The sequence below is a fragment of the Nicotiana tomentosiformis genome, chromosome 12, assembly GCF_000390325.3.
Source record: "Nicotiana tomentosiformis chromosome 12, ASM39032v3, whole genome shotgun sequence".
Classification (NCBI taxonomy): Eukaryota; Viridiplantae; Streptophyta; class Magnoliopsida; order Solanales; family Solanaceae; genus Nicotiana; species Nicotiana tomentosiformis.
Window position 1 is genome coordinate 34,495,037 of NC_090823.1, and position 144,179 is coordinate 34,639,215.

Genomic DNA, 144,179 nt, shown 5'->3' on the forward strand with positions numbered 1-144,179 from the left:
AACCAGTCGAAGGAAAAAAAAGTGCAGCACATACTTTCAGAATAGATATGATTCATGCCACGACACAAAATCCACCTAGTCGTGATGGCACCTAACCCAACCCGTCAGGTAAGCCAATTAAGAACTATCCAATTTAATGAAATTTATTAATATAAGAAATGATAATACACCGCTTCGACACAAAAATTTCCCAAGGACTGGTAGTACAAATCATGAGCTTCTAAGATTAGAATTTACAAAGCTAGTATGAAATAAATACATCATTTTTTCAAAATGTACGTAAACAGATATTTATAAGTCTAAAGCTACAATGAAGTAGAGGCAGTTACGACCAGAATGCAGGTACATCTTCAACTCCAGCTCCTGGGGATCATAGTAACATCAACATCCAATATTTGGATGCAAGGTGCAGAAGTATTGTTTGAGCACAACCAACTTCTTTTATGGAAGTAATAAAAGAAGTAGCTCAGAGATAAAATGCTCAGCTTGTTCACATTTCTAGAAAAATAGGCCTGCTTTTCAAGTATATCAGCGAAAACCCATATATTCTTTTTTATGTAAATCACCAAAATATGAGTATGTTTTGTAAAACTATGATATTTCCAAAATAGTTTTCAACAACAGATAGGATGTTTCATTTTCAAATGGAATAAAGAAAACACATCTCTATGCCTACATGTCAATGAGTATGTGAAGTCATGAATGATGCAATATCGTACAGCATGAGGAAAAATGCATCTCTACGCGTGTATGTCAAGTGTGCATGTCAATGTGATGCAACTCAGTAATAAAACTATATGCATACTCTCAGAGTATCATTTTACTCGGTCCTCCCAGTCACTCAGTCATCACAGTCACTAAATCCTTCCAATTGCTCGGCACTTGCACTCGGCACTCGAAAATTGCACTTAGTAGGTACCTGCGCTCACTGGGGGTTTGTACAGACTCCGGATGGGCTCCGTCGGCCCAAGCGCTATAACGAGCCTATAATGGTATAAATCAATAAATTATGTTATGGCATCAAGCCCTATATATATATATATATATATATATATATATATATATATATATATATATATAAAGCCAATATTGCATGCTGCAGTGTGCACCCCGATCCCATAAATACCCTCACCATCAGTCCCTCGGCCTCATTCAGTCGTCAATCTCTCCAGTCTCGCGGGCTATCAATGTCATGAAACGAATTAGCCCAAAAATAATGATGTGATATATCAATAAATGGTAACAAAAACTGAGATATGATATGCATATGAATGTGTATGACTGGGTATGTAAATGCAATGTAAGCAGATAACTCAATAGCAAAAATAACCTCAGTGGGTCTCAACAGAATAGGCATGTAGCCTAGACATGGTTTCTAACATGGATCACACCTCAATAGCTCTAGAACGTAGAGATTTCATGGTTACATATAAGATCAGGTAATTACACAGTACAATAGAAGAAACAAAATTACACTTCGCATGGTGCACACCCACACGCCTATCACCTAGCATGTGCGTCACCTGAACACCAAACACATAACACGTATATGCCGGGTTCATACCCTCAGTACTAAGTTTAGAAGTGTTGCTTACCTCTAACAAGCCAAATCCAATACCGAGCAAGCTATAGAATACTCCAGAAATTCCATTTCGCACGTATTAACCTCCATACGCCTTCATATCATCTCAATTCAAGCCAAACGATTCGTATCTATTCAAACAAAGTGCAAATGAATCACAATTTACAAATATTCCCATCTCCCCTCGAAAAATTGATAGTGGGGCCAACATCTAGGAAACCGATGAAAAAAACAAAATCTGACAACCCATTCAATTACCAGTCCAACAATACTAAATTTACTCAAATCCGACTCCGAATCGATGTTCAAATCTCTAAAATTCATTTTATGGAATTGTAGAAAATTCCTTCAATTTCTATTGAAAAATCAATAATCTAACACCAATAATGATGATTAATTCATGGAATGTAATCACAAGGGAGTCGAGAACGCATACCCCAAGTTGTGTGGTAAAATTTGCCTCTAAAAATCGCCCAAACCGAGCTCCCCAACGATGTCCCGTTTATATGGATTTTAAAAACCTCCCGTTTATAGGGATTTTAATGTTCGAGAGCCATAGGTAGTGTGGGGCACTACATGTGGCCCAGTTTCCAGAACTTCAAAATTTCCAGTGCTAGGGCTAGCGCCCCATGCTACCTTGGGCGCTCGTGATGGGAAATCATTTCTATTTCGCCCGGAATTGGGCATAAATCTCTCATACGATGTCCGAATTCGACGATTCTTTTTATATGGCTCAGTGATTTTAATACGGATCTAATTCATCAATAAAAACTAAATTTAGAGCTCATTTTATTAATGTGATACTACTTATTCTTGAAGAAACGACGTCGAAACATTCTAGATTATCAAAATTCGACATTCGATGATGAAACCCATCAATGCAAGTCCGATTGACATCAAATTTTGTACACAAGTCATAAATGTCATAACGGACCTATAACAATTTCCATAACTGGATTCTGACTCCTATATCAATAAAGTCAACTCCCGATCAAACATCCAAACCTTCCATTTCCAACTTTCGCCATTTGAAGCCAAAATAAACCACAGAATTCCAAATAAATATCCGGACACAATCCTAAGTCCCAATTCACCATACAGATCTATTGAAATCATCAAAATTCCATTCCGGAGTCGTTTGCATAAAAGTCAAACTCCGATCAACCCTTTTCATTTAAGCTTCCAATATTAAATTTATTCTTCCGAACATAAAAGTCTCTTGTTGTGAGTCACTAAAACCTTTGTCTTTTTGGCCACCGAAAAGGTTACACCATTGATTTCATTCTCTCCGAAAATCATGTTGATAGTCAACCGGGGGGATATTTCATTGCCTTGAAAGGCTCTGTATTGTCCCGGCTATGGTCGTAGTTGTTCTTGGCTCGATCTCTCAAGAACTCTCTGAGATGGCTTTTCTTCAACAACGTCGCCACCTCTTTATGTAGATGCCAGCTCTCCCCAGTTTTGTGGCTGTGAGTCCCATGATACTAGCACCATAGGTTAGATCTCTCGGGCTGTGATCGGATCTGATTGGCTTCAGGAATTATGCTTCTTTGATATTCCTCATCGATAGTACCAATTCCACTACGCTGATGTTGAAATTGTCATTTGACAACCTAGGATATGTGGAATCCCGGGCCCCCAGTACTTCTTTTTCTTGTAACGATCTATTGTTTTGGTAGTGGTCGGTTCTTCTATAGGGAGCAAACCTATCTGTGGACTGGAACCCTCTGCTGCCGCATCCCTCAAATCTCTCGTATGGCAAGAAACAACCATAAAAAAATCACTGATCGCATCGAAATCTCCTTTCAACTTATCTTGGTTCTTGTCTCGGACCCGTCCCTTGATTTATGCCAGGAAACCTAGCAGATCCTCTTCTATCCTTATTTTCAATTCATAACGATTATGCACATCTACCCATGTGGTCGCTTGGAATTCGAGCAGGCTTTCCTTTAAATTTTTGGAGGCATCAGAGCTCCTTAGATTCAAACCCATTGTGAACGCCACCACTGCCCACTCATCTGGTAGGGTCGGTAGCAACATCCTTTCTTTCTGGAACCTGGTCACGAGCTCTGCATCAATTCGGGCTAATCTTGTGTGATCCTAAATATGTTCCCCTTCCTAGCTTGGACCTTCCTTGCCCTGGTATGGGCCTTTATGAATGAATCTACAAGCATATATAAAGAATCAATTTAATGCTCGAGCAAGAGTGAATACCATGTCAGGGCCCCTTTTGAGAGGGTTTCACCAAACATCTTCAACAAGAATGATTTTATCTCATGTTGAGCCAAATCGTTCCCTTTTATAGATGTGGTATAGGCTGTGATGTGCTCCTGCGGATCCAAAGTCCCATCATAATTTGGTATGTTTGGCATCATGAACCTCTTCGAAATCAATTCTAGTTCTGCGCTCGATTTAAACAGCAACTGAGTGTATTTCTTTGAATCCCGGCCCTTCAAAACTGGTGTGGTGCCCAGAATTTGATCCATTTGTCTATTCATTTCCCTCATAAATATCATGATCTCAGTCTTGAAGGGTTCATTTCCATTAGCGTTACCAGATCTGCTATCGATACCCCCGGTACCATAGAAACCGACCTCAAACCTTAGGGCATTGTTATCAGCTCTTTGCTCCATTTGATTTGTAAATATTCCAATAGGAACCGGGCCCCTTCCATTTGCATTGTGGGAAGTGCCTGACAACGTTTGCTTCAACTCTGTCATCACCCGATCCTGCCTTGAGAGGTGGTCCATGATGGCTTTCTGTTGCTCCCTTAGGATTCTTACTGTTTCCGCAACGTGTTCCGATTTTGTATTATCAAGAGTTGGCTCTCGTACATGCTGGGGGTACTGCCCTTCACGAACTGGGATTGCCTCGTCTTCTTTGTTACGGGTGTCGCTGATTACATCCTCATGTTGAGGAATATTTTCATGCCCCTAAACGTTTCTGTGCGATGTTGACATCATTACCTCCCATTTTGAATTTTTTACAGAGGGAAAAATCAAACAAGTTAGTAATAAATGCAAGGATCAACTCAATTATGTAACTGTCTCAGCCCCACGGTGGGCACCAAGTTATTTACACGTAAAACGGTACAGCTAAATTTATTACGTGGTTTATAAACAAATGAACTGATTTGATACAAAAATAGAAAATAAACAATATTAAAAGTAAGACTTAGCGATAAAAAATGAAGAAGCTGACAAGCCTGGCTCCGAGAAAAGCGTCTTTGAGGACAGAAATGAGAACAAAATAAAAGAGCAAATAAAATTGTTTTAATTAAGAGTGAAAGTGGAATACATCATAAGTTTTGCCAAGAATTTCGTGTTTTACAATAGCTACTGAGCCTGTTATTGATAGTTATACCTTGGAAAACAAGATCCTTGGAAACATTCGAACTGCTCCCCTTGACCAGGCTCCCTTCGGGGTTTATCCGATACCAACTACAACTTATTTTTATCTGTACTGGTAGTTACTTGACCCGCCTTTCACCTGTCTTTGATTCCACGTGGTATGCTATCATTCGACAATTTATTAGGGACCATTTTTACCCTATACAGCAGATTAATATATGATCTATTTAAAACTTTATTAAAATTGAATAAATAATTTTTCCGTAATAAATTTTATCCAAACCAAATCCATGGTTAACAGTATATATCCCAACACTAATGTCTCTATGGCGAATCATATTCTGTTATCAGTCATATTGATACTTCGTCTTCATACCCCTGTAATTAAGACAACAAAATAGAAAATTACAAAGATTTCTGGGTTTTTGTGGTCGATTCCTTGACTTTAAAAGGACCACTAGCTATCTTCTTGATACTCTGATAAATCAACATCCCACCAGGAGTCTTGAGGACAAATTGCTGATTGGATTCATAGCATTGTTTTGCGCCTCGTTTACATTAGTCGCTGTACCATTGTGCAACCTATCTCTCTATCTTTCTCTCTCTCGCTTTCTCTGGGTCGAGGCTAGCATAGAAGAGCAGGTCCATCTCGTTTTTATTGTTCCATTATTATTTCATTTTATGGTTTAATAAGTGGCAAGAAAAAAAATATTATCGTCTGGTACATAAATAAACATTCTGGTAATCAATTTGTTTATCTGAGAATCAGAAAAACGAATATATTAAACCCAATTAATCGAGAATCGACCAAATAACCGAACGGAATGTAAGCTCCCTATTACTCAAGACTCAGGGGCTATTATCAGTCATTATCAAGGCAGTGGTGAACCTGTCGCCTATTATCCTACGTCTGTTGCCTTTGCATGTAGGAGAGCGTTGTCTTTATAAATTTATTTCTATGGCCTAGGTCTCAATAATGGGACTGGTATTGCTTGCTTGTTGTGTAGAAATTAAGTTAAATATTGTCTGATAGCAAACCAAAATTATTTACCCGTAAAACGTTATAATTGAATTTGTTACGTGATTTATAGACAAAAAAACTGATTTTATCCAAAAATGATAAATAAACAAAATTAAAAATAATAATTAGCAGTTAAAATCAAAGGGAATGTCAAGCTTAGCTCCGAGAGCAATGCCTCCAGGGACAGAAATAATAATAATGTAAAGAGCAAATAAAGTTATTTTATTCAGCTTCAGAATGGAATATATCATAAGTTTTGTCAAAAAATTAGGTACACCTAGGGAAACAAGATCCTAGGATCAAGCCCTTCATAAATGACAATAAATGGGTCATTGATGAATTTGTAACGGCAGGCCATGAATGCAAATATTCCCCAATGGCTGCCCATTTAATGCCAGGGAATATTATTCATCGAATGTTATCTTATTACAAGCACTTGAATTGCCCACGTTGATCATGCTCCCTTCAGGGTCTATCCGATAACAATTGCGTATGTTGCTTCCGATATTGGTTATTACTCGATTTACCTTCTACGTGCCTTTGATTACACGTGTCACGTTGTTATTCGATCATTTAACGTAAACCAATTTTACCCTATACAGATAATCCATCTGCTTTCTGGTGGCATATCTTTGTATCACTTGGAAGTTGGTAAAGATCTCTTTATTGGCGGAAAATCTTTTGAAATCCCTCTAAACAGTCTTTGACGCTTGGAAGGACACACGTCTTCTCGCATTTAATACCCCGAATATGTGTTTCCCCACGATTTAGCAACATTCTCGTCGGTTCTCGAAGTACATGACCGCGATTTTTGTCGTCTATATCTTTACTTATACTCATCATTTTACCTTTTTCACTTCCAAAACTTTCATATGTTCATCATTTTCTTTGCACTTAACCTTCTTCTGCTTTCATCTCTTTCTGATTTTCTTCAAAACACTCCATTATCTTCTCACTATCATGACTTTTTTTACTACGTCTATCGAAAACTATGGTCTTCTCTTCGGTGGAGGCCTGAAGAGAAGCAAAGATAAAGAGGTCATTGTTGATGTTGTTCCTCCCACGATAAGCATTATCATCCCCCAAACATCCGAGCACCGTCAATAACTTCCAACAAACGTTTCCCTCCGCTTCTCAAGGGACTTGGGCCGTTAGAAGATATCCTTCCTCTATTTGCCCTTCCAGTATTCCTACTTTGAAGGAAGACTGTAATTGCCCAGACCTTAACATCATTGCTCCTAACATAATAGAGCGGGTTACCTTCACCAAGGAAGGTTTTACATTTGTCTATACCTTACCCTTCACCTTGGGTCCCTTTTTCTTCAGGCGGAGGGCTCAGACCTATGATCTAGATGTTCTGCCATCTGTACTAGGTCTGCTTCGCACAAGTAGGCCTTTTTATATGGCTATCGGTAGCTTGTCTATGCCGGCTGTGCATTGAGATTGGGAAAACCCTAACACTGGAACACACGATGAACCTCTACTACCCCAAAATATTCCGTGGGGGAGTAATACATTTCAGTAAAAATTGCCGCTACACCTTTCTCACCGGTGTGGATGATGACAGTGACCACTGATGGATGGAGTGGTTTTTCATCCTTGCTACCAGGGATATCATTCTGGCCATAACTCAATCTTTTCCTAAATCATGGAATCGTTCACGTAAGTTTGTAATTTATTCATCTTGTTCATTCGTAAAAAGACTATTCCCCGTCGTTGTTGACCCTTTTGTCTCCGTTATTTCAGCTACCTGGTGGACACCACCAGGGGTTCAAGGCCTGGATCAGTGGGTTCTGAAGATTCTTGATATTACAATGCCATAAATTCGTCAGTTGAAGGAGATGGTCCCCAAATATGGGTGGATTTCCAAGAACCATGGTAAACTGAGTCCTTCTTTCTGCCTTTCGTATGTAAACAAGTAAATTTGCTAACTATGTCTTTTGCTTGATTCACGAATTCATCAGGGCTCTGTGACCTGCCCCGAGGTTGATGTTTTGGCTGACCCGAGGAGACCACGAGATTGTTACAAAGTGCTCTCGCTCGAAGCGCTGCCCTAAGATCTGCTTCTGGTGTGGCACTTTCTCTTGGAGTACCCAGCCAGAGTACAAGCAACCAAAAAAAATGGCATTCTTCCTTGGCTGGTGATAAGAATAAGAAACAAAAGACGGCCACAACTGAGCCGACCACTTCCGCAGTTGTCATTGAAGATGACGGGGAAGCCAGTGATGAATGGGCTTCTCGTCAAAAGAGACAACGATATTAAACAGCTCACCCGATGCTCAACCGCAAGAGCTTAAAACCCCGACCAAATGTGAGGTCCAAACACTTTAGGGTGAAATGGAGATAGCAAAAAATGTCGATTCTCATTTTTGTACCCCTATTGCCATTTCTGGTTCTGGGAGGTCGGAACATGGGCCTCTTCTGCCTTCGGTCGATTAGAAACCAATAATCAACACTTCTCTTATTGCAGATGCTTCTCAACCTAGAACACCAACAACTTCATGCACTTCTACACTAGATGTACCTTCGCCACAAGCATGCACTGCATTACCTTCGCTGGCCACGGACGCCCAAGAGGAGAATGTTTCTCCTCCCAATCTCCTGACCACGAGAATTTGGTGCACAATTATTCACCCCCTTCTCCAGATCCCCAAGGAATGAGTAGTGTCAATCTCTCAGTTTTGAAGTTGTGTCATCTGTTGTCCAAGCCGGTGGAACTTGCCAAATACCTGAAGCCACTAGCTTCAGAGAAGAATAAGATGAAGAAACACTCCCTTTTAGGGGTGTGCGTGTTGAATAACACCATGCATAATGTGGTAGCGGTATCGTACTTTCTCTCTTATTGCTTGCTTTTTACTTATCTGTTGTAACGGGGTTTCTAACTTCGATATAAATTTTGCATGACATTTTCCTTGCTTCCGAGGGCCTTGAAATATTGATTCTTGGCAAAGAAGGATTTTTGTCCAAACGGGATCAGCTTTTGGCCGAAATAAATTAACATGCTGCACGCCTCCCAGTGTTACATGCAAAGGCTGTTGAAGCGGGTGATCTTGAGGCCCAGTTGCAGCAAAGTGAGCACGAAGTGATAGCCAACAACCAAGAAGCCACTCAGCTACATGCACCATTTAAAGATGTTATTCTTGCTGTTATCAAGCTTCAAGATATTATTCTTGCAGCTGTCGAGCTCAAGTGTACCTCCGTTGAACATGTGAATATTTTGGAGGCTGCCTTGAGCTCCAATACCGAGGAGGCTAATCCAACCGAAGAGAAGAGGTCCTGGATGGAGGAGAGATTCAAGAAGATCGTGGATCAAAATTGGCTTCACCTTTCTACAATCTATGATTTCCATTTGAGCCTCGTAGACTCGTGGTTAAATGGGTTTCCGGATTTTGTAACTTTTGTCGAGCTCCGAGACGTGGGCCCCATGGGCAAGTTTTGAGCTAATTTTCGGATTTTTATGGAAAATCATTATTTTCTTATGGAATTAATTCCAATGAATTTTATTGACTGAAACGAATAATTTATGACCAGATTCGAGGCATTTGGAGACCAATTCACGAGGAAAGGACATTGCAGAATAAGAATTTCGTGGTTTGAGGTAAGTAACGATTGTAAATCTAGTCCTGAGGGTATAAAACCCTAGATTTTGTATCATTCTACTTTTTTAGTGACGCACATGTTAGGTGACGGGCGTGTGGGCGTGCACTGTTGGGGATTGTGACTTGGTCCATCTCGTAGCAACTGTAAAGTTGCATACTTTGTTGAAACCACATGATACTTATATGTTTAAGAAATAATTTCTGTAAATTGGGCTGAATGCCAATTTGGGCCTTGCGCCAATGCTATTTGGATCCTTAGGGGCTGTTTCTTACCATCCTCTCATTGCTTTTGATTGAAAATCTATACTCAGTCATGTTTATACTTGTTTACCGCATAACTCAGTTTTATGACTCTATTTTGATGTATATAAATGTTTTGGGCCGAATGCCCTTCTTTACCGAAATGCTCGAGTGGCTTGAGAGGTTTTTGACTGAGTGAGGCCGAGGGCCTGATTTGTGAGAATATTAATGGGATCGGGCTGCACACCGCAACATGTTGATATCGACCAAGGGCCTGATTGTGAGGATGAGTGTGGATTGGGGTTCCCGACTGCAGCATACTTTATTATTATAGCACGTGAGTTGTCCGTGCAGATTATAGCTCTTGGGCTGAAGGAGCCTCTCCTCAGTCTGTACACACCCCCAGTGAGCGTAGGTACCTACTGAGTGCCAGTGCCAAGTGTTGAGTGACTGGGACGCAAGAGTGATTGTGAGGTATGCCCGAGTGGCAAGAGTGATTGTGAGGTATGCCCCGAGTGGCAAGAGTGACTGTGAGGTTTGCCAGAGGGGCTGTATATGAGTTATGTTTTGCCGGAGGGGCTGTTTATGATTTCATCATTTTGCTCACCTTTGCATTTTCCTCTGTTTGAAAACTATTGAAAAATATCTTTAAATGATTTTTACTGGAACTGGGTTTAAACGAGATGTTTTGATTCAAATACAGATTTTAAATGCATGTGTTATTTTACTGAGGTTTCCTGATATGAATGTTATATGATTTATTGCTCATCACTTCTGCTCAGTCAATATTTATTGTTAATACCTACTGAGTTGGAGTACTCACATTACTCCATGCATCTTGTGTACAGATTCAAGTGTAGCTAGACACGATAACGGTTATTGAGTGTTTTGGTTGCTGATTTTCTTGGAGATAGCAAGGTATCTATTTGGCGATCACATCCCCTGCTCTTCTACCTCTTATCTTCCTCTAGTGGTATTTAGTTTTTTTACAGGCTGAGTTAGCCTTGATATTGTTTGACAGATTGTAGTAGATGCTCATGACTAGTGACACCCCGATGTCAGGCTTTTTCTTTTCTGCACTTCTGTTTCCTTGATTTGAACTCCTTAAATGAAGGTTTTATGTTAAATTGTATTGAAATTATCTTTAAAATGAAAATATCGGTTAATTTGGAAATGAGTCGGCTTGCCTAGTTCCACGATAGGGGCCATCACGACAAATTAGGTTTTTGGGTCGTGACAAATTGATATAATAGCCTAGGTTACATAGGTCACATGAGTCATGAGCGGGTTTAGTAGAGCCTTGCGGATCGGTACAGATACGTCTGTAGTTATCTTCAGGAGGCTGCAGAACCTTTAGGAAACTCCACATTCTTGAATTCTTGTCGTGCGAATCTGTTGATTCTAATAACTAAACATCTGTTGTTTCATTCTCTCACAGTTGGTGAGGACTTATATTACCGGTCAGGTTGGCCAGCCACCAGTACCACCAGCCAGGGCCGCGAGAGGCCGAGGTAGAGGCCGTGGTAGGGGCATAGGTGCAGCCCATATAGCAGCTCGGGCAGTACCTGCAGATCCACCGGTTGTCCCAGATCAGGACCAGGTTCTAGTTGTTGATGCACCAGCTCAGGCACCACCTGAGGTCAGGAGAGGGTTGAGAGGGAGGCCAAAAGACATCATGGTCAGAGTGGATTCAGCGGTGCTCCTTTTGGGGGTCAGTTCCAGCATGGTAGAGGTCATCATTTCAGACAGGCTCAGTCAGCTCAGCCATTTCATCGGGGTGCATCATCTGTCCATGGTTCTCACAGTTCTCATCAGGGCCACTCATCACTTACTGCCCTTCCAGTTCAGAGTTTGCCCCGTGCTCCACCTATTCAGGGCTCTTCCATGCCAGGTTTTTCTACCAGTCATCCCGGTGCTAGGGGTTCCCTTCAGTTTCTGCCACCAGCACCAGGGAGTTGTTTTAAGTGTGGGCAGCTTGGGCATATGTGGAGGCAGTATCCTTGTCGGCATGGAGGTCTATCTCAGCAGAGGAGTCAGCCTCCGACTACAATACCAGTTACCTCACCACCCGCCCAGTCAGCTCGAGGTGGAGGTCAGTCAGCTAGGGTTCGCCCTAGAGGGGGAGACAAATTAGGGGGGGTCAGGCCCGTTTCTATGCTCTCCCCGCCAGACCAGACGCTATTGCATCAGATGCAGTGATTACAGGTATTGTCTCAGTTTGTCACTGATATGCCTCAGTATTATTTGACCCTGGTTCCACATATTCATATGTTTCTTCGTATTTTGCCCATTTTCTGGATATGCCCCATGAGTCCTTAGTTTTATCTGTACATGTATCTACTCCTGTGGGCGATACTATTATTGTGGACCGCGTATATCACTCATGTGTGGTGACTATTGGGGGTCTAGAGACCCGAGTGGATCTATTGTTGCTCAATATGGTTGACTTTGATGTGATATTGGGTATGTATTGGTTATCTCCATGTCATGCTGTTATAGATTATCACTCTAAGATGGTGACGTTGGCTATGCCGGGAATTATGAGGGTTGAGTGGAGCGATTCTGTAGATTATGGGTGATTTCCTATTTGAAGGCTCAGCGCATGGTTGAGAAGGGTTGCCAATCTTATTTGGCTTTTGTGAGGGATGTTAGTGCAGAGACTCCTGTCATTGATTCTGTGCCGGTGGTACGTGATTTTCCGGATGTGTTTCCTGCAGACCTGCCGGGCATGCCGCTTGACAGACATATTGACTTTGGTATTGATTTGGTGCCGGGCACTCAGCCCGTTTCTATTCCACTGTATCGTATGGCACCGGCGGAGTTGAAGAAATTGAAAGAACAACTTCAGGAACTCCTTGAAAAGGGGTTTATTCGGCCTAGTGTATCACCTTGGGGTGCACCTGTTCTATTTGTGAAAAATAAGGATGGTTCCATGAATATTTGTATTGATTATAGGCAGATGAACAAGGTCACAATCAAGAACAAGTATCATTTGCCTCGTATTAATAATTTATTCGACTAGCTTCAGGGAGCGAGGGTGTTCTCCAAGATTGATTTGAGGTCCGGTTATCAACAGCTAAAGATTCGGGATTCATATATTCTTAAAACATCTTTCATGACCCGATATGGCCATTATGAGTTCTTGGTGATGTCTTTTGGGCTGACCAATGCCCCAGCAGCGTTCATGCATTTGATGAACAGTGTATTCTAGCCCTATTTGGACTCATTCATTGTTGTATTAATTGATGACATCCTGGTGTACTCTCTTAGCCAGGAGGAGCACGCTCAGCATTTGAGGATTGTATTACAGAGATTTAGGGAGGAGAAACTTTATGCAAAGTTCTCCAAATGTGAGTTTTGGCACAGTTCAATAGCATTATTAGGGCACGTAGTGTCCAGTGAGGGTATTCAGGTGGTTCCGAAGAAGATAGAGGTGGTGCAGAGTTGGCCCAGACCATCCCCATCCACAAAGATTAGGAGCTTTCTTGTTTTGGCTGGTTATTACCATCACTTTATGGAGGGATTTTCATCTATTGCATCGCCCTTGACTAAATTAACCCAAAAGGGTGCTCCATTCAGGTGGTCGGATGAATGTGAGGAGAGCTTTCAAAAGCTCAAGACTGCTTTGACCACAGCTCCAGTGTTAGTTCTGCCATCAACTTCAGGTTCTTACACCGTGTATCGTGATGCCTCGAGGATAGGCATTAGTTGTGTGTTGATGCAGGAGGGTAGGGTGATTGCCTATGCCTCGTGCCAGTTCAAGACCCATGAGAAGAACTATCTTGTCCATGATCTTGAGTTAGCATCCATTGTTCATGCCTTGAAGATTTGGCGTCATTATTTATATGGGGTTCATTGTGAGATCTATACTGATCATCGGAGTCTGCAGTATCTGTTAAAGTAGAAGGATCTTAATTTGCATCAGTGGAGATGGTTGGAGCTTCTTAAGGACTATGATATCACTATTTTGTACCATTCGGAGAAGGCCAATGTGGTGGCTGATGCTTTGAGTTGTCGGGTAGAGAGTTTGGGGAGTTTAGCATATCTTCCACAAGCAGAGAGACCTTTGTCATTGGATGTTCAGGCCTTAGCGGGCCAGCTTATCAGATTGGATATTTCAGAGCCTAGTCAGGTATTGGCTTGTGTGGTCTCCAGGTCTTCTCTCTATGACCGTATCAGTGAGCGTCGGTATGATGAGCCACACTTGCTCGTTCTTCAGGACAGGGTTCGGAGAGATGATGCTAGGGATGGGACTATTGGTGATGACTGCATACTGAGAATGCAGGACCGGATATGTGTGCCTAATGTAGATGGGCTTCGAGAATTGATTCTTGAGGAGGGAAATAACTCGCGGTATTCAATCCATCCAGGTGCCACGAAGATGTATCAGGATTTGAGGTAGCATTATTGGTGGAGGCAGATGAAGAAGGATATAGTTGGGTTTGTGGCTCAGTGTCTCAACTGTCAGCAGGTTAAGTATGAGCATCAGAGATCAGGTGGCTTGCTTTAGAGGTTAGAGACCCCAGAGTGGAAGTGGGAGCGGATCACCATGGACTTTGTAGTTGGGCTCCCACGAACATCGAGGAAGTTTGATGCTATTTGGGTTATTGTGGATCGGCTGACAAAGTCCGCGCACTTCCTTCCAGTTGGTACTACTTACTCTTCAGAGCGGTTGGCTAAGATTTACATCCGAGAGATCGTTCGCCTACATGGTGTCCCAATTTCCATCATTTCATATAGGGGTACTCAGTTCACATCGCAGTTTTGGAGGGCCGTGCAGCGAGAGTTGGGTACTTAGGTTGAGTTGAGCACAGCTTTTCACCCTCAGACAAACGGGCAGTCCGAGCGCACTATTCAAATATTGGAGGACATGTTGCGTTCTTGTGTCATTGACTTTGGGGGTCCATGGAACCTGTTTCTGCCACTCGCAGAGTTTGCATATAACAATAATTATCAGTCGAGTATTCAGATGGCTCTGTACGAGGCTTTATATGGGAGGAGGTGTAGATCTCCGGTTGGATGGTCTGAGCTAGGTGAGGATCTGCTCTTAGGTACAGACTTGGTCTAGGATGCATTAGATAAGGTGAAATTGATTCAGGAGCGACTTTGCACGGCGCAGTCTATACAAAAGAGCTACGCGGATAGGAAAGTCCGTGATGTGTCTTTTATTGTTGGGGAGAAGTTTTTGCTGAAGGTATCGCCCATGAAAGGTGTTATGAGGTTTGGGAATAAGGGCAAGTTGTGCCCCCGGTTCATTGGGCCTTTTGAGGTGCTTTAGAGGGTAGTGGAGGTGGCTTATAAGCTTGCGTTGCCACCCATCTTGTCAAGCATGCATCAAGTGTTTCATGTTTTTATGCTTCAGAAGTATACTGGAGATCCGTACCATGTTTTGGATTTCAGCACGGTTCAGTTGGAGGGTGATATGACTTATGATGTGGAGTCGGTGGCTATTTTGGATCGGCAGGTTCGAAGGTTGAGGTCAAAGGATATAGCTTCAGTGAAGGTGCAATAGAGAGGTTAGCCTGGAGAGGAGGCCACCGGGCAGACCTAGCGGGATATGCGGAGCAGATATCCACGCCTGTTCGAGACTCCAGGTATGTTTCTATACCCATTCGAGGACGAACGAATATTTAAGACGGGGAGGATGTAACGACCGGGCCGGTCGTTTCGAGAGTTATAGCCCTGTTTTCTCCATTTCTACTTCTTTTTGTGTTATTCAGCTATATTATGTTATACAGGGTTAGTTGGTTATGGTCCGGAAGGAACTAGGAGTGAAATGAGACACTTAGTGTCATAATTAAAAATTTTAAGTTAGAAAAGTGGATTGGATATGGACTTATGTGTAAACTACTTCGAATTTGAATTTTGATGATTCCAATAGCTCTGTATGGTGATTTTGGGCCTAGGAGCGTGTCCGGAATATTATTTGGACGTCCGTGGAGGAATTAGGGTTGAAATGCCGAAAGTTTAATTTTTGAAAAGTTTGGCCGGGGGATTGACTTTTTGATATCGGGGTCGGAATCTGATTCTAAAAATTGAAATACCTATGTTATGTCATTTATGACTTGTGTGCAAAATTTGAGGTCAATCGGACGTGATTTGATATGTTCCGGAGTCGTTTGTAGAAATTAGAAATTTCATAGTTCATTATGCTTGAATTGGGGTGTAATTCATGGTTTTAGCATTGTTTGAGGTGATTTGAGGGTTTGACTAAGTCCGTATGATGTTTTAGGACTTGTTTGTATATTTGGTTGAGGTCCCGAGGGGCTCGGGTGAATTTCGGATGGTTAACGGGTTGAATTTTGGACTTGGAACTCTGCTGGAATTTTCAGATGCACCATTTGGTTTTGTTCATCGCGTTCGCGAGTGGAGCCTTGCGTTCGCGAAGAGGAACTGGGAGGCTGGCATTAATTGCTCTTCGCGTACGCGAAGAGAATCATGCGTTCGCGAAGGGTGGACTGGGTGTGCATCGCAAACGCGAGAGGTGTTACGCGTTTGGGAAGAAGAGAGGAAGCAGCCGAAGACCCCAGGCAATTGGTCTACGCGTTCGCTTAGAGGGTTGTCGTGTTCACATAGTGAGGGGGAACGAAGCATCGCATTCGCGATGGGTTTAGCGCGTTCCCATAGAAGGCATTGAGGCAGATGCATTTTGTGCTTTGCGAACGCGAGGGTGATGTCGCGTTCACGAAGGAGGAATTTGGACGGGAGCTATTTTGTGCTTCGCGAATGCGAGGCACTGACCGCGTTCGCGAAGAAGAAAAGCCTGGGCAGTGAGCATAAATTCTGAAAATGGGACTTAGTCCCATTTTTAGTTTTTGACGATCTGGTGCTCGGATATGAGGTGCTTTTGGGTGATTTTCAAAGGAAACAACGGGGTAAATGTTCTTAACTCAATATTGGTTAAATTACCCGAATCCATGGTTGTTTTTATCATTTAATTGGTGAATTGAGTCAGAAACATTTGAAAACCCTCTTGGTTTAAATTGAAGATTTGAGGGTCGAGTTGGAGTCCGATTTTGGTAAAATTGGTATGGTTAGACTCGTGGTTGAATGGGTTTCCGGATTTTGTAACTTTTGTCAAGTTCCGAGCCATGGGCCCCACGATCGATTTTTTAGCTAATTTTCGGATTTTTGTGGAAAATCATTATTTTCTTATGGAATTAATTTCAATGAATTTTATTGACTGAAACGAATTATTTATGACCAGATTCGAGGCGTTTGGAGACCAATTCACGAGGAAAGGACATTGCAGAATAAGAATTTCGCAGTTTGAGGTAAGTAACGATTGTAAATCTAGTCCTGAGGGTACGAAACTCCGAATTTTGTATCATTCTACTATTTTAATGACGCACATGCTAGGTGACGGGCGTGTGAGCGTGCACTGTTGGGGATTGTGACTTGGTCCGTTCTGTAGCAACTGTAAAATTGCTTACTTTGTTGAAACCATATGATACTTATGTTTTTTAGAAAGAATTTCTGTAAATTGGGCTGAATGCCAATTTGGGCCTTGCGCCAATGCTGTTTGGACCCTTAGGGGTTGTTTCATACCATCCTCTCATTGCTTTCGATTGAAAATCTATACTCAGTCTTTATTTGTTGTTGTTACTTACTGAGTTGGCGTACTCACGTTACTCACTGCACCTTGTGTGCAGATTCAGGTGTAGCTGGACACGGTAGCAGTTATTGAGTGTTCTGGTAGCAGATATTCTTGGAGATAGCAAGGTAGCTATTTGGCGATCGCAGCCCCTGTTTGGAGATAGCAAGGTAGATGTTCATGACTAGTGACACCCTGATGTCGGGCTTTTCTTTTCTGCACTTATGTTTCTTTGATTCGAACTCCTTAAATGAAGGTTTTATGTTAAATAGTATTGAAATTATCTTTGAAATGAAAATATCGGTTTGTTTGGAAATGAGTCGGCTTGCCTAATTCCACGATAGGCGCCATCACAACAGATTAGGTTTTTGGGTCGTAACACTCCATAGATAACTTTTCAGGTCATTCAAGTCCTTCTGACATTCCAGAGTCCATTCGAAATTGTTCTTGTTCTTCATAAGTGAGAAGAAGTGATGACATTTTTTCGAGGATCGAGAGAAGAACATGCTTAAAGCAGCCAATATCCTAATTAGCCTCTATAATTATTTTACGTTCGTTAGCTGGTTCAGGATGTCTTCGATGGCTTTGATTTTATCGGGATTTACCTCGATCACTCTTTGTGAAACCAAGCAACCAAGGAACTTACTGAAGCCAACCCCGAACGCATATTTTTTCAAGTTGAGCTTCATGTTATGCCTCCTCCAGTTATCAAAGGTCTCTTCGAGGTGCTTTAAATGATATCATGCACTCAAAGACTTGACCAACAAGTCACCTATATACACTTTCATTATTTTACCTATTTTCTTTTCGAACATCTTGTTCACGAGCCTCTGATAAGTAGCTCGGACGTTTTTTTAGCCCGGGGGGCATCAAGTTATAACAATATGTACTAAAGTTCATTATGAACAAATTTTTTTACTGATCCTTCGTGTTTATCTTGATATGATTGTACCCAGAATAAGCATCGATGAAACTCACTACTGATCCTTCGTGTTTATCTTCGTGTTTAGCCGTTACATCAATCATTTGATCAATGTTTTGCAATGGGAACGAGTCTTTAGGGCACGCCTTATTCAAGACTTTTGTAGTCTACGCACATCCATATGGCATTGGCATTTGGCATTTCTTTTGTCATATCGGAAGGAAGCTCGGGTCCAAGCATAGATTGTGCATGGCCACCTCTAGTGGGATACCTCTCATATCCGAGTGCGACCACGCAAAAAATCAATGCTAACATTAAGGATATTAATAAATCCATAATTGAATTCGGGATTGAGTCTTGTTCCTAAGTGAAAATTCATTTCCAAGAATTCCTCGAACAAAGCCACTTGCTCGAGTTCCTCTGTCGTGAATTTGGTCACGTCTCTTTCTTCCAGTTCCTGAAAGTATCTCGGTACCTGGTGGGATTCCGACGACTCCTCGGCCTTGTCATCTACACTTGGCATGAGAGAAGGCGCCAGTTCCTGTAATTCCTATTTGCTGGGCTCCTTCCCTTTACTATTGGAAATTGACACTGTGTTCATTTCTCTTGCTGCCGGTTGGTCTCCTCTTATCTATTTGATCCCCTTTGGGGCCGGGAATTTCAGCAGTTGGTGATATGTTGATGGTACGACCTTCATCTCATGTAACCATAGCCTTCCTAGAATTATATTGTAGCACATTTCACCGTCCACCACTTCAAATAAGCTGGTTTTTGCTATCCCTTTGGTATCTGTTGGCCGCAGGATCTCTCCTCAGGTTGTCATACTTTCCAAGTTGAACCTGACGATGAGCTTTGTTGCAGGAATGATACTTTCAGTTAATTTTACTTGTTCCAGCACTCTCTATTGAATGATGTTGGCTAAGCTTCCTAGGTCAACCAAAACACACTTAATCTTGAAATTATAAACATTAAGAGAGATTACCAAATTATGGTTATGCACCAGAAGAAGTTCGTCGGCATCATCTTCCATGAAGGTGATGTCATCTTCAGTGAATTCCTCGAGTCTCTTGTTATGGGTCACTATTATCTTTGTCTTTTTTGCCGCCGAGAAGGTTACACCATTGATTTAATTTCCTCCGAAAATCATGTTGACAGTCAACCGATGAGGGTCTTCTCCTATCTTCGAGGGTACTGCGTTGTCCCGATTGTGGCCGTAATTGTTCTTGGCTCAGTCGCTCAAGAACTCCTTGAGATGGCCACCTTTCAATAACGTTGCCACCTCCTCGCGCAAATGCCGACAATCCCTGGTTTTGTGACCTTGCGTCCCATGATAATTGCACCATAAGTTAGGATCCCTCTTGCTGGGATCAGATCTGATTGGCTTCGGGAATCGTGCTTCTTTGATATTCCTCATCGCTTGTACATCCTCCACTACGCTGATGTTGAAATTTTAATGTGACAACCTGGGATATGTAGCAATTCAGACTCACCTTGTGCGATCCCGAATATGTTCGCCTTCCTGGCTTGGACATTTATGGCTCCGACATGGACCTTAATGGATGAATCTACAAGCATTTCAAAAGAGCTAATTGCTAGGGTAAGCTAATACCATGTCAAGGCCCCCTTCGTGAGGGTTTCTCCAATCTTTTTGTATTAAACCGATTGATCTCATGTTGAGCCAAATCGTTCTCTTTCACAGCCATTGTATAAGTTGTTGTGTGCTCCTGAGGGTCCGAAGTCCTATCATATTTTCGTATGTCCGACATCTTATATGTTTTCGGGAATAACTCCGATACTGCGCTCGGTTTAAACGGCTACTGAGAATAGCTTTTTGAATATGGGCCCTTCATAATTGGTGATGTGCCCGGAATATGATCCATTCAGGCATGAAACTCCTTCGCGTTCTGGTCCATCCGCTCGTTTATCTCCCTCATGAATCTCATGAGCTTAATTTTGAAGGGATCATTACCGTTACCGTTACCGGATCCGTTACTGGTCACTCTGCACCGTCAAAACCGACCTCACCCCTCAGGGTATTATTGTCAACTCTTTGAGCTGTCTCGTTTGCGGGAACGTCCGGAAGAACTAGGCCTCTTTAATTTGCGTTGTTGGAAGCTCCTGACAACGCTTGCTTCAATTCCATCATGACATGATCCTGCCTTGAGAGGTGACCCATGATAGCTTTATGTTGCTCTCTCAATATCCTTACTGTTTCCGCTACGTGTTCATCTTCCGCGCAATCGAGAGTATGCAATAATCCTCATGTTGGGGGTACTATCCTCCATGGACCGGGGTTGCCTCATCCCCTTCGTTACGGGTGTCGCTGATTTAATCCTCATGGTGAGGTAGATTTTCATGTCCCTCAACGTTGTGTGCGATGTTAACATCGTTAGCTGCCATTTTTAATTTTTTGCTAAGAAACAAAGAATCAAACAAGTTAGTAATAAACACAATGATCAACTCAATCATGCAACTGTCTAAGCCACATAGTCGGCACCAAACTATTTACCTATAAAACGGTATAGTTGAATTTGTTACGTGGTTTATATACAAGCGAACTAATTTGATCCAAAAATAATAAATAAATAAGATTAAAATTATGAATTAGCGGTTAAAATCAAAGAAAACGACAAGTTTGGCTCCGAGATCAATGCCTTTAGGGACAGAAATAAGAATAATGTAAAGAGTAAATAAATTTATTTTATTGAGCTTGGGAATGGAATATAGCATAAGTTTTGCCTAGAATTTCTTGTCTTACAATGGTTGTTGAGTCTACTATTTATAGCTATACCTAGGGAAACAATATCCAAGGATCAAGCCCCTCTTAAATGACAATAAAGGGGTCATTGATGAATATGTAACAGCAGGCCATGAATGCAACAGTTCTTTGTAACGGCTGCATATTTAGTGCCAGGGAATATATTTCATTGAATGCTATCCAATGGCAAACATTTTGTTTGCCCACACTGATCATGCTCCTTTCGGAGTCTATCCGATGACAATTGCGGTTGTTGCTTCCGGTACTAGTTATTATTCAATTTACATTCTACCTGCCTTCGATTACACGTGTCACGCTACTATTCGGTCATTTGATGTAAATCAATTTTACCCTATATAAAAATCAACTTTATTCAAACAAAATTTATAGAATGGAAGAAAATTGCTTAAGAGTGCGTGAGGTGAACTTCGGTGTAGTTGGACAGTCAGGGAAAAACAAATGAGGTTCATATTATGGAATTTGAGGTGTTGTAGGTGCATGGAAGAGGGACAAAGAGAAATTTGTTATGAAATGCATGCATGATGCATTAATGCATGGGAAAAGGATGGCTTTACGTGAAAAAGGCTAAGTTGAAGTCTAGGTGAGTCCGGTAGGTGAACCCCGAAAAATAAAAGTGTACATAATACAAATATCTTAACACAGTAGGTCCACGGCGCAGTCTTTAGATGAAGACCGGTATGATACCCAGTTCATCCAACGCTAATAATTTTAGTATGCTTTATATGTGTGATAGACAATAATTTATCAATTTGTTATAGGCAGCGTTAATTACATTAACAATAAACCAAGTATATTTTCAAATGTGGGGTATGGGAAGGGTTGTGTGTACGTGGAGATGTGAGAATAGCTTTTTTTCAATCTAAATCTATTCATGTTATACAAAAATAATTTTTTGAACTGTTGGTGTGGTGTTAACCGTTTTGAACTGATTTTTGGCCAAGGGTTCGATTTCTACTGACTCTATCTTTGTGACAAAAGAATCTTAAACAAAATGTGCATAACAGGTAGACTCGAATTTCGAACCGCCAACCTTGGCTGCAAAAGCTCCATCGATTGACCATTAGGTCAAAAGATGTTGAAAGTTAAGTGGTGTCATTTATTATATATGTTGCATTTAGAAAATTGTTTATATACATTTTTAATGAAAGTGTCAGATGATTTTGCTTAGGTCCCCCCGAGTCCGGATTACATAATGGCTGGGGAATAAATTTGTTTCAAAGTTAAACGGTGAGGTTATATAGAATCAGATACTCAAGCAGAAGGTATATTAAAATAATATCACAAAGTAGAGAGGTAAAAATGATACTTTCCGTATATAAATTGATATGGATAGAGAGTAGCTTTTGGCTTCTGTCACTTATACTATTCCCTTTTTTCCAGACAGCTATGGTTTTCGACAGAGATACTGCTGAGTTTGTCGTTGGCGTCATAGGTTAGTTCGAAATTTACTTTTCCTTATTTTCGTTGGAGCAGAAACACACGAACACGTACGCCACAGGAATTGTTTCTCACCAACCAAGGCATATAGATTACCTAACTTTAATGTGTCTGCTTTCAGGAAATATCATTGCGTTCATCTTATTCGTGTCACCATTGTAAGTGAACTTCATCTCCTATGTTTCTCCCTGTCTCTGTTTTTGTTAGACTAATCTTTTATTGTTGCTTCTCTGTATTTGATTTAATTACTTGCTATGATGTTATGCTTGTATATAACTACTAAATATGTACTTTGTTCAGTCAATCAAGTAATAAAAAGTGCACAGAGTATGGTTCGCATGAGTATTTGTGATTAATTATCAAATAAATCAAGTAAATTATAGTCAAGAACAATTTCAAGGTGATTTTTATTTGATTAATTCTACTAAATAGAGTTGCAATTAAAAGACGAACTAATTAACTAGCACAACTAGCACGAAGATTTTAATTCAATAAGGATCATGGTTAAGTAACAATCTTGTTGAATTCTTCAATTAACTCGACATATTAATTTATCTGGGTTATTATCCTGCAAGGACAAGAATACTAGTAGAAATTTGACAACTTCTACTCACCTATTCAATTTATTCTAAACTATATATTCCTATGAGATTATAGATAAAAAGAACGCATTTATAATCTCTTGCACAATTGGCTAAGCACGACAAATAGGTATATTTCTATCCGTATTCGCAAATCAATTTCCAATGACTAGGTTCAAGATCGTGCTCTATTCAATCAAATTGCAATCAAGAATTACCTCTTTCAAGTTCAACTCAAGATTCATATATAGTATTTCACTGTTAGCTAGGCAGTAAAATAATTAAGCTCAGGATATGAATAAATTACCTAATATGATAAATTAAACCATCGAATCAATCTCTGAATATCCACAGCCATATAAAACCATAAACCTAGAATAAATGAGTTTAGCCACACAAAGCCATTGTAGCACTCTCAAGTAATCCCCAAGAAAACATAAAAATCAATAAAAGAAGGAAAAGAAGAACTCAAGATGAATAACACGGTTTTCAAACTCTGTGATGGCTTTTCTCCATTTCCAAGCGAGTTAGATGACCTAAAAGATTCATTATTGACTTATATATTGCGTACAATAGCCGTGGGCAAAGTTTTTCTTTTCCTTTTCCGAGTCAGCTTTAGGGGTTTATGCTAATCGCTTCCGCTTGAAATTCTCAGCATCGGATGCCAGGGTGGATGCTTCGCATTCACTCTCTGTTCCTTCAACATTGTTGCGCCCATGTGCGGATGCTAAATTGGATGCTTTCTTGAGAATTCACTGTAAGGGTATTTCAAATAGGATTTATTGTAGATTGGATGTGACTCATCCAACCTCTTCTCCTATAGCTGGAGCAATTTTTCTTCATATATTTGCACTCCAAACGTCCTAAACATCACACACAACCTAATTAGCCGAAAATTAATAATTAACATATGTTGGGCATTTTAAACACCAAATAGCGGTCAAAATATGGGTAAACTAATATTAAAACATATAAAAATATACCTAACATCACCCCCACACATAAAACTTTAGTCGTGCTCGAGCAAAGTAAATTTGACCTATAATAGATCGAACAAAATCAAGCTCATAACTATCATGCCACAACTTTTCACTTATGCTCAAGCACACTCATGACTTTAGTTGATACCAACAATTCGCCCTTTGCATGTGCATTATTTACTTACCTCCCCATGTTCAAAACATGCCAGGCACAATATTGAACAATTCAAAATATTAAAATAGAACATCTAGGATATCTCAACCTTAGAAATTGACTCCCTATTATAATTACTCTCAGGCCAACTTACTTACTCTGACTGAAAAGCCTAATAAATTCACATATCCATCATGAAATATATGCCATCACCACAAAATTAAGAGAGATAGTTCACACACTCAAACAAAATTCGAATTCAGCTTAAGGACTTCAAACATTAGAAGAGATCAGTCACTCTCTCAAAGAAGTTTACATGCGTACAAAAAGGTACCGTACGCTTGCCCGGTATGTAGATCTCTACTAATGTTGCATGCTCAGTCATTAGGACTTATTAAGGATTGTAATGTAAGCTAAGGGACGGGTATGAAGAATAAGGATAATAGTGACTAAACTTCCCCAAATACTTACAATATAATAAATAACAACACACTTCCTCTTCTTCAAGTACCTCCTTTTTATAAATTTTTGTCAACACCAATCTCTCCATTTAATTAGTGTTTCTTCTTCCACGTTTACGCAACAAGGGTGCCCTTCTTTTATTTCCTTTTTTTTTCTCAACAAATTTTGATTTCATCATTCATTTTTTTTTCTTATTTGTTTTCTTCTTTTTATAACAACTTGTGTTCCTCATTGCAAATAAAATATTATTTTTTTCTTATCCTTCCACCTTTAAATTGCTCAACTTATAGCTCAATCAACCTTCCACCTCAACTTTAGCTGTTATCTTATTGTGATCAAAGAAGTACGGTTTAAAAGATAGACAATTCAGCACAGAAAAGGTCAAAGCTTGTAATATAGCTCCAAATAAAGGGAATTAGGATCGATAGGGTTGGCTAGGGTCAAATAAAAAAGGGTAGGCTAGAAAATTTCTAACGGGTTATGGAAGGCCTAAAATCATTTTTATACTGAGCAAAGCTTAGGATTCAACTCACATGCATGGCAAGTCTTAGAAAAAAATGCACAACATGGAACTACAAAAAATATCTCACCACACTGCCACCTGATTTAATTGGGATGGCTATATTTCTACTCTCAGTCGAATCAAGTACAGTGTTAGTCTATAATTTTAATGCATATGGCACAACAGTTAGCACAAGAGTCAAGAAAATGAGCCTAAGTATCACAAAACAAGCTATTCCATTTTTGAAGGGACAAGTAGTTTCCAAAAAATAATGGGGAAAGTTATAATCCCCACGCCCAAGCCTAACTTTGCGGGTATCAAACAAGTCATTAAATGTGCCGGATTTAATTCAAGTCTCTATATCTTATACTACTCTAAAAATAATAAATTAAAAAAAGTACCCAGTTCAAAAATTCATCCCTTGGAAAAGAACTTATGCCCAAAGAAAAATCAAGGGGAACATTGTCTACCTACGACTAACTAAAAATTAAGTTCATTGGATCTTAATCCCTCAAAAAAGATGCGTACAAAATCCATCGTTGGGAAAAGTCCAAAAAGTTTCTATTTTTTTTCTTTATCATTTTTTTTTTACAAATTTTTGTTTTGTTTTTTTTTTCCTTTCCTGATTTTGTTTTTCACAAGTTATAGGGTGGAAGATTACTACAAATAAGCTAACATAGCATAGAAAATCACCCATACAATCACATAACTCCATACTTAAAAATGTGCAATGTCCTCAATACATAGCATTAATAACAAGAGGGTAACAAAACAAAAATATTAGCAGCTCACGGCATACTAAGACTTCTCCCATACATGGTCCTTTGTACGGGTACCCCACACTTAGTTCCACCTACCTGCTCGCTTTTGCACACGCATACTGGCTTTGATTCCATGCTGATATTCTTACAAAATCAAAAATAAAACTACAAAAATAACAAAACAAAAAATAAATAAATGATTAAAAACGAAAAAAAGTAAAGTTGGTTTGCCTCCCAACAAGCGCCTTAGTTATGGTTGTGGCACGACTCTGCTACTCTGCTCAGGCTGGGCGCTTTCGCTTCTTGTCCCATGAATTCTAGCCTTTTTGCACACTTTAGGAAGGTTTCCTCTTTCATTTCTGGATCTTTTTTCAATCATCTTTACACACTCACACTCACCTAGCAACACCACCTCATCTAACTCAGTTTTCTCATCTGGATTACTTCAATTTACATCAGGACTATGCTCTATCCCCTTCGATTCCACCACAGTAATCATGCACAAGTTCTCATAATGCTTAGGGAACTTAAGTGCCTTGTATACATTAAAAGTGATTTCCTCATTATGAGCTCTCATCTTCAACTTTTCTTTCTTCACATCACTAATCGCTCCACCGGTAGCTAAGAACAGTCGCCCCAAAATAATAGGCACTTCCTCATCTGCCTCGTAATCAAGAATAATAAAATCAGCAGAAGAATAAACTTTTTCACTCTAACTAGTACATCCTCAATAATTCATTTTGCCATAACTTGTGACGTATCTTCCAACTATAAGGTGGTTGTAGTAGGTCTAAGCGACCCCAATCCTAGTTGATTGATCACAGATGATGACATCAAATTTATGTTAGCCTCTAAATCACACAGGGCTCTACGAACTTCTTGTTTCCCAATAGACATGATAATTGTGAAACTCCTAGGATGCTTCAACTCAGGAGGATGTTTACTCCGAACTCTAGCACTGCACTCTTCAGTAAGTGCAACTGTTTCAAACTCTGCATGTCTTTGCTTGTTTTTCACAATACCTTTGAGATACCTTGCATACTTAGGCACTTCCTACAAAATTTCTACCAAAGGAAAATTCACACACACTTGGCTCAAAATATCCATGAAATTCTTGTACTTAGAATCATCTTTTTGCTTTTGCAGTCTTTGTGGAAACGGAGGTGGTGGCCTTGTGTCACGACCCGAAATTCTCAACCTCGAGACCGTGATGACGCCTAACATCTACTTGCTAGGCAAGCCAACATTATTAAATTAATTCCCTACTTTTAACAATTATTACGGGGTGATGATAATCAACGATTAACAAATTCAAAAATGAACATGGTTTTAATATAAATAACGCGGTTCTAAACCAATCCCATAAATTCGGAGTCACAAGTATAAGAGCAACTAGAATACTACAAACACCGTCTGAAATAAAGTACAATTGTTTGAAACTAAATAAATAGTAAAAATGGATAAATAAGGCGACTCTAGGGTTGCGGACATCGTGCAACTATAGCTCGTGTCTCCAAAAATAGCTGAATCCGATAAGTCTCACTACGCACTGCTGGGACCAACACCGGTATCTACACAAGAATTGCATAAATGTAGCTTGAGTACAATCGATCACATGTAACTCTGTAAGTGCCGAGCCTAATCGCGATGAAGTACTGACGAGGCTCGGAGAAGACACTTACAATAAACCTGTATGATACAAAAATTACAGAAACAAGAATAGAAAAATAGAAAAGTCAAATAACTGGACCCGTAGGTCAACTATCAGAGGGCCCTAGAATAACACTTTAACTCAACTTCTTAGAATCACATGGTACAGTAACAAGTCAGATATGATAAAATAAGTCTTCTCCGTTGCTGCGTGCAACCTTATCCACATATATATATATATATATATATATATATATATATATATATATATATATATATAAATTCTTTTCTGTTGTGGTACGCAGCCTAATCCACGAATATATATATAGAAATACTGTTACAACGTGCAACCCGATCCTACCATATCATCACATGTTCATATCATATTGCGTCTGTATCTCTTCATTTTATATCATTTTCATACCTTGGTGGCATGCAACCCCGATCCCAAATAATAATACCTATATCCGTTGTAGTGTGCAACCCGATCCCGCACAATAATAATATAAATAAACATCTAATACCAACTACGGAAAAATAATCAAAATGAAACGCAACAAAAACAATTACACAATTAAAGTAATAATGCGGATAAAGGTAGTTATCTAATAGCACGCAAGGTCAATAACAAGTAACGATAATTAATAAATTAAGACACAGATACATGAAAATAACTGCTAATGCATGTAACGGATAAGGTATGAATTAACACGTGAAAACAAGTAGAAGTTAAGGCATTTTAACAAGTAATAACATGGACCAAATAAAGGCATGACATAATTGACCACAATGAATAAATGTTCTAACCCACATGCTTAACCCGTGACTAAGTATATACACTCATCACCTTGCATATATGCTGTCCACACACATAAATCAAGTAGCAAATAAGCCAATCACATCCTAATTCTCTCAAGTCAAGGTTAACCACGACACTTACCTCTTTCCACAAATCAATCAACACTCAACCATGACGCTTCATATAGAAGTAGCCTCCAAAGCAGTCAAATCTAGCCAAATATAGTTTAAATAATTCAAAATATGCTTTAGAAATTACCCATGAGTGAAAAAATTCAATCTTTAATGAATTTGAAAAAAAAGTCAACAAAAGACAACTCTGGGCCCATCCGGTCAAAACCTGAGTCCAAAGGTAGATCTCGACTACCCATAACCCAAAGAGTCCATATATGTATTTTGTTTCAAAATCCGAGTCAAATTCGATTCTCAGTTCTCAAATTTTTAATTTTCAAAACGTAGAAAAAAATTCCCAAATTTTTACTTTGATTCTCATAAATTTTATGTTAAATCTCATATATAATAATGAAATCTAGTTGGAAAGTGATTAAAACTACTTACCCAGTGATTGTAGGTGAAAATCCTCTTTCCAAATCGCCTCCTCCCGAGTCTAGGGTTCTAAAATGGGAAAAATGAGATGAAATCCCGTCTTTCCAGCCCTTTTGTTCAATTGAAAAGAAAGCTTCACAATTACTGCTCCTGACAGCCTAAGGGAAAGTCGCAAATTCCACAATGGCTTCGCAATTACGAAGCCTGCTCCCATCGCAAATACGACATAACTGTTGCAAATGCGAGGCTACCCTGCCTAGGTACTACTTCACAATTGCAATCCAGGCATCACAAATACAACACCTGAGACCCCTACTAATATCGCAATAGGGATGCTGGTGTTCGCAATTGTGACACATAAGACATCATCACACCAACAATCCTGATTCAGTTCAAAACTATTTTGAAACAAGTCCGAAACTCACCTGATCCCTCGGGGCTCCAAATAAAGCATCCAAACAAGTCTAAAAATATCATATGAACTTGTTCACGTGATCAAAATACCAAAATAATATCTAGAACCATGTATCAGATATCAAAACACATGAATTTCAAAAGAAAACTCAAGAACCTCTAGAATTGCAACCAACCATCTGAATCCTATCAAACAACCTCCAAATGAAACCAAATTTTGCAGACAAGTTTCAAATAAAAATCGGACCTATTCTGTCACGCCCCGAGCTTAGGAGCGAGACAAGCACCCGGTGCCTCACCTAACCTGGCATACCAAATTGCGACTAAGGGACTCTAAACATATAATGTCATACTTTGGCCATGGGGCCACCTTGCAAGACAATTTGCGAAGAAAAATATAAAACTGAATGGAAACTAGCGCTAACTAAACATCAATATAAAGCTAGGCTGAAAAGGCCGTCATAGTTACTACAGCTCACAAACCACCAAATTATACATACCAGTCCTATAAACCCACATACTGCACTAACCAACAGGATATGTCTACAAGCCTCTACTGATAGATGTACTATGATCGGAACAGGGCCCCGACCTACCCATAACATATATACAGATATACATAAGATGTACACAACACTCTAGACCTGGCAACTCCGAAAGACGTGGAGCTTACCGATCAGGCTGAACTCGGGAAACACCTACTGAGGAGATCTACTCGTCTGTCTATCTGAACCTGCATGCATGAAATGCAGCGTCCCCGGAAAAGGGACGTCAGTACGAAATAATGTACCGAGTATGTAAGGCAATAACATAACTGAAAATCAAAACTGAACTGATAATATAATAACTGGAAGTAACTGGGAGTCAAAGATGATCTGGAGATATACTTACCTGCTGATACTGACTCAACTCCTTCAATATAGTAAGTAAAATAATTGTACGGCCTTATAAGGCTCGGTATATATAACTGCTCTGCCATAGTAGGCTCGCTCATAGGCGCTCGGCCATACTAGGCTATGTATCTCGACCATGCTGGGCTCGCTCATAGGTGCTCGGCCATAGTAGGCTCGGTATATAACTTTCCATCTGATCAGAGGTTGCCCAATAGGGGCCTGCCCACCGATTATAGCTCGATGGTGGTGAAAATAGTGTAATACTGTATATATATATATAGACCCTATGCTCTCTTGACTAAATAAATACAAAACTAAATTGAATATGAAGTCCCGATAAGGAATAATATTGTAACTTATTAGACTAGAATAATGTGAATAAATTCATGAATACGAACTTCTCTTTATGTCTCATTATTAACACATGTAGCTACGAGATCATGCCAAAATGAAGGAAGGCTTAGCCTTAACATACCTTATCACAATCTTTCCAATCACCAAGTTGAACTAACCTCATCACACCTTAATCTACAAGAATGATAATAATACTATCGTTAAGTTATGAAAGGTACAACTATCGCACAACCAACGACAAACCTATTTTGTATTAAAACGGGTAGCATCTCCCCTATAATCCTTACTTCCTTCAAATTCAAGATAACACCAACAATACAAGAACATAACAATAACAACATATATACATCATTTTCCAGCCCTATATACACCATCAAATACTACAAAACAGCCCAACACACCCCAATCTCTTCGTACACAAAACGACCACCGTAGTAGTGTCAAACGACCCGAAATTGTTATGACGAACGACCAGCGAACCACCCTACATTTATATGGTGTTTATAAACCCCCTTCCTCCTCCAAAACTCCACAAAATAGTAGTAAAAACGCAGCCCAACAGCAACACAAAACAGTCCACAAAACAGTCCGCTACAAGTAAATAACTCGAACTCACGGCTTCCGATCACCGTGTCGTGAGTTCTTACAAGTATAGAACGACTTACCATGAATTTACAGAATAAAAATTGGATGAAAGAGATAAGTAAACTCACCTTATTTGTTGGATAACTCAGCTCTTATCTTGGTTCTTCAAACTCTAGGTTTTACCTCCAATTGGAACTTGAAAGGTAGAGAAAATCAATTAGGGTTTGTGGGAAATTTTTGGGAGGATTATTTGCAGAGATTATGTCTGGTTATTATGATATATTTTAAGTCTAATATATGAAGAAAATAGGCCCTTAAAAGGCCTCTTTGGACGACCCTAAATGGCCCATTTTTGGGCTTTCATTGAAGCAAGTAGGTGACACACCTACTTGTCACCTAGCAGCTTGCGCAGTATCGTACAAATGCCCATATCTTTCTACTCCAATGTCGTATTGACAAACGGTTTAATGCGTTAAAAAATAGACTCATAGATCTTTAATTTTATGGGTGGAACACCCAATAACTCTAACTACATTGGGAGAAAATCGCAGTTACATTTGACCCAAAGTTTCAGTAAAACTTATGAATGTAACTTGTGATGACTTTCATCGACTTTTGTTCCACAACTCGCTTGACTTCAAAACATAACACACGGATGTCATACGACTAATATAAATCATAACATAATCTCCTTATAATGTTAATAACCCTAGTCTCACCCCAAAGGTACATGTTATAACATTTCCAACTTGTCGACTTTCGACGAAACATTGTTTTATTTAATTGCTTTAGCTTCTGAACTGTCCAACCCTCTTTGTACTTGTTGTTCATGATCTTCAATATTTGTAACCTCAGAGGTAACATGATTAACTTACTTTATATACTTTTAAATATTATCTCATTTTTGGTCCTACATTAGTTTGCTTACGACGCATTTTTACGTACGAAAATATAGGGTGTAACATCACTCCCCCCTTGGGAACATTCGTCCTCGAATGTTTACTCTTATAGACTTTGGAAAATTTTGCCAAAGTATCCTTCGTACACTACGTTAAAACCAAGCTGCACGTAGCCAGAAACATACTATGCATGCCATACATGGCCAATCTTTATAAATAGCAGCAATTTGCCTCACCGACCGTAAATCATAAATATTGAAAGTGAAAAATAAAAGCTTACCTGATGACCTGCTAGCCTACATAGAGCTATGTTGTAGCGTCCCATCTCGAACCATATCTTCAGTTTGAAATAGGTGGGGGTATTTAGACTTCATTTCTTCCTCCGATTCCCACGTCATCTCTTCTACATTCTTGCTCCTCCATAAAACCTTTACGGAAGCTACCTCCTTATTTCGTAGATTGCGGATTTGTCGGTCTAGGATGGCAACTGGAATTTCCTCGTATGACAAGTCCTCTGTAATCTGTACATCATCCGTGGGCACCACTCGGGTAGGATCGCCAATGCACTTCCGTAGCATAGATACGTGAAAAACCGGATGGACAGACTCCAATTCTGAGGGCAACTCTAACTCATAAGCTAGTTGGCCCACTCTCCGAATGATCCTATAAGGCCCAATATACCGTGGGCTAAGCTTTCCTTTCTTGCCAAACCTCATCACGCCCTTCATAGGTGATACCTTTAAGAATACCCAGTCATTAATCCTGAACTCTAAGTCTCGTCGCCGCACGTCAGAATATGACTTCTGACGACTCTGAGCTGTCAACAGTCGCTCCCGGATAACCTTTACTTTCTCTATGGCCTGCTGAACCAGGTCTGGCCCATGTAACCCAGATTCTCCAACATCAAACCACCCTATAGGAGATCTGCACTTACGCCCATACAAAGCCTCGTACGGAGCCATCTGGATACTGGAGTGGTAACTGTTATTATATGCAAACTCGATAAGAGGTAGATGTTCATCCCAACTTCTTTTAAAATCCAACACACATACTCGTAACATATCCTCGAGCGTCTGAATTGTGCGCTCGGCTTGTCCATCAGTCTGTGGATGAAAAGCTGTGCTGAGATTCACCTGAGTCCCTAGACCTCTCTGAAATGACCTCCAAAAATGTGCTGTAAACTGAGCCCCACGGTCAGATATAATAGAAACTGGTACTCCGTGTAGCCGCACTATCTCCTTAATATATAACTTTGCATAATCTTCTGCTGTATATGTAGATCTGACCGGTAGGAAGTGAGCTGATTTCGTGAGCCTATCGACTATCACCCATATGGAATCGAACTTACGATTAGAACGAGGTAAACCCGTGATAAAGTCCATGTTTATCGCCTCCCATTTCCATGTCGGGATCTCTATAGTCTGCATTAGCCCTCCAGGCTTCTGGTGCTCTATCTTCACTTGCTGGCAACTAGTACATTGGGCGACAAACTCAGCAATGTTCTTCTTCATATCATTCCACCAGTACACATCCTTAATGTCATGATACATCTTCGTCGACCCAGGATGGATGGAATACCATGAATAATGTGCCTCTGACATAATCCTGTCTCGTAGCCCTGCTACATCTGGAACACACAAACGACCCCTATATCTGAGAACCCCATCTCCCTTTAGCTCTAACAGTGGCTTCTTCTGCTGCGGAGCTCGCTCTCTCAGCTCGACCAACTCTGGGTCCTCGTACTGCCTTCCCTTGACTTCCGCTATGAGGGGTGATTTTGTAGTGTTTTGGAGTACAACTCCACCATCCTCAGAATCTACTAACCGAACCCCCAACGAAGACAATTGATGAATCTCTCTAGCTAATTGTCTTTTCTCGGGATCTACATGTGCTAAGCTACCCATAGATCGATGACTTAATGCATCTGCTACAACATTAGCTTTCCATGGATGGTAGAGAATGTTAACATCTTAATCTTTCAATAACTCAAGCCATCGCCTCTGTCGCAAATTTAACTCTTTCTGCTTGAAGATATATTGTAGGCTTTTATGATCAGTAAATACATCAACATAAACACCATATAAATAATGCCGCCATATCTTAAGTGCATGGACAACCACAGCTAACTCGAGGTCGTGGGTTGGATAATTCCTCTCGTGCTTCTTCAACTGCCTTGAAGCATATGCAATTACCGTCCCATGTTGCATCAGGACACATCCTAACCCGACACCTGACGCATCACAATACACGGCATAACCCTCTAGACCCTCTGGAAGTGTTAGAACTGGAGCTGAGGTCAACCCGTTCTTAAGCTCTTGGAAACTCCGCTCACAAGCCTCTGTCCATTGAAACTTAGTTTCTTTCTGTGTCAACTTTGTCAATGGTGCCGAAAGGGAAGAAAAACCCTCTACGAACCTCCGATAGTATCCTACTAAGCCTAGAAAGCTACGAACCTCTGTCGGAGTAGTAGGTCTAGGCCAAGATTTCACGGCCTTAATCTTCTGAGTGTCCACCTTTATCCCTTCATCTGATACAATATGGCATAAGAATGCTACAGACTTTAACCAGAACTCACATTTAGAAAACGTATCATACAACTTACGATCATAGAGGGTTTGGAGTACCGCTCGCAGGTGGTCCGCATGCTCATCCTCTGAACAGGAATAAACCAGAATATCATCAATAAATACTATCACGAACAGATCTAAAAATGGTCGGAATAGGCTATTCATCAAGTCCATAAATACAGCGGGTGCATAGTCAACCCGAAGGACATGACAAGGAACTCGAAGTGGCCATATCGGGTCCTGAAGGCTCTCTTTGGAATATCTTTTTCCCGAACTCTGATTTGGTGGTACCCCGACCTCAGATCTATCTTTAAAAAGCATCTACCCCCCTGCAACTGATCAAACAAGTCATCGATCCTTGGAAGTGGATACTTATTCTTAATAGGTTCCTTGTTCAGCTGCCTATAATCGATACACATCCTCAGCGAGCCGTCTTTCTTCCGCACAAATAGTACTGGTGCACCCCAAGGTGAGGTACTGGGCCTGATGTAACCTTTCTGCAACAAATCTTTTAACTGCTCCTTCAACTCCTTCAATTCGCCAGGTGCCATTCTATACGGAGAGATGGATATTGGTTGAGTTCCTGGAAGCAAATTGATGCTAAAATCAATCTCTCGCTCTGGAGGAATACCTGGAAGCTCATCTGGAAACACATTTGCATACTCTTTGACTACAGGAATAGACTGAAGTGTAGGTATCTCAGCATCTGCATCTCTAACTCGCACAATATGATACATGCACCCTTTTGCGATAATTTTCCTCGCCTTCAGATAGGAAATAAACCTACATCTGGGTGTTGGCGTATTACCTACCCATGCAAGGACTGGCTCACCCGGAAAATGAAATCTGGCTGCCTTTGCTCGGCAATCAACTGTGGCATAGCAAGCTGCCAACCAGTCCATGCCCATGATAGCATCAAAATCCATCATCTCTAGATCAACTAGGTCAGCTGAGGTCTGACGACTACAAATTGTCACCGTACAACCTCGGTAAACCCGTCTAGCAATAATCGATTCTCCGACCGGTGTATATACCACAAAAGGATCACTTAGTATTTCAGGCACTATACCAAACTTCCTCGCGACAAATGGGGTAATATACGATAAAGTAGATCCTGGGTCTATCAAAGCATAAGCATCGTGAGAGAAAATGGTTAATATACCTATCACAACGTCTGTTGAAGACTCTTGGTCCTGTCGACCCGCTAAAGCATAGATACGGTTCTGATTACCACTTGAACTGGAACCTCTACCTCTGCCCCAACCTCTACCAGCCGAAGATTGAGACTCGCACCCTGAAGGATGCACGGACATAGATGTTCTTGTTGCTGAACTCGTTGGTTGTGCCATTCCCCCCGAATCTCTATTTGGGCAATCTCGCATCATATGCCCCGGACGCCCACATATATAACAAGTATCAGAACCTGCTCGGCATTGGCCGAAGTGTCCTCTTCCACAGATGTCACACCATGGAGGAAATGACCATGTCTGCGCAGATCCTCATTGTCGCTGCAAACCCGATACCCGTGAGCTCTCACCTGGTCCTGACTGAGTATAGCGGTCATACCTGTAACCCTGTAACCGAGGTGGCGGAGGCCTAGGTGGCCGTCCGAAGTACTAGATCCTATAACCACCCTGAGATTGCTCCTGAGACCTAGGAAATCTCATCCTCTTACGTTGCCCTTGCTCAGCCCTCTCTGTACCCTGCTGCCGACGCCTACCCCTTTCTATATTCTGGGCGAATGCCTGAATCCGGGAGATATCCATACTATCCTGCAATGCAGCGGTGGCACATGCCTCGGTTAACTCTGGGGCTAACCCTGCTATAAACCTGTGAATCCTGTCCCGCATAGTAGCAACTATGGATGGTGCATATCTGGCCAATGAGTCAAAACGGAGACTATACTCTCGAACACTCATATTACCCTGCTTGAGGGCTAGAAACTGATCGACTCGAGCCTGTCGGATCTCCCGTGGTAAGTACTGGTCAAGGAAGGCATCTGAAAAATTCTCCCAAATAGCTGGAGGTGCATCACGTCCCCTGGACCTCTCCCATCCCTCATACCAAAGGATGGCTATATCTCGGAGTCGAAAAGCTGCTAGCTCAACTGCCTCTTTCTCCGTGGCATGCATAACACGAAAGATCCTGTGAAGCTGATCTATGAAATCCTGCGGGTCCTCCCTCTGATCTGTCCCCGTGAACTCTGGGGGACTCAAAGCAATAAACTCTCGGACCCTTGAACTCCCAGACCCCTCAGAAGTTCCTGCACTAGCTGATGCCCTAGCCTGTTGCTGGGTAGCTACCAACTGTGTCAACAAATGCACCGCACTCCTCAAGTCCTGATCTGATGGAAGTGGAGGGGGAACTGGATGTGCGGTTTCCCTAGGAATCTCCGTAGTTGGTGGAGGAGCCGGTAATGGCTGAGTAGGGGTCTCACCTTGAGCCTCAGACTGGGCCCCATCTACTGGGGGTACCCTGCTGGTCCCCTCACCTACTGCTGTATCTCTCCTCTGGCTAGCCGTAGTCTTCCTAGTCACCGTCATCTGTGCATGCAAACACCAACACATAAGTTTAATTCAAATTTCCTATAACTCAGTTCTGTAGCACGATTTAGATTTCAAATAAGGGTAACCAACTCCTAAATTCCCTGTAGTGCCCTGCTTATATAATGTGGTGCACAACACATCTATAAACAAGACCCTACTAGACACAGCTTGTAGACTCCCTAGGACAGAACTGCTCTGATACCAAGTTTGTCACGGCCCGAGCCTAGGAGCGAGACAAGCACCCGGTGCCTCACTTAACCTGGCGTACCAAATTGCGACTAAGGGACTCTGAACACATAATGTCATACTTTGGCCATGGGGCCACCTTGCAAGACAATTTGCGAAGCAAAATATAAAACTGAATGGAAACTAGCGCTAACTAAACATCAATATAAAGCTAGGCTGAAAAGGCCGTCATAGCTACTACAACTGACAAACCACCAAATTATACATACCAGGCCTACAAACCCAACATACTACACTAACCAACAGGATATGTCTACAAGCCTCTACTGATAGATGTACTATGATCGGAACAGGGCCCCGACCTACCCATAACATATATACAGATATACATAAGATGTACACAACACTCTAGACCTGGCAACTCCGAAAGACGTGGAGCTTACCGATCAGGCTGAACTCGGGAAACACCTACTGAGGAGATCTACTCGTCTGTCTATCTGAACCTGCATGTATGAAATGCAGCGTCCCCGGAAAAAGGACGTCAGTACGAAATAATGTACCGAGTATGTAAGGCAATAACATAACTGAAAATCGAAACTGAACTGATAATATAATAACTGGAAGTAACTGGGAGTCAAAGATGATCTGGAGATATACTTACATGCTGATACTGACTCAACTCCTTCAATATAGTAAGTAAAATAATTGTACGGCCTTATAAGGCTCGGTATATATAACTGCTCTGCCATAGTAGGCTCGCTCATAGTCGCTCAGCCATACTAGGCTATGTATCTCGACCATGCTGGGCTCGCTCATAGGCGCTCGGCCACAGTAGGCTCGGTATATAACTTTCCATCTGATCAGAGATTGCCCAATAGGGTCCTGCACACCGATTATAGCTCGATGGTGGTGAAAATAGTGTAATACTGTATATATATTTATATATAGACCCTCTGCTCTCTTGACTAAATAAAGACAAAACTAAACTGAATATGAAGTCGCGATAAGGAATAATATTATAACTTATGAGACTAGAATAATGTGAATAAATTCATGAATACGAACTTCTCTTTATGTCTCATTATTAACACATGTAGCTACGAGATCATGCCAAAATGAAGGAAGGTTTAGCCTTAACATACCTTATCACAATCTTTCCAATCACCAAGTTGAACTAACCTCTTCACACCTTAATCTACAAGAATGATAATAATACTATCGTTAAGTTATGAAAGGTACAACTATCGCACAATGAACGACAAACCTATTTTGTATTAAAACGGGCAGCATCTCCCCTATAATCCTTACTTCCTTCAAATTAAAGCTAACACCAACAATACAAGATTATGTCTGGTTATTATGCTCTATTTTAAGTCTAATATATGAAGAAAATAGGCCCTTAAAAGGCCTCTTTGGACGACCCGAAATGGCCTATTTTGGGCTTTCATTTAAGCAAGTAGGTGACACACCTACTTGTCACCTAGCAGCTTGTGCAGTATCGCACAAATGCCCATATCTTTCTACTCCAATGTCGTATTGACAAACAGTTTAATGCGTTGGAAAATAGACTCATAGATATTTAATTTTATGGGTGGAACACTCAATAACTCTAAGTATATTGGGAGAAAATCGCAGTTACATTTGACCCAAAGTTTCAGTAAAACTTATGAATGTAACTTGTGATGACTTTCATCGACTTTTGTTCCACAACTCGCTTGACTTCAAAACATAACACACGGATGTCATACGACTAATATAAATCATAACATAATCTCCTTATCATGTTAATCACCCTAGTCTCACCCCAAAGGTACATGTTATAACATTTCCAACTTGTCGACTTTCGACGAAACATTGTTTTATTTAATTGCTTTAGCTTCTGAACTGTCCAACCCTCTTTGTACTTGTTGTTCATGATCTTCAATATTTGTAACCTCAGAGGTAACATGATTAACTTACTTTATATACTTTTAAATATTATCTCATTTTTGGTCCTACATTAGTTTGCTTACGACGTATTTTTATGTACGAAAATATAGGGTGTAACATATTCCAAGTCCCAAAATTAAAATCTGAACCCGATAGCCATAAAGTCAACCTACAATCAAACCTAGAAAATTTCCAAACATTCAAATTGCTAGCTTTCGTCAAATTAAGTCAAATCAACCTAGGGATATCTGAATTCAATTCCGGGTATATGCCCAAGTCTAAAATCATGATACAGATCTACCAGAATCGTCAAAATACCAATCCGAGGTCATTTACACAAAATATTGACCGTAGTGAACTCAAGTTATTTTTAAAACTAAAAATCATATTTTCTTCAACTTTTTATGTAAAAACTTTCCGGAGAAACAACATGAACTACACACGTAAATCAAAAAATATCAAATGAAGCTATGGGAGGTCTTGGATCATAAAAGTTAGGGATACTACTCAAAATGACCTATCGGATCATCACACCTTATGTCACGACCCAAACCGATGGGCTGCGACGGGCACCCTATACAATACTCAACAGAGTACCAACGTAACGTATCTTTCTCATTACATCATCATATACACGTGACATACGGGCCTAATAGGCCAACATGATCATTTATAAACTCAAAACTTAGGCCAACAAGGCTGTACAATCTTTGACATATACGACCTATGTCTACAAGCCTCTAAGAGTACATAAATGTTATAAATGTCGGGACAAAGTCCCGTCATATCAAACCATACACATCTAAATAATATTAACCAAACAAGAAACTCCAGAGCAAATGGAGTGCACCAATATCTTCTGCTGAGCTGATCGCCTGCTAGGAGGACTCTCGACCTGTCTATCGAGACCTGCGGACATGAAACACAGCGTCCCCAGGCAAAAGGGATGTCGGTATAAATAATGTACCGAGTATGTAAAGAATGAAAATCAGTGAATAATAGATATGAGAGAAACATGGAGTAAAAGACTCGACATGTACGTCTGCATAGCTCTGTGAATCATTTCATCTTTATAATGTCATGCATATGCGTATAAATATCATACCATGCAGAGGTATATGCGTTCATAACTTTATCAACCCTCTGAGGGCATCCCATCATATCATTTCGGCCACAGTGGGCAAATCATCAATGTATACCAGCTGATCAGGTGGTGTTGTGTATATAACGCCGTAACCTTTTTCCATACTCCATATATATATATATATATATATATATATATATATATATATATATATATATATATATATATATAATATACATATATACGCGTATATAACGCCATCTGGTCATGGGTCAAAGTATATGTATAAATGAATGAAATGCATAAGAATTACGTTAATAGTATTTTCTCGGAATGTCATAAAAATAATATGCCTTAAGAAATACGTTAATAAGATTTTCCCGGGATGTCATAAAAATAATTGCCTTAAGAAATACGTTACTAAGATTTTCTCGGGATGTCATAAACATAATATGCATATCGGATAAATTTTATCAAATACGTATTTTTCTGAGACCCATGAACAGAAGGTATAATAATAATTCACATGGGTAATCAAGAATATAGACACCAATAAAATTTCTATGAATATAGTTCTTTATGGAAACTGTGTGTTTGCTCGTTTCTTTCAGTGTCATTTGGGTCATGCCAAAAAGAAAGAAGGGATAGCCTTAACATACCTGAACAGATTCTCTTGATAATCCTTCCAACACACATCTTTTGCGACAACTCACGTAATGGCGGATCGAAGTAGGGGAAAATCCATATGATATTCTTGAGAAAGGTTGCACCGTACTCCCTTAGAATCGCGAAATCCCGTTGCTATAATATTACGTAGTCTCGTATGATTTTTGTAGCAAAATCACGTTGCCAATATTTTGAATAAGTTGCTGAATCTTTCCTTTGAATTGCAAAAAAAATATCAAGCTGCCAAGATGAAATTTGTCTTTGAACTACTGTTGAAGATACTATCTTGCATATGTGACTTACTTTCGTGACTTATATTTGTAACATACAAACACTTACGTTTGAATGCATATAAGGATGGATATTTGACTTCTGTTTGTTAAGGATGGATATGACTTCATGTCATATGTGTCTTTCCTTTATTAAAATGGAAATGACTGATATTGTTAAGACTTGCCACATAACATAGTGACTTATGAGTCACAACTCTTTAATTGGCTTGCTGCCACGTGATGATATTATCAAATAATTAACCACCAATTATTTTAACTTATTGTTAATATTTCACTAAAATCAATAATTATCCACTTATTCACATAATTAAGAATTATCTCGAATTACTTAAAATACTACTTACTTTTAACACACTTGATACACCTTACTATCACGGCCATGTGGTACCTTCGATGAAATTCATTTTCTTCGATTTGCTTACCCTCTCACCTTCACGAATTAACTTATCACTTGTTTGAAATAGCGTAGTAATTATAATCCCAAAATAAATCTCATTCCTAAATATACGTCGATTAACTTACGATGAAACTTTAACGTACGAAAATGCGGGATGTAACATCTCATTTCCGAGATTTCATTAATTTATTTATGGAGTACATTCACGTACGAAAATATGTGGTATAACATCATTCCCCATTTGGAACATTCGTCTTCGAATGTTGACTGATGCACTTATTATTCTCATAATGCCTAGGTCTTGTGAATACTTTAGTACTCTTCTTGCCATCTAGGCGATTGTTCTTGTGAATACTTTAGTACTTCTCGTGCCATCTAGTTCTACCTTCTGCCATGCCGCCTGTACGACTTTTTCCTTGTAAGTGCACCTATGCAACTCTTCTCTCCTTTTTCCTCCTGCATTTAGCCAATCTCTAGGCCTCACTTGTAAATATATACAGAGCTTGATAAGATGTCCCTCTGGGCATCTATGGGTATACTGAAGTTCTTAGCTCGGTACTTTGTTGAACTTACGAATATTGTTATACCTTATTTCATAGATTCATTTATCCATCCGTATGAATTTACTGCCATAACTCTTATTTTGATTTATCGTTACTGAGGTTTGCTACCCAACTCCAGGTTACTCTCGTAGCTTATCCTATATGCATAAATCTAAGCCCTTTAATGCTTCTTCATTACTGTTCATATTAAGAATGATGGTCTAATTTCATCTCATACTTTGTAACTTTTATCCATCCATTGTTGATTCTCCTTAATACCGATAACTTCACTTCTTATGTAATACTGCCGCTAGGGCTTACGTCTCATTGGAGAACATCTGAAATGATTAGACTAATCCTCCTGGGGGCGATACCATGATTCCATAATCATATTTCATAGCAACCCAAAGTAATTCACATTACGTGGGTATTTTAATCCTGTACAATTCATCAAATCATTACTCAATCGAAGGCCCAATCGTCATCCTTTATCTATCACAATTATACCCTCATTGTACTATCAGGGCGGCATTCCATCACTTCTAAAGGTCATTAGTCTTATACTTCTTTGAATTCAGTCAGGCTATACTGAGCTTTCTATAACTTAGAGAAATCATCAACTCTCTTATTTTCATGGGCTTAATCCTAAGGACTTATCCATTCTTGTCAACTTCTCACTCGCCATTTCTTATCCTTATTCCCGTCTTCCTAAAACCTTGTCACTTTACCATACTTTAGCTTGTGACCTACACATATCTAGTTATACTACTCGCAACCTTCTTTCAACTTACTTGCACCATAGATTTCCTTGTGTTATTTTGGAACATCAAGCGAGACATCACATTGTCTCAAACTCTTGTTTACTCTCTTAACTAGGCCTCTCGGTACCTAGAAACCATAGGCTGGAAGATATATGCCACTGATGACGCTGCTATCATTCCTGGATACTGATTCCCAATGCTTCTAGCCCTCTTTCTGAAGTATAGATTATTCACAACCTTCTACACCTGAGTATCTCGTACGTTGTTCACCATTACCTTACTTACCTTAAAATCTTGCATTACATATTCTATCTCTTTCATGACCTCCTTTACACATAGGTATAATTTACATCCACAACTTGAAGCTCTGTTATAATAATTGTACCTCTGGTGGCTACACAATCCGATGAGAGCTTCATACTGACTTCTTATAAGTTTGGTACTTTTTTTTAACTTGCTTTATCGTAGAGCCGTTATAGAATATGGTTATTGTACCATCTCTCTTGTACCTCTAATATTATGAGTGATTCTGCAATTTTCTCAATCATGATTTATATAATTTTTCTAAGTCCAATAATCAGATTCTTGATTTACTTGGTTGATGTAACTCTTTAGTTTATTCTTCCTTCTGATCAGCCTTTATGTAGGGTTAAGCTATATTCTGATCTGTGGCTCATGGTATTAGTTATTACTTTAGCCTTTCATGGGCTCTATTAAATATCCATGATACAATCTTCTGATAATTCAATCTTTTGTCTATGTCCTAGGCTTAATGCTTTCTTTTAACTTATATCGGAGTCTTCTACGGCTGTATGAACGTCAACATACATGGTGCATGGATATCACTCTGAGCTCTTAAGTGCATAATCCCTTTTGTTCCCTCTAAGCTTCCTTTAAACGTAAGCTATTACTTTTCCTTGTCGTTCTGCCACCTTGTTGCCCGCATGCCTAGCTTATCTTTATTCCCATGCAAGCCGGAATTCTTCTGCAACTCATATGATCTTGAATATTACTTTTGATTTTACTTCTAATTCATTAGCCACGGTAGGTATCACTTTCTTTTGGAGTGCATACAATGTTGTTTGTGACACTACTGTTATAAGACCATTCACTCTTTTAGGTCACTGAGCTCAGGTTGAAGCCTTTTTCCTTATTTCCTTATCTAGTCTTTCATTGTAGTACTTTACGGAGGATCCTCTAACTCTTGTAAAGCTGCAAGCTTATTATGTCGTATACCGATAGAATTTTCGATGTCCTTCCTTACCTATAATTATCTGTAGTTACTTACCTCCACGCCCTTACTCTTGTAGGGTTGCTCCTGAATTGAAGTTTTGACTGTCTTCCCATTGGCAGTCTCTTTTATTTTCGTAACATTCATACGGTACCTTTAATTACCTCGAATCCTATTTGAATATATCTCAAGTATTACAACGACATTACTGCGAGGCTGAATTCACTGTATTGGGTTTTACTATGCTTATCTTGCACGATCTATTGATTTGTCTGTATCCTCTTGTCTAGCCATAACTAGGCTCTTCCTGAATCAACTACTAACTACTCATTGGTCCATTCCCGTATTAATATTCCGCATAATATTTCTTGGGTTATTTCCTTTGTCTTAACTTATCTCTCACATTGGCTCCTTATTAATCAATAACATCTCGGGCTGGGACCCTTACTTTCTCTCCTTGATGTCGTGTCTGCATAATGTTCTGGAATCGTAGCATAGCGGTAGGATTTGAATAAGTGTAAGCTCATTTCTTTCTCACTTTTATCGCATTCTTCCTTTATCATTCCATCGTTACTGAACCACTTAATTCTGACTTAATGCCATATAACTTCATATTCCCCCCTTTAGGGGAATGCTAAGATTTAGAGCTACGACGACCTACCTATAGATGTTGTACCTCTTCATCTTTGGCATCCTTTATTATCATTGATGACCCTTACTCGCCTTGCGGTAATCTTTCTGTACCAAGGATAACATGATTCCTTACTCACGAGGGTGACATTTAGTGTAACTGGCACACTTAGTCCTTTAAGCTTATCTTTGCTCACATTGCTTGCTTTAGGAAAGCGTCTCCCTGAATGACTCTTGGTGCCGACTCTTATCAAATCACTCAGTCCCTAATTCATGTTTAGTTTACCTTGTTCATTAGCCCATACTGATTTCTTATTACTTTGGGGTCTAACGTTTCCTTCTGGTAATCACGTTAGAGTCGCGAACTTATTTCTTCAAATAAGGATATGACTTTATGGCCTATACTCTTTTGTTGTCTCAAGGCCTGTCACCTTTTCTCTTTACCTTCACTTGACTATAGATTCTGTAATACTGTCATCATTTTCATTTTTTGTTTTCTACCGTTGTCATCCAGGTATCACTTCTTACTTATGATGCTTCACTAACTCTTTTCTTATTTCCCGCTAACATTTATGTCTATCACTTTATTCAAAAAACTCGAACAAGACATTCTTTTATTTTTAGATCCCCTTGCTCCATCCATTGGCTTTCGAATTGCCTAACAATCTTTCTCTACTAGGGACGAGAGTCATACAAAGATAATATTTATCCCTTCAAGTCTTCCAGTGCCTATCTTTGTAATATTCACATCTGGCTGTACTATTGTAGATTTGACCATCTGGGTGTCTCACAAGGAGATCTGTTAGCACATTTGCAATATACTTCAGAAATGTCAACTAACGCAAACAATCCATCCACCATTTTGGATAACTCTAACCCCTGCCGGATCCTGATATCCGTCCTCTTCTTATACTACTTCTGTTAGCTTCCATAAGGCATAAATGAGATGGGTGTGGCCAATTGTACATACCTTTGTTACAATTGAAGGTAACTCAAAATGCTTATATTTCTCTGCTTGAATTGTAGATAATGTTCCTCTCTACTAACTAGGTACCTCGTACCCCTCTTCACCTTGCTTATTTTACTTGTTGAAACTTATATCTATCTTCTGAATCTCTCATTGCCTTTCACCATAGAGGTGGATAGATATTCCTGCCTTAAGGCTCCTTTTCCAAACGCTCACATGAATTAGTACACACATGAACTACGGGATACCTTACATTTACTCAAATTAAACATGATGCAAAATCGAGTTCCTCTGACTCAACTCTTCCACAGCCGTATTCAATCCCTTACCAATCGTCTTTCTGGATATAGGCATGGTTGTATTATAAATAAGATAGAGTTTTAGGAAACTGAGTTCTTACAACTGAGCTATACCACACGATCTAGAGTAAGAAGAAAGAGTGACAGTCTTAAATGCCTTGTATCCTCCTGCTTATCAGTGTGGTGCACGACACACCCATAAATAAAATTCTACTAGACACGGCTTGTAGGCTCCCTAGGACAGAACTGCTCTGATACCACTTTTGTAACGACCCAAACAAATGTGCCGCGACGGGCACCCGGTACCTTACTCGACCGAGTACAACATAACGTATCATTCTTATTACGTCATCATATACACTCGACATACGGGCCTAATAGGCCAACATGATCATTTATAAACTGACCAAACAAGCAACTCCGGAGCAAATGGAGTACACCAATATCTTATGCCGAGCTGATCGCCTACTTGGAGGACTCTCGACCTGTCTATCGAGACCTGTGGGCATTAAACGCAACGTCCCCAGGCAAAAGGGACGTCAGTACAAATAATGTACCGAGTATGTACGGAATGAAAATCAATAAATAATAGATATGAGAGAAACATGGAGTAAAAGACTCAACATGTAGGTCTGCATAGCCCTGCGAATCATTTCATCTTTATAATGTCATGCATATGCATATAAATATCATACCATGCATAGGTATATGTATTCATAACATTATCAAGCCTCTGAGGGCATCCCATCATATCATTTCGGCCACTGTGGGCAAATCATCAATGTATACCAGTTAATCAGGTGGTGTTGTGTATGTAACGCCGTAACCTTTTTCCATTACCCATATACATATAATATACATATATAACGCCATATGGTCATGGGTCAATGTATATGTATAAATGCATGAAATGCATAAGAAATAAGTTAATAATATTTTCTCGGAATGTCATAAAAATAATATGCCTTAAGAAATACGTTAATAAGATTTTTTCGGGATGGCACAAAAATAATATGCCTTAAGAAATACGTTAATAAGATTTTCTCGGTATGTCATAAAAATAATATGCCTATCGAATAAATTTTATCAAATAAGTATTTTTCTGAGACCCGTGAACAGAAGGTATAATAATAATTCACATGGAAAATCAAGAATATAGACACCCATAATATTTCTATGAATAGAGTCGTTTATGGAAAATGTGTATTTGCTCGTTTCTTTCAGTATTATTTGGGTCATGCCAAAAAGAAAGAAGGGATAGCCTTAACATACCTGAACCGATTCTCTTGACAATCCTTCCAACACACGTCTTTTGCGATAACTCAAATAAGAATAACTCAAACGTATATAAACGACTTCAAATAAGAATAAATCAACAATGGAAGAGATAACATATAACAATGACTTCGAATATGAATAAATCAAGTATGAAAGAGATAATATGACAATAAAAGAGACAACAATTTCAGTTAAAACACATAAGAGTATATTTGGCAAAAAAGGATAGAACACGAACTAACAAATTCAAATAAAGCATGTAGGGTAAATTTAACAATGGAGGATATAACATGATACGACAACTTCAATTAAATGTACATAAGAAGCCTAAGGGTCAAATCGGTGAAGTTTTCACATATAAGGTCGTTTACATACTCGCCACCTCATGTGTACGTAATTCAAATTATGCAATCAAATCAATTCCTATGGGGTAGTTTTCCCACACAAAGGTAGGCACGATACTTACCTCAACTAGGCCAAATTAACACTAAAAATAGTTTTTCCTTTATAATTCACCACCGCTCGGCTCAAATCTAATCAAAATCATCTTAATAACATCAAATAGTTTAAAAGAAAGCAATTCCAATAAGTAAAGCTACAATCATTATATTTTTCCTCAAAAGTCAACAAAAGCAACCCCAGGCCCGCCCGGTCACAACTCGAGTTCAAGGGTAGATCTTGACTACCCATAACCCCACGAGTCCATATATGTATTTTGTTTCAAAATCTTAGTCCAATTTGACTCTCAAATCTCAAGTTTACATTTTTCAAAACATAGACAAAGTTTTACAAAATTTCACTTTGATTCTCACAAATTTGACGTTAAATCTCATATATAATCATGAAATATAGTTGGAATTGATTAAAAATACTTACCCAATGATTGTATGTAAAAATCCCCTCTCTAAATTGCCTCCTATTCAAAGATATAAAAATGAGACTAAAATCCCGACTTCCAGCTCTTATGTTCAGGCGTAGATGTCGCAAATGCGACCGATGATCGTAAAAGAGACACTCATCACACTACTGCTAATGTCGCAAATGCGACAAAAAGTTCTCAAATGCGAACCGTGTACATATCACAAAAGCGACCATTATGATCGCAAATGTGATCTAGTCCAACCAAGAACCATTTGTTCGCAAAACCGAACCATTTGTTCGCAAGTCTGAATCTAACATACCCTAGCACATCTCGCAAATGCAAAATCAAAATTGCGAACAATATCTTGCAAATGTGAGATCAGAAGCACCAGCAAATCTGAAACTTCCACAAAACTCTCAGGAACACGTCCGAAACTCACCTGAGCCCTTCGGGCTCAACACCAAACATCAACACAAGACTAAAAATATCATATGAACTTGCTCGGGCAACCAAAATAGTGAAATAACATCTAGAACTGTGAATCAGACATCAAAATGCATGAAATTTGACTTTGAAACTCAAGGACTTCTAAAAACACAACTCCACGCCTGATTCCTACCAAATCAACTCGGAATGACGCCAAACATTACAAACAAGTTCCAAATAGAAAAACGGACCTATTCCAAGTCCCAAAACCAAAATCAAAACCTGATAGACATAAAGTCAAACAATAGTCAAACCTAAGGAATTTTGAAACCTTCAAATTGTCAACTTTCGTCAAAACATGCCAAATTAACCTAGGGACCTCTGAATTTAATTCCACGCATACGTTGTCATGACCTAACATCCACTATAGGCCGTGATGGCACCCAACGTCGCCGCTAGGCAAGCCAACACTGAACTATCCATTAAATTACTCATTTTAATATTTTTAAAGTCTTTAATTTTTTTTATTTTTTTATTTAAACAAATAGTAAGTAATAGTAGTAATATAAATCATAAACTAAACATGAGATTAAGACAATGAATTTAATAATCAAACCATGAGTATCCACTAGAATTTACCCAAAACTCGGTGTCACAACAACACGATCATCTAGTATAATATACAAAACTCCCTAAGAGCAATTGTCTGAAATAGAATAGACATAAATGATAACATAACAAGAGAAGGCTCTGGGTGCTGCAGATCAGAGCATGAGAAGCATCTCACCACTAGGCCTCCGGGTACTGTGGATGCGCGCCTGAACGAACTCCAGATGCACCTGCCTCAAAACCTGCTCAATAACTGCAGAAATGTAGCGTGACTACATAAAAAATGTGTACCCAGTAAATATCTAGTCTAACCTTGAAGAATTAGTGACGAGGGGTTGACGTCGATACTTACTAGTGGACAATATACATAATGTGCAAGAATATTTAATAGACATAAAATACAACATCAATAATGGAATAAGAGCGAATAATTAAATGATACTTCAACAAAATAATAATTAAAGTCCCCTAATATTATATGCTAATCTCAACAAGTAAGGGCCAACATGTATTTATGAATTCTCAAGTCATGGTAGATATATCAAGTATAATCAGACTCCTAGTGACAACGCGCACGTGTTATGCCGAGGTCGTACGACCCGATCCATAATAATCGTATACATACACTATCGAGGTCGTATAGCCTGATCCATGGATGCATCCCATAATATGTATAAATATTGTCGAGGCATTCGACCCGATCCAACAGAAATAAGGAGACTCTTCCGGTTTCAAATTTTGTATTCACAACTCAAAGGTAAGCCCATAATGGAATATAAATTTCCATTAATTATTAAACATTCCGCCAATTCTCTAAGTAATAATGGTCGATTTAACATAATCTTTAACAACATTTTACTTATTAATACAAGCAGTTAAACTAGCAAGTTAAGTTCAAATGGTGCAAGTAATAGCATAGTAAAGGCCTATGTCTACCGAACATAACATGAATTTTAGCTACGCACGGACTCTCATCACTTCGTGCATAGGTAGCACCCACAATTAATAGCAAATAATAATTTAAACACCTTTGGGGTTAATTCCCTCTTACAAGGTTAGACAAGAGACTTACCTCATTCCAAAGTCCACAAATCACTCTAAAAGCCTCAAGTCGTTCCAGAACAATCAGAAACTAGGGAAAGGTTGTACAAACTAATCAATAATTGCTCAAAAGTTCATATTTAACTACTAGAATAATTACGCAATCCAATTTGGAAGGTTCCTAAAATTCACCCCTACGGCCACGTGCCCGGATTCCTGAATTGTTTGTAAATAATTATTACCCATAACCTCACGAACACAAATATACAATTTCTACTCAATTCCATAACCATTTTCATGGCCTAATCCCATTTTTATCAGAACCTATGTTTTTCAATAAAATACTAAAATGTTATACAATTTCAATGTTAAGATCAACCCATAATCTATGTATTAAACTCACATTGTGTAGAATACAATTACCTCAAGATGCTAGGTGAAAATCCCTATCTAAAAAGCTTCAAAATCGGCCACAATATGAGAGAAATGAACAAAATAGGCCAAAGACCCATTTATAATAAAATCCACTGCCCAACGATCCTTCTTCACGATCATGGAAGAGGCCTCGCGATCCCGAAGGCAAACTGCCCACGACCCAGAAAATGTACTTCGCAAACGCGAAGAAGGCCCCGCGATTGCACTTGCCTGACCAAAGATTCGCGAATGCGGTCCTACCTTCGCGAACGCGAAGGGAAATTGGCTAGCGACCCCTAGACCCAACTTCTTCTACGCGAATGCGGGCACAGGTATGCAAACACGATGAACAATGGACCAGAGCATCGTGATCGCGAGATCCCCTTCGCAAACGTGTAGAACCAAAACCTCCCCCAGCCCCATACCTTCATTACGAAAGAGAGGGAATCTCCGTGTTCGTGAAAAATAAAACCAGAACCAACAATGCAGTAGTTTTGGACTTAGCTCTGGGTGGTCCGAAACACACCCGAGCTACCCGAGACCCCATCCAACTACACCAACATGTCCATAAACATAATACGGACCTGGTCGAATCCTCGTAACATGTAAACCACTATTAAAACTAAGAATCATACCCCAAAACCAAATTGATCGACTTATGAACTTCAAACTTTTGAACTGGCTACGAACACGTCAAATCATACTTAGACTACTCGGAATCATACCAAATTTTGTGTACAACTAATAAAGAACCATACATAAATATTCCCAAGCTCGAAATCCCAAACGGACCTCAACACACGCCCAAGTCCAAAATCATCATACTAACCTAATGGAACCACCAAACCCTGGTTCCGAGACCGTTTACACAAAATGTTGACTCAAGTAAAACTTTGCCATCATAGGCCATTTCAACCCGAACCCTTGCAAACCTAAAACAACCATCTCCGCAAGTCATAAAATAGTAAAAACACATAATGGGAGTCTTAATTAGGGGAACGAGGATATTGAAAGTAAAATGACCAGTCGGGTTGTTACATTCTCCACCTATTAAATAAATATTCGACCTTTAACGGGTCTAGAATCATACCTGGAGTGCTGAATAAGTGTGGATATCTGTTCCCCATGTCATCCTCGGTCTTCGAAGTCGCTTCCTCGGCTGGTTGAACCCTCTACTGGACCTTTACCACATAAATCTTCTTGGACCACAACTACTAAACCTGCCTGTCAATAATAGCAACTGTCTCCACTTCATAACCCAAGCTCTCATCTAGTTGAACAACATAGTAATCTAACACATGCGACCTATCGGCATGGTACTTCCGGAGCATATACACATGGAAGACCGGATGAACACCTGATAGACTGGGAGGCAAAGAGAGCTCATAAGCAACCTCCCCAACTTGCCTCAACACCTCAAATGGGCTAATAAACCTTATGCTCATCTTGCCCTTCTTCCCGAATCTCATGATACCCTTCATTGGCGAGACTTTCAAGAGTACCTTCTCGCCCACCATGAATGCTAAATCACGTGCCTTCTGATCCTCTTAAATCTTCTTTTTAGACTGTGCCGTGTGAGGTCGCTACTGAATTAACTTTACCTTTTCCAAGGCATCTTTCACTAAATCAGTGCCAAATAACCTAGCATCGTTTGGCTCAAACCATCCGATGGGTGAACGAAATTGCCAACCATATAAAGCCTCAAATATAGCTATCTCGATGCTGGACTGATAACTGTTATTATAAGCAAACTCGGCCAAAGGCAAGAATCGATCCCACTGCCCTCCAAAGTCAATCACACACGCTCTAAGCATATCATCCAGAATTTGAATTGTCTGCTCTGACTGTCCGTCGGTCTGCGGATGAAAGGTTGTGCTGAGCTTTACCCGGGTGCCCAACTCACTATATATTGCTCTCCAAAAATGCGAAGTTAATTGAGGGCCTCTATCTGAAATGATAGAAATAGGCACACCATGTAATTGGACAATATCCTGATTGTAAATTTGGGCTAATCTCTCTGAATAGCACGTAGTCACAACTGGAATAAAGTGTGTCGACATGGTCAGCCTATCGACAATGACCAAAACGGAATCAAACTTCCTCAACATCGACGGCAACCCAACTGCAAAGTCCACGGTGAATAGAATCCCAAGAACTGGAGTAGGTACTCATACTTAACCTACTGGCTATTTAGACACCTCGCTACATGCTCAACTCTATTCATCTTCATCCGTCGCCACCAATAATGCTGCCTCAGGTCACGATACATCTTTGTAGCACCTAGATGTATAAAATACCGAGAACTGTGTGCCTCCTCTAGAGTCTTCTCCATCGAGACATCAACATTAGCAACACATAGGCGACCCTGTAGTCACAAAACGCCATACTCGCCGATAGTAACCTCCTTGACATCACCCCGTAGTACCGTCTCTCTAAGAACCAGCAAGTGATGATCATCGTACTAACAAGTCTTGATCCACTCAAATAATGAAGACTGAGCCACAACACATGAAAGAACTCGAATGGGCTTTGAAATATCCAACCTCACAAGTCTGTTAGCTATATACTAAATGTCCAAAGCCATAGACTGTCCTTTGCTGAAATAAATGTCAAACTACCCATACTCTCAGCCCTTCTGTTCAAGGCATCCGTAACCACATCCACATTGCCCAGATTGTAAAGGATGGTAATATCATAGTCCTTCAATAATTCAAGCCACTTGCGCTGCCTCAAATTAAGATCCCTCTTCTTAAATAAATGCTGCAAGCTACGATGATCATTATAAACCTCACTGAACAACCCATGAATATAATGCCTCCATATCTTGAGAGCATGAACTATCGCGGCCAACTCCAAATCATCAATGGGGTAATTCATCTCGTGGGGCTTCAGCTGATATGAAGCATATGCAATAACTCACCCCTCCTGCATCAACACAAAACCCAAGCCAACGGATGAAGCATCATAATACACAGTATACATCCCTAAACCGGAAGGCAACACTAACACATGTGTTGTAGACAGTGCGGTCTTGAGCTTCTAAAAGATCACCTCTCAATCGTCGGACGATTGGAAATGAGCACCCTTATAGGGCCAACTAGTCAAAGGTGATGTAATAGATTAGAAGCTCCCCACAAATCGAGGATAATAACCTGCTAACCCCAAGAAACTCTTGATCTCGATTGTTGTGGTAGCACGAGGCAACTCTGGACTGCCTCTATGTTCTTAGGATCCAGCTTAATACCCTCACCTGATACAACATGCCCCAAGAATGCCACAGAATCTAACCGGAACTTGCACTTGCAGAACGTAACATATAGCTTCTGTTCCCGAAAAGTTTGAAGCACAACTCTCAAATAATGCTCGTGCCCCTCCATACTATGCGAGTAGATCAATATGTTATCAATGAAAAAATAACAAATGAGTCAAGATATGGGCCGAACACTCGGTTCATCAAATCCATAAATGTCGTCGGGGCGTTGGTCAAGCCGAAAGATATAACTATAAATTCATAGTGGCCATGTCTATTCCGGAAAACCATCTTCGGAACATCCGAAGCACGAATCTTCAATTGATGATACCCAGATCTTAAGTCGATCTTAGAACACCCTGGCACCCTACAACTAGTCAAACAAATCATTAATACGTGGTAACGCATACTTGTTCTTAATGATAACTTTAATCAAATGGCGGTAATACATGCACATCCGCATACTCCCATCCTTCTTTTTCAAAAATAACACTGGTGCACCCCAAGGCTACACACTCGGCCTGATGAACCCCTTCGCTATCAAAACCTCAAGTTGTTCTTTCAACTCTTTCAACTATTTCACAGCCATGAGGTATGGTGGAATAGAGATAGGATTGGTACTGTCGTCAAATCAATACTGAAATCAATATCACGATCTGGTGGCATGCTTGGTAAATTAGAAGGAAACACATCGGAGAACTCCAGTACCATGGGCACTGAATCAATTGTGGGAGTCTCTGAAGTGATATCTCAAACATAAGCCAGATAAGCCAAACAACCCTTCTCGACCATGTGTCGATCCTTCAAGAAAGAGATAACCCGACTAGATGCACTGATAGATGAACCCCTAAACTCCAATCTAGGGAACTATGGCATCGCCAAGGTAACAGTCTTGGCATGGCAGTTAAGAATGGCATGATACAAAGACAACCAGTCCTTGCCCAGGATGACCTCAATGTCGGTCATGTTGAGAAACAAAAGATCCTCTCTGGTCTCATAACCATATAAAGTCACAATACAGGACCAGTAAACCCGATCCACAATAACAGAATCTCTCACTAGCATGGACACATATACAGAAGCACCCAAGGACTCATGAGAGACATCCAGATAATGAGAAAATAAAGAAGAAACATAAGAATATATAGACCTAGATCGAATAGTACAGAGGCATCCCTACCGCAGAAAGAAATAATGCCTATGATCACGGCATCTGATGCTACTGCATCTGGTTTTGCTGGAAAAGAAAAGAACCTAGCTGGAGCGCCACCTGACTAGTCTCCACCTCTACGGTGACCCCTACCCACCTTCTCTCTGCCTCAAAAAACCGGACGACCAGCGCAGTAGCTTGTGCGATGATCATAGGTTGATGGCTCTGCTGTACTGCCTTGCCCCAAAACCTGGGTCAAGATCTCCTCATGTGAACAAGCTCCCCACACTCATATCAACCTCTTGGTGAGGAAGATAATAGACCCTAAGTCTGACCCTAGGGACCTGAATACCCGCGGGAAAAACCCTGAATAGCATGTGGGCGGTAGGAACTCTCTAGAATGGCACTGAAATAGGGCCGCACTAGTGCACCCCAAGAAGGTGGTGGTGCTGAATAAATGGGTTTGCAGGACTGACCCATCACGAACTTACCTCTGCCCCCAAACAGGGCACTGTTTAATCATTTTGAATGTCGAGGCCTCATCTCCTCTATCGTATACAATTGACCATACTTGCGGATACCCTCAATCCATTGAGCTATCTACATAACCTGCTCGTAAGGAGTCTCCATCTCAACCTCATGGGCCATAGTAACCTGAATACCATAATGCAAGCCTGTAATAAACCTTCGCACTCTCTCTTCATCAGTGCGAAGTATCATAGGTGCATGGCAGGACAACTCAGATAACCTCACCTCATAATTGGTCACATTCATCTGACCTTGCTGGAGCTGCTCGAACTGACCCCATAGCTCTTCCCTTTCAGAGGGTGGAATATATCTCTCCAGAAAGAGACGTCTGAACTAAGAAGATAGGACTACCACCATCTATGGGCCCGGCCCTCCAACTGAAATATGGTGAAGTCCGCCCCATTGGACTCGAATAATCTCATATTGTGCAGCATGTCTCTGCAACAATAAATAAAATCCTAGGGGTCCTCGTGCCGCTCATCGCCAAAGGCAGGAGGATGCAGTTTGGTCCATCTATCTAATAGCTTATCCGGCTCGACGGTCACATCTGGTCTGGGCTCTGGTACATCTTCTGTAAGTGGATTGGCTTCTCCAATAGGTAATGCACCTGGGGTTTGATATACGACAACAGCGTGCCCTGGAGCCTGAGTGGTAGGTATATGTGCTCCCCCTCGCCTGAGATATGGCTGGGTGCACTGGAAATAAACCAGCCTGCATCATAGAATCCATGAACCGCACCATACAGCCCATGACCTTCTGAAATCCCAGCGCAGACATGAAATCTTCTGGGGCCAGCTCAGCTGCAGGCACCTCACCCTACTCCTCAATGATAAGATCCTCCACTAGATCCGCTGGTGGTACGACGGGAGCTACTCTAGGATGCCTTCATCGTCTAGCAGGAGCTGGAGCCCTCACTTGGACTCTTCCTCGGCCTCTAGCAACATGGGGTAACTCCTCCACCATCTGGTACATCTGTCACGCATATTATCACCATCTGTGAGAGAATAAGAGAAATATACTTAGCACAACATCAATTGCACGATAGGATATGAAGAACGAGACGTTTCCTAACACCCTATACCCTCTCGAAGATAAGTACGAACATCTCTGCGCCGATCTGAAAGACTCTATTAGGCCTTCTCATGACTTATGAGACCTATGTGAACCTAAAACTCTAATACCAAGCTGTCATGACCCAATTTTCACTATAGACCGTGATGGCGCATAACGTCGCCGCTAGGTAAACCATTGGTGAACTACCCATTAAATTGATCATTTTGATAGTTTTAAAGCCTTTAATTTTTTAAATTTAATACAGAAACAAATGGAAAGTAATCGTAGTAGAATAAAGCATGAACTAAACATGAGAGAACGATGGTGAATTTAATAATCAAACCATGAGTATCTACTAAAAGTTTCTTAAACCCCGGTGTCACAATTGCACGACCATCTAATAAAATATACAAAACTCCCTAAGAACTACTGTCTGAAAAATGAATAGACAAAATGATAACATAACAAGAGAAGGCTCCAGGTGCTGCAGATCGGAGCATGAGATGTAACTCACCACTAGGCCTCCGGTGCTGCAGGATGAACTCTAGATGCACTTGCCTCAGAACCTGCACAATATGTGCAGAAGTATAGCATGAGTACATAAACAACGTGTACCCAGTATGTATCTAGTCTAACCTCAAAGAAGTAGTGACAAGAGGTCGACATCGACATTTACTAGTGGGCAATATAAATTATGTGCAAGAATATTAAATAGGCATGAAATACAACATCAATAATGGAATAAGAGGCAACAATTAAATGATCCATTAACAAAATAACAATTAAAGTCCTCAAATATCATATTCTAATCTCAAAAAGCAAGGGACAACAAATATTTATAAATTCCCAAGTCATGGGAGATATATCAAGTCTAATCGGACTCCTAGTGACAATACGCACGAGTTATGCCGAGGTCGTACGACACGATTCATAATAATCGTGTACATACACTAATGAGGTCGTATGGCCCTATCCATGGATGCATCCCCAGAACATATATAAATAACTCCTAGGTGTTCGACCTGATCCACATGAATAGGGAAACTCTTAGGGTTACGAATTTTTTATTCACAACTCCAAGGTAAACCCATAAAAGGCGCAAGGGACAACATATTTAATAATGCTCGATTTAACATAATCTTTAACAATATTTTACTTATTTAATACAAACAATTAAACTAGCAAGTTGATTTCAAATGGCGCAAGTAATAGCATAATAAAGTCCTATGTCTACACGGACATAACACAAATTTTAGCTACGCACATACTCTATTCACTTCGTGCGTACATAACACCCATAATTAGTAGCAAATAGCAATTTAAATACTTATGGGATTAATTCCCTCTTACAAGGTTAGGAAAGATACTTACCTCATTCCCAAGTCCACAAATTACTCTAAAAGCCTCAAGTCGGTGCCATACAATTCGAAACTAGCCAAATGTTGTACAAACTAATCAATAATTGCTCAAAAGTTCATAATTTAACTATTAGAGTAATTACGCAACCCAATTTGGAAGATTCCTAAAATTCACCCCTTGTCCCATGTGCCCAGACTCCGCAAATATTTGTAAATAATTGTTATCCATAGCCTCACGAACACAAATATATAATTTCTACTCAATTCCATAACCTTTTTGTGGTTTAATCCCATTTTTATCAAAACCTAGGTTTTTCAACAAAATACTAAAATTTTCTACAATTTTTATGTTAAGATCTATCCATAATCTATGTATTAAACTCACATTCTATAAAATACACTTACCTCAAGATGCTAGGTGAAAATCCCTCTCAAAAAAGCTTCAAAATCGGCCACAAGATGAGCGAAATGAACAAAATAGGCCAAAGTCCCTTTTAATAAAGTCCATTGCCCAGCAAACCTTATTCACGATCCCAGGCCCAGGAAAATGTACTTCGCAAATGCGAAGGCTTGCCTGACCAAATCTTAGCAAATGCGGTGCTACCTTCATGAATGCGAAGGGCAATTGGAAAGCGACCCTCCAAACTCAACTTCTTCTATGCGAATGCAGGCACATGTATGCAAACGTGATGAACAATGGCCTAGAGCATCACGATCGCGAGCTTCCCTTCATGAATGCGTAGAACAAAACCGCCCCTAGTCCCATCCTTTCATCGCAAACAATAGGGAATCTCCGTGTTCGCAAAAAGTAAACTAGAACCAGCAATGTAGCAGTTTTTGACTTAGCTCCGGGCTGTCCGAAAGCCACCTGGGACCCCGTCCAACTGTATCAACAAGTCCAAAAACATAATACGTACCTTCTCAAACCCTCAGAACGTGTAAAACAACATCTAAAATAAGAATCATACCCCAAAACCAAATTGATCAACTTATGAACTTCAAACTTTTCAACTAGCTCCTAACACGCCGAATCAAACTTAGACTACTCGGAATGACACCAAATTTTGTGTACAAGTCATAAATCACCATACAGAATTACTTTAAGGCTCGAAATCCCAAACTGACCTTGATTACTACAAAGTTTACTCCAAACCAAAAATAAAGAACTAGAAAACCTTAAATGAACCAACTTTCAACATTAAGCGCTGAAATGCTCCCGGATCACACTAAATCCGATCCGAACACATGCCCAAGTACAAAATTATCATACAAATTTATTGGAACCATCAAATCCCTTTTCCGAGATCATTTACTCAAAATGTTGACTCCAGTCAAACTGGGACATCATAGGCCACTATTTAGGAACTCAGTGTTGCGATTTCAACCTGAACCCTTCCAAACCTAAACCAACCATCCCCACAAGTCATAAAAAATAAAAGCACATACGAGGAGTCTTAATTACAGGAACGGGGATCTAGAAAGTAAAATGACCGGTCGGGTCGTTACATACGCCCAAGTACAAAATCACTATACGAACCTATTAGATCTATCAAAACACCGTTCCTCGTTCATTTTGACAAAAGTCAAACCTTGGTCAATATTTTTTACTTAAGCTTTAAAAATGAGAAGCACTCATCTAAATAAATCCTGAAACATATGAAAAATCAATTCCACAATAACACAAGTAATAATACACAATATGAAGCCACTCAAGATCTCGAACCACCGAACGGGACACTAAAGCTCAAAATGATCGATCGGGTCATTACATTCTCCCCGTCATAAACAAATGTTCATCCTCGAACGTGCCAATACTCTTTCCCAAGCCATCAAATCACTGTATACACTCACCAAAGATCCACATTAACCTATCCATAACACATATCATCAGTTGTCTAACTCTGGCCACATCTTCACAGTCCCCTACCAAGGAATAATCTGCCTCCGGGAACTCTCAGTCTCCAAACCCCAAGAATACAAAAATCTCCATATCTGATCCAAACTCCACTGCTCAAATGACAACACGTCCCTTATACACAATGATCTCATGAGAAACACTCTCACGAATCTTCTATGCCACGTAGCAAAATCTGAACATCAGCAGTCAACAACCAGGTAATTACCGTAATACTAGTCAAGCATCCGCAAATCAAAACACAACGCGCCTTCGGAAATGCACACCCTTCTCAGGTGATACCAGATAGTTCTAGCATTCTTTCAAACATCTAAAACTGTCTATGTTGTATAGAACTCATGACCTTCCCTTCGAAATGGAATCCTAACCTTGTACATGCAAACCTCAATCCCACACGCCGTACCACATCTATCTTGCCATCATGTGAAAGCACGAGAATCCATTATTAACTCTGAATCAGAAACAAGATATACAATCCATTAGCCAGAAACCTTCCACTTGACCCCATCCAGGAAAAATATCACAATATGCAACATACTCCTCACACCTGTAGTAGACATCTATCTTAAGTCGTGATCAATACAATCGAGAACTCTTCGAAACCCATTTGCACATAACCAAGCCATTATAACTGATTCTCTCTAACTCAACCAAGCCACGCAAATAGCCCAACTCAAGAGTATTGCCTTTAAAACACCTGTAGAGTCTTACTACACCAAAGGAACCGGCTACTTCCATTACTTTTTTTTTATCCAAACCACTACTAAACTGACCTATTTCTCCTAGTTCCTTTCGACTTGCCTTTAATTTAAAACTTCTCCTTGCTAGTACACTATGACCCTTAACCGAAAGCTCACCCCAATAGATCCTAGCATGAAACCATACCGTCTTAAGGCCCGTAAGCCACGGTATTCACTCTTAAGAACACAATAGTACCGCAATTGAGATACCCACATTGGAGAGACCTTCTGTGAATTTGAAATTCTTTCTCTAACCTTTTCAATACTGAAATATAGAGTCACTAATGATATATAACTACTGCAAGTGTCGGCATCATGCAATGCAAATCTCACATCATAGCTATATATAAATATGGGAACCCTGAAATACCACATATGAATTTTGAACTTATTAGAACCTTTTCGATAGTCATCCACTCTACTATAATCTCCAATGCACTAACAATAAGAGTCGAACGACTTGTGCTCCATTAGCACACAAATACCTAAAGAAGTAACTCTACCCTTAAGCAGTCGACTGAATACCTTCTCATTGCACTCTACATCCACCACGAATAACAAACCTGAATCATTACAAGACTTCTATATGCCCATAAAGTATAGTACATCATGCATCCGCCGATTTCCTTCCCCACACCATCCTTGAAGTCAGCCTACTTAAAGTCATAACTGATACACAAATATGCCTCAGACCAAAACTAATAAAACACATGACCGTGCCATCTGATCGTCAATAGCATACTCCCCCACTTAGATTGAAGCCATAGAACATAATATCTGCTAACCCACAATATCTATTCTCCATAACTTCTATTGTCTTGCACTGTAATTCAACTAGATCCCTCATAGGCTCATGCAACACTAGTCCTAAAATATCTCAAATCATCCGCCAAGTGCATATTCACCCTCGTGACAGTCGTGCGATCTCCCTCAAGCAATCCAAACTTTAACTGTAGCACATACATCCCACTTGATAGAAAGTAAACTATCCACAGAAATATCATAAGGATCACACATCCGTAGACCACCCGGTAGCAGATAACTTACCTGCTTAGCCTCAAACTGGCATCTCTTTATGTCCGTATCGTGGTCACAACCGCTATGTAATCACTTAATCTTCTCGAGGCTAAACTCGTCAACAAGATATAAGAATATACTTCATTCCACAAATGATCAACTGAAAGATCCCTAAACACACTCATAACTCAAGACTGTACAACACATCAAGACAAAAATCAAGCATCTATATTCCTTTATGTCCCAAGAAAATTCTTTTCGTCACATCTAAACCATCTAAATGTAGCCCTCATTCACATAATACTCATCACATAGCTATATCACAACTCACAGAGCCATCAAACCCACTTCTAGGGACACTACTAGATATGTAAGTCCAAAAGTACATACTCACACAACTGAAACCACCAAGATCATGTTGCGGTTTGAACCTGGCCTCAAGTCCTCCAAACTGGCCTACATCCACAACACATAAAAGACATCTCGCACATCATCCATGACATCATAAGTCGTCGGTACAGAGCTCATAAAATGCTCAAAATCATATGCGAGGGAAAGAAATCGAAGAGATACACTTCAAGGTGAAATAAAGTCACGCGATAAAGAAGAAAGATATGAAATTTCCTAGATGCCTTATAGCCTCTGAAAATAAGTTTGGACGTCATGATACCGATCTGCAAGATTCTACTAGACACTTTCTCGTAACTCGTAGAACCTATGAACCTAGAGCCCTGATACCAACTTGTCACGGCCCAAATTATACCCAGTCATGATGACACTTAACTCAACCTGCTAGGTAAGCCAAACAATAGTTACAAAATTTTAATGAATACCATACATAATCAAAAAATAAAAGAGTTGAGTTCCATACAATAACCCAAGGATTGGTAGTACAAGTCATGATCCATTAGAATTTAGATTTAGAAAGCTAATAAAAAATAAATACAACATCTGTTTGAAATATGCATAAACAGAGTATGAATCCAAAACTACCAAGGACAAGTGGTAGCTATATATGGAAAGCATGTAAATCTTCAATGGCAGTTTCCGTCATCCACAGCAGCTCAGCTCCAAGATCTACACGCAAGGTCCAGAAGTATAGTATGAGTACAACCAACCTCATGTACTCAACAAGTATCATAACTAACCTAGGCGAGGTAATAGTGGCAAGAATTATTAATGATCTTTGCTAATAACCTGTCCAATCCTTGAATTTCAGAAGTACACATCAATGGTGCCATATAATCATTCAACACAGATAAAATCACATCACTGTATAAACAGATAATGTGCTAAGTCCCGAATCAGTTAAAAATCCAGCATATAGAGAAGATATGCGTTAAATATCATTAAATCTATCAAACTTGCATATAGAGAAGATATTCGTGAAATACCAGATAATCTTTCATCAGTTTTATATGGAGAAGATATGCATGAAACTTCAATTAATCCTTCAAAAATCTCATATTGAGAAGATATGCATAATTAAACAAGTCAAGTCACACGAATTGACATATATAGAAGATATGATCTATTTCTAATCTCATCTATTAAGGTAGCATATTGCGAAGATATGCATAAAGGCATGTATACTTTCCAGAGCTATCAAATAGAGAAGATATGCAGTAAAATTACGTATACATCTGAGGAATTTGCTAATACAGAAGTGATGCAAAGTCTACCCAATGATCAACTTTACCAAATTCCACATCAACAAGAAACCCGTCAGTTTCTCACAACTTGTGTGTACACCATCAAGAGAGAAACATGAGAGGGATTTCCTAGGGCGATGGATCCTTATCCACACGTTATACGGATAACTCGCGTGCCAAAGTGGGAAACGGAGCTCCTTCGGTGGTGGCTACTGTAAATGCCATGAGAGTTCAAATAAGAGTGGAAGTGTAGTGGAGATCTGAGAGACCCCACGTAATACTCAGTTGGATCTTGAAATACCCAAGGAGAGGTTGCTGTAATTCTTAGGCACTTTTATAAAATAACTTTGCAACCTAGTTTTTTTTTTCTTTTTTTTATTTCTAGTTAAGAGCTGCTATTAATGAAAATATGCTACAGACTAATATAAAATTTATTTGGCTCGGTAGAAAATTAATAGAAAAATCATTGCCATTTTACGAAAAGAAAATACGAAGCTTATATACGGAAAAGACAACAATTTGATGTGTTATTCTTAATTGGGAAGTTGCAATCTTCCAGTAGGACCTAGACTGAACAATAAATTAAAAAAGTACTGATTTTGAAAACCAATGGCCAAATATCATTTCTTTCTCGAGAAATTTTGTTTGTGGAGAGAAAAAATCCGCGACGTTCAACATCACCTTTTAGAATGGTAATAAAAATGAGTTGTTGTTGAGCTCTGTAAAATTGGAGGGAGTTGCGAATGGGCTAGTTAATGGTGGTAAAATAGAGATGGATAAACTTTGTTTAAGATAATTGTCAATGGAAGTGGTGAGTGAAACACCGAGAAGAAGGTGAAAGAATGTTGTCTATGGTGATAAAAAATGGTGGTCTAATGGTGATGGAAGAATTAGTGAGTGGTGAAGGAGGAGTTAGTGGTGGCGGTAGTGGTTGGTTGAGGGGAGGTGATGGTGGGGTGGGGAGGAGATGGGAGGGAAGTGGAGAGGAGTAAGATATTGTTGGGTGGTGAGGTGGCATACCATGTGATATCCACTTCATTGACATGTCAGGTCACATGGAATGGTGCTCGCCAAGGTGGAGGATTCTAATCAGAGAAGGATATTTTTACACTGTATATGTTACGGCACGGTTATTAATAGATTAAAAAAGTATAACAATGGTATAAATAATCCTTTTTACGTAGTAGAAGGGCATTTTTGACCCTTTCTCCTTCCCGTTAATATCGAGGACGTAAAAGTGGAATAATAAATTCCCCACGCCACGAGGGATTTTCTCAAATCTAAAATTCGAAGCCTATTTCGTACTTTGACTACAGTTGTGAAAGAATTGTAAACATACATAAGTATCTTCTTACTATGAAAGCTCTTCAATATATTAGTACCCACACTTTTCAACTTACTACTTTTATTTTTAAATCAGGCCTACCATTATTAATATCTGCAAGAAGAAATCAGTCGAGCAGTTCTCACCGATGCTATACCTAGCCACATTCTTGCACTGTGGTATTAGGATTTTGTACGCACTTCCGTACGTCCAGCCTCACAAGATTCATGTCTTAACAACTCATGCTACAGGGAGCTCCGTTGAGGTGGTCTTTTTGATTTTATTTTCATTGTACTCAGAAAGGAACAAGAGAATCAAAATTTTCCTCATCTTCTTGGGTGAAGTCATCTTCATGATTTCACTCACCGTTCCGATCCTAACAGTGGTTCACGAAAAACGGTCTGTCATTGTGGGTATCATTTCCATAGTAACGAACATTTTGATGTACGCTTCTCCTATGACCACCATGGTACGTAAATAATTTTACTCTTATTCTTTTGTGCTTAATTACTTCATTTGAGGTAAAAAGAATAAAAAGTTTAATTTGGATTGTACTATTGCAGAGGAGGGTGATAATTACTAAGAGCGTGGAGTACATGCCTTTCTTAGTTTCTTTCTCTTCGTTACTCTGTAGCTCCACCTGGGCTGCATATGCTCTTATCCGGTTTGATATTTACATTCTGGTAAGTATTGTTCCACAGCCTTCTCACCTTCAACTTTGTATCTTGTTCATTTGTTAAAATTCAGTTATTTGTTCAGATATCATCTATAATTGGAATGTTGCTCAGCCTCATTCAATTGCTGCTCTATGCTATGTATTACAAGTCTACGAAGAGACAAATAGCAGACAGAAAAGGTCGGGGAGAACAAGAGCTGACTGAGAGGAATACAAGCAATAATTATACCTGTGCTTAACTTAGATTGAGGCAACTCTGTCGTAAAGTTGTGCTTTTAGCTTAGAATTAAGCAATTCGGATGTAAAATATTGCTTTAACTTATATTGAGACATACGTATAGTATATATTACTGCAAGGAGCCTTTTGCCTCTAAACATGTGTTAATGCAGTTTGTCAAGATTTTGAACTACTGCAAGGACTTAACTCCTTGCTGCCCTTGCTTTCGAAGTGTAATGAATTGGTATGTATTCTTCTTTTGCCGGGTTAATTTCACTGATGGTAATCCAACTTATTATTTATTTAACAAAAATCACTTATCTATTTTTCATAATTTAATAGTCATTCAACTTTACCTTTGAACTTAAAAGTCATTCTAGTTCAAAACCTATAAAATATTCTATAAAAATATGACATGGCATTAAATTTAATTAAAAAATCTAATTATAATGCCACATAATCTGCCCATCCAGCCTCCATCTTAACTCTAAAGTAGGGGTGGATTTATGGTTCGGATAGTTGTATACCTAATTACCATGCTCAATTGAATATCATTATCTTAATGCATTCTTGACAGTATAGTTTCATAGAAATATAGGCGTTAATCTATTTTGGACAAGCGCGTAGTAATATGGGAGAATACGACAAGCACAAATTACTCGATTAATTAACAACCATAAGTGAATTGCATGAAAAGGGGAGTTAGCTAGTACACTGGTGAATCGATCACAACCCTGAAATATTGTATCTCTATTGAATTCTGAACACAATCACTTTCTGCTTGCTAATTTAGTTAATTGTTAAATTTGTTGTTTTAGTTAGTACCAAAAACTCAACCTTTGCTCGAATTGACTTAGTAACAATTTGCGTTGAAATTAGTAGGTTATTAAACACAAGTCCTTGTAGGTTCGACACTCTACTCATCATGATATTAATTTCCGACCATGTATATTTGCGTGTGCATTTTGGAACAACAAGATTTTGGCACCGTTGACGGAGACTTGAATATTGACTACTTTAATAGATTTAGCTTTCATAGTTTATTTCGTTAAGTCTAACTTTTCTTATTGGTTGCTCTAATCTCAGGAACTTTGCTTGAATGTGAAGGGTCAAGAGCCAAGATAGACTTCAAGACTTTTACACAGAACATGAGAAAACATTTCATTGAAGGTTGAGAGAAGAAAGAGAAACAAATAATCTTCAGGTACTTGTTCAAATACCTATGGAGATGGCAGACGGGCAATCATTTGCGGTACAGGAGGTGGTGATGCCTATCATTGCTAATGCCACCTCTAGTATTAGAAGTCCAGAATCACCGGGCACTTTAAGCTTATACAGAGCATGATTCTATTGTTACATGCAAATGAAAAATTCATGGGTCTACCACATGAGGATCCGCAATAACACATTCTAAACTTCTTGGAGATCAATGATACTTATATCACACATTGAGTCACATCGGACTATATGAATCCCACACTATTTCCTTTCTCTCAATTAGGCTAGCGAGATGGTTGAAGGCGGAACTAACTAATTCTATAACATCATGGAATTATTTGGCTCACAAATTCTTAGCATGGTTCTTCCCTTCAGGTAAAACTGTAAAAATTAGAAGTGAGATAGTATTTTTTAAACAGAAGGAGGGCGAGTCCTTATATTCTCCTTGGGAGAGGTTCAAGGGACTGCTTCGAGATTATCCTCATCATAATCAAACTAATGAGGTGTTGGGTCATATATTCATAGAAGGGATACACCCTGAGACTAAGATCATGGTAAATACTGCAGCCGGTGGCTAGGTATTGGAGAAATATTTTGATGAAATTTATGCATTGTTGAACAAATTCTCTAGGAGTAATACTGATTGGTAGGGAGAAATAGGCAGACATACAGTCCACAAAATCGTGGGGGTCCTTGAGTTAGATGTTGTTTCTGCATTATCAGCACATGTTGCTACATTGACCAACAAATTCAATAAAATATCCATCGTTCTCAATAAGCAACAAGCTCAACTAGTGCAACAAGTGCAGGTATTTTATGAAGTTTGTAGAGAGAAATGTCGCACCACGTTTTCTCGCCAAAGCAGGTTTTGATGTGTGACAAACTCTTTTAAAATTGTATTAAAAGAGAAGAGTCTCCTCCTAATAAAAAATGTAGATGGCCAGTTGTGAACTAATCCGGTTACACATGGATAATCTAACAAAGCAGATATCATTATTGAATCCTATATGCAGGATATCTAAATGTATAAGACTTTAGATTGTTTTAGGTGGTACAACTGTTATGTGATATGCGTTTTTATTTTTAGATCCTATAGTCATAATTTCTAGACGTGAAGTATTAGAAACACAATTTGAGGACATGGTAGCACAATTTGTTTAGTTATTACTTAGAATAAGATCCTATAGGCAAGATAGTTAAGTGGGATCCAAAGACATGATTTCTAGCTGTAGTGACACCTATCTGTAAATAACTCTATTTTAACTAGTCAGTGTTATCAAAGATCGAATAACTGCTCAAATTACTTCAAAAAGTAGGTATTAGGCACTCTTCGAGGTCCACAACTGTGGTTCCCCGTTGAATTCCAAACTATGTGGAATTTATCAAATTATAAATAATTGCTCTAAGTGAGCATGCAGGTAAATACATTATTAAATTCAGGGAATAAAGGTCTAAATAAGTGATTAGTTATTCTAGGTAAAATATGATGAAATAATCGATTGAGAGAAATAATACACAAATAACGTAGAGGGGATAAATTGAAATAACATACTTCATTCATTAACTAACAACGATTGCTAAAACCTTTTGATTATAGAAACGTTCAACTACTTAAACAAATTTAGAACTCTAAACAATGCTAATTACCAGAATATACACGAGCAATTACACACAATTTCACCTATAAGTCGTGATGGCGCCCAACCTCACAGCTAGGCAAGCCAACTAATAAATTAAACATATATAAATTCCTTTAAAAATTTATCCAAGTAATTAAACCCTTCTTACTTGCAAGAATTAAGAGAATATGAAAGATCTCATCAAAGGAAAACGAAGAAAATACTTAAATTCACAATTCTACTAGTGTGTGTGCAAAGACCTGGTGTCACAAGTATATAAGCATCTAGTAGATTATATAAAAGATATACAAAATACAGTCTAAACACAAATAGGCAGGAAACAAATAAAAAAGGGAGACATTGGGTGTGGCGAAACTGCCAGGAGAAACAGCTCACCACTAGGTCTCGGGATAACGTGGGTATGTGCCGATAGAACCACCTACTGCACCTGTCTCTGGTCCTGCATAAAAAGTACAACAAGTATAGTATGAGTACGTAAACAACGTGTACCCAGTAATTATAAAGTCTAATCTCGAAAAAGTAGTGGCGAGAGGTTGACTTTGACACTCACTAAGGGTCAATAATATTAAAATAGAAATATTTAAATAAACATGATTTATATGAATCATAATAAATTCTCTTAACAAGCGGAAATAAGTAATTCTTTCAAATGCAATAACTTTCAATTAATCGATTAGCTTTACAAGTTGCAATAGAATGCTATGATATAGTGTAATTATTATTATTATTAGGCATGATTTCTGCCGAGGTCGTTCGGCTCAGTCCAGAGTGTCATGTACACTCCCGAGGGACGTGCGGCACGATTCGTAGATGCATCTATAATGCCGAGGCGTTCGTCCCACTCCACAAGAAAGGAGGACATTTTGTTATGAACCTCTGGAATGAGAAGTTATTATAAGGCTATCACATACGGACATACAATTTCTATTAATAGTCAAGTAATTTACACAAAATCCAAATATATGAAATTTCGGTCATTTACTATTTCCTCTAACAATTTTCAATATACTACCAGTATGTTTGATAAATAAAGGATGCAATTATCACAAGTAATTCATTATTTGAGTCCTAAACTACCTGAACATAGCATAATTAGTAGCTACGCAGGGACTCTCGTTACTTTGTACGTACATAGCCTCCACAATTAGCAACAATTGTTAATTTAAATCACCTATGGGTTAAATTTCCTCTTACAAGGTTAGACAAGAGACTTACCTTATCTCAAAGCCTACCTCCGTATCAAAACGTCGCGTTAAAGTATCAATTCGATGCCGAAAAATCCGAAACTATCCAAATGTTATATAAAAAAACTTAATACATGCTCAATAATTCAAAATTAGATTATTAAATTAATTACCCAACTCAAAATGGTAAATTTTTTAAAATTCACCCCGAGCCTACTTGCCCGGATTCCGAAAATATTTGCAGAAAAACATTACCCATAATCTCAAGAACTCAAATATATAATTTTCATCCAATTCCATATCTATTTTTGTTGTTAAAATCTCATTTTTATAAAAATCTAGGTTTTTTATCTAAACGCTTGATTTTCATGATTTACAGGTTATAATATACTCAAAGAGTGTAGAATAAACTTACCTTCAAGTTGCTAGTTAAAATCCCCTCTCAAAAATCTCCAAAATCGCCCAAGAATGGAGAAAAATTGGCTAAAATGGCTGTTTTTCCGTTCCTTTAAACGTTTTGCCAAACAACCCTTTCGCTTCAGCGGCTCGCAACCGGCTTCTGCAGCTCTGCATCTGTGGAAAAGACCTCGCAAATGTGGCTTCCCCCTTAGCCGGCCTCGTTCACTTTTGCGGTCAGCGGCTCGCACCTGGGAAACCGCTTATGCGATCATGCGCAGCACCTGCGCCCTCCTCCGCACCTGCGCCTTCGCAGGTGCATTCCTTTTCCCGCTTCTACGATTCTAGGCAGCTCCATTATTGGCCTCTTATATGGCTCGTGGCTCGCACCTGCGGGCTCGCAGGTGCGGTTACACCAGAATCGATGCAACCAGCCCCTTTTGAGTTTCAAACTCAATCCGCGCATCGTTCGAATGGCATCGGGGCCCCCAGAGGCCCCGTCCAAACATATCAACATGTTTTAAATCATAAAACGGACTTGCTCGAGCTCTTAGAATGCACGAAACAACATTAACTACGAATCACACCCCAAACCAATTGAATCAAAATATGAACTTCAAGTTCTTTAATTTACTCCCAATGCGCCGAAACGTACTTAAACTACTCATAATGACGCCAAGTTTTGCGTGCAAGTTTCAAATAACATTACAGAACTATTTCCTGTCTCGAAATTCCATTCGGACCTCAATATCACCAAAATCTGCTCCAAACCAAATTTAAAGAACCTTAAAACCTTCAAATAGCTAGTTTTCACTATTAAGCGCTGAAACGCTCCCGGGTTGTCCAACACCCGATTCGAACATATGCCCAAGTCCAAAATCATCATGTAAACCTATTGGTACAGCCAAATCCCGATTCCGGGGTAATTTTCTAAAAATATTGACCGAAGTCAAACTTGACCTTTTAAAGCCAAACTAAGGAACTAAGTGTTCCGATTGCAACCCGAATACTTCTAAATCCCGAACCAACCATCCCCACAAGTCATAAATTAGTAAAAGAATATACGGGAGCCTTTTTTAGGGGAACGAGGTTGTAAAAGTCAAGACGACTAGTTGGGTCGTTACATTCTCCACCTCTTAAACAAACGTTCGTCTTCGAACGAGTTTAGAATTATACATGCAGTGCTGAATAAGTGTGGATATATGCTTTGCGTGTCTTCCTTTGCCTCCCAAGTCATTTCCTTGACTGGACTTTTACCGCATAAATCTTCTTGGACCTCAACTGGCGAACTTGTCTACCAACAATGGAAACTTGCTCCTCTTCATAACCTAAGCTCTTATCCAGCTGAACTGTGTTGAAGTCTAACACATGTGACAGGTCAGCATGATACTTCCGGAGCATAGATACATGGAAAACCGGATGAACCCCCGAAAGACTGTGAGGAAAAGCAAGCTCGTAAGCAACCTCCCCAACTCGTCTCAACACCTCAAATGGGCCTATATACCTTGGGCTCAACTTTCCTTCTTCCCGAATCTCATGATTCCCTTCATCGGCGAAACATTCAAGAGAACATTTTCACCCACCATAAATGATAAATCACACACTTTCTGATCCGTGTAACTGTTTTGTCTGGACTGTGCTATACGAAGTCGATCCAGAATCAACTTTACATTTTCCAAGGCATCCTTCACCAAATTAGTACCATATAAATTAGCCTCACCGGGATCAAACCATCCGATGGGAGAACGACATCGCCAACCATATAAAGCCTCAAATGGAGCCATCTAGATGATGGATTGGTAACTATTGTTATAAGCAAACTCGGCAAAAGGCAAGAAACGATCCCACTGACCTCCAAAGTCAATCACACATGTCCTGATCATATCCTTTAAAATCTGAAATTTTTTTCAGACTGACCGTCGGTCTGTGGATGAAAGGCTTTGCTGAGCTCTACACGGGTCCCCATCTCACTCTGTACTGCTCTCCAAAAATGTGAAGTAAACTGAAGGTCTCTATCTGATATGATGGAAATTGGTACACCATGCAACCGAACTATCTCCTAAATATAGATCTGGCCCAACCTCTCTGAAGTATACATAGTCACAACCAAAATGAAATGTGTCGACTTGGTCAACCTGTCGACAATGACCCAAACTGCACGACAATCCAACTACAAAGTCCTTAGTAATGCGTTCCCATTTCCACTCAGGTATAGTTATCTGCTGAAGTAGGCCACCTGGCCTCTAGTGCTCATATTTAACTTGCTGGCAATTTAGACACCTAGCTACATACTCAACTATGTCCTTATTCATTCGCTTCCACCAATAATGTTGCCTCAAGTCACAATACATTTTTGTGGCACACGGATGAGTAGAATACCTAGCACTGTGTGCCTCCTCTAGGATCTTTTCCTCAGTCCGTCCATATTAGGAACACATAGACGTTCCTGGAGTTGCAGAACACCATCCTTGACAATAGTAACTTCCTTTGCACCACCTCGTAGTACTGTTTCTCGAAGAACCAATAAGTATGGGTCATCAAACTGGCGAGCCTTGATCTGCTCAAATAGTGAAGACTGGGCAACAACACATGCAAGAACTCGACTAGGCTCTGAAATATCCAATCTTACAAGTCTATTGGCCAAGGACTGAATATCCAAAGCTAATGGCTTCTCCTCTGTTGAAATAAGAGCCAAACGACCCATACTATCCGCCTTTATACTCAAGGCGTCTGCAACTACATTTGCCTTGCCCGGATGATACATGATAGTAATATCATAATCCTTTAGTAACTCAAGCCATCTACGCTGCCTCAAATTTAGGTCCCTTTGCTTGAACAGATGCTGCAAACTACGATGATCAGTGTAAACCTTACAAGATACACCATAATGATAATGCATCCAAATCTTAAGAGCGTGAACAATTGCAGCTAACTCCAAATCATGTACCAGGTAATTATTCTAGTGGGGCTTCAGCTGATATGAGGCATATGCAATAACTCGCACTTCCTGCATCAATAGACAACCCAGGCCAATGCGTGAAGCATCGCAGTATACTGTATACATCCCTGAACCAGAAGGCAACACTAACATTGGTGTTGTATTCAATGCTTTCTTGAGCTTTGGAAAGCTCACCTCACAATCATCGGACCATCAGACCATCGGAACGGAGCACCCTTCTAGGTTAATTTGGTCAAAGGTGATGCAATAGATGAAAACCCCTCCACGAACCGACGATAATAGCCTGCTAACCCTAGGAAACTCCTGATCTCAGTCGTCGAAGTGGGACGATGCCAATTCTGAACTGCCTTAATCTTTTTGGGATCAACTTTAATACCCTCGCCCAATACAATATGCCCCAAAAATGCTACAGAATCTAGCCAGAACTCACATTGGGTGAACTTAGCATGTAACTTTTGTTCCCTCGACGTCTGAAAAACCACTCTCATATGCTGCTCATGCTCATACTTACTGCGCGAGTAGATCAAAATGTCATCAATGAAGACAATGACAAATGAATCAATATATAGCATGAGCACCCGGTTCATCAAATCGATAAACGCTGCTAGGGCTTTAGTCAAACCGAAGGACATCACCAGAAACTCATAATGACCATATCTAGTACGAAAAGTAGTCTTCGGAACATCTGAATCCTGAATCATCAACTGATGGTACCCCGACCTCAAGTCGATCTTAGAGAACACCCTAGTACCATGCAACTGGTCAAATGGATCATCAATGCGCGGCAACGAGTACTTGTTCTTAATAGTGACGTTGTTCAATTGGAGATAACCAATACACATTAACATTGTTCTATCCTTCTTCTTCACAAACAATACCGGTGCACCCCAAGGCGATACAGTCGGTATGACGAACCCTTTGGCTAGCAAATACTCAAGTTGTTCTATCAACTCCTTTAATTCTTTAGGAGCCATGCGATACAGTGGGATAGATATAGGTAGGGTATCTGGAGCTAAATCAATACAGAAATCAATATTACGATCGGGTGGAATGCTTGGGAGATCTAAAGGAAATACATCGGAGAACTCCCGAACTACGGGCACTGAATTAATAGTCGGAGTCTCTGCAGTAGTGTCTTGAACATAGGCTAGATAATCTAAACAACCATTCTTGACCATGTGTCAAGCCTTCAGAAAGGAAATAACCTGAGTAGATGCACTGACAGACAAACCCTTCCATTCTAATCTAGGCAATGATGGAATCACCAAGGTAACAGTCTTGTCATGGCAATATAGGATAACATGATATGTAGATAACCAGTCCATGCCTAGGATGATTTCAAAGTAGGTCATCTCACGTAGTAGAAGACCTGCTCTTGTTTCATAAACACAGAATGTAATAATGTAGGACCGTAAGATCCAATCTACAAGAACAGAATCGCCCACAAAAGTGGACACATAAACAAGAGTACCCAAGGACTCATGAGAAACACCCAGGAAATGAGAAAATATAGATGACACGTAAGAATATGTAGACCCTAGATCAATTAATGCAGATCCATCCTTTCCGCAAATAGAAATAATACATGTGATCATGACATTTGAGGCCTCTGCATCTCGTCTGGCCGGAAAAGCATAGAACCGAGCTGGAGCCCCACCTGGCTAAGCTCCATCTCTAGGACGACACCTACCCATCTGCCCTCCACCTCTGAGCACCCGGACGACTAGTGGAGCAACTGGTGAGGTAATCATAGGCTACTGACCCTCCTGAACTGGTCTACCCCAAAGCCTAGGGCAAAATCTCCGCATATGGCTGAAATCCCCGCACTCGAAATAAACCCTCGGTGCGATGGGCTGCTGACTTGAAGTCTGGCCCTGGTGACCTGAATACCCACTGGAAGAACCCTGAATAGTCGGTGGGCGGTAAGCAATCTCTGGCATAACACTGAAATAAGATCGCACTGGAGCACCCCGAGGAGGTGGTGGTGCTGGATATGAGGGCCTACTGGACTGCCCTCTCACAAACTGACATATACCCCAGACGAGGCACCTCTAAATTCTCCAGAATATCTAAAACTCTTATCTATCATAACCTGATCTCGGCTACGCTGACACACACCCTCAATCCTGTGGGCTATCTCCACCACCAACTCGTAAGAAGTCCCTATATCAACCTCTCGGGCCATAGTCTGAATGCCAATATGCAAACCCGCAACAAACCTCCGTACTCTCTCTGTATCAATAGGTAGTATCATAAGTGCATGGTGAGATAGCTCAGAGAACCTCGCCTCATAATCGATCACTGACATCTGACCCTGGTGGAGCTGCTCAAACTGAAACGTCAACTCTTCCTGTAGGGAAGGTGAAATATACCTATCAAGGAAAATATGGGTGAACCTGTCCCAAGTCATGGGAGGAGAATCTGTTGGTCTACTGAGGAGATAGTACTTCCACCATCTACGAGCCTAGCCCTCCAGCTGAAAAGTAGCAAAGTCCACCCCATGAGACTCCAGTATCGTCATGTTGTATAGTTTGTCCCTGCACCGATCAGCGAAGTCCTGGGGATTCTCATGTTGCTCACCCCCAAAGACAGGAGGATGTAGCCTAGTCCATCTGTCCAAGAGCTTCTACGGCTCGGTGGCTGCAGCTGGTCTGGATTCAGGCATTGCTACTGACACTAGTTTGGCTCCTCCCATGGGTAGTACACCTTGGGTCTGATATACTGCAGTTGACTGTGCATGAACCTATGCGGTAGGGGTCTGTTCTCCCCTTCCTGACTCAGATATGGCTGGGTCTGCCGAAAATAAACCGGCCTAACTCATAGTGTCCATGAACCACAACATATGGCCCATGACCTCCTGAAATCCCGGTGCGGAGGTGAAATCCACCGGGGCTGGCTCTACTACGGGCACCTCACCCTGCTCCTCGATAATTGGATCCTCTACTTGATCCACTACTGGTATAACTGGGATAACTCTAGGACATCCTCGTCCTTTACCATGGGGTGGAGCCCTTACTCGGCCTCTGCCTCGGCCTCTAACAACAGGGGAAGCAGCTCTTCCTTGGTCTAGAACCGCAATAGAGAGTGTTCTCATCATCTATGAGAGAATAAGAGAAATATATTTAGTACTACACCAACTGCACGATGGGAGGTGGAGAAAGGTAGTTTCCTAACATCCTATAGCCTCTCTAAGATAAGTACAGACGTCTCTGTATCGATCCACAAGACTCTATTTGGCTTGCTCATAACTTATGAGACCTACGTGAACCTAGTGCTCAGATACCATGTTGTCGCGACCCAGTTTCACCTATAGGTCGTGATGGTGCCCAATATCACATCTAAGCAAGCCAACTAGTAAATTAAACATATATAAATTCCTTTAAAAATTTATCCGTCTAATTAAACCCTTCTTACTTGCAAGAATTAAGAGAATATAAAAGATCTGATTAAATGAAAACCAAGAAAAATACATAAATCCACAATTCTACTAGTGTGTGTGCCAAGAACTGGTGTCACGAGTATATGAGCATCTAGTAGATTATACAAAAGAAATCCAAGATACTGTCTGAACACAAATAGACAGGAAACAAATACAAAGGGAGACATTGGGTGTTGCGGAACGGCTAGGAGGAACAACTCACCACTAGGTCTCGGGATAACGTAGGTACGTTTCGGTAGAACCACCTACTGCACCTGTCTCTGGTCCTGCACAAAAACTGCAGTAAGTGTAGCATAAGTACTTAAACAACGTGTACCTAGTAAGTACCAAGTTTAATCTCGATGAAGTAGTGACGAGAGGTCAAGAAAATATTTAAATAAACATGGTTTATATGAATCACAATAAATTTTCTTAACAAGTAAAAATAAATAATTCTTTCAAATGCAATAACTTTCAATTAATCAATTAGATTCACAAGCTGCAATAGAATGCTAAGGTATCGTGGAATTATTATTATTAGGCACGATTTCTACCGAGGTCGTTCGTTCCGGTCTGGAGTATCCTGTACACTGCCAAGGGACGTGCGGCACGATCCATAGATGCATCTATACTGCCGAGGCGTTTGGCCCGCTCCATGAGAAAGGAGGACATTTTCTGAATAGTCACATGAGAAGTTATTATAAGGCCATCACATAAGGACGTACAATTTCTATTAATAGCCAAGTAATTTACACAAAATTCAAGTATATGAAATTTCGGTCTTTTACTATTTTTTCTAACAATTTTCAATATAATACTAGTATTTTAAATAAACAAAGGATGCAATTATCACAAGTAATTCATGATTTTAGTCCTAAACTACCCGGACATAGCATAATTAGTAGCTACGCACCGACTCTCGTCACTTTGTGCATACGTAGTCCCCACAATTAACAACAATTATTAATTTAAATCACCTATAGGTAAATTCCCTCTTAGAAGCTTAGACAAGAGACTACCTTGTCTCAAAGCCCACTTCTAGATCACAACGTCACGTTAAAGTCTCAATTCGATGCCGAAAAATCCGAAACTATCCAAATGTTATACAAAATAATTAATACATGCTCAATAAATTGAAATTAGACTATTAAATTAATTACACAATTCAAAATGGTAAAATTCCTAAAATTTAACCCGGGCCCACGTGCCTGGATTTCAGAAATATTCGGAGGTAAACGTTACCCATAATCTCAAGAACTCAAATATATAATTTCCATCCAATTCCATAATCATTTTCGTGGTGAAAATCTCATTTTTATAAAAATCTAGTTTTTTCATCTAAACCCTTCATTTACATGATTTACAGGTTATAATCTACCCATAATCTATGTATTTAACTCAAAGTGTGTATAATTAACTTACCTTCAAGTTGCTAGTTGAAATCCCCTCTCAAAAAGCTTCAAAATCGCCCAAGAATGGAGGAAAATGGGTTAAAATGGCTGTTTTCCCGCCCCTTTAAACAATCTGCTCAAACAGGCCTTCCGCTTATGTGGCTTGCAAGCCGGTTCTATGGCTCCGCATCTGAGGAAAAGACCTCGCTGATGTGGATTTCCCCTTAGCTTGCCTCGTACGCTTTTGCGGTCAGCGGCGCGCACCTGCGAGACAGCTTCTGCGGTCATGCGCCGCATCTGCACCCTTCTTCGCACCTGCACTTCTTTCTTTCGCACCTACGCCTTCGCAGGTGCGGTCCTTTTCCTACTTCTGCGGCTCGTAGCTCACACCTGCAGGCTAGCAACTGCGGCCCAAAGCTCGCAGGTGGAGTTACACCAGAACTGATGAAACTAGCATCCCTTTTGAGTTTCTAACTCAATCCGCCTATCGTCCGAATGGCATCGGGGGCCCCCGAGGCCCCATCCCAATATACCGACAAGTTTGGAATTATAAAACGGACTTGATCGAGCTCTCGGAATGCACGAAACAAAATCAAAACTACGAATCACACCAAAAATCAATTGAATCAAAATTTAAACTTCAAGTTCTTCAATTTACTCGCAATGCGCCGAAACGTACATAAACTACTCTTAATGGCACCAAATTTTGCGTGCAAGTCTCAAATGACGTTACAAAACTATATTCAGTCTCGGAATTCCATTCAGACCTCAATATCACCAAAACCTACTCCAAACAAAATTTAAAGAATCTTAAAATTTTCAAATAGCTAGTTTTCACTATTAAGCGTCGAATCGGGGCCCAGGTTGTCCAAAACCCGATTCGAACACACTCCCAAGTCCAAAATCATCATATGAACTTATTGGAACTGCCAAATCCCAATCCCGGGGTCATTTTCTAAAAATGTTGACCGAAGTTAAACTTGGCCTTTTAAAGAAAAACTAAGGAACTAAGTGTTCCGATTTCAACCCAAACACTTTTAAATCCCGAACCAACTATCCCCACAGGTCTTAAATTGGTAAAAGCTCATACGGGGAGTCTTATTTAAGGGAACAGAGTTCTAAAAGTCAAAACGACCGGTTGGGTCGTTACACCTTTCCTTCATTTTGGCATGATCCCATAACTACATGAGTTTGATAATGATAAATAAAGAGAAGTTCATATTCCTGAACTTGTGTCATTATCCTAGTCTCATAAGTTACACTATTCTTCCTTCTAAGGACTTTATATTCCGTTAAGTATTGTCTTGTTGCAAGAGAGCATAGGGTATATATATATATATATATATATATATATATATACACACAGATAGTATTATTGTATTTTTACCACCATCGAGCTATAATCGATGTTGCAAGCCCCTATTGGGCAACCTCTTATCAGATAGTAAGTTATATACCAAGACTATTGTGGCCGAGTGCCTATGAGCGAGCCCAAAAGGGACGAAATACAGAGCCTAGTATGACCGAGCACATATGAGCGAGCCTACTACGGCAGAGCAGTTATGCTTTTTGAGCCTTATAGGGATGGACAGCTATTGTACTTACTATATTGAAAGAGTTGAGTCAGTATTTGCAGGTAAGTATATCTGCATATAATTTTTGACTTCTAGTTACCTTTAATTATTATATTATCAGTTTAGTTTTAGCTTTCAGTTAATCTATTTAAATACTCGGTACAATATTTCGTACTGACGTCCCATTCCTGGGGATGCTGCATTTCATGCATGTAGGTCCAGATAGACAGCCCGATAGACCTCATTCGTAGATGTTGTCCGTGATCAACTTGATTAGTAAGCTCCATTTCCTTCGAAGTTTCCAGGTCTAGAGTTTTGAGCATATTGTGTATATATGTATGTATATTATGGGTAGGTTTGGACCTTGTTCCGACCAAAGTACATCCACCAGTAGAGGCTTGTAGACATATACTGTGTGTTATTGCAGTATACTGTCTGCTGGTTTGTCAGCTATAGTAGTTATGACAGCCTTGTCGGCCCAGCTTTATATTGATGTTCAGTCAGAGCTAGTTTCCGTTATGTTTTATATTTTGTTTCACACATTGTCTTGCAATGTTGCCCTATAGCCAATGTATGACATTGTATGTTTAGAGTCCCTCACTCGTAAGTTGGTACGCTAGATTACGTGAGGCACCGGGTGCCGGTCTCGCCCCTAGGTTCACGGCGTGAGAAACTTGGTATTAAAGCAGTTATATCCTAGGGAGTCTACAAGTAGTGTCTAGTTTATAGATGTGTTATGCACCACATTTATAAGCAGGGAACTACAAGGCATTTAGGAGTTGGTTACCCTTCTTTCGAATCTAAATTGTGCTATAAAACTGAGTTATAGGATATTTGAGTTAAACTTACGTGTTAATGTCTGCATATACAGATCACGGTGACTGGGAAGACTACGACTAGCCATAGGAGAGATACAACAGCAGGTGACGGGACTAGCAGGGTACCCCAAGTAAACGGGCATAGTCTGAGGCCCAGGGCGAGACCCTTACTCAGCCATTACCGACTCCTCCACCACCTGAGGAGATTCTTAGGGATACCACACATCCAGTTCCCCCTCCACTTCCATCAGATTAGGACATGAGGAGTGTGGTGCATTTGTTGACACAATTAGTAGCTACCCAGTAACAAGCTAGGGCATCAACTAGTGCAAGATCTTCTGAGGGGTCTGGGAGTTCAATGGTCCGAGAGTTTATTGTGTTGAGTCCCCAGAATTAACGGGGATCGATCAGAGGGAGGACCCTCAGGATTTCATAGATGAGCTTCACAGGATCTTTCGGGTTATGAATGCCACGGAGAAAGAGATAGTTGAGCTGGCAGCTTTTTGACTCCGAGATATAGCCGTCCATTGGTACGAGGGGTGGGAGAGTTCTAGGGGACGTGATGCACCTCCAACTGTTTGGGAGAATTTTTCAGATGCCTTTCTTGGTCAGTACTTACCACAAGAGATCCGACAGGCTCGAGTCGATTAGTTTCTAGCCCTCAAGTAGGGCAATACGAGTGTTATAGATTATAGTCTCCGTTTTGACTCATTGAGCAGATATGCATCATCCATTATAGCTACTATGCAGGATAGGATCCACAAGTTTATAGCAGGGTTGGCCCCATAGTTGACCGACACATGTGCCACACTGCATTGAAGGATATTATGGATATCTTCTAGATAAAGGCATTCGCCCGGAATATAGAAAGGGGCAGGCATCGGTAGCAGGGTACATAGAGGAGTGGGCAAGGGCATCGTAAGAGGATGAGATTTGCCAGGTCTCAAGAGCAGTCTCAGGGTAGTTATAGCCACAGTACTTCGGACGACCACCTAGGCCTAAACTGCCTCAGTTACATGATTATAGGTACGACCCCTATACCTAGTCAAGACCAATTGAGAGCTCACGGTCGTCGGGTACACAATGATAGTGAGGTTCAGGGCAAACATGGTCATTTCTGCCGCGGTGTGACATCTGTGGTAGTTGACACTTGGGCCAATGCCGAGCAAGTTCCGACGCTTGTAATACATGTGGGCGTCCAGGGAATATGATGCGAGATTGCCTAAATAGATATTCTGGGGGTATGGCACAACCAACGAGTTCAACAAATCATCTATGTCCCTGCATCCTTCAGGGCGCGAGACTCAATCTTTAGCTAGTAGAGGTCGAGGCAGAGGTAGAGGTTCCAGTTCAGGTGGTGATAAGAACCGAATCTATGCTTTAGCAGTTCGACAGGACCAGGAGTCTTCACTAGGCGTTGTGACAGGTGTATTGACCATTTTCTCTCACAACTCTTATGCCTTGATAGATCCAGGATCTACGTTATCGTATATTACCCCATGTGTCGCGAGAATGTTTGGTATAGTGCCTGATCCTTTTGTGGTATCTATGATGGTCGAAGAACCGATTATTGCTAGACGGGTTTACCGAGGTTGTACGGTGAGAGTTTGTAGTCGTCAGACCTCAGTCGACCTAGTTGAGCTATAGATGATGGATTTTGATGCTATCATGGGCATGGACTGCTGGGTAATTTGCTATGCCATAATTGATTGCCGAGCAAAGGTATCCTGATTTCATTTTTCGGGTGAGCAGTCCTTGAATGGGTAGGTAATACAGTGACACCAAGAGCTAGGTTAATTTCCTATCGGAAAGCGAGGAAAATGATCGCAAAAGGGTGTATTTATCTTATTGTGCGAGTTAGAGATGAAGATGCTGAGATACCTATACTTCCGTCTATTCCAGTAGTCAAAGAGTACACAAATGCATTACCATATGAGCTTCCAGGTTTTCCTCGAGAGCGAGAGACTGATTTTAGCATTGATTTTCTTATGGGAACTCAACCAATATCCATCCCTATGTATTGAATGGCACCTACCGAATTGAAGGAGTTGAAGGAGAAGTTAAAATATTTGCCGGAGAAGGGTTTCATCAGGCCAAGTACCTCACCTTGGGGTACGCTGGTACTATTTGTACGGAAAAAAGTTGGCTCGCTGAGGATGTGTATTGATTATAGGTAGCTGAACAAGTTAACTATTAAGAATAAGTATCCACTTCCAAAGATCAATGACTTTTTTGATCTGTTATAGGGGGCTAGATGCTTTTCAAAGATAGATTTAATGGTGGGGTACCACCAGGTCAGAGTTCAGGAGAAATATATTCCGAAGATAGCCTTTAGGACCTGATATGGAAAATGCACCCGCCGTATTTATGGACATAATGAATAGCCTATTCCGACCATTTTTAGATCTGTTCGTGGTAGTATTTATTGATATTCTAGTTTATTCACGTTCAAAGGAGGAGCATGCGGACCACCTGCGAGCGGTACTCCAAACCCTCTGTGATCGTAAGTTGTATGCTACGTTTTCTAAATGTGAGTTCTGGTTGAAGTCTGTAGCATTCTTGGGGCATAATTTATCTAATGAAGGTATAATGGTAGACACTCAGAAGATTGAGGCCGTGGAATCTGGGCCTAGACCTACCACTCCGACAGAGGTTCGTAGCTTTCTAGCCTTAGCAGGATACTACCGGAGGTTCGTAGAGGGTTTTTCTTCCCTTTCGGCACCATTGACGAAGTTGACGCAGAAAGCAACTATGTTTCAGTGGACGGAGGCTTGCGAGTGGAGTTTCCAAGAGCTTAAGAACTGGTTGACCTCAGCGCGAGTTCTAACACTTCTAGAGGGTTATGCCATATATTGTGATGCCTCAGGTGTCGGGTTAGGATGTGTCCTGATGCAACATGGGAAGATAATTGTGTATGTTTCAAGGAAGTTGAGAAAGCACGAGAAGAATTATCCGTCCCATGACCTCGAGTTAGTTGTGGTTGTCCATGCACTTAAGATATGGCGGCATTATTTATATGGTGTTCATGTTGATGTATTTACAAATCATAAAAGCCTGCAATATATCTTCCAGGAAAAAGTGTTGAATTTGCGATAGAGGCAATGGATAGAGTTATTAAAAGGTTATGGCATTAACATTCTCTACCATCCAGGGAAAGCTAATGTTGTAGCAGATCCCTTAAGTCACCGATCTAAGGGTAGTTTAACACATATTGAGGCTGATGAAAGAGAACTAGCTAGATAGATTCGTCAATTGGATTGTTTGGGTGTTTGATTAGTAGATTCTGACGATGGTGGAGTTGTACTCCAAAAACACTATAAAATCATCTCTCGTAGCTGAAGGCAATGAAAGGAAGTATGACAACCCATAGTTGGTCGAGTTGAGACAGCGAGTTCCACAACAGAAGAAGTCATTGTTAGATCTCAAGAAATATTGGGTTCTTAGATACAAGGGTCATTTGTGTTTCCCAGATGTAGCAGGGATACAAGACATGATTATATCAGACGCACATTATTCGTGGTACTCCATGTTACATCCTATGTTTTTGCACGTGAAAGCACATCGTAAGTCAATTGATGTAAGTTTGAAGATGAGATCATCTTTGAACGTATATAAAGTAAGTTAATCATATTACCACGGAGGTTAAACTATTGAAGATCATGAACAACAAGTACAAAGAGGGTTGGAAGGTTCAGAAGCTAAAGGAATTGAAGAAAATAATGTTTCGTCGAAAGTCGACAATTTGGGAATGTTATAGCAAGTACTTTTGGGGCGAGTCCAGGGTTTAATATGATAAGGAGGCTATGTTATGAGTTATGTTAGTCGTATGATAGTCGTATGTTATGTTTTGAAGTCAAGCGATTGGTGGAACAAAAGTCGATGAAAGTCATCACAAGTTACGTTCATAAGTTTTACTGAAACATTGGGTCAAATGTAACTACAATTGTATCCCAATCTACTTACAGTTATGAGGTATTCCACCCATCAAATTACATATCTATGAGTCTATGTTCCAACACATTAAATCGTTTGTCAATACAATATTGTAGTAGAGAGATATAGGCATTTTTGCGAGACTACACAGACTGTCACCTACTTGCTTAAACGAGAATCCAAAAATGGGCCAGTTCGGGTTGTCCAACAATGGGCTAGTTTGGGTCATCCAAAGAATCCTTTTTAAAATACTATCCACTTCATATATTAGACTTATAATAGGGCAAAATAACCACACATAATATCTGCAAATATCCTCCCAAAAATTGCCCAAATATAAGAGCTGAGTTATCCAACAAATAAGGCACGTTTATTGCTCTCTTTCATCCATTTTATTCTGCTGTATATGTATAGTTATTCGTTCTATATTTGTAAGAACTCATAGGATGGTGATCGGAAGCTGTGAGTTCGAGTTATTCACTTGTAACAGACTGTTTTCTGGACTATTTTGTGGACTGTTTTTTGTTGCTGTTAGGCTGCAAGTTTTACTACTATTTTGTGGTGTTTTGGAGGAGGAAGGGTGTGGAGAAACACCATATAATTGTAGGGTGGTGGGCTGGTCGCTCGTCGTAACATTTTCGGGCTGTTTGACACTACTACAGCGGTCATTTTGTGTATGAAGAGATTGGGGTGTGTTGTGCTATTTTGTAGTATTTTGTGGTGTATATAAGGTTGGAAAATAATGTATATAGGTTTTTATTATTGAATTCTTGTGTTGTTGGTATTATCTTGAATTTGGAGGAAGTAAGGATTATAGGGTAGATGCTGCCCGTTTTAATACAAAATAAGATTGTCGTTCATTGTGCGATAGTTGTACCTTTCATAACATAATGATAGTATTATTATCGTTGTTGTAGATTAAGTTGCGAAGATGCGAGTTCAACTTGATTATTGGAAAGATTGTGGTAAGGTATGTTAAGGCTAAACCTTTTCTTCATTTTGGATTGATCCCGTAACTACATATATTTTCCAACGAGACATAAAGAGAAGTTCGTATTCATGAATTTATTCACATTATCCTAGTCTCAGAAGTTACAATGTTCTCCCTTTCCGGGACTTTATATTCAGTTTAAGTATTGTTTTCTTCCAGTCATGAGAGTGGAGGGTCTCTCTCTCTCTCTCTCTATATATATATATATATATATATATATATATATACACATTATTATAGTATTTTCACCACCATCGAGCTATAATTGATGGGCAGGCCCCTATTAGGCAACTTTTGATCAGATGGTAAGTTATATACCAAGCCTACTGTGGCCGAGAGCCTATGATCGGGCCCAAAATGGACGAGATACAGAGCCTAGTATGCCCGAGCGCCTATGAGCGAGCCTACTACGGCAGAGCAGTTACACATACCGTGCCTTATAGGTCCGTACAACCACTTTACTTACTATATTGAGAGAGATGAGTCAGTATCAGTAGGTAAGCATTTGTTCAAATTTTATTTGACTCCCAGGTACATTCAGTTATTATATTATCAATTTAGGTTCATATTTTAGTTATCTTGTTGCCTTACATACTCGGTAAATTATTTCGTACTGACGTCCCTTTTGATTGGGATGCTGCATTTCATGCATGCAGGTACTAATAGACAACTGGATAGACCTTTCTAGTAGACAAAATCAAACATCAGGTTGGTTGGTAAGATCCACTTCCTCGGAGTTACCAGGTTGATGCCTTGGAGTCCATTTTCTATATATAGGTTTGATGAGTAGGTCGAGTCCCTATCCCGACCATGATACAATTCAGTTATTCCTAGAGGCTTGTAGACGAGTCTTGTAAATTTTTTATATCAGTATTTTGGTTTTACCAGCCCTATGTAGATGTTTAATTTGTTATTGCTGGTTGTAGACGCTATTTTTAGATTATCCAGAATATGGCCTCATCGGCCTAAGTTGAAGGTTACCCGCCAGAGTTCACAGTTACAGAATGGTATTCTCGGGCCGAGTATGGCACTAGGTGCCGGCCACGCCTCTTCAGGTTTGGGGTGTGACAAACTTGGTATCAGAGCAGTTCTATCCTAGTGAGTCTACAAGCCGTGTCTAGTAGAGTCTTGTTTATGGGTATGTTGTGCACCGTACTTATAAGCATGCGGCTACAGCGAACTTAGGACTTTCACTCTTTCTTCTTAGTCTATATCGTATGGTAGAGCTTAGTTGTAAGAGATTGAATGTGGTTGTGAAAGAGTTGAGTCAGAGGAACTCGATTTTGCATCAGGCTTATGATGAGTAAACGTATGGTCTTCAGCAGATCATGTGTGTATTAAGACCTGTAAGCTCCTTCATAAAGAGCCCTAAGGCAAGAATATATATCCACCCATATGGTAAAAAGAAATAAGAGAGTCAGAAGGTAGATACAAGTTTCAACAAATAAAAGAAGCAAGGTGAAGAAGGATACGAGTTGCACAGTTAGTGAAGATTATCAGTATATACAATTCAGGTAGATAAATATAAGCATTATGAGTTACTTTCAACCCAAAAGAGATATATACAATTGACCACACCTATCTCAATTATTTCATATGGGAGCTAACAAATATAGTTTAAGAGAAGTATGGGGTATCAGGATCCAGTTGGTGTTAGAGTAACCCAAAATTGTAGATGGATTGTTATCATTAGCAAACATTTCTGAAGGATGGTTCAAAATATGGTAATAGTTCTCCTTGGGAGACATCCAAATGGTGCACTCTAGAATTGTATAGTCAGATATGAATACCAGAATGTTCAGAATTTCAGAAGATAGGCAGTGGAATTCTAGAAGGGATAAATATTTACCTTAGTATGAGTCTCGTCTTGAGCAAAAAGAGAGAGAGAGAGAATGATATGCATCCCGAAGAGCCAGCCAGATGAAATAAGGGAAGCTATAAGTGAAAGAACATTTTGTTGAAGTTTTTAGAATAAAGTGATAGACAGATATATTAACAGGAGTATAAGAAGAGAGTATATGCAACATTATGAGTAAGATGTTATTAATGAGTGTTCTACACTCTATGTTATTGATAAATAAGTGCGAGAAACACTTAATACATAAGGAGCCAATGCCAGAGGTAAGTTAAGACAAAGGACATAACCCAAGAGGGGTTACGCAGAATATAGATATGAGAATGGACCAATGAGTAGTCTGTAGTTGATTCAGGAAGAGCCTAGTTATGGCTAGAAAAGAGGCCAGGGATAAATAAATAAATAGATCATGCAATATAGACGTAGTGAACCTGAACATAGTGAATTCAGTCTCGCATATATGACGTCGTAACCCTTGAGAAATATTCAGGTAGTAGTTAGAGTGATTAAAGGTATCGTATAAGTGTTACGAAAATATGAGAGAGTGTCACTAAGGAGACAATCAAAATTTGAGTTCAGAAGTAACCCTACAAGTACAAGGGAACAGAGGAATATAACTAAGGATATTTGTAGGAGAGTCAAAACATTGAGAATTTCTTTAAGTATACTATATAACAAGCTCGTAACTTTACAAGAGCCAGAAGGTCTTCTTAAGTACTCCAAAGAAAGACCAGTTGGGAAAACAAGGAAGAAGGATTCCACCTAAGCATAGTGACATGAATAAGAAATGGTCTTGTAAGAACAGTCTCACTACAACATTGTATGTACTCCATAAGAAAGTGTCACCTATCGTGGCTAATGAACGGGAAGAAAAAAAAAATCAAAAGCTGATATTTGAGATTATATGAGTAACAGGAAATTCCAGTAATTATGGGCAATGAGATAAGCCATGTATTCATGCAACAAGTAGCAGAATGACCAAGAAAAGTAAGGGCTTATGTTTAAAGGCAACTGAGAAGGCACAAAAGGAAATCTATGGTGCTAGCAAGTTAAAGGAAGGTTGCAAGTAGTATAAATAGATATGTATAGGTCGCAAGCTAAAGTATGGTAGAGTGACAAGGTTTTAGGTAGATGGGAGTTACAATAATAAAAGATGAGTGAGAAGGTGACAAGAATAGGTAAGGCCTCGAGATTAATCCTATCAAAATAATAGAGTTGATGGTTTCCGTAAGTTATAGAGAGCTCAGTATAGCTTCAATTGACTCGGAGGAGTCGAAGACTATGAGCAATTAAAATAGATGAAATGCTTCCCCGGTAGTAGAATAAGGGTGTAATGGCTATAGATAAGAGGATGTCGTTTAGGCCTTTGATTGAGTAACAATTTTGAGAAAAAGGATTTCATGAGTTGCATGGCGTTAGAACCCATATGATGAATCATGTTGGGATGCTATGAAATAGGGTTATTGAAGTATGGTATCATCCCTAGGAGGATCAGGAAAATCATTTCAGATATTCCCCGATAAGACGTAAGACCTAGTGACAATGTATATGAGGAGGTTATAATGCACCCTTTAGATGAACAGTAATAAGGAAGCATTAAAGGACATAGATTTATACATATGGGATAAGCGGTGAGTAACATTGAGTTGTGTAGCACACCTTGGTAATAATAAGCTGAAGTAAGTGTTATAGTACAACACGACCTACCTAGATGCTCTAAAGCCATGAGTAGAGATAACCAAGGCTAGGAAATAAAATATAGCAATAGTGGTGCATTCGACAAAGTACCAAACAAAGAACTTCAGTACACCTATATATGCCCCGAGGGACATCTTGTCATAGTTCTGTATATGTTCACAAAGTGAGGCCAACCAATTGGCAAAAAGCCGAAGAAAAAAAAGAGAGAAAAGATCCGCGCATAAAAGGACAGAGTCACACAGGGTGCATCACAGATGTTAGTGAAAGTTACAAGATTGGAAGAATTCTGATCACAAGTCGTGATGTGAGAAGAGGCCTATAAGGGAAATTCCCTGGTCTTTGAATTTATTCACAGAACAATTGCCTAGATGGAAAGGACAATATTATAGTATTCACAAGAGCTAGAGGTTATGAGACTGATAAGCACATCAGTCAACATTCGAGGACGAATGTTCCAAAGGGGGGATGATGTTACACCCTATATTTTTGTACATGAAAGTATGTTGTAAGTCAATTGATGTAAGTTTAAAAATGAGATGCTCTTTGAAAGTATATAAATTAAGTTAATCATATTATCGTAGAGGTTACAAATATTGAAGATCATGAACAATAAGTACAGAGAGGGTTGGAATGTTCAGAAGCTAAAGGAATTAAAGAAAATAATGTTTCGTCGAAAGTCGACAAGTTGGCAATGTTATAGCAAGTACATTTGGGGTGAGTCCAGGGTGTTTAACATGATAAGGAGGGTATTCTATGAGTTATGTTAGTAGTATTATAGTTGTGTATTATGTTTTGAAGTCAAGCGAGTAGTGGAACAAAAGTCGATGAAAGTCATCACAATTTACGTTGATAAGTTTTATTGAAACTTTGGGTCAAATATAACTGTTATTTTCTCCCAATATACTTAGATCTATGGGGTGTTACACCCATAAAATTAAATATCTATGAGTCTATTTTCTAACGCATTAAACCGTTTGTCAATACGATATCGCAGTAGAGAGATATAGGCGTTTTTGTGAGACTGTGCAGACTGTCACCTACTTGCTTAAACGAGAATCCAAAAATGGGCCAGTTCGGATCGTCCAAAGAGGACTTTTTAAAAGCCTATCACCTTCATATATTAGAATTATAATAGGGAAGAATAACCAGACATAATCTCTTCAAAAATACTCCCAAATATTGCCCACAAACCCCAATTGATTTTCTCTCACTTTCAAGTTCAAATTGGAGGTAAAGCCTAAAGTTTGAACAACCAAGATTGGAGCTGATTTATCCAACAAACAAGGTATGTTTACTTCTCTCTTTTATTCATTTTATTCTGTTGTTGATGCATAGTAAGTCATTCTATATTTGTAAGAACTCACGGGACGGTGATCGGAAGCCGTGAGTTCGAGTTATTCACTTGTAGCAGATTGTTTTGTGTTGCTGTTGGGCTGCATGTTTTACTACTATTTTTTGGAGTTTTGGAGGAGAAAGGGTATGGCGAAACATCAAATAAATTCAGGGTGGTGGGATGGTCGCTCGTTGTAATATTTTTGGGTTGTTTGACACTACTACGGTGGTCATTTTGTGTATGAAGTGATTGGGGTGTGTTGGGCTGTTTTATAGTATTGTGTGATGTATATAAGGTTGGAAAATAATGTATATAGGTTGTTATTGTTGCGTTCCTTTGTTGTTGGTGTTATCTTGAATTTGGAGGACTATAGGGGAGATGCTGCCCGTTTTAATACAAAATAAGCTTGTCGTTAGGTGTGCGATAGTTGTACTCTTCGTAACTTAATGATAGTATTATTATCGTTGTTGTAGATTAAGGTGCGAAGAGGTAAGTTCAACTTGGTGATTGGATAGATTGTGATAAGGTATATTAAGGCTAAACCTTTCCTTCATTTTTGCATGATCCCGTAACTACATATGTTTGACAGCGAGACATAAAGAGAAGTTTGTATTCATGAATTTATTAACATTATCTTAGTCTCATAAGTTACAATGTTCTCCATTATCGGGACTTTATATTCTGTTTAAGTATTATTTTCTTCTAGTCAAGAGAGCGGTGGGTCTCTCTCTCTCTCTCTCTCTCTCTATATATATATATATATATATATATATATATATATATATATATATATATATACAGCATAACTGTATTTTCACCACTATCGAGCTATAATTGATTGGCAGGCCCCTATTGGGTAACCTCTGATCAGATGGTAAGTTATATACCGAGCCTACTGTTGCCGAGCGCCTATGAGAGATCCCATAATGGCTAAGATACAGAGCCTAGTATGGCTGAGCGCCTATGAGCAAGCCAACTACGGCAGAGCAGGTACACATACCGAGCCTAATAGGGCTGGGCAACTACTTTACTTACTATATTGAGAGAGATGAGTCAGTATCAGCAGGTAAGCATTTCTTCAAATTATATTTGACTCCCAGGTACTTTCAGTTATTATATTATCAGTTCAGTTTCATATTTTAGTTATCTTGTTGCCTTACATACTCGGTACATTATTTTGTACTGACGTCACTTTTGCTGGGGACACTGCATTTCATGCCTACAAGTACTAATAGACAACTGGATAGACCTTCCTAGTAGACAGAGTCAAACATCAGCTTGGTTGGTAAGATCCACTTCGTCGAAGTTACCAGGTCGATACCTTGGAGTACATTTTATATATGCAGGTTTGATGAGTAGGTCGAGGCCTTGTCCCGACCATGATACAATTAAGTTATTCCTAGAGACTTGTAGACGAGTCTTGTACATTTTTTATATCAATATTTTGGATTTACCAGCCCTATGTAGATGTTTAATTTATTATTGTTGGTTGTAGACGTCATTTTTAGATGATTCAGAATATGGCCTCATCGGCCTAAGTTGAGGGTTACCCTCTAGAGTTCACAGTTACATAGTGGTACGCTCGGGCCGAGTATGGTAGTGGGTGCTGGCCATGACTCTTCAGGTTTGGGGCATGACACTCCATTAATCCTGGGTCGACGAAGATGTATCATGACATTAAGGTAAATAACAAGAAGCCCAAATGGCTAATGCAGACTATTGAGAACTCTGGAGAATCTGGGTTAAATGGGCTAAACGTGATTCAGCAGACCGTAGAGAAGTTAAAGCTTATCCAAGAGCGACTGTTGACATCCCAGAGTCGTCAGAAGTCATACTCTGAAGTGTGGCGACAAGACTTAGAGTTCGAGGATGATGATTGGGTGTTCTTAAAGGTATCGCCTATGAAGGGCGTGATGAGCTTTGGCAAGAAAGGCAAGCATAGCCCACGGTATATTGGGCCTTATAGAAATATTCAAAGAGTGGGCCGAGTAGCATATGAGTTATATCTACCCTCGGAATTGGAGTCTGACCATTCGTTTTTATGTATATATGATACAGAAGTGCATTGGCGATCCTACCCGAATGGTTCACATTGATGATGTCCATATCAATGAGGACTTATCATACGAGAAAGATTCAGTTGCCATCCTAGACCGACAAATCCGCAAGCTACGAAATAAGGAGGTAGAAATGAAGTCTAAATATCCACACCTATTTCAAACTGAAGATATGGCTCGAGATGGGATACTTCAGCACAACTCTATTCAGGCTAGTAGGTCATCAAGTAAGCTCTTATTTTTGACTTTTAGTATTTATGATTTACGGATGTGTGAGGCAAAGTATTGCTATTTATAGACATTAGCCATCTATGGCATGCATAGTATATTTACTGGTTGTGTGCAGGTTGGTTTTAGTCTAGTGTACGGAGGAGATGCTGGCAAAATTTTCCCAAGTCTCTAAGTGTTAACATTTGAGGACGAATGTTCCTAAGGGGGGCAATGATGTTACACCCCATATTTTTGCACGTAAAAGTGTGTCGTAAGAAAACTAATATAAGACCAAGAATGAGATCATCTTTAAAAGTATATAAAGTAAGTTATTATGTTAACTATGAGGTTACAGATATCGAATATCTTGAATAACAAGTACAAAGAGGGTTGGAAGGTTCAGAAGCTAAAAGAATTGAAGAAAATAATAGTTCGTCGAAAGTCGACAAGTTGGGAATGTTATTACCCTTACCTTTGGGTAAGATAGGCTTCTTAACATGATAAGAGGGTTATGTTATAATTTATTTTAGTGATATGATAGTCATGTGTTAAGTTTTGAGGTCAAGCAAGTTGTTGAACAAAAGTCGATGAAAGTCATCATATGTTACGTTCATAAGTTTTTACTGAAATTTGGGTTAAGTGTAATTGTTACTTTATCCCAATATACTTATATTTAAGGGGTGTTCCACCCATAAAATTAAATATCTATAATTCTAATTTCTATCACATTAAACCGTTTGTCAACACGACATCGGAGTAGAGAGATATATACGTTTTTGCGAAGCTGCATAGAGTGCTAGGTGACAAGTAGGTGTGTCACCTACTTGCTTAAATGAGAGGATTATATATGTCAAAAGATGTGCCCGTTCAGGTAGTCCAATAAGAACTTTTAAAGGCCTATTTCCATCATATATTACACTGATAAAAGGGCAAAATAACGAGAGCTAATTGAATATCTCTCCTTTTCAAGTTCTTGTTGGAGGAAAAAACTTGAGTTTGAAGAACCAAGACATGAGATGAATTATTCAACAAGTAAGGTATGTTTACTGCTCTCTTTCATCCATTTGTTCTGCTGTATATGTATGGAAAGTCGTTCTATAATTGTAAGAACTCACGGGACGGTGATCGGAAGCAATGAGTTCGAGTAATTCACTTGTAGCGGACTCTTTTGTGCACTGTTTCATGTTACTATTGGATTGCGTGTTTTGCTACTATTTTATGGAGTTTTGGAGAAGAAATGGTGTGGATAAATACCGCATAAATACAGGGTGGTGGGCTGATTGTTCCTGGTAACATTTTTGGGTTGTTTGACACTACTACGGTGGTCGTTTTGTGTATGAAGAGATTAAGGTGTGTTGGGCAATTTTGTAGTATATTTTGGTGTATATAAGGTTGAAAAATAATATATACAAGTTGTTACTGTTGAGTTATTGTGTTTTTGGTGTTATTTTGAATTCGGAGGAAGTAAGGATTATAGGGGAGATGCTGACCGTTTTAATACAAAATATGCTTGTCGTTCGTTGTATGATAGTTGTACCTTTCATAATTTAATGAAAATATTATTAACATTGTTGTAGATTAAGATGCGAAGAGGCGAGTTCAACTTGGTGATTGTAAAGATTGTGATAAGGTATGTTAAGGCTAAACATTTCCTTCAATTTGGCAAGATCTAGAAACTACATGAGTTTGATAACGAGTCATGTTATTGACCTTATGTACATTATTCTAGTGTCATATGTGACAACATTCTCCATTATTGAAACTTTATATTCAGTTAAGAATTGTCTTCTTCCAAGAGATCAGAGGGTCTCTCTCTCTCTCTCTATATATATATATATATATATATATAGTATTATAGTATTTTACCACCATCGAGCTATAATTGATGGGTAGGCTCCTAATGGGCAACCTCTGATCAGATGGTAAGTTATATACCCAGCATACTATGGATGAGCGCCGATGAGAGAGCTTGGAATGGACGACATATAGATCCTAGTTTGGACGTGCGCCTATGAGCGAATCTACTATGGCAGAGTAGTTACACGTTACGAGCCTTATAGGGATAGACAGCTATTTTACTTACTATATTGATAGAGTTGAGTCAGTATCAACAGGTAAGTATATCTCTAGATTATCTTTGACTCCCAATTACTTTCAGTTATTATATTATCAGTTTCATTTCAGTTTTCAGTTATTCTATTTCCTTACACACTCGGTACATTATTTCGTACTGACGTCCCATTCCTGGGGACGTTGCATTTCATGCATGCAAGTTCGGATAGACAGCCTGGTAGACCTCTTTCGTAGGTGTTATTCGTGATCAGCTTGATCGTTAAGCTCCACGTCCTTCAGAGTTGCCGGGTCTAGGGTTTTGAGTACATATTGTGTATATATGTATATATATTATGGGTAGGTTGGGGTCCTATACCAACCACAATATATCCATAGTAGAGTCTTGTAGACACATACTGTTAGTTAGTGCAGTATGTTGGTTTGTCAGCTGCAGTAGTTATGACGGCCTTGTCGGCCCAGTTTTATATTGATGTTCAGTGAGAGCTAGTTTCCGTTCAGTTTTATATTTTGTTTCACAAATTGTCTTGCAATGTGGCGCTATGGCCAAAATATGACATTGTATGTTCAGAGTCCCTTAGTCGCAAGGTTGTGTGGTACGTTAAGTGAGGCACCGGGTGTCGGTCTCACCCCTAGGTTCGGGGCGTGACAATTCATTAACAAACATAGATTGCTAAAACCTTTTGATTACAGAAATTTGCAACCAACTTACACAAATCTAGATCTCAAAAGAATACTAATTACTAGAATATACATGAGCAATTAGACACATTAGGGGGGGGGGGAGAGGAGGTCCTAAATTTTTTAGCCTAAAGGATCACCCCGTGCAACATAAATAATACTTCGCAACCTTTAAATATGGTTGTTCATATTATCCTGCGAGCAAAGACTATCATCTCCAGCTACCCGATTACTATCTTTAAGTTGTTTACCTAAAACACACTAATTCAATTCTATGTCGTACCCTAAACGTGCCTACCCGTCCCATGCTTATTGTTAAGGAGGTGTTGGACAACTACATGGGTTGTTCTAGACTCATCCTAGGTTGCTAAAAAACTAAAAGACTAAACGCCAAATAGTTTAATCAAGCAGGACTTCACGATATTACAATTAACACAATAAGTCTCATATTTACCTCCATAAGTAGACTGACATGAATACCCAAAAATTACCCATTAATAGTTATCGAGAAGCGGTAGAATTGTTAAGTAAATTGACCTATGAACATGCTATTCTAGTCATGAGATTAAGCTGGACAGTCAAGAGATAGTGCGTATCGTTGAATTAATTGGACCTAAAACATCACTTCTATATGAAAAATATAGATGGCCAATTGTGAACTGATCCGGTTACACATGGATAATCTAAAAAAGCAAATTTCATTATTATATCCTATAGGCAGGATCTCTAAATGAATAAGGTTTTAGACTGTTTTAGGTGGTACAACAGTTATGTGATGCGAGTTTTCGTTTATAGATCATATAGTCATAATTTCTAGACGTGACGTGTTAGGAACACAATTTGAGGACATGGTAGCGCAACTGGTTTAGTTATTACTTAGAATAAAATTTTATGGGCATTATAGTTAATTGGGATCCCAAGACATAATTTCTAGCTGTAGTGGCAATTAATCAAACGAATTAACACAAAGTATGTACTATGAGCATGCTTTCTAAACGAATTCTAGGTCACGTCCGCATTGTTAAATTACTAGTTGCTTAGGGTCCTAAACTCATGATTTTTAAGTGAGACGGTCAAAGTTGAAAATCCTATAGTAATGGTATCTATTAACAGATAATACGTAAAAGAAAAGCAAGATCGTCACGTAGGAGGCAAGGCATATTTATTCCTATAGGCATGTTATCTATCTATTTATGCAAGAATTAAACTACCCCAAGTCCCTCCTTTATTATTTTCCCCATTATCTGTCTTTATAAGTTATTACAGACCAAATATAAATAGTTACATGCCTAACATAAATACAGAATAACCTAGTAACACATCTGGGCATTCAACAACCTGGAACTTTATGTAAAACCAACGGCCCAAGCTCTAGTTGCATAAGATCAGGTGGGAAAAGCATGTTTGAACTCGATACCCAAATTGGGCCCAATACACCAAGCCCAAATTCTCAAACAGACCCATACATCTAATAGGATACCAAAATTGCAAATGGGTGACCATGCAAGCAAATTATCCACACAAATTTACTACTCAAGGACAACACATGTACACATATAAAATCCGACCTTGAGATTTACAGACTACCAAGGAAACAAAATTCCCTAAGTGAAACTTAGGAGACTTGAGGGCACATAAGCAAACATGAACAACTATCAGCATCACAAATCACAACAAAGGCTTACCGACATGTACTCTGAGTATAACACTTAAGGGGAACACAGAAACATATGTACTTAACAGAAACGTACATCTATTTGAATTCATCCAAGTACACCTATCATGATCAAGACTTACTCTTAAGAACACAACCAAACAGAGGCGCCTATAAAACCTTAAGGCAAAACATGGTCAAGAACTAATCCTAGGAAGATAACCTAAGGTAGAATATAGTCAAACACTAATTCCGAGAAGATAACAAATGGCAGTTACTACATGGACATCTTAGCATGAAAATTTAAAGCAAAACACCATGTATACATAGTCAAAACTTGATCCGGTAATCGAAAATAAGTTCCTACAGTGATGATTAGCATGAACAATCAAAGCAAACACGGTCAAGACTTAATCCTAAGAACATAACAAATATAAGTCCCTACAGGAAAAGACTTAACATGAAAGTTTAAGGCAAATCATTTTTGTGAACACAGTTCAATGAGTATAACAAGTTAATTAGCATGTATCCATCCAATTCCAAAAGAGGTCAGAGATTCCACAAGTCAACTTCACATGGCCAATACAACTATGTGTAGTAAGGATTACCTAAAAGGTGTTATAGACTCAAGAAAACTCAATATTTGCAGACATAGAGCTTTAGCACAACACATATTAGTAAAACTGCAACAAAGCATACTGTCACGCCACAAATTCGGGGAGCGCGACCGGCGTTTAACCGAGTGAACTCGGTCAAGCAAGTCTATTAGATTTCATTCTACCCAAACTCAACCATGAATGAAGAGGAGATATACTCCATTAATCAAACACTGAAAAGATTTCATTAACAAATCCCATTTCATTTCCATTAGCAGCTTTAGTTATAACTTCCAAATTATTACAAATTTATAGATATAATTAAAAACATGTTTGCCAAATACAAACTTTTCTAGTTCAATTCCTCACATCAAACACCACCCACAACCTGTCTATGGAGCCTCTAAGTACAACTTAAGTAAAGAATAGAAGTGCTGGCTACAAGGCCCCGACTATACCTCATAGTAAACATTACAACGTAAGATGACATAAAGCACGGAATAGAGTAGGGCTCACCAAAATCTGCTAAATAGAGAGTGACTGCTAATGAGGACCAAAGCTTCCCGCTGATGAACCACCTGCATCCATCGAAGATGCATCGCCCCCGACAAACGGGACGTTAGTACATATGGAATAGTACTAGTATGTATAGCTAATTGTCCTCTTTCAAAATAGAATGCCAACATAAAAAGGAAAACCACGGTTGATATCCAAATTTCAAGTTAAATAATATTAATTTAAAAAATACGAAGATAATATTGCTTTTTGGTTGGGAGATATTTAGCACCGATATACCAATGTTCAGAATATCACCATTTATAATACCAATGTTCACAATACCAATACCACCGTACTTTTAGCACGGAGTCCGATTACGACCCGATCGACAACGCCATCTCATCCGAGACATCAACTACAATAATAATTTCAATTATAATTTCTAGCACAATCACCACCATGTGTGCGGCATGGCATCCGATCACGACCCGGTCGGCTAGAACATCTTACCATAATGTCGTGTGGATCGACATCATCCTTTTCTAACAATCATCTCATCCCAATTAAGGGGAATGATTTTATCACATCAATCTCATCCCAAATAAGGGGAATAATCACAATCCACTCCTACACCGGCAGGTGTAGTTTGGGGCTATGTTATTTCAACCTACCCTTCCTTGATGACTATAGATACTCCCAAAAACATTTTTGATTTACACACAAATATCACATAAATACAATTATATTTACCCCATCATCTTTCACATTGTATAAATCTTCTCTAGTATTTCAATCAATCACAACAACATTATTTCTTTAGCTCTCTTGGACATACATATGATTCATCATTCATGGCACGGTGGCCGTATTTCATATTCCACACATCATTTCTTTCCTTTCATGGATCATAATCATAAATATCAACATATAAGTAACACAACTTTAAATTTATCAATAATGTAGACTTTAAACACAATGGATTTCTTTCCATGAAATGGAATAAAATGATTGGCAATCGAAGCGCGAGTTAAAATCGAAAACAAGTAACACACCATTTATTCTTCGGATACTTTTTCCCAAAAAGGGCAATACACAATTTCCATCACGAATATGTAAGAACGCAAAACACATCGAAAATACTCACAAAGCATAGCATTAGTTAAAACAGCCTGATGTGGGCATCACTTGAGTACATAAGCTTTTAGGCAGTTCTATTTTTGAAATAACTTTGGAACAATTAAATCAAAGCTCATTTCATAATCTTTCTCATTTCATTAGCACCGCTAGCCACAAGTATAATTTTCATTCTTGCCACGGTGGCAACACTTTATTTAACAAACTCACTTCTTTCACTTTCGAGCATCTTTATATATTATAAATAACAAGGCATTTTCAATCAAGACTTTAGGTACACATATGAGTAATTAAGAGTCTCAAGTATAGCGATTTTTCTCATACAATTTGGATACTAGCTTTTATTTGGAACATGACTCAGAGCCATAATATTTTAATACACATATCATTCTTGGACTCATTCATGAAGGATAACATAATGTGATAATTGGAACACATTTTGAGTACATACATCTTTCAACACTTTGCTTACTCGGGATAATCGAATTTATTAGGAACAACTCGGAACATGGGAATTAGGAACTTGAGCTAACCATCCTTAAAACTTAAGGGAACGTCATGGAATTCAATTCTAAGAGAGTAGTTTACCCAACATACCTCTCTTTGAGCATTTCTTAAATTACTAAAACGTTCCGAAAATCCTAGCAATCCCAAACTATTTTGAGACATAACAAAATTGAATATAAATTAGGAAGATATTTATGGTTTCAGATTATTTGAGTATTTTATCAAACACTAGGTGTGTAGATTTGGCTACAAGTTCTTCTACAAGATTTTCTTCATTCCACAACCCAATCTTTACTTATTTGAGCTGAACAATCTTCCCACAAACCTTATTGGTACAAGTATATATACGTAATACTATTACACCCAAGAATCATACGCCCAATCACCCATCTTTTATCCTAAACTCGAAATTGAAGACCAGGGTTTTGAATCTTACCTCTTGAGTGAAGATCTTGTGAGATTTCCTTGTTGGATTTCAAGTCTTGTACAAGATCTTGATGAACAAAACACTTCATCTACTTCCTCTCTCTAGAACACTCTCACTTTTCTCTAAAAATACCAGGTTTTTGCCTTCAAAAATGAACCCCAAAGGCTATTTATAAAAATGGGGTCAGATTAAAAAAATAGGAAAATGAACCCTCTGAACTCAGATCTGTGATCACATAATGGACAACACAATGGGTATGCGGCCCGCACAATGGACCACGAAACTGATGCCAATAACTAGGCTTCACTGGTCAGGTCTGCAACCATTATGCGGTCTGCATACCACTTTTGTAATTAGCATAATGATTCTGCGATCGCATAATTGACCACAAAATCACATTCTTCCAGCCTTTGGTAATTTGGTCATAACGTCTTGTAGAAGTGTCCAAATAACGAACGGTTTGAAGTGTTAGAATCTAGACTCGAATATCTTTCATTTTATAGGTCATCAATCACATAACTCTTTATATATATGTAGATATTCTCATCCAAATGTTGGTCTTGTGCGTACTCATTTGGAACTTTTAGTCTATCATGTAATTTCCAACTTGACTTAGACATAGGGCTCTCCTTAGACCCCACATTACTTATAATATGCCTCATAGACTTATTATCATATCCAATTGATATCCATCTAATTAATAGTCCTTGTATGCGCACATAACACCAAAAATTATATTTGAAACATTTATCACGATGTTTAATCCGGATTAGTATTAAATCCATAAGTTATGTGTAATCAAGTGGTCTTACGGATATTTAAACAACAATCTATTGACCTTAACAACAATTAAAAACCGACATATTAACTAAACTGACGAATACTTCTAATAATTGGTCATTAACGTATTGAACTTGTAGAAAATTATACATCAACGTATTAAGTGACCTATTAAATACTTCAAATAATTGATCATCAACCTATTGACATTACGAACAACTAAACATCAACTTATTGAATACTTCAGATATTGATATTACTGATAATTATGATGAATCGATCAACCATTTTGTGTATTTGAGCCCATATTTTATGATTTGTTACTTTCTGTATGTCTGTTTGTTGTTTTTGACTTGCGGGGTTCGTTGGTTTAGTATTGGGAAGGTATGAGAGTCAATGGAACACTGAGTTCTATTTTTAAAGTTCCAGTTATAAGAGTTGAGCAAGGTTTGACTTTTGATTAGACAACCTTAAATTGGTGATTTGATAGTTCCAAAAGGTTCGTATGAGATTTTTGACTTAGGTGTATGTTCAGATTTGGATTTGGAGCCACATAAACCTTATAAGTTTTTGGATGGTATGAATGGATGATTTGTTAATAAATTTATTTTTATGGATATTATCTGTTTATTGGTTGGTTTCAATGGATATGGCACTTTTTAACTAAGTCTATACAAATAATCATCAAACAACCTCGAAGAAGTTTGAAACATCTCTCAATAGATGTTTGACCCTAACTCTGAACCTTAACCCTAACCCCAACCCTGAACATCAAACATACTAGGATCTTATAGATGTTTGAAACATCTCAAAAGATGATTGAAGAATTTCAAAGGATGTTTGAAACATTTATCAAGACATTTACTCCATCTTAGTGTTAAATTAATAATTATGTTTAATCGAGTAATCTTACAGATAATTAAACATCAATCTATTGAAGTTACAATTAAAAATTAACATTAACCTGACGAATATTTCAAATAATTGATCGTCAAAATATTAATCATGTGTATAATTATACATCAACATATTAAGTGGCCTATTAAATACTTTAAATAATTGATCATTAACCTATTGAACTTACGAACAATTAGACATCAACTTATTGAACAGTTCAAATAATTGATTGTCAATCTATTGAAATTGTGGATAATCGTAGTGACTCAAGGAGTTAGTTTATGTATTTGAGACTCGATTCACTATTTGGTGATTCGCGTATGTCTGTATATTATTTTGTGACTTGCAGGGTTGGTTGTTTTGGTTTCGGGAAGGTTTGAGAGTGATTGGAAGCTTAGGTTATAAGAGTTGATCAAAGATTGACTTTTGAGTAGATCACCTTAAATTGGTGATTTGATGGTTCCACTAGGTTTGTATGGGTATTTTGGACGTAGGCATATGTTCGAATTTAGATTTTGATGTTCCTAGAAGGGTTTGCCTCCATTTTGCAGGAAGTTGACAATTTGAATGTTTGGAGAGTTAACAGGTTTGACTTGAAGTTGACTTTGATGTTATCCGTACTTGATTGGTGTGTTCGGACTTCAAATATGTTACTTTTTGTCTATTAAAACTTGTATGTAAAGTTTAGTTGGAATCCGAAATGTAAGGAATGATTTAAACGCGTTTGGTGAAGTTGGAATGTTTGAAACTTAAGAGAAGGATTTTGATCTTTGATTCATGGTTTTTATTTTAGTTATGGTATTTTGAGAATTTGGATAAGTATATATAAGATATTAGGACTTGTTGGTATAGCTGGATGGGGGCCCAAGTTGTTTGGGTGTGTTGTTTTCGATATCGGATCATTTGGAAGTGGTTTGGCAGGTTTGGTACTAGTGTGTCGTACCTGCGATGGTTATTGCGCAGGTGTGAATTCGCAGAACTGAGGTTGAGGGTCGCACTCATAAGGAAGGATTTGAGGGTTGAAAGTTCACAAATGCGAAGGATTTACGCATCCGTGTGTCTGTAGGAGCGAGTCCTGGTGCGTAGAAGCACATGATAAGAAATGGGACACTTCTACGAAAGCTAAGTCAAGGGGTTCTCGCATATGCGAGCTTATTTCTACAGAAGTGGTGTTACACATGCGGCTAGGTATGCGCAGGTGCGAGGATGCTTGGAGCTCGGTAAGAGGCAATCTTTTAGGAGACTTTCATCACTACATTGAAGGTAAGTAGTTTATACTTGGCTTTAATTATATATCTTATTTTCCCATGGATATACACTTAGAACATGAATCTGAAAGAGAAATTTTGGCGTTTTTGTCTACTTTATAAAAGAGCGTATTTTGGAGATTTGAAGATCGATTTGGACTTTGTTTTGGAATTTAATCATATATTTGGACTGTAGGGTTATGGGTAGTCGAGATATATCACTTGGCTTGGGTTTTTACCGTGTCGGCCCAGGTTGGATTTTGTTGACTTTTGTGGATATGATTAATTATGGAAGTTTTATTGTTTGAAATTAATTCCTATATCTTTGTTTGACGTTATTGAGTTGTATTTGACTATATTTGAGCCATTTGGGGTTGGATTTTGGCGGTTAGGCACTTGTTGATTTAAGCTTACCGGGTGGAGGTAAGTCTCTTCTCTATCCTTGTAAGAGGGAATTGTCCCCAAAGGTGATTTCTTTGCTACTTGCTGCTTGATTTATGTGTTTTGTATATGCGAGGTGACGAGCGTATATGCGTGACTGGGTTATGACCAAAGCATGTTAGAGTTAGGCTTATATTATGCCTTGTTGGGACAATATGAATTGTTATTCATGTTTCATTGACTCAATGACCATGTGATGAACCTTAAACATGTTTAGAGACTATGCTAGAGTTATGACTTGATGATTTGAACATGATAAACTTCTTTGACCATGTTGAGCTTTCTACTTTAGCCTTATTTGTGCAATTGCCATACTTGACATATGATTTTTCGATTATTGACTCTTGTTGCTCATGTTTGATATTATGTGTTACACCCCATATTTTCGTACGTAAGAGTATGTCATAAGTCAGGTGACATAAGCTTGGAAATGAGGTTGTCTTCTAAAATATATAAAGCAAGTTAATCGTGTTACCTTGGACGTTACAAATATTTAAGATCTAGAATAACAAGTACCAAGAGTGTTGGAAGGCTTAGAAGCTAAAGGATCAGGGTGAGACTAGGGTTCTTTACATGTCCAAAAAGGGGATATTTTGGGTCGGACAAAGATCCCTTTTAAGGGATTATCTCCTGCAAATATAACACTCATTATATAAAAATAACCAGAGATAAGCCCCTGCAAAAATCCTCCCAAAAATTGAAGATAAAACCTTAGTTGATTTTATTTTCTTTTCAAGTTCTATTTGGAGGAAAACTTAGGGTTTGAAGAACCAATATAGGAGCTAAGATATTCAACAATTAAGGTAAGTTTACTGCTCTCTTTGATCCATTTTTTCTATTGGAAATGTATGGAAAGTCGTTCTATTATTGTAAGAACTCACGGGACGCTAATCGGAAGTCGTGAGTTCGAGTTATTCAACTTGTAGTGGACTATTTTATGGGTTGTTTTGTGTTGCTGTTGGATTGCGTGTTTTGCTACTGTATAGAGTTTTGGAGGAGAAAGGGTGTGGAGAAACACCACATACATGCAAGGTGGTGGTCTGTTTGACACAACTACGATGCTCGTTTTGTGTCTGAAGAGATTGGGGTGTGTTGACCTGTTTTGTAGTATTTTGTGTAGTATATAAGGTTGGAAAATAATGTACTTATGTAGTTATTGTTGTGTTTTTGTGTTTTTGGTGTTATGTCGAATTTTGAGGAAGTAAAGATTATAAGGGAGATACTTATTGTGGTAAGGCACGAGGTTTCTGCCGTACGGTTGTTGTTATTGTGATGAACGAGGATTTTGCCGTGTGGATGTGGTTATGGGGTTGCACGGCGTTTCTGCCGTGCTATTATTACTATTGATATTTTCACATTCGGCATGACAAGACGGGATATATATATATATATATATATATATATATATATATATATATATATATATATATATGTGCGCATGGGTTGAGCATGTGGCGAGACAAGATAGGAACATTATTATGCATGTGTGGCGAGACAAGGCGGGCATTTACTTTACTATTGCACGTGTGGTGAGACAAGGTGGGCTATGTCAGGAATTAATTTGTGATGACGTGTGATATCCTGGGGGAATTCTTGTTGTTGATGTTTGTGTAGTGGTACACTTACCTATGTGAGCTTTATCTTGTGGAAAGTTGTGAGAAAACATTATACGTGATGTCCATTTCTTTTTTCATATACTTACTTGATGGCATGAACCATGTTAGGACACTTGCATAAGCATACACGTAGTTGAGCACTCTTATCGGTTAAGAGGTTTTTCTTGATATTGCTCAGTATAGATGCACACTCTTATTTACTTACCTTTTATGTGAGAATGGCTCTATTTGGCATGTGAGTCGTCAGTGCGGTTATGAAGTGTAATGAGGGCACATGATTCCAAGTGTTTAGGTTCAGGTATTGGGGCCCATGAGTTGTGAATAGTATGAGGTTTAGTACCTCGTGGAGTTTATTGACTAAAACCTAGTGTGATAGTGGTTATTTTTCATCTAGTTTCTACCTGCCTTTCTTTTAATTTTGTTCATCGGATTTAAGTTTTGTTTCCATTCGTTCTTGTATGTCATTATTATGGTATTCCATTGATAGTTGTTATATCCCTTTCTCACTGAAATTTACCGCATTAATTGACACTTCGCGTAGTCTTTATGTAGATATCATACTATGTGGTTTCTATACTTATACTTGTTCAGGTTATTTGGTCCTGTAGGTGTCTAGACTGTTCCTCATCACTACTCCACCGAGGTTAGTCTTTATACTTGCAGGGTACTGCCGTGGTGTACTCATACTAAACTTCTGCACATTTTTGTGCAGATCCAGGTATTTCGAAGTCAGTTGATCATTAGCTAGATGTGCGGATTATTACTGTGGAGACTCAAGGTAAACATGCTGTTGCGTTCGTAGGCTTCGGAGTCACCTTCCTATTTTGTATTCACACTATTTTACCTATTTTCAAACAATTGTATTTAAAAATTTGTATCAAACTCTTAAGAGCTTATGACTTGTACTACCGGTTTTGGGAATTGTAAATTTTGTAGAGATTTCCATTTCAAAACGTTGTTAGATGTTATTTAATTATTGTTGTTATTCAGTATATGTTAGGCTTACCTAGTCCCTAAGACTAGGTGCCATCACCATACCCAATGGAGGGAAAATTGGGTTGTGACAAGTTGGTATTAAAGCTCTAGGTTCATAGTTGGTACGAGTTATAAGCTAGTTAAGTAGAGTTTTGCAGATCGGTACAGAGACGTTTGTACTTATCTTTGAGAGGCTTCAAAACTATTTGGACAGTTTCACTTCCTTCATTCATTTCATGCATGTTCATTGATCTCAAAGTTTGAACTTTTATCATTCCATTCTCTCATAGATGGTGAGGACATGAGCTACAATTACTGATGACGTTACCCCCGAAGTAGATGTCGTTAGGGGCAGAATGAGAGGCCGACGACGAGCATGTGCCGCAGCTAGGGCACCTACCAGAGAAACAGTTGAGGAGCCGTTGGTAGTTCTAGTTTGGGGGCAGGTACCGGAGGCGCCTGCTATTACCACCGGACATTAGAGCATAGTTCCTGAGCATGTTTGGTACATTGGCTTAGGCGGGGTTGATTCCGGTTGCACCAGCTACTTCAAAGACTGGGAGAGGAACCCAGACTCTCGCCACACACACTGCAGAGCAGCGTGTTCATGTTGGTTAGGTTCCAGGTTTAATGGCGACACATCCTGTGGTCTTATTTCAGGCTGTGGTTAGGGTAGCAACATCTGAGGAAGAACAATTTAGACTTGAGAGGTACAAGAAGTACCCCCCTCCTACCTTCAGTTGATTAGAGACAGACGATGCCCAGGGTTTCCTAGAGAACTTTTACCGCATTCTTCGTACTATGGGTATTGTAGAGATGAGCGAGGTTGCTTTTGTTACGTTCCAGCTCAGCGGAGCGGCTGATCAGTGGTAGCGGGCGTATGTTTTGGGTAGCCTGGCCGAGTCAGCTTCACTTACATCGGTTAAGTTTTCAGAGATATCCTTGAGAGAGTTTGTACCTCAGTCCCTTTGAGATGCGTGGCATGTGGAGTTTGAGCAGCTACGCCAAGGCACTATGTTAGTGTCAGCATATGCAGTTTGATTTAGTGATTTGGCCAGACATGCACCTGCTTTGGTCCCTACAGTTAGAGAGCCTGTCTGTAGATTCATTGAGGGGCTCAGGCATGATATTCGGTTCAACATGGCTCGGGAGTTAGAGTCGGATATTTTGTTTCAGCAGGTGGTAGGGATTGCTCGCTGAGTGAAGGGCATTTGGGATCAGGAGAGAGAGGACTGGTGGGGCTATGAGAGAGAGCACAAGCGAGGCCATGAGAGAGAGGACATGCAGGGCCATGAGAGAGAGAACAGAGAGGCGAGGAGGACTCGTAGTCTGGAGAGATCCACTGGTCATCATTTTGGAGGTAGGGTGCGGCATGGTAGAGGTTTTGTGGGTCAGCCAGTTTAGTTTGCACTTCCGGCTTCGTACGGTGTTTCAGGTACTCATGGGTCTCAGAGTACCCATACCACACAGTTCCCATAGCCACATCAGCAGAGAGGTTGCTTAGAGTGTGGAGATACCAGCCATAGGGTGAGAGATTGTCCTAGACTCCAGACAGATGTGTCATAACGGGGTATTTAGGCGAGTAGAGGGCGCCCAAGAGGGTGAGGCCCGACCCGTTGATGTGTCTTGTATAGTAGGCTGGAGGCCGCTGCACCAAATAATATCATACAGGTATGCCTTGATTCATTACATAGGGGTGTCATTCGTATTTTGTTTCGGTTCGGTTTATCGGGGCGAGTTCCCATATTTGTTGTCCCACCTATGGGTGAGTTCAAGATTTAATATTATGTTTATATGTTTTCCCCTGTTGGGAGATTCTATGAGTGGTAGCTCGTGTCTATCGTTTGTTTTTATCCATTATGGAAAGTTGCGGGACTAGAAGTGAATTCCTGTTTTCCATTATGGTAGGTTTGATGTGATTCTTGAGTAATTTTGTTACAATTTATGATTTGATACTCTATCGGGGTGAGAGTTCAGTAAGTGTTGGGATGTTATTGGCAGAATTGAGTTAGTGAAAGATTTCAATTGGTATGATGTGTATTCAGTATGTGATTCAGAGTTAAGGGTGAGACCCTCACAATTCCATGTAATTTGATATGTTTGAGTCGGGTTGTGTGCCATGGTAGAGAGTTATACCGGGAGGAGATCCTTGTGATTTGTTCATATACTTTGATTTTTCCTTTTAAATTGATTCGTAGGATGGTACTGAAAGTGAGTTGTGCCTGTTGGGCTTGTTTGATATTTATTTGATATGTTTCTCTTTAATATTCAGTCATTTTAGTCTTGTACTTATTTGAGTTTTAGTTTACGGGGTGTGTGCCCGGTAGCATTAGATGTGACTTGTTGATTCGTGTGTATAGTTATGAGGTCTTCGTATTTCTTGCATCATCGTCAGCGTTATGGAGGTTTGAAACGAGTATCTAACGGATATGAGGCTAATTGCCGGTGCTGGTTTTGATTACGGGTACCTATTGTGATCAGAAATGTTATTTTGGGCCTATGTATGATGTGTCATGTTGGGTGGTCGTACCTTGTGGGTGTAGGCACAATTTGTTACAGCTGGTTGAGACTGATACCAGGTATGGATTTAGAATCGGGTCTTTTAGAGATTAATGAAAGGTGAGAATTTTGACTCTAAGGCTTAACGGTGTTGGTAGAAAGGATAAATTACAGTTGAGATGGTATCGTCAGGCTTATGTGGATTGAGGTGACATGGGGTCACCCGCGGGTGTATGTTGGATATGTGCATTCACTGATTTGAAGACTTCGAGGCGATTCTTGGCACGTTCGAGAACGAATATTTGTTTAAGAGGGGAAGGAAGTAACGACCCGACCGGCCGTTTTGAGAATTTAAGTCTCGTTCGGCGGCATAAGGTCCTGAGTAGCTTTGTATTATGTGTATTACCTTGTATGCATGGTTGAATTCAGTTACAGAATGATTCACAGTCAATCAGAAGAAGGATGCATGTTTTGGAAGCTTAAGTAGTAACAGTTGACTGAAATTTGACTTTTGTGTAAATGACTCCGGAATGGGTTTTGGATGATTGCAACAGCTTTGTATGGTGATTTTGGACTTATGAGCGTGCCCGGACTATGAATTTGAGGTATGTAGGTGATTTAGACTTGAAATAGCGAAAGTCAATTTTTTGGAGATTTTGACCGGAAGTGAACTTTATGATATCGGGGTCGGATTCCTATTCCGAAAGTTGGAGTAGGTTCATAATGTTAATTATGACATGTGTGCAAAATTTTAGGTCAATCAGTCGTGATTTGGTATGTTTCGGCATTGGTTGTAGAAGTTTGAAGTTTTAAAGTTGATTAAGTTGAATTGGAGGGTGATTCATTTTTTTAGCCTTGTTTAATGTGATTTGAGGACTCGACTAAGTTTGTATGGTGTTATAGGACTGTTTGGTATGTTTGGTTGAGGTCCCGAGGCCCTCGGGTGAGTTTCGGATGCTTAATGGAAAGAAATTTTCACTTGTGTAATTGCTGAGCTTTCAAGCTTATGGTGTAATCGCACCTGCGGTGGGGTGGCCACAGGTGCGATCACGCACGTGCGAGTGGCCAAGCGCAGAAGCGAGATTTAGGAGATGGCCAGGGGTCGCAGTTTCAGGGGAATTAGCTTCGTAGATGCGGAGAGTGAGCTGGAGGGGGAGTCCGCAGAAACGGACATTTGTTCGCGGGAGTGCACTAGTTGGTGCGGCCATTTGATCGCAGAAGCGGACCCAGGTGTGTAAGTCAAGTCCGCACCTGCGATGGATTTTTTGCAGATGCAGCGTCGTAGGTGCGACTATGGGTCGGCAGGTGCGAGATCACTGGGCAGAAAAGGGGTAATTACGAGGGTTTGATCTTATTTTCACTTTTGGGCTTTGAGAGCTCGGTTTCAAGAAAATCGATTGGGTAAATGTTCTGCAACTAGAATTTATTTTATTCCATGATTTTATTTGTATTTTTATCATGTAATTTGTATTTTGAGTTGAGGAAAATGGAGGTTTTTGAAGAAAATATTAAAAATGAAAAATCATGATTTGAGGGACGAAATGGTATCGGAATTTGATAATTTTAGTATGGTTTAACTCGTATCGGAATAGGTGTTCGAGTTTTGTGAAATTTGTCGGGTTTCGAGGTGTGGGCCCAGGGGTCGACTGTTGGGTCGATTTTTAGATTTTGATCAAGATTAAGGCTTTATGATCTAGAATAGTTTATTAAGAGTTTTATTTGTGCTTTAAAGTTATTTGGGTTAGATTTGAGCCGTCCGGAGGTCATTTCACCCGAGAAGTTAATTTTAGGGTATCAGGCCGTCTTCTTTGAGGTAAGTATCTTACCTAACTTCGTGTGGGGAATTACCTCTTAGGATTTGAGTCTTCCAATTAATTGTAGTCCGTGTACGTGAGGTGACGAGTATGTGCTCAGACTTAATTTTGGAAAATTTGCCTTTTAGGGTTCTCACGTCCTTGTATTCACTGAATATGCAGTTGTTCTCGTTATGATTGCGTTTCTTAATTACTAGTTTCACTTCTACCTGCTTTAGTTAGAATTGATTGCTTCATGATCCACTCTTGTTGTTCATTTGATTCATATGTTCCTTAACTAAAATCGTTATCTCTTCTATTGCCATGTTGTCTTTCCCCTAACTGCTTATCTTTATTTGAAGTTATAATTATCTCTTCTGTAATTGTTCATCCTTAATTGAGTCTATGATTATCTTTCTGATGCTTATCCTTAATTGAATTTGTTGTAACTCTTTCTTAATTGACCAACCTTAAAAGAAGTTAGATATCCTATATTTTAGTTGAAGTGTCCTTATTTAGAATTATTCACCTTGTGTTAGCTCCTTTATTGTCGAACTGTACATTGTGGACTGTTGTAACATATTATTTTTCTTGACTGTTGTAACTGTAGTTGGACACTCTTATCGGTTAAGATGTTTTTCTTGACATTGCTGAGTATAGATGCACACTCTTGTTTACTTGCATTCTATGGGAGAATGGATCTATTTGGCACGTGAGTCGTTAGTGCGGTTATGAAGTGTAATGAGGACACATGATGCCAAGTGTTAGGGTTCAGGTTTTAGGACCCGTGAGTTGTGAATAGTATGAGGTTTGGTACCTCGTTGAGTTTATTGACTAAAATCTAGTGTGAAAGTGGTTATTTTCATCTAGTTGCTACATGCCTTTCTTTTAATTGTGTTCATCGGATTTAGGATGTGTTTCCGTTCGTTCTTCTATGTCATTATTATGGTGTTCCGTTGATAGTTGTTGTATCCCTTTCTCACTAAAATTTACCATTTTTATTGCCACTTAGCATAGTCTTTATGTAGATATCATACTTTGTTGTTTCTACACTTATACTTGTTCAGGTTATTTGGTCCAATAGGTGTCTTGACTGTTCCTCATACTACTCTACTGAGGTTAGTCTTGATACTTGCTGGGTACCGCCGTGGTATACTCATGCTACATATCTGCACATTTTTGTGCAGATCCAGGTATTTCGAAGTCAGTTGACCATTAGCTAGATGTTCAGATTGTTGCAGTGGAGACTCAAGGCAAACTTGTTGTTGCATTCGCAGGCTTGGAAGTCACCTTCCTATTTTGTACTCACACAGTTTTACCTATTTCCATACAGTTGTATTTAGAAATTTGTAGTAAACTCTGGAGAGCTTATGACTTGTACTACCGGTTTTGGGAATTGTAAACTTTGTAGAGATTTCCATTTCAAAAAGTTGTTAGATGTTATTTAATTATTGTTGTTTTTCAGTAAATGTTAGGCTTACTTAGTCCCTAAGACTAGGTGCCATTACGATAACCAACGGAGGGAAAATTGGGTCGTGACATATATATATATTTACAGTATTACAGTAGTTTCACCACCATCGAGCTATAATCGGTGGGCAGGCCCCTATTGGGCAGTATTGCAGTATTTTCACCACCATCGAACTATAATCGGTGGGAATGCCCCTATTGGTCATCCTCTGATCATATGGTAAGTTATATACCCAGCCTACTATGTCCGAGATCCTATATGCGACCCTAGAATGGCCGAGATACAGAGCCTAGTATGGCCGAGCGCCTATGAGCTAGCCTACCATGGCAGAGCAGCTATACTTACCGAGCCATATAGTGTCAGACAACTACTTTATTTATTATATTGAGAGAGTTGAGTCAGTATCACCAGGTAAGCATATCTTCAGATTATCTTTGTTTCTGAGTTATTTTCAGTTATTATATTATCAATTCAGTCTCAACTTTCAGTTATTTTATTGACTTACACAATCGGTACATTATTTTGTACTAACATCCCTTTTGCCGGGGACGCTACATTTCATGCATATAGGTCCCGATAGATAACTGGATAGACCTTCCCAGCAGACAGAGTCAATCATCACCTTGGTCGGTAAGCTCCACTCCCTCGGAGTTACCAGGTCTAGACCTTGGAGTCCATTTTTTATAAAGGTTTGATGTGTAGGTCAAGGCCTTATCCTGACCTTCATACAGTTATCTCTAAAGGCTTGTAGACGAGTCTTGTATATTTTGGATATAAGTAAACGTTCATCGCGGCTTCGTCAGCCTGCACAATTATATATATATATATATATATATATATATATATATATATATATATATGCTTTTGGGTATGTTTACCCCTCATATGAGAGAGACATTATTTTTAGATGATTCAGAATATGGTCTTATCATCCTAAGTTGAGGGTTACCCCTCCAGAGTTCACAGTTAAAGAGTTTTATGCTCGGGCGTCAGGTTTGGGACATTACAAACTTGGTATCAGAGCAGTTCTATATTAGGAAGTCTATAAGCCATGTCTAGTAGAGCTACAATCTGTGTTATGAACCATATTATATAAACAGGAAGCTACAAGGTATTTAGGAGTCTTTTACCCTTCTTTCAAATACAAATCGTGCCATAGAGCCGAGTCATAAGAGTTCGAGACAAGACTTATGTTTGCTAATGATATAGAGATTCTTTTGAAGTAGAAAAATTATAGCTATCTAGAGGGGTAAAAAGCAACAGCTAAGGGCATTAGTAGAGAGAGAATTCTTGCTGACATGGCCCTGTTTGAGGCCCTATTAGATCGTGCATGCCGGATGGTCCACTCTAGAATAGTACTTTCAGATATGAATACTAGAACATTCAGAAATATCAGAAGACATGTAGTGGAATCCTAGAAGGAATAAATATTTACCTTAGTATGACTCCCGCCCTTAGTGAAAAGATAATATTAGGCGACTCGAAGAGCCAGCGAGATTGCTTAAGGGGAGATAAAAGTTAAAGAATGTTTTGTTGAAGTTTTCAGAATAAGGTAATAGATAAAGATATTATGAGGAGAATAAAAAGAGAGTAAATAAAGAATTATGAGTAGGATGTAATAAAAGGGTGATAAAGGTAAATCATAATATGACAAATGACAGGGTCTATAATCATGTAAAGGAAAAGACAAAAGATGACAGGCCTTGTGACTATAAAGGAGTATATTCCATAAAGTCATATTCTTATTTCAACAAATGAGTTGGTTACTCCAACATGATTACTAGAAGGCTAAGTTGTACCCCCGGAGTAATAGAAATTAGTGTGGGCTAGTAAACAAGAAAATAAAATTGAACATGTTTTAGGGACCGAAGGATTTGATATAGTCGGCATGGTGAGAATTTTGGAGATCATGTTTCGACAATAAGAATGGACAACGGAATATAACCTTTAAAGGTCATTTATGAAGATGCTTCCCTAAGGCAAGTACTCTGAGCGGAGTTAAGCTTAAGGGACAAAGTATGCTAGTTACACTAGCTGTCACTCTCGCGCTTAAGAGCGGTTAGACTGTTGCGAAGCGCCTATGAGCGAACCCAGAATGGCCGAGCGCCTTTGAGCAAGCCCAAGTGTCCTACTGTGGCCGAGCGCCTATGAGCGAGTTCAAAATAGCCGAGATACAGATCATAGTATGGCCGGACGCGTATGAGCGAGCCTACTATGGCAAAGTAGTTATACATACCGAGCCTTATAGAGCCGGAAAACTATTTTACTTAATATATTGAGAGAGTTGAGACAGTATCAGAAGGTAAGCATATCTTCAGATTATCATTGACTCCCAGTTATTTTCAGTTATTATATTATCAGTTCAGTCTCAACTTTTAGTTATTCTGTTGTCTTACATAATCGGTACATTATTTCATACTGACGTCCCTTTTGCCAGGGATGCTGCATTTTGTGCCCGCAGATCCTGATAGATAGCTGGTTAGACCTTCCCAGCAGACAAAGTCAAATATCTGCTTGGTATGTAAGATCTACTCCCTCGGAGTTACCAGGTCTAGACCTTGGAGCCCATTTTTATACAGGTTTGATGAGTATGTCGAGGCCTTGTCCTGACCATGATAGAGTCATCTCTAGAGGCTTGTAGACCAGTCTTGTATATTTTGTATATCAGTAGATGTTCATCCGCTTCGTCGGCCTGCACAGTTATATATATAAGATTTTTGGTATGTTTACCCCTCAGATGAGGGAGACATTATTTTTTGATGATTCAGAATATGCCTCATTGGCTTAAGTTGAGGGTTAACCCTCTAGAGTTTACAGTTAAAAAGTGGTATGCTCAAATCGAGTATGGCACCGGGTGCCGGCCATGCCTCTACAGGTTTGGGGCGTGACACTATGATCGCACTTAAGGATAATAAATGAACATATTAGACTATTATGGAATGTTGAATTGCATGGTTTGCCATAGTATCTCTTATTCACGTTAATATTCATCCGCATTCTATTATTTAGTCCTGGTGTTCCTTTATTACATTGTGTCGTATGCATATACATGAGTTGGCGAGTTGATAGTGAGAATGGTTAAGTATTTGGAACAAAGGACATTATAAACGAATATTGATTATGGATTTTAGCATTATTTGTGGATCGGGTTGCATGCCGCAATGGCTCTTGGATATGGATTCGTCCCTCCGTAGTCAGGTGATTACCAATGTTACTTTGGGCCCTATGAGCGCATATCATCATATTTATATTAGTTTGAATACTTGGCCAGTGTCGAACAAATTTATTAGTTCTGTGAGTTTTTGAGATTTGATCATGATCACGCATATGCAATCTAGATTCATGCAGTAGCTCTCATATTATACATTTTAATCGATTTATTTAGTGATTTTGGAAGTACTTGAGATATTGACTTGTATTGTGCTTCCTTTACCTGAAAAGCATGTCTAAATAGCATATATTAATTTGCATTTTCCTTTGAATCCATATGATGATATCATGACTTATCTACTACTTTATTTTATGCTTTAACTTGGTCATCACTGAGTGTCAGTGTTGACCACTCGTTACTACTTCTTCGAGGCTAGACTTGATACTTACCTAGTACCGGCGTTTTGTACTCATACAATACTTTTGCACATTTTGCTTAGGTTCTGAGGCTGGTACCAATCATACCCGTCCATTTACATAGATATTTGCATCGGAGACTTCGTGATGAGATGCCTTATTATTCGATCCACAGCAGATAGAGTCCCCCCTTATTTGATTATCTATTTTTTCCTTTGTTTCTTCTAGACAAATATTGTTACTTTGATAGACATTGTTCACTCTTATTAAATGCTTGTGATATTGTAACACCAGGCTTTGGGCATTGCTAGATAAATTTTGATATGGTTTAGAGCATGTCTTAGATATTTGTATCTTTATATAGTTTTTAAGACTATTTTCGTTTTTATGTTTTATCATCACTCTGTAAAAAAAGTTAATAAATTAGCTTATGCTATTGTTATTGTGTGTTAGCATGCCTAGCAAGCATGTTAGGCACCATCACAATCTTTGGTGGGATTTTGGTTGTGACAACTTAGTATTAGAGCTCTAGGTTCTAAGGGTCTCATAAATGATGAGTAGGCCTAGTAGAGTCTTATGTTTTGGTTGTGACAACTTAGTCTTATGTTTTATGTTTTATCATCACTCTGTAAAAAAAGTTAATCAATTAGCTTATGCTATAGTTATTGTATGTTAGCATGCCTAGAAAGCATGTTAGGTACCATCACGATCTTTGGTGGGATTTTGGTTGTGACAACATAGTATTAGAGCTCTAGGTTCTAAGGGTCTCATAAATGATGAGCAGGCCTAGTAGAGTGTTATGGAGCCACATATAGATGTTAGTATCTATCTACAAGTGTCTATATGGATTTAAGAAATTTCCTTTTCTTCATTCCTCAGTGTTGCATTGACTATTGTCTAAATCTAAATCTTTCTCTTATAGTTTCTCACTAATGGTGAGAACTCGCACTTTAGCTGTACCAGCTGGTGTCAGAGAGGCAGTATCATCATTTGTAGCAGGGAGAGCCAGAGGTCTGGGTAGGGCCAAGGCTCCCTCCAAGGGACACATAATTACACTGAGAGGTAGAGCACCTACCATAGCTCAAGGGAACACCATAACATTATAAGTGGACCCAGCAGAAGATTAGGTGGAGGATCAGATTATTGATGATCCTGTTGAGGCCCTAGTGCTAGCTCAGCATGCAGAGGCTTTTGTTGTCGCACCAGTGTTTCATGAGGCTATGGCCAAGATGGTCAGTTTTATCGATTCTTCGACTTAGGCTCGAGAGTTTCTAGTGCACCCAACCATATCTCTAGCTGAAGGGGGATCTGACACCCCGGTCATTCATACTCTAGAGCAGGATGCAATGATGTTTCAGACACCGTGTGTATTGCTAGGTGGTGTTGGGTAGCCTATAGTGGTAGCTAGATCCTCCTCATTTGATGGTGACACTTCTGATGATGCATATGATTTTCTAAACCTATGTCATTAAATACTTCGTAATTTGGCCTTGGTGGAGTCTAATTGTGTGGACTTCACTATATTCTAGTTAAGAGGGGCTGCTAGGAGATAGTGCTAGACATATGAGCTGGGTAGGCCAGCATGTTCACTACCCTTAATTGGACCTAATTTTCGCACTTTTTCTGGAGATGTATATCTCGCACTCTAGGAAGGATGAGTTGAGAGGTTAGTTTGAGCACCTTTAGCAAGATTGTGTGATTGTGACCTAGTATAAGTCAATATTCAAATAATTGTCATGTCATACTGCTTTTTTTTAATCTCCATCGAGGTAGCAAAAGAGAGGTGATTTATTGAGGGTTTGCTTTGTGGTATCAGGATTTCTATGGCCCGAGAGTAAAGGGTCAAGATAAGTTTTCATCATGATATGGAGATAGCTCAGAGGATCGAGCATATCCATAGTCAGGGGAGAGAGACTATGATGAGGGATAAGTGCACTCATCGTTCTGGTAGTTTCTGTGGTACCTCATCTAGAGGTAGAGGTTAGATTTGTAGAGACCATCGTGGTAGGCCAGCTTATTCCATGAAGCATATGTCCAGGGTTGCAGTGTATCGACCATCCTTTAGCACTCTAGTTCTATGTCTATCAGTTTCCTCCCAGTGAGTTTGTATCGTGCTACGTCTGTTCAAGTTTCTTCTAGTGGTTATGCGGGACATCAGGGATAGATTTAGGTTCAGTAGCCTCCACCGTCTAGGGTTATTTTGAGTGCAGAGAGCTTGGCCATGTGAGAAGGCATTTCCCTAGACTTTCTAGAGGTGTAGCTCCACAGATTTCTCAAGCAATAGTTCCCACTCCAGTTGCTTCATTCCCTACCCAGTCAGCTAGAGAGGGAGGCCATGCAGTCATAGGTCATCCTCGAGGAAGAGGCCAAGTTTTTAGAAGTTAGATAGATAGTGGTCAGGCTCGATGCTATGCTTTTCTGGGTAGACCAAGGTAGTGGCCTTAGATGATATGCTTACGAGTAAGGTATTAGTCTGTCATAGAGATGCTTCTGTGTTGTTTGACCCGGGGTTTATCTATTCCTATGTGTCATCATATTTTCGTCTTATTTGGATACGCTGCGTGGTTCTTTTGATATGCCTATTCATGTATCTACACCTGTTAGTGATTGGATTGTGGTGGATCGTGTATTTTTGTCTTTTGTGATTACTATGGGGTTATGAGACTAGGGTATTGCTTAATATAGTAATATTTGATGTGATTTTGGGTATGTATTGGCTATGTCTGTATAATGCTATTCTTCATTGTCACAATAAGACTATGACGTTGGCTATTCTAGGGTTTCCATGGTTAGAACGATGGTGTTATCTTGGTCATACACCTAGTAGATTAATTTCATTTATGAAGGCTCAACCGATGGTTGAGAAAGGGTGTTTTACGAATCTAACTTTTGTTAGATATTTTAGTGCTAATACTCCTACTGTTGATTCCATTTTTGTGGTGAGGGAGTTTACATATGTGTTCCCTGCAGACATGCTGGCCACACCATCCCATAGGGATATTGACTTTGGTATTGATTTGGTGTCGGGCACTCAGCCCATTCTATTCCACTGTATTGCATGGCTCTAGATGAGTTGAAAGAGTTTAAGGAGAAATTGCAAGAATTGTTAGATAAGGGATTCATTAGATCGAGTGTTTCTTCTTAGGGTGTGTTGGTGTTGTTTATGAAGTAGAAGGATGGTTCCATGAGGATGTGTATTGATTACAGGTAGTTGAACAAGGTCACCATCAAGGATGAGTATTCATTGCATCATATTGATGATTAATTTTATTATCTTTAGGGTGCCAGGGTGTTCTCAAAAATTGATTTGATGTCAGGCTATCACCTGTTGAAGATTAAGGATTCCAACATTCCTAAGACGGCTTTCAAGAGTCATCATGACATTATGATTTTTTTGTGACGTCTTTCGGTTTCACTAATTCCCCAAAAACTATCAAGCATTTGATAAACAATATGTTCCAGCCTTATTTGGATTCTTTTATCATTGTGTTCATTGGTGTTATCTTGGTATATTCCCATAGTGCTGAGGAGCACGAGTAGCATTTGAGGATTTCCCTCCAGGTTTGAGGGAGAAGAAATTGTATAGTAAGTTCTCAAAGTTTGAGTTTTGGTTGGACTCAGTGGCATTCTTAGGACACATGGTGTCTAGTGATAGGATCAAGGTTGACCCAAAAATAAATGAGGCAGTTTAGAGTTGACATTCTACTGCTATAGATATTAGGAGCTTCATGGGTTTGACTGGTTACTATCATTGCTTTCTGGAGGGTTTCTCATCTATTACAGTTCTATTGACCATGTTGACTCAAAAAGGCACTCCATTTAGATGGTCTGAAGAGTGTGAGGAGAGCTTTTAGAAGCTCAAGATTGTTTTGACTACAACTCCAGTTAGTATATTACCTTCAGGATCGGGGATGTATGGTGTCTATTATAATGCTTTGCACGTTTGCCTTGGGTGTGTGTTGATGCAGGATAGTAGGTTGATTGCTAGCGCATCACACTAGTTGAAGTCCCATGAGAAGAACTATCGGATACATGGTTTGGAGTTGTCATCTATTGTGCACGCACTCAAGATTTTGAGGCATTAATTATATGGCATGTCTTGTGAGTTGTACACCAATCGATGGAGTCTCCAGCATCTGTTCAAGCAAAACGTTTCGATGAGGCAGCGGATATGGTTTGAGTTGTTGAAGGACTATGATATCACTATCTTGTATCATCTGGGTAAGGCAAATGTGGTAGTGGATTCCTTGAATAGGAAGGCAGAGAGCATTGGGAGTTTGGCATTTATTCCAGTTGTGGAGAGGCCTTTGTCTATGGATGTTCAGTATTTTGCTAATAGATTTACGAGATTGGATATTCTGAGCCTAGCACATTCCTTGTTTGTGTTGTTGCGTAGTTGTTCTTGTCTGAGCGCATCAAGGCTTGTTAGTATGGTGATCCACATTTGATTGTCCCTAAGGAAACAGTGTTGCGAGGTGGTGCTAAGGAGGTGGCTATTGGTGATGATTATGTATTGCGAATTCTAGATCAGATTTGTGTTCCGAATGGTGATGGTTTGAGGGAGTTGATTCTTGAAGAGGCTCATAGTTTGCGATATTATACACACCTAGGTGTTACGAATATGTATCGTGACATGAAGAGGAATTATTTGTGGCAGAGAATGAATAAGGACATTGTTGGGCACGTGATTAAATTTTTAGTAGGTCATGTATGAGCATTAGAGATCAGATGGTTTGATTCAGAGGTTAGATATACCAGAATGGGTGTGAGAGCGAACTACTATGGACTTTGTGGTATTTCCATGGTGAGATTTGATGTTTTTTGGGTCATTACGGAGAGATTGACCAAGTCTACGCATTTCTTTCCAATCGAGACTTCTTATACTTCAGAGAAGTTGGCTTATATCTACATCATAGTAATTGTTAGGTTGCATGGTGTGCCACTTTCTTTCATCTCTGATCGGGGCACTCAGTTTATATTGCACTTTTGGAGAGCTGTGCAATGTGAGCTGGAAATGTATGAGGAGTTGAGTGTTGAATTTCTCTCTCATATAGATAGGCAATCCTAGCGGACCATTAAAATCTGACAGGATATGTTGAGAGCCTGCGTTATTGATTTCAGAGCCTAGTGCGATCAGTTTCCTCCATTATTGGAGTCTGGTTACAACAACAGCTACCAGTCTAGGATCTAGATGACTCCATATGAGGAATTGTATGGGAGACAGTGTCAATATCCGATTGGTTGGTTTGAGCGTAGTGACTCTTGGTTTTGGCACAGATTGTTTTCGTGATATTGTAGAGAAGGTGAAGTTGATTCAGGAGTGGCTTCATAAAATGCTCTCCAAGTAGAAGATATATGCTGATAGGAAGGTTCATGATGTGGCTTTCATGGAGGGTGAGAACGTTCTTTTCAGAGTTTCACCTGTGAAGGGCGTGATGAGATTTGGAAAGAAGGGTAAGTTGAGCCCTTGGTATATTAGTCCATTTGAGGGGTTATAGAGAGATGGTGAGGTGGCTTATAGGCTTTCTTTGCCACCCAAATTGTTAGGAGTTTGTCTTGTATTTCATGTATCTATTCTTCGAAAGTATCCTGAAGATCAGTCACATGTGTTTGGATTTCAGTTCAGTGCAGTTAGATAAGAATTTTTCTTATGAAGAAGAGTTAGTGGCAATTTTGGATAGGCAGGTTTGGAAGTTTAGATCGAAAAAGAATGCATCGGTAAAGTTTCAGTGGAGAAATCAACCGGTCAGGGAAACGACTTGGGAGACTGGGAATGATATGCGGAGTAGATATCCTCATTGTTTTCGAATTTCAGGTATCATTCTAACACATTCGAGGATGAATGTTTATTTAAGAGGGGGGAGATTTAACGACACGAATGGTTATTTTATATATTTGAGCCTTGTTTCCTTATTTGTTTCTTCCCGTATGTCTGTTTGGTTTTTGGGACTTGAGGGGTTGGTTGGTTTGGTTTTGAGAAGGTTTGAGAGTGATTGGAACACTTAGTTCTATTATTTGAAGCTTAAGTTTTGAGAGTTGACCAAGGCTTATTTTTTGAGTAGACGACAAGAGATTGGTGATTTGATGGTTCCCATGAGTTTGTAGGGTGATTTTTGCGTTCGAGTATGTTTGGATTTGAATTTGGAGAATCCTAAAAGGTTTTGGCTCTATTTGCTAGAAGTCGGCAATTTGAAGGTATGGAGAGTCCACAGATTTGACCATGAGTTGAATTTCATGTTATCGTGTATCGATTGGTGTGCCGAGAATTTGGATAGGTTCATTTGGTTGATTAGAATTTGGGTGCAAAGTATGGTTGGAATCCAAAATGCGTATATGGACGTGTTCGGCATAGTTACAATGTTTGAAACTTAAAAGAAGGATTTTGATCTTCGATTCTTAGTTTTGATATTAGTTATGGAATTTTGAGCATTTGGATAAGTTTGGATAAGGTATTAGGACTTTTTGGTATTATTGGATGGGGCTCGGGTGTGTGCCGGATTAATTTTAATCTATTAGGAGTGGTTTGGCAGGTCTGCTACTACTGTCTGGCACCTGCAATGGTTTGTTTTTCGTAGGTGTCAGGTAGCATAAGCAACATAGGGGGTCGCACATGCGAGGAAGGAGTTGAGGGACTGTAGACGTGGAGGTTCTGCGCATGTGTGCATCCACAGGAGTGAGTCCTTGTGTGAAGAAGTGGAACACTTACGTGGAAGGGAAGTCAAGCAGCCCAGGGTGTTCTCACAGATGCTAGCTTATTTCCGCATAAGTGGTTTCGCACCTGACATGAGGGTTCTAAGTCAAGTTTTAGTCCATTTTTAATTATTTAGAGCTTTGGAGCTCAGTAAGAGGCAATTGTTGATGAGATTTTTATCACTATTTTGACGGTAAGTAATTTCTATTTTGAGTTGATTATATACCTTGTTTTCCCATAGATTTAAACACTTAGAATATGAAATCGAAAGAGAAATTTTGAAGTTTTTGTCTACACTTTAAGAGAGTGTGTTTTGAATATTTGGGTGTCTATTTGGACTTGGTTTTTGAATCTAATCATATATTTGGACTCAAGGGGTTATGGGCAGCCAGGTCTACCCCTTGACTCATGTTTTGACCATGTAGGTCCGAGTTGACTTTTGTTCACTTTTGGGGATTTGATTAAAACTTGAAGATATATTCTTTGAAGTTGATTTCTCTGGCTTGGTTTGACGTTATTGAGTTGTATTTGACTAGATTTGAGTCATTTGTAGTTGAATTTTGATGGTTAGGCGTTTGCTGATTTAAGCTTATCGGGTGGAGGTAAGTCTCTTGTTTATCCTTGTATGAAGGAATTCTTCCCATAGGTGATTCATTTGTTACTTGCTACTTGATTTAGGTGCTTCGTATATATTAAGTGACGAGCATATATGCGTGGCTAGGTTATGTCTATAGCCCACTAGAGTTAGGCTTATATTATTCCTTGTTGAGACATGTATGAATTGTTATTCATGTTTTGTTAATTCTATGACTACATGATGAATCTTAAATATGCTTAGAGACTATGCTATAGTCATGACTTGATGATTTGAACATGACAGATTTATTTCACCATGTTGGGCTTTCTACTTTAGCTATATTCATGTAATTCCCGTATTTGACTTTTGACTTTGTGATTATTAACTCTTGTTACTAATGTTTGATATCATGATCAGACTTAAGGATGAGTAATGAACATATTGGATTTTTATGAAAAGTTAAATTATATGGTTATCTATATCTATCTCTTATTCATATTAACATTCATTTGCATTATATTATTTTATCCTGTTACGCCTTTATTACATTATCTCACATACATATACATGAGTTGAAGAGTTGGATATTGACAAAGGTTGAGGATTTGGCACGAAAGACCTTATGAGCAACTATTGATTATGGATTTTAGTTTTATTTGTGGATTGAGTTGCACACCTTAACGTCATTTGGATTTTATTTGTCCCTAGAGTCAGGTGATTACCCATGTTAATTTGGGATCTGTGAGCACACATACTCAGATTGGTATTAGTTTGGCCACTTAGCCAGTGTCAGGCATGTGGATTGGTTTTGTGAGGTGATGAGATTGGATCATGAGCATGCATATGCATTCTAGATTCATGCAGTAGCTCTCATATATGCATTTTGATCGGTATATTTCATGATTTTTGAAGTAATTCAAAAATTGACTCGTATTATGCCTCTTTACCTGAAAAGCATGTCTGAATAGCAAATATTAATGTGCATTTGCCTTTGTATCCATTTGATAATATCATGCCTTATCTACCACTTTATTTTATGATTTTACTTGTTTATCACACCGCTAGTGAGTGTCAGTATCGATTCCTCGTCACTACTTATCCGAAGTTAGACTTGATGAATACTGAGTATTGTGATTTTGTACTCATATTACACTTCTGCATATTTTGTGCAGATTTTGTGGCCGGTACTAGTCATACCCATCCACCTACATACAAATTTGCATTGGAGACCTCGTGGTTTTGAGGCCGGTACCAGTCATACCCTTCCACCTACATACAAATTTGCATTAGAGAACTCGTGGTGAGCTGCCTTATTGTTTGATCTATAGCACATGGAGTCCCCCCTCCTTTTATTATCTATTCATGTCCTGTCACGACCCAAAATCCCAACCAATCAGGGTTATGATGCTGCCTAACACGCTCTTTAGGCAAGCCAACACCATAAGTAAAATGGGAAGAAAATAAACAATAAATAACCGTCACCTGAACAAATAACATAACGTAAAATAACTATGTGATAGCATAATAAGTTATAAGACTAATAACTAGCATAAATCACCCCAAGATTTGGTGTCACGAGTAGATAAGCTTCTAAATACAAGGTTCTGAATGAAATACAACATTGTCCAAACACAATTTAGACAACACGACGAAAATAGGAAAGTGACTCTAAGGCCTATGAATGGGATGAAGTTCTACCTTGAATCAGTATCTGGTATCCGCTAAGTACCTCTTGGGACTCCATTGATATCAATGTCAAAATCTGCACAAGAAGTATAAAAGTATAGTATGAATACAACCGACCCAATGTACTCAGTAAGTGTCGAGCCTAACCTGGACGAGGTAGTGACGAGTCTACAACTAGACACCTACTAAAAACCTATGCAATTATATACATAACGCAACAAAATAACAAATAAAGCATCAAAAGTAACAACGTGGTGGGGACCTGTAGAAAGGGCTACAAGCGGAAGAATTAGTAAGAATTGACAATAAACCTCTTTCAAAATAAGCACCGAAACCATAAAGTGAGGTCCATATTTGAAATATCAAGTCAAAGCAATAAAGTAAATAAGTTGTACGGCACCACCCTTCGTACTTTTACTCTCATCCTTGCCATATATCACAAATGCATATGCACGGCATCACCCTTCGTACTTTTACTCTCATCCTCACCATATATCATAAATGCAAGTACACCGCATCACCCTTCATGCTTTTACTCTCATCCTCACTTCATCATAATAAAAATGCATATGCACGGCATCACCCTTCGTGCTTTTATCCTCACATTAACTCAATCAATGATATCAATATGCAAATGCGGCACCACTACAAGAAAAACGACCTTTAAGGAAGGGAAATCTGGTCCCTAAAGAAACAAATCTTGTCCTAATACACAAAATTGTGATGGAAAAAAGTTGATCGCTACCCGTGTAATAGCTTCTTCCACTAAATATCAACAACGACGGGTTCAGCAACTTGGTCGCTAAATGTTTTTAGAGACTGTCAAAAAATCTAGTCGTTAAATACTTTTAGAGACTACATATCTCGTCCTAGTAGACGATTAATATTTAAACAGTTTTAGCGACCACTCTTCTCCTCCCTAATAGACGATAAATATATTATAAAAAATATATATATTTCGATCGTTAACCAGTTTTAGCGACCAACATTTAACTGGTCGTAACTTATCTTTTAGAAACGAGAAGCACGGGTCCCTATTTAAAATAATTATAGTAACTTTAACGAACGTATTTCTGATCTTTTATTAATCACAAGTCGTCATAAAGATCGATGTCATAAAAAAGTTATTTTTATCAATAAATATCAAATCTAAATATAAATAAAGTTATTAATTACATTGTTAATATCCCATGATGTTAGTTTCAATATTTGTTCAACACCTTAATAAAAAAACTTAGCTAACATCCTGAGCTAGACTATGATCTGAAGTTTTACATAACATTCCTAGAAAGATATTAATGAGCTTGTGTATCTTCCAAACTTGAATTTTGACTTGTAGCTTCAAAATTTTGAAAAGACGATGAATAACTATTGGTAAAAGAATATATGTAAATTTACACTAGCAATAGTTAACCTCTACCAACTGTAGATAGTTGTCCCAATCTTCCCCATGTCACCCTACCCTCCCCTCCTGCCCAAAGCCCGAGCATTAATCTTCCCCCAAGCAATAAATTATGCTAATCTCTTTTTGCATTTTTCTTGCAACTCCTTTCCATTTACTTATCCCAAAACTACAAACATGAACAAATATAAATATACGTTTCCCCTGTTTGAATAGTAATTCTTCAAACATACAATAAGCTACAAATATGAATATACTTCAGAGAAATCAAATTATAAAATTAGGAATCACAACTCAATAATCTTTTTAATCATTATACAAAAAAAGAAACAAAATTATGAAATCTTTTACCAATTTAATGTTAGAGAAGAAGGATACGAAGAAGTCGAATCCAACGAAGCAATAAAGCGAATTCCACCTTCGAGAAGAAAAAGAGCAATTCAGAAGAGGAGGCATACTTGGGATTCGCAAATGAGCGACGTTGAAAACTAGGGTAGACCTGCGATTCATGAACCAACAAATTTTCAACCTTTGCTTTGACAAAAACAAATTTTGAGAGATGGATAGAGGGAGGCAGAGTTGTGTTGTGTTTATTAGAGAGTAGGACGGAGTATTTGTGACATGGGAAAACAGAGAGTTTCTTTAATCTTAAGAAATTGTAATTTTAGTATATTAGTTTTGGCGCCTGTTTTTTAGATAATAATATTTTTTTTAATATTTTAGTATTATATTTGGCAGTATTCTCTCCCTCTCATGGCCCCTCAATTATAATTTGAGACCAGTTACTAATTTCTTTAGGGACTAGAATTAATACCTTCGCAAAAAAAGAAAGCATTAAGGATCACAATATAATTTCGTCCCAATACATATACTTTTAGAGACGGGATTATTAACTCATCCCTAAATGTTGCTCGCAGATAAGGCTTTTTCTTGTAGTGTACGGCAACACCCTTCGTGCTTTTCACTCTTTATCACCAAGCAGCAACAACAACCAAATCTATCAAGTAAGGTGGGAAACAAATTTCATCCTCAACACTAGTGTTAGAATAAGCAAACTCAACTTTCAAATCATCACGATTTCAACATAAGAAATAAACACGAAAACAAATAGCCAAAGAATAAACGATTTATCAAAAGCATGGAAGGCATAGTAAATGAAACAACGTGGTACTAGTAAGGCAAATTTCACCTGCATGCATTAACCCATGATAGTGCATATACACTCATCACCTTGAATATATGTCGTCGCCGCACATAATCGTTAATAGACCAAACAATTTGTAATTCCCTCAAGTCAAAGAAAACCATGACACTTAGCTCTTTCCAGAGTCAAATCAATAATAAACCATAGCGTTTCCTTTAGAACAATCTGACAAACAAATCTAATCTAGCCAAATATAGTTCAAACAATTTGAAACAAGCTTTAGAAACTACTCACGAGTGAAAAAAGTTTAATCTCTAATGACATTAAACATCAACGAAATTCAAACTTGGGTCCGCTTGGTCGAAATTCAAGATACGGACCAAATCATAATTCCACATTCACCCCCGAGCCCCAATATATTTTTTGTTTTAAAATCCGACCCCAATTCGAGGTTTAAATCTCAATTTTACCAAATTCCTAAATTCTATCCAAAACCCCTAATTTCTACCTTTAAACTACTAATTTAGGAATAAAATCATTGGGTATTATTGAAATACATAAAAACTAGTTGAAAAAGTAGTAACTAATAATGTTGGGAAGAAAATCTCTTAATAAATCTCTCAAATCCGTGCTCTAGGTCTCAAAATTGGTGAAAGATAGTGAAATCCCGATTTCAACTTTTAAAATAATTGGGCTTCAGGTGCTCTTTGCGTTCGCAGAGCACCTGCCGCATTCACGAAGTACACAGGCCAATTGGCCTTCGAGTTCGTGAGGTCTTCTATCAAAGCCTCCGCGAAGCCATCACCCCATCCAAGCCTCCGTGTTCGATATCAAGAGGTCACGTTCGTAATGGAGACCTTATCTGCCTTCCCCAAACATTCCAAACCTACGCATTTGTGTGAGGTTTTTTGCGTTCGTGAAGGAAAGTCGCCCAATCCTTTGCGTTCGCGAGCTTCCCGTCACGTTCGCGTAGTATAACCTACCCCCACTCCCAAGTTTCCCTTTCGCGATCGCGAAGCACTGAGACACACGAGAAAAACCAACTAACTTTAAAAGGAAAAAATGGTACGAAATCAATCAAAATTTCACCCAAGCCCCTCACCCCCCTCCCCGGGCTCCAATACGAACATTCAACAAGTGTAATAACATCATACAAACTCTCTCTCCTGCTCAATTCATCAAAATAACATCAAATATCGAAAGTTGATCATTGAAACTCTAGATTTTTCAATGTTTAAAACTCATTTTCCAACATTCCAAATAAAGCGCTGAAACTCACTTGGGTCTCCGGGGACCCCAACCAAACATGCATAGAAGCCAAAAAACATAATACGAACCTACCGGAAGAGTCAAAATACCAATATGAGGCTTTTTACCAAGAACTTTTATAGTGGTCAGCTCTAGTTGTTTTTAAAGATAAAAATTACATTTTCATAAAAATTTCACATAAAATAGTTTCAAAAACAGACACAGACCATGAACACAAGTCATATAACATCAAATAAATCTATTAGAGGTATCGGAACACAAAAATAAAGGATAGTACTCAAAATGACCTATCGGATCGTCACATTTTTAACCTCTACAAGAAACGTTCGTCCTCGAATGGACATAGATGTTTACATGCACTGGTAAAAAGGTGCGGGTATCTACTCCTCAAATGAGAATAAGACTCCCACGTAGCTTTCTCGATTGGTTGACCTCTCCATTGCTCTTTCACATAAGGAAAACACTTAGACCTCAACTTTCGAACCTACCGGTCTAGAATAGCCACCGCCTCTTCCTCATAGGTCAAATTCACATGAAGCTGCACTAAGATGAAGTATAATACATGTGACTTACCTCTTGGTACTTCCGAAGCATGGAGACAAAAAATACCAAATGTACCCCTACTAGGCTAGGAGGTAATACAACCCTATAAGTAACCTCCCCAGCTTTCTTCAAGTTCTAATTTGGGTCAATAAACCTCGGGTTCAACTTACCCTTCCTCCCAAACCGTATCACGCCCTTCTAAGAGAAACTCGGATAATAACCTTTTCACCCACCATGTAAGCCTCATCTCGAACCTTCCGATCTGTATAACTTGTTTTCTTGGAATGAGTTGTACGAAGTCACTCGTGAATCACCTTAGCCTTCTTCAAAGCATCACGGACCAAATCAGTGCCCAACAATCTATTATCACCGGGCCCAAACCACCCAACCGACGAACGACATGACCTCCTATTTAAGGCCTTGTACCAAACCATATGGATGCTCGACTGATAGCAGTTGTTGTAAGCAAACTCCGCTAGAGGTAAAAATTGGTCCCACTGACCCCTGAAATCCATAGAGCATGCGCACAATGTGTCCTCCAATATCTAAATAGTACCATAAAACTTTATGTCCATCTGGGGATAAAACGCGGTACTCAGCTCGACCCACATGCCCAACTCACACTGCAAGGCTCTCCAAAATGCAATGTGAACTATGTGCCCTAGTAAAAAATTATAGAAATAGGCACACTGTGCAAATGGATAATATCCCAGATGTAAATTTGAGGTAACCGCTCTGAAGAATATGAAGTTGTCACAAGAATGAAGTGTGTGTACTTAGTCAACCGATCCAGAATAACCCAGACTGCATCATATTTCCTCAACATCCGTCCAATCACAACCTCCTTAGCACCATCTTGTTGCATTGTGTCTTTCAATGCCAACAAGTGATGATCATCACACTGGTGAGCCTTGATATTCTCTAATGATGATGAATGTGCGACAACACAAGCAAGAACCCGGCTAGGCTCCGAAACATCAAACCTCACGAGCAGACTAGCCATGGCATGAATATTCATGTCTAGTGGCCTCTCCACTGCCAGTAAATATGCCAAATTTCCCATTCTCTCAATCTTTCTACACAATGCATCGACCACTATTTTGGCCTTCCCCGAATGGGATAATATGGTGATATAATAGTCCTTCAGTAATAGATGCTGGAGACTCTGATGGTCAGTATAGTCCTCACATGGTACGTCTTATAGATAGTGCCTCCAAATCTTCAGCGCGTGAACAATGGATGCAAACTCCAAAATCATACACAAGGTAATTCTTCTAATGAATCTTTAACTGGTGAGGCACGTAGGCAATCACCCTACCGTTATGCATCAACATTGCACCAATCCCAATGCGCGATGCATCACAATACACCGTGTAAAATCCCAAACTTGTAGAAAACACCAATACTAGGGTTGTAGTCAATGCAGTATTAAACTTCTAGAAGATCACCTCACACTCGCCGGGCAATTTAAAATGAGGACCCTTCTGGGTGAACTGGTCAATGGGGCGAAGATAGATGAAAACCCTTCCACGAACCGGCGATAATAATCCACCAAACCAAAGAAGATTTGAAACTCTATAGTTGATGTCGGTCTAGGCCAGTTCTGAACTGCCTCAGTCTTCTTAGGATCTACCTTGATACCCTCGAAAGATATATAATGCAATCGAGTCTAACCACAACTCACACTTTGAAAAAATTTCATATAACTGACGACCCTTCAAAGTCTGAAGTGCAATCTATGGGTCTTTCTAATGCTCCTCTTGACTGCGGAAGTAAACCAAAATATGATCAATGTAGACGATCTTGAATGAATTAAAATAGGACTTGAACACCCGGTTCATCAAATCCATAAAGGTTAATAGGGCATTGGCCAAGCCAAATGACATTACCAAGAACTCGTAGTATCCGTCCAGAGACCGAAAAGCTATCTTAGGGACATTTGATGCCCTAATCTTCACCTAATTTAGCCCTACTTCAAATCAATCTTGGGAAACACCTTGGCACCTTGAAGTTGGTCATATAAATCAGCAATTGTCAGCAACGGATACTTGTTCCTTACAATGGCCTTGTTCAGCTACCAATAATCTCTGCACATCCTCATCAATTCTTCCTTCTTCTTCATAAACAACACTGGTGCACTCCAGCACGAGATACTAGGTCTAATGAATCCCTTGTAAAGTAAATCCCACAACTGTTCCTTCAATTCATTCAATATAACAAGATCCATACAATATGGAAGAATAGAAATGGGTTGAGTGCGCTGAACCAAGTCAATGCAAAAGGCGATATCCCTGTCAGGTGGCATGCCTAGAAAATCTGTAAAAAACACCTCTGGGAATTCACTTACAACCATAACCGAATCCATATAAGGAACCTCCGCACTAGAATCATGGATATAAGCCAAATATGCCCAACACCCTGTCATCCCCCGAACTTGGGGGCGAGTCCGACACTCGGTGCCTTACTTATCCTTGCGTACCAACTTGGGACTAAGGGACTCTGAACATGTAATGTCATACTTTAGCCATGGGCTACATTGCAAGACCATTGCGAATGCTGACAAAAGATCCATATAAAGCTGGGCCGACAAGGCCATCATAACTACTACGGCTGGCAAACCAACAAAATATACATAAAGGCCTACAAGCCCAACATACTGCACTAACTGACAGGATATGTCTACAAGCCTCTACTAATGGATATACTATGTTCGGAAAAGGGCCCCGACCTACTCATAACATATATACATATATACACAAGATGCACATAAAGATCTAGAACCTGCAACTCCGAAGGGAATGGAGCTTACCGATCCACCTGAACTTAGGCAACAACTAATGTGGAGGTCTACCCGTCTGTCTATCTGAACCTGCACGCATGAAATGCAGTGCCCCCAGAAAAGGGACGTCAGAACGAAATAATATACTGAGTATGTAAGACAATATACTGAAAGCTAAAACTGAACTAATAATATAATAACTAAAAGTAACTGGGAGTCAAAGGTAATCTGAAGATATGCTCACCTGCTGATACTGACTCAACTCTCTCAATATAGTAGGTAAATAGATGTCCGGCCTTATAAGGCTCGGTATATATAACTGCTCTGTCGTAGTAGGCTCGCTCATAAGCGCTCGTCCATAATAGGCTTTGTATCTCGGCCAACTGGGCTCGCTCATAGGCATTCGGCCACAGTAGGCTCGGTATATAACTTACCATTTGATCAGAGGTTTCCCAATAGGGGCCTGCCTATCGATTATAGCTCGATTGTAATAAAAATACTGTAATATTGTATATATAGGCTCTATGCTCTCTTGACTGGAAGAAGACAATAATCAATTAAATATGAAGTCCCGATAAGGAGAATACTGTAATTTATGATAATAGGATAATTTATATAAATTCAGGAGTATGAACTTCTCTTTATGCCTCGTTATCAAACACATGTAATTACGAGAATATGCCAAAATGAAGGAAGGGCTTAGCCTTAACATACCTGAACTGATTCTCTTAACAATCCCTTTAACACATGTTAATTGCGGCAATACATGTAACAACGGATCGAAGTAGGGGAAAATCCATACGATATACTTGATAAATATTGTACCGTACTTCTTTAGAATCGCAAAATCCTGTTTCCGTAGCGTTATAAGGCCTCATATGAGATTCCCTTTGAGAATTCATCTATTAGCAAGTCTAGGTATTTCCCCTTAATGAATTAGGGGGTATTTTAGGAACAATCATTTAGGAAATCATGTGTTGTTGCATATTAATATTCTTCAAGTAATTTTTGTGTGATTTCCAAGCATCTTCAATTACATATAATATTTGGTAGTTTGCCTTTGTGAAATGGCACTTTGAATCTGCCATGGATGTAAGGGGAAGATTGAACCTCGGTGGCTATATGTGTGCCCTCAAAACATTTGTTGTAATAACTAGGAAAAACACGTAATGTTCTCCCTTTTGTTCAAAGAAAAGATCAAGATTATAATTGGTAAAAAGAGTTATCCATTTTAAAATCAAACATATCTTTTAAATTTTAGTATATCATATAGATTATTTCTAATACTTGAACCAAATAGTTCTCAAATTTCGCCACCTTACCAAATAACATTATGAGTCATTTAATTGGGGTAGGTTTGCTGCCACGTTGGGGGGTAGGCTTATCCAAAATTTATTCACTTAATTTTTTAATTAATTTATTAATCCCCAATTAACCAATAATTACTCAATCATCCACATAATTAAGAATTATCTCAAATTACTTAAAAAACTACTCACTTTTAACACACTTTGTACACCTTGCTATTATGGCCATGTGGTACCTTGTATGGCACCTAGTCCATAAATACCGGGTATTATAGCTCGAACTTTATTTTATCCCAAAATGTCAAACTTCGACGAAACTCATTTCCATCGATCCGCTTACCCTCTCACCTTCACGAATTTACTTATCACTTGTTTGAAATAGCGTAATACTTATAATCCCAAAATAATCGCATTCCCGAACTTACGTCGATTAACCTACGACGAAACATTAACATACGAAAATGCGAAATGTAACACCTCATTTCCGAGCTTTTATCAATTTACTTATGGCGTACTTCCTCGTACGAAAATATGGGGTGTAACATTATTCGTCCCCTTTGGAACATTTGTCCTCGAATGTTAACTGATGCACTTATAATTTTCATAACTTATGTCATCTGAATACTTTAGTACTTTCCATACCATTTAGGCAATTGTTCTGTGAACAAATTCAAAGGCCAGGGCATTCCCTCGTCTAGGCCTCTTTCCCACGCCACGACTTATGGTCAGAATCCTTCCAATCTCGTAATTGTTGCTATCTTTCATCATGCAGCCTGTACAACTCTGACCTTGTAAGTGTGCCTATGTGACTCTTCTCTCCTTTTTCCTCTAGCTTTTAGCCAATCTTTAGACTTTACTTTGTATACATATACAGAGCTTGATAAGATATCCCTCTAGGCATCTATGGGTATACTGAAGTTCTTTGCTCGGTACTTTGTTGAACTTACGAATATTGCTATATCTTGTTTCATAAAGCCCGTTATCTATCCGCACGATTTTATTGCATCTAGGTAGGTCATATTATACCATAATTCTTACTTCGATTTATCGTTACTGAGGACTGCAACCAAACTCCGGGTTACTTTTGTTGCTTATCCCATATGTATAAATCTAAGTCCTTTAATGCTTCTTAATTACTGTTCATCTTAAGAATGATGGTCTAATCTCATCTCATACTTTGTAACCTTTATCCATCCATTGTTGATTCACCTTAATACCGATAACTTGACCTCTTATGTGACATTACCGCTAGGGCTCACATCTCATCGGGAACATCTAAAATGATTAAACTGATCTACCTGGGGGCGATACTATACTTCCATAACCGTATTTCATAGCATTCCAATATGATTTACCTTATGTGGGTATCGTAATCCTGTACAATTCATGAAATTATTACTCAATCGCAGGCCTAAACATCACCCCTCATGTATCATAATTACCCCTTTATTCTATTACCAGGGCACCATTCATCTCTTATAAATGCTAATAGTCCTAGACTCCTTTGAGTTTATTCAGGCTTTACTGAGCTTTTTATAACTTTGAGAAACCATCATCTCTCTCGTTTTTGTGGGTTTAATCCCGAGGACTTATCCATTCTCGTCACCTTCTCACTCGCCCTTTCTTATCCTCACCCTGTCTTCCTAAAACCTTGTCGATTTACCATACTTTAGCTTGCGACCTACACATATCTATTTATATTACTCGCAACCTTCCTTCAACTTGCTTGCACCATAGATTTTTTTGTGTTATTCTGCAACACCAAGTGAGACATCACATCGTCTTCAACTCTTATTTACTTTATTAACTAGACCTCTCAGTACATAGAATCCATGGGCTTGAAATTATGCAACTGACGACGTCGTTATCACTCCTAAGTACTGAATCCCAGCGCTTCTGGCCTTCTATCTGAAGTATGAACTTTTCACAACCTTATGCTTTTGAGTATCTCGTATGTTGTCCACCTTTGCCTTAATTGCCTTAAAGTCCCGCATCACATCTTCTATCTCTTTCATGACCTCCCTTCCACACAGGTATAATTCACATCCACGACTTGAAGCTCTATTACAATACTTGCACCTCTGGTGCATACACAATCCGGTGGGGGCTTCATACTGACTTCTTATGAGGCTTGTACTTTTCTAATTGGATTTATTGTAAAGGCGTTATAGAATATGGTTGTTGTGCTATCTCTCTTGTACCTCTGATATTAAGAGTGATTTACTTGGTTGACGTAATTCATTAGTTTCGTCTTCCTTCTGATCAACATTTATGTAAGCTTAAGCAATCTTTTGATCTACGACTCCTGGTATTAGTGATTACTTTAGCCTTTCATGGGCGTTATGGAATATCCATGCTACAATCCTTTAACAATTCAATCCTTTGTCTATGATATATGTTGCATGTATAAAACTCCGAACTCTTAAGTGCGTTCATAACGTCACTAACTCTAGATAATTAATCGAATAATTCTTTTCGTTCCTTCTCAGATTTCTTTAAACATAAGACATTACATTTCCTGGTCTTTCTGTCCCATTGTTGCGTGCATACTTAGCTTATCTTAGTTCCCACGCATGTTGGAATTCCATACCACTCATATCACTTCTGATTTTACTTCCTGTTTATTAGCCACGGTAGGTGCCACTTTCTTATGGAGTACATATAATGTTGTTGTGAGACTGTTGTTATAAGACTATTCTCTCTTTAGGTCACTGAACTTAGGCTGAAGCCTTCTTCCTTATTTCCTTAGCAAATCTTTTGTTGTAGTACTTAGGGATACCTTCTGGCCCTAGTAAAGCTGCGAGCTTATTACATCGTATACCCAATGGAATTCTTGATGTTCGTACTCACCTATAAAATTCCTTAGTTACTTACCTCCATACTTATGTGCTTGTACGGTTTCTCCTGAATTGAAGTTTTGACTGTCTTCCCATAACACTCATACGATATCTTTAACTATCATAACTCTTATCAGAATATTTCTCAAGGTCATGATGTCATATCTGCGAGACTGAATTCCCCACATTGGGGTTCACTTTGTTTATCTTGCACGATCTATTGATTTTTCTGTATCCTCTTATCTAGCCATAACTAGGCTCTTCCTGAATCAACTACTAACTATTCGTTGGCCCACTCTCATATCAATATTCCACGTAATCGTTCTTGGGTTATTTCCTTTGTCTTAACTTAAGTCTCGTACTTGCTCTTTATTTATCAATAACATCTCGGGCAGGAACCCTTACTTCTTTCTTTGACGTCGTGTTTGCATAATGTTCTGGAATTGTAGCATATACATAGTAGTCGAATAAGTGTAATCTCATTGATTTTTCATTTTTACCGCATTCTTCCTTTACCATTCCATGATTACTAGAACCACTTAATTCTGACTTCACGCCACATCACTCCATATTTCCCCCTTTAGGGGAGTACTAAGATTTAGTGCTTCGATGATCTATGTATAGATGTTTTACCTCTTCATTTTTGGCGTCATTTCACATCATCAATGACCCTTACTCGTCTTGTGGTAATCCTTATGTACCAAGGATAACAAAACTTCCTTACTAGAGAGGGTGACACTTAGTGTAACTGGTACATACTATCCCTTAAGCTTAACTTTGCTCACATTGCTTTCTTTAGGGAAACTTCTTCTTGAATGACCTTTAAAGGTTATTTTTCTATCGTCCATTCTATTATCGCCGAAACGCAATCTCTGAATTTCTCATGATGCTGACTATTATCAAATCATTCAGTCCCTAATTCATGTTTAGTTTATCTTGATCACCAGCCCATAATGATTTCTATTACTCTAGGGTCTAACTTTTCCTTCTGGTAGTCGCGTTGGAGTCACAGACTTATTTCTCGAAATGAGGATATGACTTTATGGCCTATACTCTTTTGTTGTCTCAAGGCCTGTCACCTCTTGTCTTTTCCTTCACTTGACTATAGACTCTGTAATACTGTCATCTTTTTGATCTACCGTGGTCATCCATGTATCATATCTTACTCATAATGCTTCATTTACTCTCTTCTTATTTCCCGCTAACATTTATGTCTATCACTTTATCCTGAAAACTCGAACAAGACATTCTTTTGCTTTTAACGCCGCTTGCTCCATATATTGGCTCTTCGGGTTACCTAACATTCTCTCTCTACTAGGGGCTGGAGCCATACTAAAGTAATATTTATCCTTTCCAGGATTTCACTGCATGTCTTTGTAAATGTTTTATTTAACACTCTAGTATTCATATCTAGTTGTACTATTTTAGAGTGCACCATCTGGGTGTCTCACAAGGAAATTTATTAGCACATTTGCAATATCCTTCAGAAATTCCAACTAACGCAAACAATCCATTTACCATTTTGGGTTACTCTAACTCCAGCCGGATTCTGATATCTTTTCATTCCCTTAAACTACACCTTTTAGCCCCCATAGGGCATAACTGAGATGGGTGTGGCCAATTGTACATACCTCTGTTATTGTTGAAGGTAACTCAAAATGCTTATATCACTCTTCCTGAATTGTAGATAATGTTCATCTTTATTAACTGGGTACCTTGTACCCTTCTTCACCTTGCATCTTTTACTTGTTGAAACTTGTACCTTCTGATTCTCTCGTTGCTTTTTACCATATGGACGGATAGATATTCATGCCTTAAGGCTCATTATCAAGAAGCTTACACGTCTTAGTTCACACATGTTCTGCTGAAGACCTCGCATTTACTCATCATAAGCACCATGAAAAATCGAGTTCCTCTGACTCAACTCTTCCATAGCCACATTCATTCTCTTACCAACTGTCTCTCTGGATGTAGGTATCGTCTTATTAAGAATAAAATAGAAGTTAGGAATTTGAATTCTTATAAGTGAGCTCTACCACACGATCTAGAGTAAGAAGAAAGAGTGACTGTCTTAAATGCCTTGTAGCCTCATGTTTATAAGTGTGGTGCACTACACACCCATAAACAAGACTCTACTAGACATGATTTGTAGACTCCCTAGGACATAACTACTCTGATACCACTTTTGTCACCCCCCGAACCTGGGGGAGAGACCGGCACTCGGTGCCTCACCTTGCGTACCAACTTGCGACTAAGGGACTCTGAATATATAATGTCATACTTTGGCCATGGGCTACATGGAAAGACAATTGCGAATGCTGACTAAACATCAATATAAAGCTGGGCCGACAAGGCCGTCATAACTACTACGGCTGACAAACCAACAAAATATACAAAAAAGGCTTACAAGCCCAACATACTGCACTAACTAACATGATATGTCTACAAGCCTCTACTGATGGATATACTATGTTCAGAATAGGGCCCCAACCTACTCATAACATATATACATATATACACAAGATGTACATAAAACTCTAGACTCAGCAACTCCGAAGGGCATGGAGCTTACCGATCCACCTGAACTCGGGCAACACCTAATGTGGAGGTCTACCCGTCTGTCTATCTGAACCTGCACGCATGAAATGCAGCGCCCCCAGAAAAGGGACGTCACTACGACATAATGTACAGAGTATGTAAGGAAATATAGTAAAAGTTGAAACTGAACTAATAATATAATAACTGAAAGTAAATGGGAGTCAAAGATAATCTAAAGATATTCTTACCTGGTGATACTGACTCAACTCTCTCAATATAGTAGGTAAATAGCTGCCCGGTCTTATAAGGCTCGTATATATAACTGCTCTGCCATAGTAGGCTCGCTCATAGGCGCTCGGTCATACTAGGTTCTGTATCTCGGCTAATTGGGCTAGCTCATAGGCGTTCGACCATAGTAGGCTTGGTATATAACTTACCATCTGATTAGAGGTTTCCTAATAGGGGCTTGCCCATCTATTATAGCTCGATGGTAATGAAAATACTGTAATACTGTATATATAGGTTCTCTGCTCTCTTGACTCGAAGAAGACAATACTCAATTAAATATGAAGTCCCGATAAGGAGAATACTGTAATTGATGAGACTAGGATAATGTATATAAATGCGGGAGTATGAATTTCTCTTTATGCCTCGTTATCAAACACATGTAATTTCGAGAACATGCCAAAATGAAGGAAGGGCTTAGCCTTAACATACCTCAACTGATTCTCTTGTCAATCCCTCTAACACACATTAATTGCGGCAAAACATGTAACGACAGATCGAAATATGGGAAAATCCATTCGATATTATTGAGAGAGATTGTACCGTGCTTCCTTAGAATCGCAAAATTTCATTTCTGTAGCGTTATAAGACCTCATATGAGATTCCCTTTGAGAATTCATCCGTTAACAAGTCTAGGTATTTCCTCTTAATGAATTAGGTGGTATTTTATGAACAATCATTTAGGAAATCATGTGTTGTTACATATTAATCTTCTTCGGGTAATTTTTGTGTGCTTTCCAAGCATCTTCAAATACCTATAATATTTGATAGTTTGCCTTTGTGAAATGGCACTTTGAAGCCACCAAGGATGGAGGAGAAAGATTGAACCTCGGTGGTTCTATGTGTGCCCTCAAAACATTTGATGTGATAACTAGGAAAAACACGTTATATTCTCCCTTTTATTCTAAGAAAAAATCAAGATTATAATTGGTAAAAAGAGTTATCCATTTTAAAATCAAACATATCATTTAAATTGTAGTATATCATATAGATTATTTCTTATACTTGAACCAAAGAGTTCTCAAATGTTGCCACCTTACCAAAAAAACATTATGAGTCATTTAGTTGGGGTAGGTTTGCTCCCCACGTTGGGGTAGGAGGGGGGTTAGGCTTATCCAAAATTTATCCACTTAGTTCCTTAATTAATTTATTGATCCTCCATTAATAAATAATTACCCAGTTATCCACATAATTAAAAATTATCTCAAATTACTTAAAATATCACTCACTTTTAATACACTTTGTACACCTTACTATTATGGCCATGTGTTACCTTGTATGGTAATAGTCCATAAATACCGGATATTATAGCTCGGACCGTATTTTATCTCAAAATGTCAAACTTCAACGAAACTCATTTCCTTCGATTCGCTACCCTCTCACCTTCACGAATTTACTTATCATTTGTTTGAAATGGCGTAATACTTATAATCCCAAAATAATCTCATTCACGAACTTACGTCGATTAACCTACGACGAAATTTTAACGTATGAAAATGCGGGATGTAACATCTCATTTCCAAACTTTCATCAATTTACTTATGGCGTACTTCCACATACGAAAATGTGGGGTGTAACACACCCCTTCTCAACCATACACCGATGTAAGGCCCCGTAGAATTAACTAATTATTTAAGACTTTATAGTACACCAACAATAATTGGGAATAATGTTTTTTATATCTAAAAGAGACACATGGGATAAAACCATATTATTTTTACTTGAAAATACATATGTAGAGTATTTTGGAACATATTAAGGAGGTTTTTAAGTGGGAAGAAGTTGTTTGGAACGAGTTGGAAATATTAAGTGGAATAGATGTCAAAATTTGCACAACACTTGACTTTGAATGGGTATAACTCCCATAATACAAAATATAGTTCCAATGCATTTTGACCCTAGAGTGTAGCCCTCTGAGTCTAGTTTCTAGATCATTAAGTCGTTCGTCATTTGGACTTTCCTACTAAAAGTTATGATCAAATTACTAAAGTTAGATCACCCTGTTATTTTGGCGAACAACGAAGCAAGGCTCGCTTTGCCAGACCGGACGCGCCCCAGCTTCAGGTCCTTTTAAATCATTTCGTGGGCTCATTTCCCCCATTTTACTTGGCCGGATTTTAGAGCTTTCCTCCGCTCTCTAAAGATCCGCTACTCCTTCCATCTTCAAGGTAAGAAATCAACATTATCTTGGTGTGAATCTTATAATTTCCACACTAGAACTAACTCAATCTACCATGAAATCCTTAGATTTTCAAGAAATTTCTTCAAGAACTTAAAGGAGGGTTTTAAAAGATTTCTTCCAAAAGGTAATCCTACACCCTAAGACTTACATTCATAGGTTTATTATGGAAATATGAGTAAGCATTAAGTATTAGAACTTATGGGATGGCGATTGGAAGTCATAAGTTCCCAATTTAAAAACTTAGCCATTGTAGAGATTAAAAGGTGATTATTTGATGGAATTTTGTTGGTTAAGTGTGGATGGATGGTGATTTATGTGATGTTGGAAGTTATAAATTATTTAAGAATGATGATGGAATAAATTGTTGTTAAATTGGGATAGTGGGATGAACTAATTCTATGGTTAAGAAGTTTAAAGATTTATGCCTACTCGGTGTTTGATAAAATGCCTAAATGACCTAAATTATGAAATTTATTACTAATATTGGTCCCATTTAATGTTGTTATTGTAGATTGATGTTTCTTAGTGTAGTGGACCATTGTAATATCATTAAGGAACAAATTCGAGGTATGTTGGCTAAAGTTTCTCTCTTAGTATGGAATTTCATAATATTCTCGTGAGTTTCAAGTATGGTTGGCTCAAATTCCTAATTCCTATATTCTGGATTATCACTTATAAACTTGACTATTCCGAATGAGCCTTATGTCAAAAGATATATGTTCAAAGTATGGATTGCATATTAAAATGTTATGGCTTTGAGTCGTGTTTCAAATAAAAGCTAGTATGCCAAGTTGTGTGAGAAAAACTCAACATGTTTAAGACTCTTAATTTCTCATATGTGTACCTAAAGTCTTGATTGGAATTGTCTCATCATTGATAATCTATAAAGAGGCTCAAAAATGAAATAAGTGTATTGGGGATATAGGGTGTGGCCAACATGCCAAGAGTTTAAGTTATAATTGTGGCTAGTGGTGCCAATGTAAAGAGAGGATGTGAGAAAGATTATGAAATGAGCCTCGACTCAACTATTTTAAAATGACTTCGAAAATAGAATTGCCTAAAAGCCTTTGTACTCAATTCATGCCCATAAGTGGCTATTTTAAGTAGTGCTATGCTTTATAAATATATCCAACATAATTCGAGTTCTTACATACTCAGGTGTTGAAATTGTACATTGCCATTTTTTGGGAAAGGGTATTTTAAGAATAAATGGTGTGTTGCTTGCTTATGATTTTGATGTGTGTTTCTATTGCAGGTCGGTGTGCCCCCATTCTTTTGGAAGAAACCTGTTTGTGTTTAAATGTTTCCATTACTAATGAATTTGATGTTTATGGTTTATGAAATATTCTATATGTTGATGTTTGATGGTGATCCTTGAAAATAAAAGAGGTGAAAGTTTGGAAAATAAAATTCGGCCACCGTGCCATGAATAAAGAATCTTGTGAATGGACAAAAGAGCCAAGGAAATATTGTTATTGTGATTGTGGTTGATGTCTCATATAAGACGGCCTAGCCGATCTGGTCATGATCGAACGCCATGCCGCACACATGGTGGTAACTGTGTTGAAATTGTAATTGAAGTTGTGATTGTTGTTGATGTCTTGTGTGAGACATCCTAGCCGATCGGGTGGTGATCGGACGCAATGCCGCACATATGGTGGTGATTGTGTTGGAAATTATAATTGAAATTATGATTGTTGATGTCTCGTATGAGACGGCCTAGCCGATCGGGTCGTGATCAGATGCCATGCGGCACACATGGTGGTGACTATGTTGGAATTTGTAATCGAAATTGTAAACGGTGGCATATCGTTACTAATGATATCCCAACCAAATATGTACATTATATCCGTATTTTAAAAATTGTTATGTTTTAAAATTGGCATTTGGATGTCATTGATTGTTACTTGCTGCTTCCATGATGTTTCCCCTTCTGATATTGGCGTTCTATTTCGAAAGAGGACATTTAGCTTTACATACTAGTACTATTCCACATGTACTAACGTCCCTTTTGTCGGGGGCACTGGGTTTTGGTGAGCCTTACCCTACTCCGGGCTCGATGAAACTTGATGTTATATTTTGATTTTTGAGGTATAGCCGGGGCCTTTTCACCGGCACTTCCATATCACTCTTTAGTTGTGCTTAGAGGCTCCGTAGACAAAGTGTGGATGGTGTTTGGTGTTGGGAATTAAACTAAAAGTGTTGGTATTTGGAAAACATGTTTTTCATCATATCTAGAAACTTGTAATATTTTGAAAATCGTAAATGAATCTCTTTGAGTAATGAAAAAAAATATATGCAACACTGGACTCTTATCTTGTCTATCACTTGTACTAATTCTTATATTTTTAATGGGCAAGGCTAGGTAGAAGGTATCTAGCAGGCTTTCTTGGCCGGGGTATCTCAGTTGAGCGTCGGTCGAGCCGTGTCTAGTAGAGTCGTGCCTAGTAGATCCTAAGGTTTAAAAGTGTCCTAGGATGTCTCGGAGCCATGTCTAGTAGGGTCCTTCTTATCAGTCTGTTGTCGACCACGTCTATAATTAGGAAGCTGATTGGGTATTTAGGAATAACACCTTTCTTTGATATTACAGATAGTGTGATATAGCTCAAGATAGGGAGCTAATTTCCTCGTCATATCTTGTTTTCCAGATGAGTAACCCGCGAGTTTGAAGCAGCAAGGTGGGAATGAACCCACCATTGAATATAGGGGAGATTGCACAAGATTTTGTTGGGAGAATGTGTTGAGTCGTGGAGGGATTGGAAGAACTTGTTTCTAGGGTAAGTGCCCTTGTTCCTAACAATGCCACCGTTCCACCGGATCATGTGGTGAGAGCACCTAAGAAACGAAAGAGGGTTGTTGGTACTAATATGCCGGATTGTTTGATTTGTAAGAAACGTCACTTGGGGAGGTGTTGGATGACTATGGAAATATGTTATGGTTGTGGAAAGAGGGGGTACAACAAGAACAAATGCCCTAGGTTGGGTGCACCTATCCTGATTTGCCCGATATACGGGCAGGCACATTTGGCGTCGAATTGTGTGTATGCTCAAGAGTGTGTTAGGGGTAGTAGGCTTGGGAAATTTCAAAGGCCCACACAGCAAATACGTACAAAGATCATTACTCCTGCCATGAAGGAGTCACGACCCAAAATCCCATCATAGGCGTCGTCATGGCACCTAGTCTCTAAGGCTAGGTAAGTCAATTTCTATTACATTTTGAAGCTATTGTTTTTAATTAAAATCTAACAGTGGATATATAGAATTGTCACGAACTCTAACTGAATACATAGAATGGTCACGAGGACCAAATATACAATACTATTTGATTACAAGTTAATAATACAATGAAAAGAAAAGACTCCAAGGGACTGCAACGACCAAGCATCTCTACCTTGAATCCTTACGATCCTGCTTTAACTCTGGTCAAGTCTGTTATCTTCAATACCTGGCTCTGTACAAAAATGTGCAGAAGTATAGTATGAGTACGCTACGGTCGGTACCCAGTAAGTATCAAGACTAACCTTAATGAAGTAGAGACGAGGTAGACTCAAGACACTCACTAGTCTAATAACTTGTGCAATATAATATACAACAAAATAGGAAACAAATAACAATAGGACAACATGGAACAACCAGTGATATGTACAACAGACAACAAGAATACTATTAATATCATTCAACAATTAATAAACACAAGTACA

At 39.1% G+C, this 144,179-nt stretch overlaps 1 protein-coding gene and 1 non-coding gene across 2 annotated transcripts; one reads left to right on the top strand and one right to left on the bottom strand.

The window, feature by feature from the left end:
* The first annotated feature begins 22,252 nt into the window (after positions 1-22,252).
* LOC104115788 (bidirectional sugar transporter SWEET7-like) lies at positions 22,253-65,980 on the top strand. Its single transcript, XM_070192140.1, has 6 exons — positions 22,253-22,380; positions 22,468-22,519; positions 22,646-22,682; positions 64,915-65,287; positions 65,382-65,501; positions 65,578-65,980. The coding sequence occupies exons 2-6, from the start codon at positions 22,474-22,476 to the stop codon at positions 65,731-65,733; spliced, it is 732 nt and encodes a 243-aa protein (XP_070048241.1). The 5' UTR covers positions 22,253-22,380; positions 22,468-22,473; the 3' UTR covers positions 65,734-65,980.
* Positions 65,981-67,315: 1,335 nt separating this feature from the next.
* Positions 67,316-67,422, bottom strand: LOC117281342 (small nucleolar RNA R71). The gene has a single exon (XR_004511956.1). It is a non-coding gene; the product is annotated as a small nucleolar RNA R71 (small nucleolar RNA).
* Positions 67,423-144,179: the final 76,757 nt, after the last annotated feature.

Coding starts and splice junctions, on each gene's coding strand:
- LOC104115788 (XM_070192140.1), top strand. CDS start 22,474: ATGGTTTTCGACAGAGATACTGCTGAGTTTGTCGTTGGCGTCATAG. Junction 22,520..22,645: donor GTTTGTCGTTGGCGTCATAG/GTTAGTTCGAAA, acceptor GTCTGCTTTCAG/GAAATATCATTGCGTTCATC. Junction 65,502..65,577: donor GGTTTGATATTTACATTCTG/GTAAGTATTGTT, acceptor TTATTTGTTCAG/ATATCATCTATAATTGGAAT.